Source organism: Ciconia boyciana, chromosome 1 (assembly GCF_034638445.1).
Source record: "Ciconia boyciana chromosome 1, ASM3463844v1, whole genome shotgun sequence".
Lineage (NCBI taxonomy): Eukaryota > Metazoa > Chordata > Aves > Ciconiiformes > Ciconiidae > Ciconia > Ciconia boyciana.
Window position 1 is genome coordinate 42,751,657 of NC_132934.1, and position 142,892 is coordinate 42,894,548.

The 142,892-nt window shown below is 41.8% G+C and overlaps 6 protein-coding genes and 1 long non-coding RNA gene across 15 annotated transcripts; 3 read left to right on the forward strand and 4 right to left on the reverse strand.

The window, feature by feature from the left end:
• Positions 1 to 4,471: 4,471 nt before the first annotated feature.
• Positions 4,472 to 36,049, reverse strand: CAPS2 (calcyphosine 2). 6 transcript variants are annotated; one of them, XM_072863765.1, is made up of 19 exons: positions 35,947 to 36,049; positions 34,274 to 34,380; positions 31,808 to 31,854; positions 30,523 to 30,568; positions 30,266 to 30,385; positions 29,288 to 29,329; positions 26,966 to 27,139; positions 24,377 to 24,496; positions 20,612 to 20,679; positions 18,162 to 18,281; positions 16,966 to 17,040; positions 15,958 to 15,999; positions 15,763 to 15,856; positions 13,743 to 13,858; positions 10,669 to 10,745; positions 8,900 to 9,054; positions 8,241 to 8,360; positions 7,078 to 7,174; positions 4,472 to 5,789 (listed from the first exon to the last, which is right to left on the reverse strand). In XM_072863765.1, the coding sequence occupies exons 2-19, from the start codon at positions 34,349 to 34,351 to the stop codon at positions 5,614 to 5,616; spliced, it is 1,767 nt and encodes a 588-aa protein (XP_072719866.1). In that variant the 5' UTR covers positions 34,352 to 34,380; positions 35,947 to 36,049; the 3' UTR covers positions 4,472 to 5,613. The 6 variants fall into 6 exon arrangements, with proteins under 6 accessions (XP_072719866.1, XP_072719846.1, XP_072719827.1 ...); XM_072863745.1 differs by having other exon boundaries at positions 15,763 to 15,874; XM_072863726.1 differs by having other exon boundaries at positions 15,958 to 16,053.
• A 1,815-nt stretch (positions 36,050 to 37,864) lies between these two features.
• Positions 37,865 to 46,890, reverse strand: CCDC107 (coiled-coil domain containing 107). Its single transcript, XM_072863774.1, has 6 exons — positions 46,635 to 46,890; positions 43,602 to 43,807; positions 41,733 to 41,799; positions 40,395 to 40,485; positions 39,158 to 39,267; positions 37,865 to 38,551 (listed from the first exon to the last, which is right to left on the reverse strand). The coding sequence occupies exons 1-6, from the start codon at positions 46,798 to 46,800 to the stop codon at positions 38,277 to 38,279; spliced, it is 915 nt and encodes a 304-aa protein (XP_072719875.1). The 5' UTR covers positions 46,801 to 46,890; the 3' UTR covers positions 37,865 to 38,276.
• Positions 46,891 to 46,977: 87 nt separating this feature from the next.
• On the forward strand, positions 46,978 to 60,195 carry LOC140660125 (GLIPR1-like protein 2). The gene is given in 7 exon segments (XM_072880677.1): positions 46,978 to 47,206; positions 49,512 to 49,717; positions 49,719 to 49,755; positions 52,245 to 52,348; positions 58,303 to 58,388; positions 59,919 to 59,945; positions 60,041 to 60,195. Coding segments are annotated over 7 exon segments (786 nt in total). The 5' UTR covers positions 46,978 to 47,035.
• Positions 60,196 to 67,005: 6,810 nt separating this feature from the next.
• LOC140660196 (glioma pathogenesis-related protein 1-like) lies at positions 67,006 to 73,230 on the forward strand. Its single transcript, XM_072880810.1, has 6 exons — positions 67,006 to 67,276; positions 69,484 to 69,729; positions 70,149 to 70,261; positions 71,049 to 71,131; positions 72,426 to 72,452; positions 72,572 to 73,230. Exons 1-6 carry the CDS (start codon positions 67,097 to 67,099, stop codon positions 72,796 to 72,798), a joined length of 876 nt encoding a protein of 291 aa, XP_072736911.1. The 5' UTR covers positions 67,006 to 67,096; the 3' UTR covers positions 72,799 to 73,230.
• Positions 73,231 to 75,525: 2,295 nt separating this feature from the next.
• LOC140652682 (glioma pathogenesis-related protein 1-like) lies at positions 75,526 to 86,996 on the forward strand. The gene is made up of 6 exons (XM_072863788.1): positions 75,526 to 75,820; positions 79,702 to 79,947; positions 82,476 to 82,585; positions 84,230 to 84,312; positions 85,991 to 86,017; positions 86,102 to 86,996. The coding sequence occupies exons 1-6, from the start codon at positions 75,641 to 75,643 to the stop codon at positions 86,251 to 86,253; spliced, it is 798 nt and encodes a 265-aa protein (XP_072719889.1). The 5' UTR covers positions 75,526 to 75,640; the 3' UTR covers positions 86,254 to 86,996.
• A 3,067-nt stretch (positions 86,997 to 90,063) lies between these two features.
• On the reverse strand, positions 90,064 to 97,043 carry KRR1 (KRR1 small subunit processome component homolog). Of its 2 annotated transcripts, XM_072863801.1 has the most exons (10): positions 96,918 to 97,043; positions 96,095 to 96,270; positions 95,450 to 95,584; positions 95,106 to 95,231; positions 94,927 to 95,010; positions 93,446 to 93,502; positions 92,774 to 92,944; positions 92,527 to 92,604; positions 92,318 to 92,411; positions 90,064 to 90,708 (listed from the first exon to the last, which is right to left on the reverse strand). In XM_072863801.1, exons 1-10 carry the CDS (start codon positions 97,000 to 97,002, stop codon positions 90,566 to 90,568), a joined length of 1,149 nt encoding a protein of 382 aa, XP_072719902.1. In that variant the 5' UTR covers positions 97,003 to 97,043; the 3' UTR covers positions 90,064 to 90,565. The 2 variants fall into 2 exon arrangements, with proteins under 2 accessions (XP_072719902.1, XP_072719912.1); XM_072863811.1 differs by lacking the exon at positions 94,927 to 95,010.
• A 24,318-nt stretch (positions 97,044 to 121,361) lies between these two features.
• LOC140652694 (uncharacterized) lies at positions 121,362 to 136,947 on the reverse strand. 3 transcript variants are annotated; one of them, XR_012042922.1, is made up of 5 exons: positions 136,807 to 136,873; positions 131,944 to 132,087; positions 130,462 to 130,581; positions 126,213 to 127,072; positions 121,362 to 121,654 (listed from the first exon to the last, which is right to left on the reverse strand). It is a non-coding gene; the product is annotated as an uncharacterized lncRNA (long non-coding RNA). The 3 variants fall into 3 exon arrangements; XR_012042920.1 differs by lacking the exon at positions 121,362 to 121,654 and having other exon boundaries at positions 123,421 to 127,072; positions 136,811 to 136,947; XR_012042919.1 differs by lacking the exon at positions 121,362 to 121,654 and having other exon boundaries at positions 123,421 to 127,072.
• Positions 136,948 to 142,892: the final 5,945 nt, after the last annotated feature.

Consider the following 142,892-nt stretch of genomic DNA (forward strand, 5'->3'; position numbering starts at 1 on the left):
TTTAGCCATGAAACACTGAGAAAGGAGAAAAATTCAAGAACATCTAGTGGATGAAAACAACTGCAGTATTCACAACTGAAACCTGCAGTTAATCACTAGCATCTGCAAGGCAAATACTATTATCAAAAGAAATGACTTCAGGGGAATAATTTTACCAGTGTGAGTGCAGGATTTAATTTATGCCAAGACAAATCATAGGATCCTAGAATTAGTCATAGGAGTCATTAAGTGTTCACTTATTTGACAGAGGTTGTAAGAAAAGGGAATATCGCTTTAAGATATATCACTGAAGCTGCTATTTTAGTTTCCACTTATTTTAATCTGTACTTCCCTATAATGGCCTGGGGTTTCCCCACATAAAGTGTAAAGTACTGGAAAGCATGTATAGCCCATGGCATGCTCTTCCCAAAGCAAGTTTTGTGAGGGCCTTGGCCAAAACTCTCAAAATAAGAACATGTGCAGCATTACCAACAACCACCCCAGAAATGGGGTGGATAAAAACAAGAGACCAGAACACCAGGAGGTATCCTTAGAACAGAGTCCTTTTGAACCTGAGTTAATCAGTTCATGCTGAGTTTCACTCCCAACTTGCAACCAAATTTGAGATGTGGCATAAAATAGAAGTATGGGGAAAAGATGGGGAAGAAGCATCCCAAATCCCTGCTCCCTTCCTGCTGCAAAGGAAGGGAGCCATCCCCTGTGCCATCCCCTGCTTTTTCATCTCCCCCACTGCCCCCAAATGCTACCATCGTATGTCTTCTGCCTAACCTTTCTTCATGTCTTCTCTTTAGTCTGTCTCTGTCCAGCCTCTGCCCTCTCCATTACACTTGCCTGCAGCTAGACAGTACTAAGGGGTTGGCGTTTTGAAAAGTGGCTATAAAGATGGGCTTTGCTATGAGAGGGACGGGCCTTGTCTTCTAGCTCAGCAAAGGCACGTTGGTAGGTAGTTAAATGTCTGCAAGAAGTCTCCTTCCCACAAGCCTCCCCTAGCAAGGGTTATGAAAGGAGCCCACCGTGCAGCAGCCAAAGAGCCCAGCAGCCGGGTAGGCAGAGATCAGCACTGGACCGGAGCAGCACCTTCAGCTCTCCCAGCCACGAGGCTAGCCCTTCTCACCCACGCGTGAGGGGCTGCCTAAGAGGAGAACCTCTCAGGTCTTTATATGATTATTGCTGGTACTTGGAAGGAATCCACCAGAGGTTCTTTCAGACTACTCAAAAGGGCAGTTCAAAAGCAGTGTCAAGTTTCTACAGGGACAATCCTCATTAGTTAGATACCTAGACAGTACGCTTTCTAAATACCATTTTTTCTACCTTTTCCAGAGTGTCTCAGGTTCCTCTTTTCTCCTAAAACTGGGAGGGGAAATAACAGCAAAAGGTCAGAAGACGAGCTAAAAAATACACCAGCCAGCAAAAGATCCTAAAATATTAAACATCTTTCATGAGAATGCAGTCTGCAAAAAAATCAAACCACAAAGAAATGGCTATTACTTTTCTTATTTTGAAGCTGCTTGTCTGGGGATACTGGACACACAAAATTCTGCCAGTAGCAACAAACACAGAAGTTTCCATGCACAAAGCCAATTAAATTCCTTCCAAACTATAACATAAGTGAGGAGAAAAAAGCCAGAAAACAGGTACCCAGATACAGTAAGTTCCAGGTAAACACAACAAATGCTATAATAAACATTAAGAAACCTGTGATAAAACAGATTATTTTTTTTTTTCCCTGAAGGGTACTTTCTCTCTATCATCTTTAAGCCTCTAGCTCCCCACAATCAAAAAGGGAACAAACAAAAGTATAGGAGCCACAAAACAAAACATTTCATAGGGTCATCGTGTAGGTACCACCTTATCACATTTCTTTCCTAAGTACCTTCCAATTCAGTTAATATTTTGAGATGTTCTCTGTGGAAAAAATAGCCTAAATAGGTCTGGAAGGAAATACTCCTTACCTCTTTCATCACTGGAGATGCCTCATGATTACAAGAGTCCTTCTGACAGCTTCTCAAAGACAAGATGGTTAACAACATGAAGAGCAAGTACAGAATTATCTCAGTCTCTAAATTGCCGAGTATGAAGGAGAGGAAGGATAAATTATCAGAGTAATATCCAGAAAAAAAGCATGTGATTTTCTACCTTCCCTTTTTCTGCTACAGAAACTTACCTGCTTTGTTTTTCTATGGACTTAACAGACCAACACATAAGAAATCAGTTCTAGGCTTTCTCTTTCACTATCTAGAGATAGCATGCTCAATAAAAAACAAAACAAACCAAACACACACACACAACCAACCAACAAACCAAATAACCAAACCCCAAAAAATCCACAAGACCAAAAAACCCCAAACAAACCCCCCAAACTCCAAAACTAAGCAGCACCTCCATACAAACACACAGTAGAAATACGTTTTTAATCTTTATGTTTTTCTGGCCCCGAAGACCCACAAAATTTAAGCAGTTGGCAGTGATTCTTATGGAAGAGAAATAACTTCTGGGTGTGAATCAGTGAGAATACCTGCTCTCAGCAACAAAGCTATTCCAGGTGAGGGTGCCATATTTCTAATAGCTGACAAAGTGAAGTTACTGAAGGCTTGCACATGTGCCTGTATTTTCCTTTCTAAAAATGCTCTTAAACATTCCAGCTAATGTTGCCAGCACATATTCATGTGATGAAGTGGTCATAGACCTCGAGAATGAGGAGTTACATCACTTCATTAATTTCCACTTGTCTGCTGGGAGTGTGCGTATCTAATAGGACAAAATATGCTTGTAGCATAAAGCACTTCTGATATTCTCAGTTACGGCAGGTTGCTAAGACTTTTTAGCAGAAGCGTAAGTCAGGGTGGCATGAAGACACCTAGTTTTATTAAGCAGTGAGTTTCAGGAAAGAAACCAGCCAGCTTCTCCGAGAACACCACTTCTAACTAAGGACACATCCTAATTCAGAAAATGTGGGCAATTCTGAGAAAGGTAGCAAACGTAGAAGAAGTTTTGTTTGAAACACATTTAAAGGCAGTAAACCCCAGTAGACACCTCCAGAAAGTTTTAAAGCTACAAAGCATCGATCAAAGAAAAGGATTCAGGTTCATCAAATGTTTACAAGTCAAGAAGAGCAAATCAGAATGCAATTAATAAGGGCATCGAGACCACTGTTTGAAAAGAAGTCAGACATGACAGACCCTGGTTTGAACACAGTTTCTGTGTTTTTCTAACTGTAAGCATGGTGGGCCAGCCTTGGGTAGAAGTTGCTTTGAATTCTTTGTTACCATCTTAAGTTTAAACAATGAAAAACAGGGGGCAGATGGAAAACTACTTTTGTGAACCCCATTAAAAACTCACCACAGACGTCGTACCTGATGTTTTGAGGCAGCCACTGATGCGTAACTGACCTTGTAGTTAATAGAAATTATATACCCAGCAGGTTTTACATAATTACCAGAGCACCTACTTGTATTTTCAGGAAATTTCTGACCTTTAGAATTTATCGTAGATTACCCTGTTAAGGATCTGTCTTCAGATTAAGAAAAAAAAAATGCATGACTACCAAAGCTATGGAAATAATGTTCTTATAACAGCACCTCATTTTAGTGATAAGAGCAAAATAAAGAACGCTTAATTTGCAGCAGATGTGACCTATACAGCCTCTGCTGATAAAAGCAGGCCCACTAAGGATACATCCACTTTCATCAATTTTTCCATTCCATAGGACAACGTGGAATAATCTTCCTAACAGCATCGCAAAAAAAAATTAAGCATTGCAAAAAGAAATATCTCACCACCTCATTTCTCAGTCACTTCCACATTTATTAAACTGAGCTACCATTTTATACGTTGGTACAACTCTCCTAAGTGAACAAGTCTAAACAGAGCAGGTGATTCTTTGAAAAACTAATAAAAATGCCACTTGATATTTTTCAGTTATTTGAACAGACACATTAACAAGCAGATCCCTGTAAACCCAGCCAAAGTTGCCCTTCTCAGAATCACCAATTCCAAGAACACTAATTAACAAAATCTTTCTAGCAAGGGAAATTCCAGCAGGACTGGGGAGTAAGAAAATCGTAGTAAGCCACATCAGAATTCTTGCTTAGAATAAGCATCGACAGAATTTGCCTTCCTCTGTAAACTAATGCATCCAGACTTTTGCAGCCCCAAAAGAACCCCCCAAAATCCCTCATTTGAGGATTTAGAGCAGAAACTACAATTCTAGTTACGAGTGAGGACAGGGCACAAACAATCAAAAGATAACAATGCACAAGCTATTAGAACACCAAGGTGCTGTATCTAGAATAAACCAGTCAGCCAGAGAAGGACCAAAGTCCCCCATTTCAGCATCCATTTCAGCACTGTCCTTAAATTTCTATGAAACACAAATTCTGTCTCAAGAGGAAGGTTCCATTAACCACAGACTATAAATTCAAAACCAGGCAGACAAGCACAAAGAAAACTAATATATTTTAATTGCATAGGCTTAAGAAATGCAGTTGAACATACAGGTAATTTTGGTGACAGGTACATCAAAACCAAAGGCTATCTCTCTCTCTCTCTATATATATATATATAATCAAGAATACATTTTTTTATTTCTTAACACAAATAATTTTAGAGAATTAACAAGATGTATTACATTGAAAAGCATATCTGGCTGAATGTTTGAAGTAGCAAGGAATATTTTAATTCATGGTTTAATTTTTGTTGCGACAGAAGTGGTTTTTTTTTTTCTTTTACACTTTTCTGTTTTATACAATAGGAAATGCTATATATCAGTTTGACAAAGGATATAATTGCTAAATTTTAGTTAAAAAAAAAAATCACAGCAATAGAAAACACAGAAACCAGATATTTAAATATAAATTATTTGGTTTGAAAACCACTTAGCAAAATATAGGAAAGGAAGAAGTGCATTACAAAATATATGTGTGCTTATTAAAACCTTTGTGATTCAATGCTCAGCTTCGGATGCCTGATGAAAAAAAAAAAGCTCAGTCAAGACGGTCTACATAGTAATTCAAAGGCTAATTGGTTGTGAGCATCTCTGCACTTTCAGTACTGCAGACATCCTCAAAATTGGAAAAGGATAACCTGATCTCTTTCAGGCTAAAGTACCAGCATAAGAAACAAGAAACGAGACAAAGAATGTTATAAGAATAAACATATTATTTTTGTAAGAAGAAAACTCTGAAGAAACGCTACCATTGATACTTATACAGTCAATTCTAAAGTTTTTCACAATCATCATAAAGCATCATAAAACTAAATTTTCTCTTGCATATACTCCTTCATGCATTTTAATTTCTAATTCCCTCTTATTTTAAAATAGGCCACTTTATTCTAATATTAAGTAAATGATGCCTTTTGGTATGGGGAACAGCCTTAATTATTTCCAATGAAAAGGAATGAACAGCACTTATATTAAAAAAGTGGTTAGCATAGCTCAACAGACACTCTGAGAAATTTGCCACGTATTATTCTGAAAGCATCTAAAATTTTCAGTTCCTGAAATCAGCTTAAGACACTGATTATGAAGTAATGCACATCAAAACTAAATCCTCCCTTATTTAGCTCACTCCTTGTTTAGAAAATGTCTCTTCTTCATTTTTGTCCTCTTCTACTCTAAATTCCCCAAGGGTTCCTTAAGATATTAACAAAATCATCATCATCCATGACTCCAATACTTAATCCTTCATAGTAATCTTCGAACTCAGAATAGGACACTTCACTGGGGTTGCTGCAAGACTCTCCTAGTGTTTCTAGAAATGATGATTTAATTTCTTCTTCTGTAGCTTTGCCTGTGAAAGTATATTTTTCCATTAAATACATTTTCAAGAACAGTGAATATATAGAATTTAATATATTTCAGGCAAGAAACTTTCAAATTTTAGCTTGCAAATATTTTTTTCTTGAAATTCTGATTTCAGGATGAAGTCACTGGCTCACTTAATACCAGCTGCAGAAATCATCCTATTTTAATAGCACATGATAGCGTTAAATATGAACAGAAGTATGAAGCCACAGTCAATTTCAATGAACTATGACATCAGGAAGATTTTTTTTCTTCAAATGACTGCAAAAACTGAATAATGCATTCGTAAACTAAAATTTTGGTAATTCAGAAGTTATCTTGTAATAAAGCATATGCTTAATGTAATACAAGTTCAAAGTTCTAAGAAAACCTTAAGATGCAAGTTTGCATTCAAAAAGTGTTCTGCAATTGACATGTGTGTTTTAGTGACTTAATAAAGATTATACTCAAGATTATTTCATAGCATTGAGAAAAAAAATGGAAAAAATATAGCATTATAGCATTGGAAAAGATTGTATGTGTACCATCCCTCTACCACCATGAGTCTTTATGTGTTACCATTAAAATCACTGGCAAGACAAAAAACATCGCTCTTTTACAGTAAAACAGAAAGGGTCAGGACACTAGGGAGACTTTCACAATTACCAGTTTGGTACATGGAGATGTTATTTTAGAAACTGACATACAAATATTTAAATTCCTGTTTTTTCAATGACAGAGTTTAAACATTTTTGAGAATCCTGAAAAAATAATGAAGACACCAACACTTCCTCTGTAAAGGATGACAATCCTCTCCCAGAAATAAATGAATAATTTATTCAGAAGGAACTTCCAAGTGCTGAGTACATTCAGTGTCAGTTGAAAACCTTGCATATTTTGATGGAAAAGAGTAATATGAAAATGAGAGTATCCTCCTAAGTGAAAATTGCTAATATCATATCTGTCACCGATAACTTGCACACCAAAGCTGAGAACTAACTACTTAAATGTAGTCCTACACAGGTAGGGAAAGGAACTACTCTGCATATATGCAGTATTTGCAGCTTGATAAAAAGCAAGTATTAAAACTGTGTACATAAACTCCATTACTATTTATAGTCATGTTCCAGATAGACATATTATAGGTCAGAGGAAAAAAAGTTCTCCTTAACAGTTCAAGTTAAGCCAGTATGAAAACAGTTTGTATTTACAACTAGTTTCTGGATCTGGTATCTCTGCTAACAAGATGACTTCAGTAGTTATAGATTTTAATTTTTTTTGTTCACGTGAATTACCTGCCAATACTAGAGGATGTTTCTTTGCACAGTAACATTTTCTGATATCTACCATAGGCACACTCCCAGTTTTGCTGAAATCTAGTTTCATATAAGCCTATAAAAGGAAAAAAAAGTCATGTAAGCATATAAGGAAAAAGAAAAAAAAAAGCACAAATGGAAAGATGTAAAGATCAAATATACTTAACTACTTAGCACATATTTTTAGATCTTGTGCAATGCATTATGTCAACTTACCTATTTTATGTAAGGCACCAGGTACCAGAAAATTATTCTAGCTTATGTAGTTTCATTATTATTTTATCTCAACAGCTTCCACAGCAAATGTTGTCCCCTTACCAACTCAAAAAAATTTGTCTTCTCTCCAAAACTTCCAGCTCATCCTTAGTATCAGAAGTTAAGCTGCTTCCCTTCTGCCTCCTCCAATTACTAAGATTCCTGCATCATTCTGACAGGCCTCAACACAGCCTCTTCAGCACTGCTAACAGCAGCTTCATTTTCATTTCAGTTTACTCAAACACACATACATGCTTGATACATCAGGCTAGGAGAGTCAGAACCTCCATGATTAAAAGTATGAAAGTATGTGTCATTTTTCTTGATATCCAGTCACTACTCTATTGGCTGGTTTGTAATCAGTGTTTCATACTGCAAACAGCTCCACATTATGTTATAGACATATAACAAATGGCATTTCAAATATACGAAGTCTCAAAAATATAATGAGACTAATATTAGGTCTCAAAGGACGCAAGTATTATTGCCTCTATTTCAGACACTGAGGAAAAAAGATCTGCACACAGATACAGTGATGTGCCAAAATAAGGAAACAGACTTCTGGAAGAGATAGTTTCAGGGTGCCAGATGCTTTATACACTGGACTGAACTGTAAGAATAGCACCCATATGCATAAACTCAAAATAATAAAGGAATTAATTCTAGAGTTCAAAATTAACTAATTCAACAATGGAACAGCATGCAGTCTTCTAATTTATGTTTGTTTTAATAAACTGATCTGAAAGTTTAAAAAGTCAATTACTAGATGCACAATTCAAGAAAAACAACAAAAACAACAAACCCCACCAACCAGAACATGACAAATAACCAACCTCTAAGCTAGACTGAAAAATATCTACACCTAGAATATCTGCAACAAAACTTACTTTTCTTACAAATGCTTTCCGATATTCATTCATTTCTCCAAATACGGCACGAGTAAATTCTCCATAGTCGACCTTATCACTCTTGCTATCATCAAGAATAAGCCATAAAGATTCGAAGTCCTGCAATTTAAAAATATTTTGCCAAAGTTCTTCACTATGTCCTAGAATGAAACAATTCTATAATAGGAAATTACAGTATTCTCAGAAAAAAAACAACTTCCAAATCAATACTGACTCAAAGATTTGTCAAAATAATGCAAATCATCCTTGGTCACTGATGACCATAATTCACATTATTTGCAGTTTTGATAGCTGTGGGCTGTTTTTAAAACATAATACAGAAAACCAAGAAAAAAGATAAGTAAATAGCATCAATAAATTATTTTTAAAAGGCAAAAAAAGAAAAAAAAAATGGATTGCAATCCCACTTGCTTCTTCATGATGTAAAAAGATTGCACATTTTTTAATTTATTACAATTTTATATTATTTTTAAGAATTTCACATAGGACTGAATGCAGAAATGCCAATATACCACAAGGGAAAAAAAAAAAAACTTGTAAAAAATAGCTATTAAACTATAGATTTAAGCAAAGAAAGGAAGTGATACCATAAATTAAAGTAAGATAATACCCATGATTACAGTTTCAGTTAGACTTACCCCTTCAGGTATTTCCAAATGGAATACTTTTAGAGCTTCTTTAAAGTCTGCCTGAGAGAGAAAACCATTTCTGTTCTTGTCTACGTGTCGGAAATACTTTCCTAAGCCTGTTATAACCCGAACTCCTCTTTTACTTAGTGTCTCTCTAAGCATACCTGAGGATTTAGAGAAATAAAGGACACAATGTTTACTGGAAGTTGGCCACATGCTATGGAGTCGATATAAAAGGTAACCACAACTACTTATGATACTGCTGGTGAAAATGACGCACGCATCCAGGATCCCCTATCTTTGATGAGAGAATGTCAGTTCAAAATGAAACTATCAGTTACTTAACATTTGAGTAGAAATCATATAAAGCAGCAGCCAACATCTAACAAAACATTTAAAGAGATCACAGAAGGAAAGGAAGAACGGATATCGCCCTTTATGCGCTCAGATTATGAAACTGCTTACTTCTGCTAGAGTTGATTACATACCATGATTCAACATACAAAGCAATTTAGGAACACTACTTTGGTAATACGAACATTCCATTATGGGACACACAGTTGCTCCTTCATTGTACAAACATGTTAAATACATGTGGAAACAAGAACAAATATAAATAATCCTGCAGAATTGTTCCAAAATTATATAGAGAGAACTATTTCTAAGGTAAAAATTACAGCCTTATCAAAATCTCTAGGTAGCAGGTTTACTTTAGGGATGTTTGAGTTTCCCGGCATACTCTGGTAACAGAAGTAATCTGCTATTATCATATTATATCTTCAGATCACTTGTATCTACAATTATAAAGCCAAATAGGGGGGACAGTGAATGAAGAAATTTTTTCCAGTAAAGTTCAAATTTAGATATATGTTAAAAGATGTCTTGAAGTATATACACATAACCTTCCAAACCACACCAGCAAACCTTAGATGTAGTCAGATAATTGAGAAATAGATTTGTATCTATTACGCAAGGGAAAACATGGAATAACTAGAAGATTAAAAAATATCTCTAATTTATTATTCCAATAATTCTTATAAACGTAAATATCCAAGCAGATTTTAGTGACTAAAGAGTGCCTACTTAAAACAGGTTTAGCTAATGACGGTAAATACTGGAGATTCTATGAGCTGGAAGCTGTTCAGTTCAACAGTTTTTGCTGACCACAGGTTACAAAGATAATACCCAGCACTGCATAAACATCTTTCCATAATTTTAAACACAAAACTATGCCTTTGTCCTAAAGACTGTAAGTAGGAACCTGGTAAAATTTAATTACATATTCCAGAATATACTAGTTGATTGTACTCACGTATTTTAATATGCATAATATTAAAGCCTATCAAAAAACAACTTATCAATGTATAGAAATAATGGCCCAAAGAAGGATCTAGCACAAAATTAACTGAAGAAATGAGATTGTGTCTGTACATTTTGCCAGTAACTTTTTAAATTCAATGCCAGTTTAAGACGGCATCAGCGTTATGCTTCGGCATTTTTTCAGAGATTATGTTGACACAAAGATTAACGTTTTATTGATTGTATTCACAATTATTCTGTACTGTCTCCACGATCTTTAGCCAGACTCTTTATTTAAAGAAAGAGAGAGAGAAAGTATTCTTATGATTGATATATTCTGGTATCAGATTCTAATAATATTCTGATAAATATCTAACTTTTGTTTAATTTCATTTATAATATTACTATTGTTCTTTGCATTCAGCTGTAAAGATAGAGATACAGAAATGAAAATTAAATGGGTTCTGGTAGACACAAACCTTGAATCTTCTTGAAAACTTTGCTGTCATCAACCACTTGCTTGGAATGCTCTTGCTTGAATTCCATAGAAGCAGCTCTAAAATAATACAAATTAATCTTGATTGGTGAAATTACATGTAATATTACTGAATTCAAACCAGCTGTAGTAAAATACATATTTAACTTTATATTTAATTCTTATACTACCCTTATAAGCATAGTATCCAATTGCTTGAGTTTGAGATGGCACAAACAAAAGTCTTTACTGAACAGCTGCAGATATGCAGAAATCCCTTTCTGACAATATTCCATTAGCAGCTCCTCTACTAATTCATTAATCATGGATAATTCTTCCTGTGCATAAAATCTCCAGAAATTTATTTGAAGATAGTCCTAATCTTCAGCTCAGGCCACGGGAAGAGTTTGTTAAAGCAACTACATTTAGTTACCAATAGGAAAATAACGTGGAGTAGCTACAAATCTCTCTTTAGAATAGAAATAGCAAGGGTGTAGACCAAAATCTGGATCAGCATATTTTAGGTATGATCTAGGAATTATGGTTAAATTTTGTGTTTTGTCTGGCAAGTGATCTCCTTCTGAGAAGGGTTTCCCAGAAACCCCCATCAGAAATTATTACGGAAGTTGATAAAAAAATACTGTGGAAGAACCTACTGGAAGAAAAAAAAAAGTCCAATAATCATTTTAATCAGAATAGGAAGGTAAAGGCAAATGCAAAATCACTACTGTCAACTTTGAGCTGCTTGCTCACCAGTGCTTTGTCATGGAGTACTCCTCCTCCTGCTCTGTGAGGCCAAAGACTTACCTCTCTGCTGTCTGTTAAGACTTTTCATCTCCACTTTGGGTACCTCCCATTATGAAGTCCCTAAAAGCTTGTCTATATCAAACCACCTAAACTGGAAAGTCAACCACCACCTACAGAGGACAGCATACTCTCTCTGAAACACGTGAAACACAAAAGATTCATGGCTTGCGACAGCAGGGCATAGCTGCTCCTGAAAACCTGCAATAGACCTTCTGGACTGTACCTGAGCAGGATTCTCTGTGAGTACAGTAATGAGGGTAAGAGGACCCAATTCAAGAGTTTTGCACCAGGAAATACAGAGTTCAACAATACCCCCATTCAGAAGAAAAAGACAGATTTCATAATCTGAAATTTAGTCACTAATGGAAAGAACACAGAGAGAGCATATAAAAAAGAAACAATCTGTTCCACCACAGGTAGCAGAAAATCCAAAATTATAACCCAGTGAGCAGGTCTTCTTTCTGGAGCCTTCAGAGATAACATTGGATCAACTCCAAATTTCACAGGTATAAGATTAGCAACAAATTAAAGAAAAAGCTGTTTACCACAATGATAGGCTTCTGAGATGCAAAATGTCTAACATGAGCTATGTGAAATTAACTATACTGTTTTTTATTGCATGGAAACCTTGTGGAGAGGGAACAATTAGCACTAAGTATCCTACAACTACACATTTCTTTAACAAATTACATTTGAATTTACTGTTTTATGTACTGTTAGCTCACTATGGCGCCCTTGCAAAGCTTTCAGTGTAAAGGGACCTTAAAGTGAGTATTACCGTAACTGAGAACAAGCTTCATGTGTCTAAACACTTGCAGAAAGAAAAATAATAGTCAGTTAAGTTGTTCTAACAAAAGTAGTCTTTAGATAGTGAATGCATTTAATTGAGATTCTGTTATTGCTGTTCCTAGTCAAGAAAGGATTGAAGCACCTGATATATGAGGAGAGGCCAGGAGAGCTGGGAATGTTTAGCGTGAAGAAGAGAAGGCTCGGGGGATCTTATCAGTGTGTATAAATACCTGACAGGAGGGAGTAAAGAAGATTGAGACAGGCTCTGCTCAGTGCAGCCTAGTGACAGGACAAGAGGCAATGGGCACAAACTGAAACACAGGAGGTTCCCTCTGAATATCAGGAAACACTTTTGTACTGTGAGGGTGACTGAACACAGGAATAGGTTGCCCCCAGAGGCTGCAGAGTCTCCATCCTTGGAGATATTAAAAAAACCCAACCGGATGCAGCCCCGAGCAACCTACTGTAGTAAACCCTGCTCTGAGAAGTGGGGTTGGACTAGAGACCCTCTTGAGGTCCCTTTCTTTGATTCCATCATTTTATGAAAATTTGTACCTTCTAACATCTGCTGTCGGCTAACACTCCTCACCAAAATCTGAGTAATCAGACTTTGACTGTATTTCCAACACTGTTAAGTAACTTCCATGTTCAGGCAATAGAGCAGTGCAATAAATTTTATACCAAGATTTTACTTGTGTTAAGAACCAGTATACTCACAATAAAAGCCAGAAGCCCCAGAGAAAGATACTTCATTCCCTAGACAGTTTACTTCTGTATAGATATTGAGATGAGAATATTACCTTCAAAAATAATGCATACTCAAAGGTCAATCATTCACCTAACCATTTGAAAAAGTTCTAAGAAATTCCCATATTTCAGACTATGGAACCACATAATTTACTAAAACCTATTTTGAAAGAATAAGTGCAGAAATCCTGTCCCAGTTCCTAAAGTCCTCAACATGTGGCAATATCTGGAAGAATGAAGGGATAGGAAGAGGAAGGAAAAAGAAAATGAAAAAGAAAAAAACAGAGAGAGAAACCTCCAATTCTTCCCCTGCCTGTGTTCAAACATTTGCGTTATCATGACTGATACAAGCTTTTAACATAAGCTTCACAAAAGATCCAATAATGCTGATCATAAAAAAAAGCATTTTTCCCCAAATGTAGTATTTTAGTTCATCACATAAGAAAAGTTTTAGTATATGATTTGTATATAAAAACATCCGACTTCAAACAAAGCAAATAAGACAGTTTCATAATTTAATTAATTCTTATTTTAAAATTACTCCTTATCATTCTAGAAAGTTACTGAATTACAGAACATCCACTAACATCTATTACTAATTTCTCCTAGCAACAGCCTAAATACAGATATTTTTTTTAGCAGTGTAAGTAATAAGATGCTAGAAGCTCTTATTAAAAAAAGTCTTTTTTACTTAAGGAAGGCAAGGTAATTTGAAAAACAGTTAGCTACACTTACTTTAGAAAATCCATAGCTGCTTCATCAATACTTATCACACGAAGGGTGAGAACTGGGCTCTGCTTGACACTTTCTGGAAGGTTATGATCAACACTTCGGAAAGTTAGGTTAGCTCCCTGTTGGTAAAGCATACAATGAATTACAAATAGGCTGTGTATTTCGTAAAATACGTTCTGCAAGACTTTCAAGAAGTATGATTGTTAAAAGCCTTGGTATGAAATGATGAAAAGGTGTAGCTAAGGTCAGTTAACCTTCTTAACAGAGCCTTTCTAGTACTATAAAAACAGCTGCAGGCTCCAAGTTGACACATTATCCTCTACATAGAGGTTTGTCTAGTAAGAGGGCCTACTGTTGCCTAATCTACAGCTGAGAAACATGAGACTACAGATTGTTGTTCCCTCAGCCAGGCTCTACTTTTCAATTTTTCTTCTCCCTTCATCCTTATGGGATCCAAAACTCACCGGACCACAGAAGAGAGTCACAGAAGGTGCCACATTGATTCCATGAGAGCAAAGTTCTCTCAGACTAGAAGAAACCCTCCACAGTTATTTTCAATAACCTAAAATCATACTTGAGATAAACAAACAACTAAAAAGTAGCCTTCCCAAAGTTCAAATCATTCCTGCAATGTTTAATTATAAAGGTATTTTTTTAAATTGCTAGATTTCACTAATAAATATTGAATAAAAACACGTTATTAGTAGCATAGAGTTCTATTACCCACTACAATCTCTTCCCCTTCCCTCCAAGTTGGGGAGAGAGGACACACCTCACATATTCTTCAAAATTAAAAATGCTTTTTGGTTTGGGAGAAGAGGAAAGGGGAGAGAAAGAAAAGCAGCAAACTAAAAGCAAAGAATGCTGAGAAGAATCAAAAAAAGCAGTAGCTCTAACTGTAACATCCATGCAGGCTTTCGTTATAAAGCCTCCAAAACTCATAAACTAGGAAGGAGACAGAGACACTGTTATTGTGCAAGTGTCTCAACCATTTGGACTTTGAGAGAGATCTGTATATCTTAATGTCAGCCCAGAAACCCAGTTTGCAGACATGGAGATTCACAGATACGACATCATTCCAAAGAGCTACCGAATTCGGCAGCAGTACATTTTCTGGATGTCTTTAAGACACATGTTTATTCAGAACGCATTTCCATCTGCATGTTGCAAAGATACACATGACAAAAAAAAAAAAATTATCTAACAAATAGCTTCAACCTCCACACCATAAAGTAATCTATTTCATCTTGGAAACTCTTATATCGTAGACACTTATGAACAGTTAGGATTAGGCAGGTGATTAGACAAAACACTCTAAAAACTAATGTTGTCTTCTTTTACTTTCAATACTTCATTCAAACAGTTTTTGCTCTAAGCTTAAGATTTGCAGGAGGATGTGAAGAACTCAGTGAAAACACTCTGTACTTGAAAAATTACTCAAGTATTTATAAACCAGGAACACTGAACCCAGTACAGAAGTACAGAAGATGCAATATGATTAGTAGTCAGTCATCAGATTAGCTGGTAGACGAAGTTTACCATTGTTTCAAAAGCTCTCTAAAGAGCTGGTAGTAAACATTTTCAAAGTTTAGGTTAAAACCAATTAACCTGCAATTGCCTCATGTTTAAAAAAATATTTAATCATTGCCTCGTGTCAAAAATGCCAGCAGACCTTGCGAAGATTATTCATTTTTAACAAGTACTTTGGTCTCCCTCATCTTCAGCACTCTCCTTCCCGAGTAGTTCATTTTGCCTACAAAAAGGCCTACACTGTCTGCAGTCTTGTGCCCTCTAGCGGGAAAATTACAAACTACAACTTAATCTGAAACCAAAAATGGAACCTGTAAAACATGGGACAGAAAAATAATCCAGACTCCTGAAAATCTTTAATTTGAAAACGTTACTGAAAGGAAAGACTTTTTGTCTTCCCTGAAAGCTAGATCACAATTTTCAATTGGAATATCTAAATATTACTTCCAAATCACAAACAAAAAATAATTACATTTAACAGAAGAATACTTACAATATAGAAGTCACCAAGATCATAAGCTTTTCCCTTCTTTTGTCCACGTTGATGTTGATAAACTCCCTTCTGAATGAACGGCAAGGCGTTTGTTCTGTGAAACAATTCAAAACTGATGTTAAAACAATTTATTTAAGTTTCTTAGATACAGTGGAAGATGTTTTCTAAAACCTTTTAAAAAGTAATTTATCCTACCTATTTTTTCCAAACTGTCGGAATTCGTACACAGTAAGGGATCTGTCACATGTAAAAAAAAATCCAATCAACTCTCTACAAGCATCACGACCATTTCTAGAAGGAAAATTGAAAAACACCTTTATGTTTTTGCATCTATATAAATCCAATTCAACCCAAACTTAAATAATATTTATATTTTGGAATATGCATTTTATTTCCAATGTTGCATATTGTACAATCTTTTTCTTTGAAAGAGGTATCTGACTATTTTCTCCAAATCACTATGGAATTCATATTCTGTATTTGGATATATTTTAATGCAATATTCCATTCTCCATAATGTTAAAAACACCTTTTAAAGCTTCATATTTTAGTATACCAATGTAATTTTCACTCATTAACTAAAGGATTACTTACACCAAGACTACTGCATTCATTATGCTACATGAAGCTATCGTATATGAAGCCATTGTATATGAAGCCATGTGGCTGAATCCTCAGCTATGTCTAACAAGCGTACAGCTCACTGCTTCAGAAAAGCACCACTTCCAGAGTATGTTTACGTCAGCGCTACTCAATTCAGAAGAGTTCCAAAGATGCCCTAAACCTGCAAGTTTAATACATAAGGAGCTACAAACAAGACACAAAGCCATCCTTTCCATCCACAGTGGTTGCCACATACTAAGACAAGGCTAAAATAAATTTTATTCAACTGAGGTGCAAGGGCTAAGAGCACTATTTCACACAGCCCCCATGCTAACTGTCCTGCACAGAGCTACAGGTATGACGGTAATGTAAGGTTACTTATGCATCTTAACACTGTACAATGGGACTGTAAAGCCACTATCCTTCAGCCATGTCAACATTTGTGTTATACATGTATGCATATATATATACCCACACAACACATGCTTTTTTCTAAACATAGGGAACATAAAAGTTCAGTGCAATTAATTATTTCAGGAGGGTAAAGATCATCATTCATAAATTCATAGAATTGAAAAGCTTCACAAAATTTGTTATTACCTTGATATAATCCTACTATCAAAGCGTAGCTTGTTAGAGAGCATGTTTTCAGTTAATCCTGATTTGGTCCTTATTCTGTGAAAATAATGCAGCATGCTAATGATACCTATATGCTCACAGAGAAATGTTACATAAAAATCAACTGTTTCAAAACAGAAAAAAATGTGAAATACAGTATCCTTGGCAACTGGCTGAGGAGATGATCCCTTGTAGTTGAATTAGAAAGCAACTCAGAGTTGTAATGTGGAAGGTGTTCTGTAATTATATAATATGAGAGTACCTTCACAGAAGGCACAGATATAAATGGGATATTTTCTTTACATACACTTATAACAAGAATTAAACCTCTACCACTTACCACACATCCACCAATCAATGTGTTTTCTTGCAAAAATACCCAGGCTGGGGCTTCTTTACCCACCTAGATATTTTATATTGGCCATATTACTAGTTCCAGAAATGGAGATTTGTCCATGTGATGGGTGTAAGAGATTGAGACTGGTTTTGTTGCCTTTTTTGTTTAAGAATACAAAGATTACCTTTTTTGAAAGACTTTAGAGCAGGATGTTAAAATGTGCAAAGCAGATATGTTTGTCTGCATATTGAGCAAGATTAACAGAACGAAATTCAGACCTGCAGATTCATTTAATTTTATGGATCACAATGTTTTCTAAGTTTTTCTGAAGCCCTTGGAGTTACTATTTCAATGCTTGCAGGCCAGGAATGACACTTAAATGCCAATATGGTTAATTATCGCAGCACAAATCAAAACACGAAAGAAAAGTATGATTATATTGTGAAGATCTACATTAGCATTTACAGATGCATATTTATGCAATTTTATGCACCACAGGATAGGATCTCTAAAAGGATATGACAAGATTGCAAGCATTCAACAGCTCAGAAAAGGCTCACAAAACCTTGTGATGAATGATATCAATATAAGCTTAAGAATGTTCTCCCACATTTTATAAATTCTATGAATCAATCATTATACACAGATAATCCACATAAAAAGATCCCACTAGGCAATTATAAGCATGGGGAGGCTACAAAAAAGGCCTCACATGAAGCTGGTGGATCCAAGCCAGAAATAAAACATCTGGAAAGGCAAACAGACTTTGCAGAGCCCAAAACAATAAAAAATACAGCAGAAAATGTATTTCTAAAAAAAATGACTGCTAGAGAAAACTTACTTTGTTTCATGCAGAGTTCTTTTTCTAAAACGCATTGGTGCTGTCCCAAGTCCCAGAAGTCCATGAGCTTCCTTGTAAACATCAGCACGTGTGGATTGCTCTGGGTCACTTATAACAGCTCTGACCAAAAACAGCAGGGAGAAGCCCTCTGACTATTAGTAAGTTTGAATTTCAGATCTTACATAGTCTTACTCAGGAAAGAAAACACCCCAGAATAACACAGCAATAAAATCTTGGAGTTATCCATTAAGCTTGCATAACCCTGCGGGCTTATTTTTTTATTTGGTTTTAAAAATTCTGAAGTCGATTACTCAAAATCAAATATATGCAATAACATTCTGGCAGTGCACTACTATGTAGTAACTTTACACATATATATGTATTATTTAAAGTATATTTTATATATGTATATAAATCTTAGGATTACAAAGGAGGTTTTTTTCCTCATTTCCACTATTTCTGTAAGTATTCCATCAGTGATATTCTTTATCCATGGCTCCCTCCAAAATCAGTGACAGCAGTTACTAGTACTGGCCAGTGACATCATCCAACAAAAACACTGGCACTTGCTCTCCCAAAGCACTGACGACACAGCCCATAGGATCTCAAAGTCCCATCAAGCAGACAAGAAACAGATGTACTGGTTTCTGAACATTTTGACATTCTCTGTATCAGTTTAACAAGTAAAGAGATGAAGAGACCCTTTAAAAATACATTAGATCCCTGTTACGTTATTGAAATGGTTCATAATCAGAAGAAAAAAATAATTTTGCACAGCTAATATAGTTTTATAAACTTGCTCTCTGATCTATGCAGACCCATCTTTGCACACATCAGTTACACTAATTTAACTGCAAGATTGGCTCTACTAAAAGAAAAAAAAAAAATGAAAACACCTTTGTGTTTCCTTTAATAGATTTTTTTCATACAAGAGTTTTGAATTAATCTTCCCCGATTAACATCCTGCTCTCTGATACCAATTTGTTTGTCAGTACTGGCACAGTTATATTTGGAACATATACAGAGAGATTTTTTAAATTAAAAGTTCATCCTGATGCAGCTGCAGCACTACTGAATATTGTTTTGACATTGTCAACAGAAGGGTTCAGAGTAGGAGAAGGAATACATGGAAAAAATAAGGCAAAGCAGCTGTAGGAGGTTAAGTACAGAATGAACATCCGTGATCTAAGATGCACAAATCTGTATGTTTAATCCAACACCAGTAGGACTGGAACACTTGAACACAACCAGCGCATTTTTAAGATAATCTCTGTAATCATCTGCTATACCTACATCTTTGTAGAGATATGACATGGGACAAGCATTTCTTTGAAAATTGGGGTTTCTGCACTGAACACTTCCATATTTTTAATCCTGCTACAATGACACCTGGAATTTAACATTGTGTTTCAGTACAATCTTGTTTCTTTCATGTAACTTTCTTGATATCTCAGCTTTTAAATAGTGTAAAAGCATTAATAGACTTTAAACAGTATAGGTCATTTAAACTGCAGTTGGAACAGAAACCAAGAAAAAATAAAATGGTGAAGTGCAACAACATTTCAACTGCAAAGTCTTAAGATCTGATGGGCTATAATATCAGTAGAGATGACTACAGAGATTGTAAACTAAGCACAGAATGCAACATACTGTAGAGCTACCCACAGATAATTTTCAGCAAGTGTAAAGTAACATGAAACTATATTAAACTAGCTTGCAGCATCCTATATTGCCATAACCAGACAACTTGGATAAAGCCCTGAATTATTAAAGCATGCTTGAAAATGAGAACAAGTTTATGGGAATAACAATAGGGAAAGATGTTTTTACTATACTCATCTTTACCTGTAAGTTACTTTTTTTTCCCCTTAACATATAAAGGGATCTTCCTATATAGAAGCAATGCTTTCTCAGAGATAAAGGGATAGTAATGAAGTTAGAAGAGCCTTCCTGTACAACCTTGATCAACTTGATTCATCATTGTACCTTTTTTTCCTACCTGCCCAACACTGGTATAATACCCCTTTACTCCAGAGTGATGTTGTGTCAGTAAAGGGATATTAATAAAACTAAGATTCTTAGAAAAAACAATAAATACTGAAGAAGTATAATTTGTGACAGCAGGCATCCATATATTTTGCTGAGGTGCAAGAGGGTTATTTCTGAGAATAAATGCTATTTTAAAGCTCTTAAATTAGGTTCAAGTATAAAATTAAAAATTATTCTCAGAAAAAAAATGATCTTACACCTAGCACTTTAAACTGATCTTTTAATTTAAATTAAAAAGACACTTCATTTAAAGAATTTTTGCAAATAATAACACTACATAAGACTGTGTAAGACTTGGAACGAGATGATCAAAACACCTCCTAGGTGAGAAAAGCCACACACTCACAGATCTAAATTCTCCTGTAGGGAAAACTGAAATTTTACATTATAAATTCACTTACCTGGATAATTGATCCACCATTACTTGTTCTACTACAGCCTGTTTTCTCCTCTCTGCAGCAACATCCTCCTGCAATGAAAAACTGACTAAGAGAAAATAAAATATGTAACACCAGACACTTCAAATAATAAATTACCCTTTAAGATAGCATTCAGAGGTCACAATCTTACCACTGTCACAATTAATCTTTTTTTTTCCCATCTTTTTGAAGAGTTCTATTTGCATAACAAATAGACAAATAATATTCGCTGTTACACACTCAAATTGTCTATGCATATTAGCTGTCAATACATATGAGAATTCTAGTATTTCTGTTGACAGCATCCTTATCTCTGTATTGGTTCCAATAAATTCTGTAAGTACAATAGAGCCTGAGGAATCTCACACTATTCCAGGTTTCATGGTTCACACAGATTCCAACTCAGAGAATGAAACTTTACCTCCAGCAATATTTAGTCAAAACAGTTCTTTTAAGACTTAGTCTTAATGCACAATTTTTATTTACTGCATGCCACAATAATTTTCTGCTGAGACAGGCTAATCTGAAAAACCTTTCTGGAAAGATCATCCTAAGGGGAAAAGGGATTTAACATGGTCTTATTATTATTTTTTATTAGAGTAACACTGAAGCATAACCTTGTGCCATTCACTGTAAGGTGCTCAGGCATTGATCATCATTTGTTTCATAGAAAGAGAAACCAAAGCACAAGAGGATGCCCCAGGACAGCATGGAGGCCACTGGCAACAACCAGGCCCCAGCATCTCTTTTCGTTTTATCTTTCAGATTTCTGAACTTTTTCACTGCACTTAAATTTGCCTTTTTTCCAAAAAAAAAAATTTTTATATATGGGAAAACAGATATTATTGTTACTGAGGGGGTTTATGCAAGCTTTTTGACAACTCTGTAGGTATTCTGAAACTGAAGAATTAAGGTATTTTTCTGATTGGTTATTTTTTCCACACAATTCTTGTGTGCAAACCAAATTCTAGATAGATCAAGACTTCCCATGGCTGAGGAATAACCAAAAGTTGGTGCCCAGACACCAGGTAACTGTAAGGGATAATCCCTGATTTCACAAAGATGTTATGGGTATAATTCACAACCTTCAAGGAAATACTGATTGGCACTAGCCAAAAAAAAACCAAAAACCAAAAAACTCCACAACAAAACCCAAACAAAAAAGACAACCAACCAAAAAACCCAAATAAAAAATGTAATATCAGACCAGCTGGTGTTTATTCCAAACTGATTTTAAGCCTTAAAAGATTTCTGAATTATAGGAGATAGGGGGCTTTTTACTTTGCTTTCACATTTCATCTTTGCACCTATCAGAACTACAGGTGCTTTATTCTGAGTTACTGAATCTTTACCCATTAACTGTCACAATAGACATATTAAAAAGCATTGTGTAAAGGAGGACACAGCGATACTACGGAGCAGTGTTTGTTAAAACACAACATATTCCATGGACCCTGGTTTATAGAGCCAAACCAGCTAGCATGCTGAAAAGAACCTGATTTAAAAAAAAAGAAGCCTTATACCTTGAATTTCAATTGAATACTAGATCACTAAATGTACTCTTCCATGGAATATCTTCCATTCAGCTCTTAGACAAAAGCTCTACTATGAATTTACAAAATTGCTGAGGCAAACATTGAACTTGCAGCAGCTCTCACTGTTTAAAAAGTAGTAACTCTTGTTCACAAAATATGATTATTCAGAGAAAACCAACCTTCTTCCAAAAAAACCTGATTTGATTTTATATAGCATCTATTGGCAATCACACATGTACTGTAATCTGTCTCGAATAAGGAAACTTTCATCCCAAACTACAGAAAAATTAAGAGAAATTCTACTTTAACATTAGAGCTTTTAGTAATGATTACAGTAAAAGGAAATTTTAACATTGCGTATTCTTAAGCAAATTTTTAAAACACTTGAAAATCAAATGCCTACAATTGAGGCAATGTATACCCAATGGAATTAATATGTACACAGTTACTACTTCCAATTTTTTCCATTATTCCTACCACTATCAGAAGCTTGAACCTGAGAGAAGCTAAGAGATACTCCTAGGATACTGCCAGCCTGTGCAACCATGAGTGTTAATCAATAACAAAAGTGCTTCTAAAAGGTCCCCGTGACACCCTGCTCAGATGCCTGCTAGCTTCCTTTTAAAGCATACCAGCTGCAGCATACCTACTGTTTTGTGGTCCTGCACTGCTCCTTTTCTCAGTGTTTTCAGCTTATTTGATTTAGTAGTTACTCTAATGATACTTTAAAAGTTTTTTTCCATTATCTCCACCCTATAGTATAGATTTTTAAATTTATTCTAAAAATAACAAACAGGAAGTTCTTTATAAAAGTACTTTCTGAAAATATTTTATCATTATGAAAATGAATAGTGACCTCGGTAGTGCAATATCCACATTCACTTTGATGAGACTAGAAATCAAATAAATGTTTGCAATGATGGAAAATTCAGTGCATAGTGATGAGCAAACAAAATAAATTAAAATTATTACTTACTTTTACAGTCTCATAAAATTTCTCATGGCTTAGTATTCCATGAGAAAGTTAGAATGCTAACTCTGTTCAACAATACCTTCAAAAACCAGTTTTGAAAGCCACCACTCTGCATATGGAAATATTGAATCATGCAATATCAAATCTCAAGGTTCTTCATCACTGTAAATAATTCTAAATTCAAGGCTTTGCCTTAGATGGGCAAGACTCCTATTGTTCAGTCCTAAAAAGAGTAAAAATCATGTATATGTAAGAAGTTAAAGAAACATATTAGGTACGTCCATATAAGAAAAGTTTTAATTCCCCTCTACACATGCTAGTGAGGCCATATTTGTTTTGAGTTTTCGGGGCTGCCTCCTTCCCAACATCAATAGGGATGAGAGGAATCTAGAAAGGATCTAACAGAGGATCAGAGCCAAAGCAACTGAAAGGAGAGGCTAAGAGAGCTTGTGTTTGTTTAGTTTGCAGAAGCAGCAGCTATGGAGGCATTCTGAAAACATCCTACAACCAAAGGGAAGTTACAAAGAAGACAGAACCAAAATTTTTTTTACAGTGGCCAACAGTATAACAGGAGGACAAGGTTACAAACTGAGCCTTGCAAGGCTTGGTATGGATAATAGGAAGAACTTCTTCACAAGGAGAGTAGTGTATCACAGGAAGATGTTGCCTAGAGATCACAGGAAGATGTTGCTGTAGAAGCTCCATCCTTGGAGCTTGAAGACTCAGCCAAAGCCGTGGCTGACCCGATCTAATACCTGCAGCAATGTCCACACAGCTTACAAAGCCAGTTCTCATCACATGCTCCATTTCAGGAGTTAATGAGGGAAAACAGTCTGTTTACTCTAGAAACAAGTCAGAGTAAGAGCTGATGGAATCATGGAATCCATGGATCGTGGAATACAGGCTCAGGTACAAGCTACAGACCAGAGGAAATGTAACACTCTACTCAGGTTCACACAAGTCACTCAATCTTAGTTGTATGTATATATTTGTATTTATTATTCATAATTTGCATTCTCATTTATATACATTACTGCATAAAATACAAGCATTGCAGATAATATTAAAAAAATGCTCACTGGATTGCTCAGTTCAGCTCTCCTTGAAACAAATGTTTAAACTCAATGGGTGCAATTACATACTAGGACCGAATCAAAGGCCTAACTTCTGTTGAACATCTGGGAAGTCATTGTATGACTCTAGACAGTTAACAGTATAATTATCAGCCAAAATACTTACAGCTTCTGATTTCCTTATACTGTGCCGCATATTATAGGGCTTGCTTGTGTAGCATTGCTGCAGGAAAGCTTTCTCATCAAGAGCTGTAAGATCATTATGTCCATCTTCAAGCTGTGTACCCTATACAAAAATACATTCTTTTAATAAATCAAATTTAATTAATTGTAAGAAAAACAAACAAAAAAAACCCCACACATTTTCCTCAACAATTTATTTAGAAGTATTTCTTTCTTTCTTCTTTTTTTGAAGTGTCTACTTCTTCCACTTCATGCTAATTAGAATAAGTAAATAATTTTTTTAAGCCTAGCTTTCTACAGAAACTGAACTTACAAATCTTGCTCTCTAGTCTTTCCTTATAGCTTTTGAATACTCACCAGCTTTCAACCATATTGAAATTTAAAAAAAAAAAAAATGTCAAAAATACTGTGTTCCTACAAGCTTTGTGAAATATCAGCAGCAAGTCAGAGAAGGCAGACTGTTAGTACCTCTCTGAAGAAGACGAGCTCATCCTTTCTCTGTTCTGCTCAAGAACAGCCAAGAGAAAGCAGCAGATTTGCCATTATGCATATAGCTCAAAGTTCACCATTGCAAAGATGCTGCTTTCTGACCAGCAAAGAAGTTACAGTCTAGAGAGGGAAAAGCCAAAGCATACTGCTGAACTGGGTCTAACAGACTTGTAAATCAGTCTGAAGGTATTATGGAAATATCTCCTACATGGAGGATAGGAAGAAAACTGACAAAGGATACTGTGTTAACAGAAGTCAGGAAGGAAGGAACATGGAGAAAGAAATCAAAAGAGTAGGTTTTGTTAGCTATGCTCCTCTAGGAGCAGCTTCTTTTCAGAGAATAAAAGTTATTACGAGTTCCACTAATCAGATAAAATAATAAGTTTCTTGAAATCTAAAGAGGTTTTGATTTATTAATCAGGTAGTGATAATATCTAAAACAGAAAAATGTTCTGCTAGACATTATATTAAAATCTGTCACAAGAACTGACGCACATGGCTTCTAGTGCTTAGCAAGTGTCTTTCTGGAACCCAAAATCACCAAAATAAGCCAGTCCTGTTTTTTCTTTCCCAGTATACACCTGCCAACTATTTCTTCAGTTTCAGATTAACTTGGCTGCTCCTGTTAACACCCTTTTGATGTGCTTGCAGTACAGCATATAAAGGAGTTACTCCTTCGAAAACAGATTACATGATAGTGTCAGACTGGTACATAAGAGTGGAATCATTAAAAAAAAAAGAAAACAAAAGTAATACTACATCAAATCCCCAGAACTGACAATCTTAACTGCCAGCAAACATAAAACTAAACTTAAAAAAATAACAGATTTTTTTTTTTCACTCAACTCTTTTACTCACAGAATATTTCCTTATAAGTACTTGCAGGTTCTCCAAGTTTTATCTGAACACTAGAAGCGTGAGCACAAGAGGAGACAGCCCCTTTAAAACTATCAACAATATGTGTAAAACAGTAACAACAATACGTGAAACATAATCTTTGTCTTATATAAGACCTTCCCTTTTCATTTTACTGAACATTAAGCAAGTAAAATCAGTAAACTCATTGTTATTCATCACAAACCTTTTCTTTGAAAAGCAATGAGCACAATACGTTCCCTCAACATCTGCATACTTAACTTTTCATTTTCTGATGATCTAATGACCATCGTTCATTAATGGTCATCTTTCATTAATGACCATTCCTAAATGGTCATCTACCCTCAGCACAGTCTAGCATTCGACCAGTCCTCACAGCTGTTGCTTACTTGTGTTTCCTGTTTCCTTACACCTACAATGACGTATCTTGCTCTGTGCAACCACCCTTCTCCACTATCTCTTCCAGAACAAGAGGAAAGTTGGTTTTTTCCACACCTTTTTTTTCCAGTTTCTCTCTGCTGATCTTCACTTGTTTGCATCTTAGTTTTAATTTAAAAACACAAAAGAAACCTGGCAGAATTAATACAGCTTGCAGTCCAACTCTGCAGTCCAACTGTACTGGATCTTATACAACGTCAAAGCAAAAAGTACAGATGACATCTTTCATTATTTTAAGCCAATATTCCCTTCCATTTTCAGTGTTAATAGTTCTCTAAGGTACAGATTACACCTCTCACTTCTCCTTTTTTAAGTCCTATATACAGTCATAATTGAATTAAATAATAATTAATGTACTTCTATATTTAAAAAATAAAAAAGCTTGAATACAGTTCTATATTTGGAAATAACATTTTACCAAGATCTTCCCGCTGGCTTTCCTCTTCTTAGACTGCAAACTCTTCCCTATCAATCATGCTAATCTTCATGCTCAGGCTAGAGGTGTGCTATGAGGGCAAATGTTACATTTCTCACCAGAGAATACAAGCATACTTACATTCTCAGAGCACCTCAGTTTCTTGGTCTGGAACAACTAAAACAAGCTTCCTGTATTTTATTTCCTGCTCAACATTAGATGTTGAAATTACACTTGTACAATAAAAACATGGAATAAATTAATTACACACACGTGCAAACCTCTCCAAACACTGTAATGAAATACCAGCATACATTTGCTATTTAAAAATGCAATTACTTCTTTGACAGCTACCTTTATTGAAGCTTCTGGACAATGGAGGTGGTCTTTTTTCTTTTCTGCAATTCTCTGAGAATACTGCTTATATTCTTCCTTCATATCTGCTTCATATTGACGATACTTCAGTTTATATCTGTCTGTTGGGGATGGCAGATTCTCTGGTATCGTCTTCTGCTCCAAAACAGAATGCTAAAGCAAAGAGTAATCAATACAAAAGCCTCTGGTTGATCAATTGAATGAGAACAGCATTATTATAATTCCCATCCAGTATAACTTCTGAAACTTCTTGACACTATGCTTCACATCAAGAAAAAAAAAAGTAAATACGACTGCATATTCAGGCTTAATTTTCATTGAGTTCTTCATATTCTGCCATTTTTAATCTAAAAAGTACACAGCCAAAAGGTTTTACATCATTTTTAAAGAGAGAAGCCAAGATTCAGTGGTTCTGTCCTATAAGATAATGTTACAGATCACTAAAATGGGAATTCTGACATTTGATTTTGGATGGCTGAAAATGGGCTGATGCGTTTTTTCACCCAGAAGTTCTAACATTCTTGCACGGCAGATGCGTATTCGTACTGGGACTTCCTTCCCTAGAACAACATCAGCTGAAAAGGCTGTGAAGCCAGCTAAGTACCTTCCTAACTTTACATCCATTTCAGTGCTCTACACAATGGATGCTGGATCAGTAGAAACAGCAGCAATGACAGAAGGCCAAGACTCCATTCTTCTTTCTCTCCCTGAATAACTAACACCTTCGATGTTTAAGTGATATTCCTTCAATGCTAACAAAACTAAGAGGGACTTATCTACCATCTCTACTTGACACATCTCTTCTTGCAACACCAGTGTAAACAGTCCTGTTCTAGAAAACCACTTCTCAAAAACCCAAAATATTTATGTTCTTGAAAGGGCAGCTTTCTCTTTCAAAAGAGGATCCACATCCCTTCACTGGTTAATTCCTGAATGATGAGACTATATTTAAATTATTCTTCCAAAAGTGACCTATTTTGGGAAGATTTACTTACACGGTCTGTTATTGAAGAAGCTGGAATATGTCTTGCTAAAGGAATGCTCAGTCAGGGCCCCAGAAGCAAGCAATGCAGAAAGAAAGGCCGCTCAGAGGAATACATTAAAATATTTTAGAACTGCTTGAAAATCTTCTCCACAGAAAAGAAGGGTGGGGGGGGAAGTCAGGCAAAAAGAGAGAGAGAGAGGGAGAGCAAAAGAGGATAAGTGAACAGAAGATACATTCCTGCACGTTCAGCACATCAGTATTTAAGACATAATGAAGGCAGAAAGGAAGCAATAAGCGATAAAGGAAAGCAGAGAAGAAAAGGAGAAAGACCCTGAGAAACAAAGCCATACCAACCTTCTGTTAGCCTTCCTGCAGCTAGACAGAATTATATGTATGAACTTTATATTTAAAAAAAAAAAAAAAAAAAAAGGTAAAGCAAGCAGTGAAATTATAGGCATCCAGACCTAAAAAGAGTATAGCAACTCAGTTACATCTTAAGACATGCATAAATACCTATGTTGGGCACATAGATATTCTGAGTAGTAGCACATTCTTAGTCCATTATTTAAAAAAAAAACACTTAACCATTTCAGTTTTTATTTAAAAGCAAATTTTTTCCAAGTTGAGAAACCATTTGGTTATATATGGAAACACATAAAATGGTGATCTTGGCAGATTCCACTTGAGCTCCCGCCAATTTGGAGTCCTGCCATACAAGTCGCTATATTATTCATTTCAAGGGGCACGGGTTATGTACAAATTAATTAATAATTGTTTTTCCCTCTAGCTACACATCTGTTTTAAACACACTCATGAGAGTATTTCTTAGGTTTACATAAGTTAAATATTTTTGAAATAATGAATTTTTAAACAGTATATTTTCCAATTCTTCCAAAAAGAGATAACATTGATAAGTTAGGATATTTCCTGCACCCTAACCAAATAAAAACGTACTACTGCTAGTAAGATTTTTACCATTATTATGTAAGGTTCACGATTATGACAGAAAGTAATCATGTAGGTAGCATTCTTGAATTAATTTAAAGCTCTAGACATCTAATCTCTTGAATATATAGGGACTACAAACAGAAAACTACTATTTGTAGTACTTCAGCATTTTTCCTTTAATTATCACATTTGAAAAACTCAAAATACTGATGGATTGACAGCATATTAAAAATAGTCTCTCCAATAAGCTAGTTGCTGTCACACAAAAGAAGTTAAAACATACTACATTTTCAGACCATATACTATAGTACTCTGCTACTGAGTTGCTAATGTTATTTTGTCAGTGTATACTTTTTCAGCTACTTTACCTCTATTTTCTTCTGACAAGATTTTCTAGACACCTGTTTAAACTAAAGGAAAAGAGAAATTAAATATGTACCAATGATCAAATAAAAAATTGTCACATTCATTTTTTCAAATTTAGTTCAGATATAAGAGTTCAAAGGAAATTTTTTCCTGCATTCAGGGAACAACTGTAAGAAATGAGTAATTAAATTAACTATTAAACTTGTTATAGTGGATATTGATCCTGAACAGTGCTGTATTGTACTATAAACCACAATGTTAGCATCTAGACTACTGATTTTCCTTATAAAGCACCTAAGATTAGTGGTGATTAAGTTTCTTAGTCATCCAGGGAAAAAAAGAAATGCTGATATGTGATCAGGAAATTTTACAATAGAAGTGCTCTGACAAATCGAACATAATTCCGAAGTTAACATCACGGTTCTGTTTTAGAGACAAGAGACTTAAGAAAAACCCTATGAAATGGCTGCACATAACTCCAAAAGTCTCCTTTTCACCAAAAGTAACTATTCTTCCATACAAATAATAGTAACTGTTTGTAAACTTGGGTTTTTTCTTCAATCAGACACTTACTGACTACTATTGATCTTATCTTTATTATTTTTGTGTAAGTTCCACTTTGTTTAGAAATATCAACCAAAGTTACATGCTACCTCAAAAGTATTACATTTTTCGGTTGCTTTGACAAATTGTTAATAAAGCTAGCTATTAATATAGCTCTTCAAAAATAAGTACAATGAAACAGATGAGTGTATCAACCAGCAAAGAAGAGCTAAGGTGTTTAAGAAAATAGGATTTTTTAATTATTCTAGAGGTTTCTCAGTAAAAAGTACTTTTCCAAAAATATTTTGGACCAATAGCACTTTGAGACATGAGTTTAACCGAAAGAAATAGAGAACTTGTATAATAAAGCTAAGTATGCTTTTCTAAATTACTGCTAAGGGGGCATATTTTAAAGATATTTGTAGCAACAGACTGACCTGTTGAGCCTGATGATGCTGTGCATACGGCGTTTGTAATGACGTTCTCCAATCTGAAGATGAATCTAGAGGGCATGTATGAGGATAACTTCCACTGTATGGTATGTAAGAGTCCCCATCCTAAAATTACAGAAGGAAAAAAAAAAAAAAAAAGGACAAGTAATAGTAACTGTTTTATATTCAGAGTGATATTTTTATAAACTCCTGCAACACATGAATTCTAAAAACTATTCAGGACAGAATTAATTTATAATTACCTCTTCATCAGAATCTCCCAGACTCCCTAGATCTAGGCATGGCACCCTGCAGGAAGTTAAAATGATTTTAATAGCAATATGTTCTCTTATTTTTCAATTATAGTAAAAGCAAACTGCCTATTAGTTATTATTATTGGCTCCTTCACAAAAATTTTCCTGCTATGAACAGTTTCACTACAACTGGAGATGGCCTACTTGGCAAATCCCTATCAGCCCCTCTTGCTTCATCTCAGGAACTGGCCAGTGAGCTTGTCCTCTTCCCCAGCTGCAGAGTACCCTGGCAGCTGAAAAGGGCCCCTGCAAGGCCCTTCTTCACTCCCAACATGGCCATCCTGGCTTCTCTTCACTCCCCAACAGGAGCTACTGCAACAAGATCATAAATCAGGGATTCCTTATTCCTGTCTTCCACAGCAGGTCTGTGGCAATATCCCTCTATAATCAGTCCCCAGAGGGGCAACAGGGAAGAAACAGCTCCTTGGGATGCAAACCTTCCAAACTTTTTGGAAGAGATTAAGCAGAATGAAATACTGAAGTATAGCTGGCTTCACTGTGCTAAAGAAATTAAAACATCTCCCAATTCATCAAAGCATCTCTATGTCTTCTGCCTTTACTCCAGAATTATAACAAGATTACTTCTTGGAATAAGAAAGCTCCTTAATTTCCAGTCTTTTTTTATCAGAGAATGACTGACAGTACACAGAAATTGAAGTTCTTTGACTTCAATATGAACAATCCAAGGCCATGGTCACACATCCTTGTAAAATAACGTAGAGAGATACATTGGCTGTAAGGCATTTCAGTAAACAAAAACCCCTAAACTCTCAAACATGATCCTTGGAATAGCAGATGTTGCTTATCTGCCAAAGTCACTATAAGGTTTTAAATTTTACAGGCACTGCACAAAATTTCCCTTGGCTTGTAAAAACCCTTCACAACAGTTTCTCTGTAATTTTTACTGTAATACCTGCAAAGAAGGCTATAGTTAAAAAAACAAAAAAAGTTTTTCTCTTTTTTTGGCCTATTATATTAAAAATATTCAAGAAAGACTAGTTATAAATATGAAAGCCCTGAGTACAACTCTACCATTAAGCTCAAACAAATGTAAATCAACTTAATTCCAATGTAAATAATGCATCAAAAATTCTAGTCTAAATATAAATCATAGAAAACAAACCTATGATGATAAATTTCACGGAACGCCAAGTTGCATACCAATACAAATGCAAATGCACTGTGTTAATAATGCGCAATTACACAAACTGATCAGAAATAGAAGCAGACTTACTCTGGTGGGCGAGGACCATGATTAGCCCTTGTATCTGGTCTCCAGCCCTAAAAGAATGACACATTATTACATACCTACAGGGATCAGGATTAAAATACACAGTTGTCTCTTTCAACTTCCCCTGGAATATTTAAAATCAATGCCTCAAAGTATATGTCTGACATATACTTTGATGCTGACTGAGATGCTACCAACAAAAGGACAAAACAAAAACTTTTCATTGAAAGTTGATTCTTACAGTTCATGAGACTAAAAGACTGAATATTCATCATGACAGAAAGATTTCCAGCCATTAAAAATCCAGATAGCATCCATGTCAGCTGTTAATAATGCATTTAAAAAATCCATGTTCCTGAGACTTTGGACAATCACTGCTCACAAGGGTTTAGGTCACATGGTCCTTGTTTGTTGGGAACCAACCCCTCAGCCAACCCTTAAATCAAAACCACAATACCGACCGCCAGCTGGCTCATATGAAGCTAGCTCAGACTCCAAAGCAGCCCTCTTATTTGGAGTAACTGTATCATCTCAGCTTTAATGTAGCAGTACATGATGATGACTAGACAGCTTGTGGACTCACACTGTTTATTTTGCATGGCTGTGTACCACACAGATCTCCAAACCCAACTGAGCAAGAACATAGTAATAAGAAAAGACTCAAGCCAAAGCTCCATCTACCCCACTATGGCTTTCTGGAAACAGCCAACAGCAAATCCCTAGGGAAGACAGTTTGACTGGGGCAAGCACATAGCAACAATTCCCCCAACTGGCCTCCCAATCTGGTAAAAATTGTGGTTCAGGGATGTTCTGAACCAGGGCCAACATCTTTGTTTTCACACTCTTCAGCTCAGAGATCTCGGCATCACAGTCTGAACTGAGCAGACATGCTACTTCGGCAGTGCCCTAACACCCTTCGAAATTTGAGAGCAAGTCACAGAACTGTAACTCCTTTCCTGCCACACACCCTTGTAGCCTGCTCCAGAAAAAGTAGTTCACAGTTCAGCAACACTACCCTCTAGTGCCTTCAAAAAAGGGTATTCAGGTTTAGAAAAAGGAAAAAAGCTTCTCTTCAGTAAGGTCGCACGTAATAAACACCACCACCTTGTGGTCAAATATGTAAAAAACCGTTAAGAGATCTAACACAATTTAGTCTTATTCTTAAGACTAAATGCAATGCATCAAATCACATGTATGTAATTTTTCTGTACCATTTCAACTGCGAGAAGATAAAGAACATACCACATTCTAAATGTTAAAGTCTTAATGTAATTCCTTTTCCAGAAGTCATCGAATCAGGAAGAACACAAACAAAAATCATCCTGAAGACTGTCCACATGTACCAGGTAAAGCATAAAGTTTCAACCTAATTTTAATCTATGTTTTATTTTTGCAAGCCACCAAGAATCAGATGGACTAGGGAGTCTAAATTTAGAAACTGAAGGGCATGAGAAAGAGAAGAATAAAAGGGGTGAGAGATTAGAGAAAAATGGACTTTTTTTTTTTTCTTTTCCCACCTACACTAAATGGCCTAAACGCTCTTGTTGTATACAGGTATTTCATTCTCAAAAGACTGGCTAAAGGTAACTTTATAAAATTGATGTGTTATCATTTACAAAAGGTCCTTTTTTATTCCAAATCAAACAAAAAAAGGAAAACAGCAACTTGGCAGTCAAACTCCAAAAATTCCTCATGTGGTCAACCAACAAATAAGGAAGTTAAATGGGTGTTTGGGGGCTGAGGGAAGATTACCAATTAACTTTACATCATGGGCATAAAGTACACAGTATCTGTGAGAAAAATCAACTGTTATTAAAAATATTAATATTTACCTTAGCTATAATAAAAACAATGGCCCTCAGAATCCAAGATCGTATTTTTACTAATCAGGCTTTCAAAAGTTAGGCTGAAAGTTTCTGCTACAGTGATCTGTGAGGGTTGCACACCTAACTTATCTCAAAACATAGACTACTAGGAATACCTGGAAAACAAAATTCCCCTTCATAATGAATGCAGAGCACTGAGATTCATTCTACACATCAACCTGAAGTCATGCCTTTTGAAATTATGTTTTGGGAGTTTTACTTTCTTCTTGTCTTGCAAAACAAAAAAATAGACACACCCGTTACCAGTTTCACCAACAGCCTGAGACAGCACACAGAACAGGTTTAAGCCTCTGCTGCACTTAATTGCAAGTGCTAGTTTGTTCCCGAGTTCTCCACATCCTAGCTAAGCACCCAGAACATCAGTTATTTTAGGACAGCTGTTTTTATTGGAAATTCTCTCCTTCACTTGAGAAGCTGTCATACTGAACTATAACTTTCTGACAAAAATACTTTCTTTAAAAGTTTTCTTCTCTACAGCATGTATTATGACCTCAAACTAAAAACTTTCTAAAGTATGATTAAAATGTTTGTAAAAACATCAAAATAAGGAAGGAAAACAACCACAAGCCTTCCATTAACATACCTGACATTTCTTCCCCATCGATGACAGCTGAGTCTGCCTTTGAGGGGATGCAGCAACTCCTTTAACTTCCAAATCCATGCAAATTCAATGACAGCTTTCAGAATAAACTGAAAAACAGAAAAAGCAATTAAGAAAATAAAGTATTTTTAATATAATTACTTCTGCAAATAAGCATTATTGCATTAGAAAGAATGTGAATGTGACAGTACCAATAATGTGGGTATTGTCTCCAGCAATCTATGAAATGTTGCTGGGCTCCCTTTTTCACCGCCTCTTAATTTCAATCTTTCCTTACTAATGCTTAACTAGATTCCTATTCAAATTTACCTCTTTGCCTTAACTCCCTCTTTCCCTCATGCTTCTCTTGCTACCTTCTCATAACAGCATTACTGATTTCCTACCCGTTGGTAACATCTGACCTTTTTTACTCCTCACTTACAGCTGCTGCCTGGCTCTCAACTGCACCATGCGCTGGGACGAAGTATTTTCAGGAAGACATAAGGGCCCTCCTGGTGCACAGCTGGCCTCCAAGAGCTCCAGAGCGACATTTTATCAGTATGCAATCTCCTGCTCTGGTGGTTTCTCCTTCTGCCCAGACAGTTTTGAATCAAAAGCCTATCCTTTATTTCCCAGAAATCAGATGCTCCATTTTCAAATCACCATCCACAGAAGCTGACTCCATTGGTACCTACTGAGCAGGTTTTAACTCCCAAGCATCACAGAATCACAGAATCGCACAGGTTGGAAAAGACCTTTAAGATCATTGAGTCCAACCGTAAACCTAACACTACCAAGTCCACCACTATACCAACCATGTCCATAAGCACCTCATCCAAACGTCTTTTAAATACTTCCAGGGATGGCGACTCAACCACTTCCCTGGGCAGCCTGTTCCAATGCTGGACAAGCCTCTCAGTGAAGTAAAATTTCCTGATATCCAGTCTAAACCTCCCCTGGCGCAACTTGAGGCCATTTCCTCTCGTCCTGTCACTTGTTACCTGGGTGAAGAGACCGACCCCCACCTCTCTACAACCTCCTTTCAGGCAGTTGTAGAGAGCAACAAGGTTTCCCCTGAGCCTCCTTGTCCCCAGGCTAAACAACCCCAGTTCCCTCAGCCGCTCCTCATCAGACTTAGGCTCCTATCTTTTCCTTTACCAAGCAGAAGCACAGCTGTAAGGCCTACTCGGAGACGGCCACACAGCTGCTGACCGGCAGGACAGCCTTACAGCCATACCCGCTTCCCCAGAGCACTTTAAATGAAGAGCTGCTGCCTCCGCACGACCTCAAGGCTCCTACTGAAACGTAGCATCCTCCCGACTGAAGGCACAGAGGGAAGAGCGCGCTGTTGCATTCAGCCGTTAACACACTGAAATAACTTTATCATAAAGAGCAATGGTGTAAGAGATGAAATAAACATCATGGGCTCAGACAGCTCCACGGAAACGCCGTATTTTCCCGGGAGCGCACTGGGGCAGGGCCCAGGAGAGGCCTGGGGCCCGCGCAAGGCGGCTCCCGGAGGGGTCTCACCGTAGGGGCGCGCCAGGCTGACGGAAAGGGCCCGCCCCGGTGCGTCTCCATGGTAACCGCGCCCCGCCGAGCGCCCTCCCCGGCCGCCCCCGCTGTCACGGCTGCCGCCGCCTGCGGGGCTGAGGCGGCTCCCGCCCGCGCCCTACCTGCCCGCCGGCGGCCGCCCGCGTCCCGCCGCACCGCCCCTGCCTCCGCCCGCCTTGGGGCCTTGCCCGATACAGCAGCGCGCAGGGGCCAATCTGAGCCAGGCTGCGCACGGAAGTTTCGCAAGATACCGCCTCAGCCGAGCGGGGAAGACGAATCCCCCGTTCCTCCTGAGGAAGTGCCCTGTTCGGGGGCGGCTGCGTGCTCGAACATCTCTCCCTGCGCTCACCTGCAAGTCTGTCACCGGAGGCGACAGGGCTGCTCCCCGGCCTGGCGGGGACGGGGCGGCTGCCAGCCGGCCCTGGCGGACAGCCGACAGGAAAGCGGGGCACAGCAATTGCCTCTCCTGGGCACTTAGGCATTGCACAGGTCTGTGTCCTCAACTAACCCACGCAGCTGAAATCAGGGACTTCAAAACAGCAGCAGAAGGGCTCACGGTGAACGCTTGTAGCCCTGGGTCAGAAATACAGCAATTACCCCCAAGTAGCTCAAAGCCTTACGGACAAAGGCTTCAAGTAGCAACCGCATCCACAGACTAGTGAAGGTGAAAGCCAGGGCACCGATGATTCAAACACTGCCCAAGGCAGTGAAATCCTGCGGGTAAGAAGGTCACCAGCAACAGTGGCAGGACCTAGAAGGCAGCAATACTGACCTGCATCCACACCAGTTCCCACAGTAGAACGAGCGATGGAGCCACAAACAGCAAACACCATGGCAGTGCAGCACGCCTGGTTCCCATTCCTTCATTCCTTCTGATCAAAGGCTTTGAAATTAGTTTCAGTTCACTTTAATTAGACTTTATTAGTTATCTCAGAGGATAGCCTCTATGCAGTTATGATTTTTTTAAACAGTTCCAGTTGTCCTGAATGACCAGACCTATGCCACTTATTTTTAAAAATCAAATTGTGTCCAAGTACCTGTTCCAATTCATCTGTTCTGTCTTGGGGAAAAAATCTGTAACCTCTTGAAAAACCCTGGCTTTTTGGTCAATCAGTTTTCCAAAGCTGGGCAAAATCTCACTTATTGCAAAACTAATAATACGCTGACACTAAGGATGTATTTCTGGATGCTACTTCCAAGCCTGCATGATACATTTTTAGAAGCAAAGACGTACCATGTTTCTACACACGAATGAACAATTCATTCCATTTCAGTGAGTGACACAGTAATAGTTTTGGTCCCTTTAACTACGGTACATTTCCTGCACAAAACCAAATCCCAGTGTTATCTTTCTGTAAGAAAAAAGATGGCAAAAGAGTTCAGGTGTTATAACTGGCCTACTTAAAAGCTATGCAATTATAAAACAGAAAATTGAACAGCATTGTACTGTCAGACCTACCTCTTATGTAATTCCTGTCATTAAAGGGTGGCTGTTTCATAGGCATGCGCATTAAGCGAATAAAGAATTAGTAGAAAATAAAGGTCTGGACAAAAATGATTCTGGCAAAGGCAAAAAATGCTTTTCTAAACACTGACCTAAAAAAGCCACTACTGAGTTGGCCTAACATATTGAAGAAAGAAACCCCCAAGCCCCACCGTTCTTGAATTATATGTAGCAACCCACCTGTTAATACTGACGTAAGAAAAAGTGTATTACCAGGCCAGATTCTATAGCATTAAAATACATATGAAGCAGGGATACTAGTACTAATGGGCATCAATCAGTTGTTAGGCAGCGGCTGAGTTTAACCAGTGACAGGTGGGGAAGAAATTAAGCCTAATGCATTAAGGCTTAAATTGACATACAAAACTATACATCACTCCTGAGGAGACAGCAAACTGAGACATAATTATTTTAAAATAGTGTCTGTGGCTAAATTTCTCTCTCTAAATAAAGAAACTTGTCTATGAATGCATCTCTAAGACTTAACCTGCACTGCTTTTCATTCCCCGCCCCTAAAGAAAGCTTTCCAGAGAGCTAAATTCATCAGTGCATGCTCTTTAATGAACTCAAGAAAGTCACAGTTCAAGTGGCACCATGCTTACTAGTTAGAAAACATTTATGAAACATCTATTCTTTACAGTCTTAATTACAAGATATTCCAATATTTTAGTGAAGCATCAGATATGATTACAGTGCATTATATACAGAGTACAGAAATATTTTTATAGAAAAAATAAATAGAAAAAAATATGTAAACATCCTGAGTGAAATTCTGCTGCCACTGAAGTCAGTTACAGAACCGTCACAGATATGAGCACAGGCAGTATTTCACCCCTCTTTTAAAGCATATAGCAGTGCACATAACTTCATTCAAAACCGTTTAAAGTGCATACAACATTGTAAAAAAAAAAAATTCATAAGCTTTTGAAAGTTTTACGTATGCAGATTTCATTCATATCTATTACGTCTCCTCAATTCCATCTCTTCTGATTCAAAAGCATCTTTCTTTATCATTTCTTGGTCTTCTACCACATCTGGCTCAAACTGATGTACTTCACATATATCATATAATTCATGCTCTTCTATTTGGTAATCATTATCAACATCCTCAAGCAAATCTTCATTGCTGTCATCTTCTCTGTCATCTATTTCTTTCTCTTGAGAATGTTCAGCAAATGACTGAATGAGGTCTTCAAGTTTCTCATTACAAATGTGGCTGACATCTTATAATTCACCAAAAAAAATCAAAATGAAAGTTTAAATTACTAGAAAGGCTCCAAATTTCATGGTCAGTTTAGAAGTAGAATATTTCTTTTTCATTTGTTTTCCTCTCTTTTATTAAGACTCAACTAATGCAAAAATTCCCCAAATTTGTAGTGAACCATTCATAAGATTTAAGATTTCTCTTGGACTATTATGCACTTCTTGGAAGTCTCCAGCTGAAGCTAATATACAATTTGCTGTTTAGTATATTATGCAAGCATTACCCCCAGCCTCAGAGGTCCCTGTCTGGGAATCCTCAGACTACAGGTAGTCCGATACTAACAGACCGCTCAAAAACTCACATTCAAGAAGCCCGTTTTAACAAAGCAGAACATGACTGTGTGGTCTATCCTAGTTCAATGTCTTTTAGCACTTATTCTGAAAAAAATAATGATATATAAAAAATTTGAAATTAGATACACCTCAAAGAGGAAGAATGGTACTCCTCCAGAATAAAATTAATTCCACACACATTACCTAAGATGCAGGAGCTAAATGTTATTATAGTGAGGTCTGTTTACTCTTTTAAACTACTTAGTTATCTATCCTACTGGAAATCAAAGTACCTTTCATCTTGTTTTCTGATTTATCCAATCCACTTTCCTTCATCAGTCGTCTAATTGATTGGAGCTGTGTCATTATTTCATCTTTCTGCTCACAAGCTAAAGCATTAACACTAGGAAAAAAGATGTCAACAGCTGAAAGACTACTTTGGAAGTGAGTGCTTGATACTAATTCACAAGATTGCAATATTTCCTTCAGTGGATAAATACCATAGTTAAGTTAGCAACACGTTTAGGTCAAGCTTTTATTTGAGAACTGTCCCTTGAGAAGTGGGGAGCCCATCACTTACACCTACTGAACAATCTAGTCACTGAATTCTAACACTGGAGCCCCAATGGCCAAGGTTGAGTAATGACTACTGAAACAATTATCCAAAGTAATTTTATTTTGAGGACAACAATGCCTAATACAGAACTTTACAGTTTAGAGGCTTTTCTCATTTATTTCAGATTTTGTTTACTCTCTCCCCTCCCCATCACTACTAGAAACTTTTTAGGTAAATTGGTCAGTGAATTTGCTGTTTAATAGTTTCAGCACATATTACATGCAGAAGTACACTAAATGAACAACCATGAAACTCTGCATGTTTTAAACTAGGCTTCATGAAGGATGCCAGTCTACACAAAATGGACTGTATGAATACTTTTATTTCCAGTAGATGGATAAGGCCCTAGCTTCTTAAAGAAAGAACATCTCTAAAACTACAAGGAGGTTATATTACTTATTCCTTTGTTTTACACTACCAGAAATAAGTTATGTTTCCCCAAAACACATGCAATCACTTAACAGGTTCCTTTCAAAATGCAAAAATAAGCAGCTATACCTTAATAACTAGTTTTGTCTTCTAATGATATCAGAAGGAAGAAACTCATTCTGCTACCAGAAATGTAATTCCCAGAAGGGCTTTCAAATGCTACTGAGCTTAAGCAATTTTCAGTATTACTCTCCTTGGTTCACATTAAAGTTTAAGTTGTTAAGCTATAGTAACTTCATCATAAGTCTGAGCTTTTACATTTATGTTTGGTGAACAAGACATGGGAGGTGTCTGTGAAAAGACTGCAAATGGCAGAAAAGGTGTTACCTGCAAAAGGCTACAGAAACAATAAGTAATTAAAGAAGGTTCCAAAACACTGTTCCCTACTTATACATAATGAACATTCTAAGAACTCTTTGTTAACGTTTTGGAGAATTTCAATTTACAGAAAACAATACTAACTGAGATGTTTCAGAAACACTCACCAGTTTGACAGTGGATCCAGCTGAGTCAATAAAGAATTTAACATTTTCTCTGTCTGTGCTAGATGTTGCTCCAGTTCTAAAAGCTGATGCTCTAACAAAACACAAAAGCAAAAAAAAGAGGGAGGCAAGGGGAGGAGGAGAGAGGGGGAGGAAGGGAGCAGGGGGGCAGGAGAGCGAGAACATTGTAACAAATTTATTTACAATACCAAAAGGACATTAATTTCTATTTTTGGTTGGGCAGATTCAAAAACAGGAAGGTTTTTTTTCCTCTATAAAATTCTAGAATATGAAAAGGGAGTGGTGGGAGTAAGAACAGAAGTCCTTCTCATCCAATAACCTGTCTCCAATAGTGTCCAACAGAGGATGTCTTGGTAGAAACTGAGTGACAATGTGGCTCTCACCTTCCCAGCCTCAAAAACTATGCAGTTCCAAGACTTCCTGAAGAGTAAGTCATGTATTTATACTTAATATATTGTCACGAATTTGCCTACTCACACCTTGCAAATATATTCAACACTTAATGCACTAGAGTTGAGAGGAATAACTCCACCTAAAATACTATTAAACTTTGAAGAAAGAAGAATGCAACACACCAGGATGGTGAGTAGGCAGTGTAGCAAATCATTTCTGAACCTGATTACAGATCTGGTGTACAGGGACACCAAAAGAGGCTGCTAGTTGTTTAATTAACTAAAAATGAGTCTACACAAGGGGCAAAAAAAGTATCAAACAGCTCAACTTTGATGCGTCACAACTTTTTCTCCAAAGGAAAGCCCACTTCTTGGCAGTACAGAATAGACTGAATCACAGTCAAGAGTACTCTTCTGTAACATGAAGAAAACAATGGTATCATTTATTCTGTCCGTTCTATAAACAATTAATGTTTTGACAGGTCTCTAATTTGGCCCAGAAATTCAACAGTCTCTATAATTGTTTATCCATACTGTTCCACTATCAATACAGTTCAACCCTATATCCTTTTAAAATAACCTATTAATTCTAAAGATTATTATATCCTATTTAAACATCCTATTCTACTGAAGAAAACTGAACAGGTCTTAAGTGAGAAAAACATCAGACATTAAAAGGCAGAGAATCATACTATATTACTATTGCTGTTTTAAAGAATATTACCATCTGGAGTTTTCAAACAAACCTCTAACAAGCATTTCAAATATATAGAATAACAAAGTGGTTTTTGTAGGTTCCTAACTGCACTTCAGTAACTTAAAAGACTGTTCTCGTTTAGATAGACTGCATCAATGAAAATACGTAGCTTTGTTCCAGCAGCAAATACGCATTTCTGGTGAACATATGCATTCTGAATGGGTACCTTACCTGTTTCCTTTGCCTTCTCTTCTGTACTTTTTTCCTTTTTGGAGAGATTTTCTTCATGTGACTTCATCTTTAATAAATACAATCGTGTTAAAAGACTTCGTCACTATTTGTATATTAAAAATAAAAATGCATTTAGACATTTACTGAAAGTAAATAGCAACCACAAAAATGTGCTCTATTAATGAAACTTTTTTCCTGCCATGCCTTCTTTCTATCTGTCCTGGTTTCAGCTGAGATAGAGTTAATTTTCTTTATAGTGGCTGGCATGGGGCTATGTTTTGGATTTGTGCTGAAAACAGTGTTGATAATACAGAGATGTTTTAGTCGTTGCTGCACTAGTCAAGGACTTTTCAGCTTCCTATGCTCTGCCAGGTGCAGAAGAAGCTGGGAGGGAGCGCAGCCAGGATAGTTGATCCAAACTGACCAAAGGGCTATTCCATACTATATGATGTCATGCTCAGTATATACAGCTGGGGAAGAAGAAGGAAGGAGGGACATTCAGAGTGATGGCGTTTGTCTTCCCAAGTAACTGTTACACGTGATGGAGCCCTGCTTTCCTGGAGATGGCTGAACACCTGCCTGCCCCTGGGAAGTAGTGAATGAATTCCTTGCTTTGCTTTGCTTGCGTGCGCGGCTTTTGCTTTACCTATTAAACGGTCTTTATCTCAACCCTCGAGTTTTCTTACTTTTGCTCTTCCGAATCTCTCCCCCATCCCACCGGGGGGGAGTGAGCGAGCGGCTGTGTGGGGCTTCGTTGCCAGCTGGGGCTAAACCACGACACTATCTTAAGCTAACACTTCTGATTTTAAGCAATGACAACATGACTGACAGAAGTGGTAAAAGAAAGCAGTTGCTATTTCAACTCCAGTTTTCAAAAATGAACACAAGGAACCTTCTAGGCTACTGGATTTACCTCCTACCATTAACTAGAAGGTAAAACTTCTTTCTTAAAGTAATAAAGATGCTATTATAAAAATATTTACATTTCAATCCCACAAGCACAAGTGCAAAGAGTTGTAACACCCAAAATATTGGTTTTATGATGTTTAAATCTTACAACCTAATTAAATTTATTTTTGAAACCAAACTGGTCAGCCTCTACGTTCAGCTTGCTAAGCTGTTGTATTCTTCTCACAGAGGAGATTATATGAAACTGACTATGGAAATGAAGATGCTGTCTCCAGTCCTGTTTAAGTTTTTTTCTCCCTGAGCAACAATGTTCCAGGTGCACTCTGAGCATTGCAAGTGCTGTAATCTCTCTTACTATAAATAATACATACCAAGACTGACATTTAAAAAAAACCCAAACAACTGATTATGTGTTCTCAATTTACTAATGGTAGAAAAGGTATCACATTTCATGGATAAAAGCCTATGTTTCAGCTATGTAACCAGATGAGAAGTCCAAATGAAAGGTCTAGACTACTTGCTATTTTATCTAGTTGCTAATCTAAGACTATTACTCTGCAGGAGTCACCTATCTCCTTCCCATACTCAATCTCATTCTGAAGAATGAAAAGGAAGTGAAATACTGATGAGGCTTTAAGTTACAGCCTCAGGTAGCAGCACAATTTAGGTTCTCAGATTCTTATTTGAGGTCAGGGGTGGGGGGTGGGGGGGAAGTTGGGGGGGTGGTACAATTCTCACTTCTTTAAGTGTCTAAAAAAAGATAAGTCAGAAGCCTTCATAAGGAAGAATCAGATATGCTATAATTCTAACTTTGCGGCTCACATTCAAAGTCAAACCAAGCAAGAAATAGCTTTCGGACAACCATATACACGGGCTCAGAACTGGGGGGGGGGGAGGGGGGAACACGAAAATTACATTTCCTTCTAGTTTCAATAATTTAATGCTTTTCTTATGGCTTACCTTAAGAAATTTGTATGCTGCAAATACTCCCACTCCAAGAGCATACAATGGCATGAGGGTGAATGCTAAGTCTCTACCATTTCCTCTTGTTCTCTCACTCTTTATCTCTTTTTCCATTGCATTTCTCATCTGCTGAATACTCTGGTAAGTATTACTGTCAGAATTTCCTGGATTCAGGTGAACTTGATGAACTGTCTGAGGACTACCTTAAAAAAATTGAGAGAAAGAAGACAACGTTAGAAAGGAAATTAAGAGTCCAACTAGTCTCACAACTGTAATTAAATTGTTTTCTTCTTGTGTGATCATCTTTGTTCATCACTCTCCCAAGATGGTATGGTCAGCCCCACATCCAAATAAAGTTACAAAAAAAAAAAATTTTAAAATCACTCTTTCATTAATAGAATGGAAAGCTAAATCTAGGTAGCAAAGACTCTCAAACAAAGTTTATTTTTCCTCTGTAACAAAGAAGGGGGTCAAGTAGAAAAGCAATTGCCTAGTCCCAGAAAAAAAAAAAGTTTTGTTGAAATACACATGCTGTGTCGCTGCTTTCATTATTTTGACAGTAAATTCAGTGTTATGTGGATATTCCCACAGGCTTAGAAGTGCTTCACCTCTGCAAATCAAATATTTAGCAGGAAAAGATTACACAATAGCAAAGAGATGCAACCTTGGAAGTCTGAAGTATTTTGCATGTAATTTGCCTGCCAGAACAGGGAGCAGATGGAAGAACAGCCAGTGTCATTGCTCGACTTAGGAATTAGGTTATTTGGTAGTTAAACCCGGGGTTCATGGGACATGCACATGAGAAACAGTGCTATCAGCTAAAGAATACAGATGCTTGCAGAGACAGACAGCAGGTGATTGGGGTATATGAAGTTTTACACTGATGTCTCAAATGACTGCCTAGACTTATACTTTCAAATCCCTTTGAACATTTAGTTCGTCATAATTTAATATATCAGAACTGAGTATGGGTAAAACAAGATTCACATTCTATAAAAACTCCTAAACAAAAGACCATTATGCAAATCACCCCTTGACAATTAATACAGAAACAGTGGCATTTCAAGAATTTACAGTAACATAACTCGAAGGTGCCAGAGCCAGCCACAATCAGGTAGAGAAAAAAATTAACATGTTACGATTCCCAGTGAAATAACCATTTGGCTACAGCTTCTTCCAAATACAAGAGAAAAAGGAATCTAATTCTGCTAACCTAAGCTGGTACTTTGTGATAAGAGATCTCGAACCGTGTTTTAGAATTGTCTAAAATGAGTTAGCCAGAAAAGCTTTTCAGACTTCCACAGATGACCCTGACTGTAGCGACATTTACTACCAGCTCTGCAATCAAGTCGTGCCAGGCATTACTGCGAGTTCTTCCACATGTCATTGATCAGTTTGCAACATGCACATTTGGAGTAGACCTTTTATCTATATATTTGCTCACTGGAACTTGAAACAGAACTGGACAGTTACACAAAAAATTAAATGCCCTAGCTGATACAAGTAGAACTCAAGCTACCTTACTCATATAATGCAGGTTCAGGTAGATGTTCTCCTTTCAACATAAGTATGTTTAGACTTACTAAAACTGCACTAACTAATCTGGAAATAACGTTTTATCTTACATATAGTTTTCTTCTTTCCAGAATGGTTCCCATTGATTACTAGTTTTAAGTTTGCACTCACTCTTTTTTCCTTACTTTCAGTTCTATTTGTTTTTAATGTAAATGTGGAGATTTACTAAAATACCTAATAGCACAGATTAAAAAATTTCCACAGGTCATACAAATAAGAATGTGGTCAAGGGAAACAACACCTTCCTGTCACAGAGGAGGGATGTTGGATCCTAATGAAGTCCAGTGTCCTGCACGAAGTTTATCCCACAGAAGAAACAGCAGAGTGAGTTACCGGCCAAACAGGAGAAAAGAAGAACCCAGACAGGTGAGAACAGCACATCTGCCTGAAATTTATTTTACACAGTGCTGGGCCAATACATCAGTAGAATCAGAGGCATGTGAAGGGTTGCTTTTTTTAAGGTTTAGTTTTAAAAGAATTTGATCTATAGGAAATGACAGCTACCATACGAATTAAAAGTAGTCAAGCAAAGCAGGGCAGGCTAGTGCTTATGAAGCACAGTAAGTTCGACATCAGCTGGGAAGAACATGGTAGCAGCTCAAGCCTCACTTTTTCTGCCTCCTGGGGAAAAGCAGAGACACATAATTTGGAGGATTACAGCACCTATCTATCTTTTAGTTTACAATGCCTTGGAAGGCATCATCAATGAATCACAAAGCTACCTCACGAAAGCAGGCTTTTTGTTATTTTCCAAAACGAAAGCGGACCTTTGGACCTTGAGCTAAATCCTCAGCTGACATACATTGACATAGCTTAACATACATTTATACCACTCAAGCTTTAACAAGCAGTAAGCCCTCTAGCTCATCCAGTGGTATCTTTTCTAAACAAGCATCTTGGACTCTTTCCAATACGCTACCTGAAAAATCTCATACGACTCCGTGCTAATGTTTACTAACAGTAACACTTGGCTTCCTTATTGCAATTCTAACATGCGCAGTGAATTTTTTCCTCTCTCTGACACCTCACAGCCACTCATCTGTCAGAGCAACTGTGACCCTGCAGGCATTATTCATTAAACTGCCCTGATAAGATACGCTTCCAATAACAGGGTGTTACCTGCATTTAAAAGTAATTTTCTTAAGACGACACAGACAAAAATCAAAGCGTAGTGAACTAGAAAAGCAGAACACAAGGGGGCGAGTGGGGGGGAGGTTAAGACGAGGAGGCGAGAGCAGACAGGCCAGCGCGGAGCCGCTTGACAAGGAAGGCCTCCCCCTTCACAGGCCGTGTAAAACACCCAGCGCCTCCCGCCAGACGAAGGCGAGCCGAGGCACAGCCCTCTCCATTCCCGGGGGCTCCCCTCAAGCCCGCCCGAGACAGGGGCCGGCTCCGAGCAGCTCCCGCACGGAACCCCAACCGCAGCGCGGTCTCGGGCACCGCCACGGCTCCTACCTCTGCGGTGCTGACGGGGATCGTAATGGCCGGGGCCGGCCTTGCCGCCCCGCGGAGAGCGGCCGGCCCGCCCGCCTCCTCCCCCGAACATCCTGGGCATGACGACGAAGACACAGAGCACCAGCACCGCCGAGACCACCACCTGCTGCACCGCCGACAGCACCATGGCCGCCGCCGAGCCGGCCCCGCCGCCCTCCTGCCAACGAGCCACCGCCCAGCGCGAAGGAGAGGCGCCCGCGCCGCTGCCGCTCCCCTCCCGGCGTCACAGCGCCTCCCGGCGGGCTCCTCGCTCCACGCCGCTCCAGGGCTCGGCGGGCCGTTGCCTGGCGGAGAAGGTTCTGGAAGAGGCTGGGGCGAGCAGGGGCGGCGGCCCCTCACGCGAGGCCCCGGCAGGTGGGGCCATGAGGCCGTGGGCGGCGGTGCTGGCCTTGTGGCCGGTGCTGAGGGCTGCAGCCGGGCAGGTGCCCGCCTTACCGAGCATCACGGATAAGATGTTCATCGAGGACTGCGTGTGTGTGCACAACGACCTCCGCGCCAAAGCCCAGCCAGCCGCCAGCAACTTGCGGTACATGGTAGGGACAGGCCTGTGGGTGCACAGGTGGCCCAAAGCCCCGCCGGGAGGGATGGGACAGCAGGCCAAGAATCTCTTGGTGATCTCTGGGCAAGGCGACCAGGATGGCATCGCCTCTTTGTGTTCAAATATAATCATGTTTATTTGATAGGAAATATTGTAGTGAGTTGAGTCAGTTGCGGGCAGGTGAGTCTAGAAACAGCAGGCATGCAGTATGAGGATGCAGTGACACAGGGCAGCTGAAGATGTTCACATTTCACCCCAAGGAATTTCTCCTTAGGAGGAAGCAATGGTCCAGCAGCAGGAATGATCCAGAAGAGTTAGGCTTTCCATCAAAAGCAGGGATATGAACTGCAGTACTGGGGTGGAAGGGGATTTCTGGTGGCAAGGAAGAATCTTTGCTTGTCATAACCAAAACAAATTGCACTTGAAAATTTTTGCTGGAAAGAATTAAACAAAACTGAAGAAGATACTGAAAAAGTGGATATTTGATGTTTAGTCCACTTCGTACCACAAGGAAAATGTTGTGAGCAATGAGCAGCTAAAGGACGGGTACCCTGAGGAAGGCTTGGGAACACGCACGTACTCTGATACTTATGGCAAAGAGTGCCGTTCGCTTGGGTGGATTTGAAGCCAGAATGGCAGATAGGAGAGTATAACCTTGGAAGTGAAGAAGTTTGTGAAAGACACCCAGTTTGAGTACTCAGGAATAGGAAAACCAGGAAAAATTATGAATAAAGGTAGGCATGTAGAAATATGGTGAGAAAAAACTGAAGGCTCTAGGGAGAAAACAATATTGGCAGCTGTGACGGATGCATTTGACCCCTTAACCAAACTAGCGGTAGTTTCATACAGGCTCCAAAGGAGGTAAAGGCCTAAGCCGTAAATGGGCCACGAACTCCTCTAGTTTCAGCCTGTTTTCCAAAAAACCACAAAGGAGCAAAGTGACACAGTGAGTATCGATGCATATGAGCTTGGAGCACCGATCATGCAATTAACACATAAATAGTGGGTGGCTTTTCCAACACTTATTTCTCAAGGAACAAAGAAAGTTGTGGGTACAAGGAGTCTCATGCATACCTTTCCCATCGCATGTAATTTGACTACAGGACAACCACTTTATTCCATAAATACGACAGCCTAAGCGAGCTGCCTTTGAGCACTCCCTGCTAAGCAGTTGGCTGCATGGTGGTGATCTCCCCTTGACATGGGGCCCCTCTCAAGGTTGTTCCTCGAGGCAGAGAGGCCTTTTACCAACGACAGATCTTTGGTAAGGGACCAGTATTGCCCATAACCTTGTGGTATGGTAACTTTGATTTGTGCCTTGGTAGTTTTGAATCATTCAAATCATTATGCCGTACAGTAATAGAGTGAACCTTGCCATTGAACTTTGTCAAGTTGCCCTTGTACGATATCATATTAAAACCACTTTTGCTAATACCTGTGCTGGTGATTCTTTAAGCTATCTAAATCACCCATTTGCGACAGCAGCTAGTGGAGTTATTGTGAGATCCACATGGAGACTAAGAGTGAACTGAAACGAACACCAATAAACCTAGGCAGTAAAACAGAGGATCTTTTACAGAAGACATAAAACTAGGTATTTTCATGATAGAAGAAACTTGCTGAAAAGCAATCATGACTGGAAGACAAATACCAAAGATCGTTTATGTTCAGGAATCAGAAGTTGTGTTAACGGTGACACACTGCAAAGAAGTAAGAGGTAGCAGAATGAGTTACTGGCCAAACATTGGCATGTTTACCTCATGAAGCTGTCTTTGTAAAATGCTTCGATGTGTATTTAAAGCTTTACCATAGGGGGAATATTTATTTCCAGAGGCTCTCTTAAAACTACTTACAATATTTATACATCTGAAACTACAGTAGCTGTGCATTTTTATTTTGAATTATTTTTTATGTACCAAATAGAAATCCTTAATGACCTGTTCAACAAAAACAAAAAAAAAAGTTTCATGTTTAATTAATGTGACAGTAATTTCTTATCTGAAGATAAAAGTGCATTTCAAACATCTTTTCAGTTGCTAGCAAGTGCTCTTACAAAGTTCATTTTCAACAGTGAAGGGGGAAAATACTCGTCTAATTAAATTTGTTCATAGTTCTGTGCTGCAACAGGAAAAGTCAATGAAAATAAAACACAGATACTTGCCTAAATAAGGGAAAGTATTTCTTTATGAAACTCCAGCATATGATAACTATCTGTACTTTACTGCCTGACTGGTTTTATCTGTTTAAGATCTGGTTGTAACTTAACATTGCACAACTATTTTGCCTTTCATGTTTTGCAGACTTGGGATGCAGCTTTGGCAAGGACTGCAAGGGCATGGGCAAATAAATGCATTTTTCAGCATAACATGTACTTAAGTAAGAAACATCAGTGCCATCCTAATTTCACATCTATTGGAGAGAATATTTGGGTTGGAAGTTGTCAAGCATTCTATGTTGCTGATGCCATTAAATCGTGGTACAATGAGATCAGATTCTATACTTACAGTGCAGAAGTGTACTAAGGTTTGCTGTCATTACCTTCAGGTAAGAGTCACCTTCAGTAAAATGGCCTGTGTAGTGCCTACCAGATGAATCAGTAGGAGCTGTAAATAATACAGTTGTATATATGGTTTGTAGTGACTGACAGCTTACTGTCTTTTGTAATCTCAAGCAATGGCTGTACTGCCAGTCACCCCTGCACTGGTTCACCTCTTTGTCTTGTATAACCTTGTATAATAATAATCCGTTCTTCTTGTCCACACTATTGACCTCACTGAAAGCCTCACTCCTCGTTTCATTGTATCAGTACTACATGAACTTTATAAAATAATAATTTCAAGTTTTCTAGCTGCAAAGCCACACAGTTCTGAATTCTGTAAGTTTGGAGATGCTTTTCAAAATAATCACAGTAATTGTGCAATGTCTGTGGGAACTCCTTAGTAGAAATTTTAACAGAAGGAGAAAATCCAGCCAAAGTAAATTGTAATCTTTACAAATCTTGTAAAAAAGGAAGGGGAATAAAAAGAGCATCAACAACAAAAGAGGTAATATATGATGTATTTCTGATTTCTCAAGTGGTAATTCTGACAAAATTCTGCTGCGAAAGTGTTTCTTTGAACACTTATTATTTTAAATGGATTTATTCTTTCACATGTTTAAAAAATAAGCTTTGCAGTAGAATTTAGTTTCATCTATGACCAAACACCTAATATTTCAATGATCTAAAACAGAAGATAATTTTAATGTCAAGCCAGATCTTATCTAGTAAAAGTGACTCTTTAATTTCTTATCTCAGTATTCAAAGATGCTTAGACTGCTCTCTGTGCAAATTACAGATGAAAATACTGTGCAGTATACTTAAGGTGAAACAGTTCCCAAACACAACGGTACCTGTGAGGTTCTTTTTGAGTGGACTTTGGATTGTGAAATGAAAATACTTCAAGTTACCACAATAATTTACAAAGCATTTGCTGTTTGGGACTTTTCGCACCTCTTTATATGTCTTTTCTCACTTACTTCTCCTCAAGTGTTAATTCTTGTTTCCTGCCCCTGGTTCTGCCTGTAACAAAAGCAAGACTGGAGGATTTAAGTTTTGCTGTTTATTGAGCAATAAATCTTCAGGAGATTAGAACTAGACAATATCTCAGGAAGTTATTTTTCTTTTTTTCTCTGGCATAATAAATTATAAAAAGTTACATAACAAGGTAGTTCCTAGCATCTTAAAATTTGCTGTTCAACCTTGTCTACACAGAATTCTGGAGGTTTTTGCACATTTCTGTTGGAGTGTTGTTCACTTCTAAGCTTTCTTTCCCCGATTAAGATTGCTTGCTTCTTTCTTGTTACACATAGTTAAATTGTATCAAAATGTTCATGCATTTCAGGCAGTATTTCAGGCAGGATTACAAAGGAAACTAATCCCTGGAAAAACAAGCAGAGTACATGGGCTAAACACCAATGAACGTGTAACAGTCCGTATTTCTTCAAAGCTGATAAGCAAAGACCCCGCATGATTGAGGAGCCATCATGGTTTTGAAGGCTCAGACACAAAATTGAAAAGGGGTAAAATTTACAAATCATCAATGGATAGCTTGTGTAGACCTGCCAGGAGAACCACGGCACAGAAATCTCAAAATGGTGCAAATCTTCAAAAAACACGTGAAACTATTACATAAAGGCCCCTGAAATGCTTAGTCCTTATTCAAGGATTTGGGTAACACTACATTAAACATTAAGATCCTTTTCTAAGAAAGGTTATGTCTTCTGGACATAACCGCTTCTTGCAGTTATAGTTGAAGAGGTGGAACTTTTGGGGATGTTCCAATGACTTTGTCAGTCTGAGGCCTGTACTCTTCGTACTGGGGAGATACTGAGAGTAATCCGCTATGTCTTTAAGTTTTCCGGATGTGGAATGTATGATCATCCAGATGTTCTAGGTATATAGTTAAATATTTTTACCTGTATTCAGTACAGTTTGGTTAGTCATATGCAGAAAGTACAGAAAGAATCTCCAAGAAACAGCAGAGGATGCTCAAACTGTGATAGTAAACCATCTTCTCTTAAGTATGGCAGATAGCACTGGTTAGTCTGAAAGTGTGCAGTGCTTTCAGACTTAAGTTTTTTACAGTAGTAATCAGCCAGACCAGTTCTAGCACACAGGAGAAACCCTTCTTGCAGTCCTGAGTTATGAATGTTGAAATTAATTAAAGGAGCTGTTGGGTAGTTGCCACTAATTTCCCTTTTGTTCCTTGGAATTTACCCCTGGATCATGAAGTCAGTGACTCTTACTGAAATTGTTCTGTAGAAGATTCTGGAAACTTGCAGCATAGGTCCCTTCATCTTGAGGGGTGAATATTTAGAAGTTCATCTTAAAAAGCTCGCTTACCAGCAATTTTTTTAAATGAATAAACAGGTAAGGTGTTGCAAAATGAAAATAATATGTAGGATCCCTGAAAATAACAGAAACTTTCTAGGTATTAGACTAGGTAACCATTGAGTTTATTTTTTAATTTATTCTAAAACCAGGGGTTTTTTAGGTTGTTTGGGACTATTCATATAAAATTGGCTGTGCTGTTACTCTTTGTAAGGAACTTGCAGGAATACGAAATGCAGCAAATTTTGTTTGCAACTATTCACCAGGGTAAGTTGCTGGTTTAAATGTTAAAAAAGTGAAAGCAATTGCAATGACATTTAGCTGAAAGTAAATTGGGTTCTTTATTAATTGGTAGTCTTGTAAATGCAATCGGAGAAAACAATGGTTGTCTAATTCAGTTAACAAGAGAGCCATGAGCATTAGAACATGTACTTGCTTAGTTTTTTTAATGTTTACTGATAAATCTCATTCTGTGCCAATCTTAAGCAAACAAATCCCAAACTTAGCTCCTGCTCCACTTCATTGATTTCTTTTTCATATGAAACAGAAGAAATGAAAAAGTTGCTGCAGGCAACTGCTATCAGAGCTGGAATTACCTCTTGCAGTTTTGTACATTTTTTAATGCATGTTAGCTTTTTACACTGTATTTCTTTTCTTTCTTTTTTTTTAAATCTTTAGAAATGATAGAAATAATAGCATAGTTGTTAGATCAGTTGCTTTTCTTTTCTGTGTAACTGAGTAAAACAAAATTACACTACCATTTCTTGCCCATTTAATAGCTGTGATTATACCAAATGTTCTTTAAGCATTAGAAAACAGTCAGTGATCAATGCAAGAAAAAGCTAACTGCAACATGTGATTTTACATTTAAATCGATATTCTGAAAAAACATAGGCCCCAGCCAGTGCTCTTCCTAAAGCAGGAGGATTTTGAAAATAGAGGCAGATAATTTTAAAATAATATATTTTGTTTCATAATAATGCACAGTCCATAATCAAGCACGTGCATATGCAATCTCTTTGTCATTTTTAAAACATACATAGCTTGTGAGCTTGCATGACAATTGTTTTTAATTTTTCTTCTAGCAAACCTGGGCCACTATTAGGGAGTTCAATTAGCCTGAACTAAAAATTTCATTGAGCCCTGTCCATCTCCCTCCTTGTACCCTAAAACTAGCTTGTACTTGAATTCTTATTTTGAAACGTGCTAGGGTATAGAACTTTGTTGTTTTCTTTTTAAAATGTGAACTAAAATATTTCCAGTTGCCAATTCAGAGTAATGACTAATTGACCTCAACAGTGGTCTGTAAATCCTTCTCACTTGAGTCTTTTCTAATCTGTAACAACATACCATGTTGGTTTTCTGTGCTGTTCTGCACATGCTGGAGAACTGGTAGCTAAGCTGAGTAGCTGTCTAAGATGAGGTCTAACATGCCATTGTTTTTCTGTCCACTGCTTGATACCAAGATTGCTGATCTCTATGTCACCACAGAAACAAGTGGAGTTAGAGCAGACAGACCATCTTCTAACAGCCTTTTCCCTTCCTAAACTGTCTGGAAAAATAGGTAAACCTTAACCTTGCCATCAGTCATCACCACACTCCAGATACTGGAACAGCCTTTTCTGACTTGACCTACATGACTCCTTCTTGATGTTTGAACCCTTAGTGCTCAGTTACCCTGCTAGATAGCAGTTTCTTTTCAGAGTTGAGGATGCACCAATTTAAGGACCACCTTGCCAAAATTACTTCATTCAGTGTAACAGTTTTACAGTGTAGTCCTTCTATAGACCTTTTCTGAAGGTCTGCTGCTGGGACCATCCATGTCTGAGATGCCCAGAGTTTCCTTCCCCCTGTTTAAAGAGAAGCACACACTATTTTGGAACGTGCCCTGTCCTGTCATCATTCTCATGCCCAAAGTTAGCTGCCACATCCTTGCTACCAGACTCTGTTCATCATGCTGTTCTTTTCATCTCTTCTACCTACCTTCCTCTTGGTAGGTGAATGTTCATCTATTATGTCGAAGAAACCTTTGTCTCTAAGAAGAGCCTCAAGATGGTCCTTAGTATTCTGTTTGAAGACTAGCAGAATCTTAGAAATGCCCTTGGAAGGGTCTAGTAGGATGTCACAAGGCTTACTGGACATTCTTCTCAACCATCCTAGAGAGCTTTCCCAACTAGTCATTTTCTTTTACCTAGCTGTTTTCATTTATCTAGTTTCTTTTTCTATTTTAGCTCTTGTCATAGTTTAACCCCAGCCAGCAACTAGGCACCACAGAGCCGCTGGCTCACTCTCCCCCGGTGGGATGGGGGAGAGAATCAGAAGAGTAAAAGTGAGAAAACTTGTGGGTTGAGATAAAGACAGTTTAATAGGTAAAGCAAAAGCCACGCATGCAAGCAAAGCAAAGCAAGGAATTCATTCACTACTTCCCATGGGCAGGCAGGTGTTCAGCCATCTCCAGGAAAGCAGGGCTCCACATGCGTAATGGTTACTTGGGAAGACAAACGCCATCACTCCGAACATCCCCCCCTTCCGTCTTCTTCCCCAGCTTCATATGCTGAGCATGATGCCATATGGTGTGGGATATCCCTTTGGTCAGTTGGGGTCAGCTGTCCCAGCCGTGTCCCCTCCCAACTTCTTGTGCATCCCCAGCCTCCTCGCTGGTGGGGTGGGGTGAGAAGCAGAAAAGGCCTTGACTCTGTGTAAGCACTGCTCAGCAGTAACAAAAACATCCCTGTGTTATCAACAATGTTTCCAGCACAAATCCAAAACATAGTCCCATACTAGCTTCTATGAAGAAAATTAACTCTACCCCAGCCAAAACCAGCACAACTCTTCAGTTTCTGCACCATAGGCAGAAAGTCCAAACTAGAAAAACTGAATGCTCTCTCACATCTCAGTCTCATTTCTGATAATCATGGCTAAAGACAAGAAGTGTAAACAACCTGGTGAATCTGAAGGGAAGACTAGCTAGATACTATGGTGATTTATCACTTTACAAGATACTGTATCAGTTGCAACTACTAAATTACTAAGTGTTGTATGCATTATGTGAATACAGGGTGCTGAGACATTTACATGTCAGAAAACTCCTGACATCTGACAGATTCTGGAGTCTTCACAGCACTGCTGGGTGAAGGCAAGCTATCAGTCTGAACTGGATTCAGTGGATCCAGTGAAACACTTGTGTCTCAGGTTGGATGCTAGCATTGCTTTGTAGGTACCAGGTAGAGTTTGCACTCACCAGCCCCATGGAGACATACCAGAGGACCTCCTTTTGAGGGTCCCAGCTTGTTCTGAAACTAATCAATATTCACATATTTATAATACTCAAGTCATTTTGAAATCACATAGTTTCCACTCTATACTATGAAGGAAGTCTCTGTTGAGACACTTAAAAATACCATCTTAGACACTAGCATGTGGCAGCTCTGCTTCCTATTCCAAACCCTTTTCTAATTATTTTCTTTTCATGTTTAAAGTTTGTTCATTTCATTTGTCTTTCACGGGAGGAGATAGTGATTAATTGTACATTGACTTCTAGGGAAATGAGTTTAATGCATGGGAAACAGATATCCCAGCTGAAAGTCTTCATCTTCATGCTCAGTTTTCTCTCACACATTTGGAAATTGTATATCAAAATTACCAGGATGACTATATTACAGGGTGGCTAGGAATACCAGATACCATCACAGATAGATGGACTGTAGATGTCATTGAGAAGATCTGTTCAGTTTAATTCAGACTGTTGCTCTTATTGGTGCTTCTATTTTACTGATCTTTAGGAACCTTCATCTTAAGTCTACTTTAGCAGAAGGGGAAACCTCTCCTGGTTTTGGAGCTGTAAGTTTCCACTTATTTTAGAGCAAAGGACTTTATAACTGCTTCCTGTTGTGAGCTGATGTGACACATTCTGATCTTACAGAATTAGAACAGCTGTATTTACGGTTTTGGATTAGGATTTGTAGTGGTTGAGGTTATCCCAACACTGTTAAAAAGAATAATATGCCTTTGAACAGCAAGATACCTTCTTTCATATTCCTGTCAGTCTGTCTTACAAGTAGTACCTGTATTTTGTGAGTTTTAAGTGCCGTCTATCCAAATGCTGTCACTTCGCCTTTTCACATCAAAAGAGGATTCATTGAGGTCCGGGATATTGGCAGGGACAGGATATCCCTATTTTCCTGTTCAGCAGATCATGGCATCTGCAGAACAAGAGATGTGCCACAGCTTTCAGCAGATGTGGAAAAACTACCTCCTTGCCCCAGCTTCACTCAATGACTCTCAGTTCTTCTGTTGTAAGAAAAAATGATAATCCATGATACTTCTATACTTTTGAGAATACCAATAACATCTCATTACCTTTTTGTTATTGTACCTTTCCATTAATATGACCTTCCAGGTCTCCACCATCTCTTTAGAAAGGTAAGTGACATCCAGTCCCCAATAGGTGGCTATATCTGCCATTTTTAGGACTCAGTTTCCCCTGAAGAAGCTGTGGGAGTTACAATGTTAGAGGACCTCAGTGGCTGGTCAATAAAGTGGTAAATGAAAATCACTGTATGTAAATATGAAGTGATACACATGAGGGAAAAGGTGGTCACGTATAAAACCATGGAAAATGTCAGCTCAATACTCGTTAGCTGTCAGAAGCAAATGAAACAGTAGTAATGACAGCAAAACATAAAACACAATAATGTAACTTTTCATGGAGAAGGCCTTTTAGTTTCTGTGGCCTAAACCAGCAAGACAAGTGAAATTGAAGCCCATAGGATAGTCTCCCATATATTTTATTTCATTTAAGTAACATAGTCTTCAGAAGGCACCTGAAGTTCCTTGTGAGAGTGACTTTTTTTCTCTCTCCACAAGTTAATTTGTGCCTTTTTTCCCCATCCCTTATGCCTTCTCAATGAGGCAGCACTCTACAACCTAGGTGTTAACCAATCTGTAGATAGACGGATAGATGGATAGATTTACTCATTTGTAATTACAAGATAGAGCCTCTCAGAGAAAAAGGCAAGGCCTTTCATCTCTCTGGATCTGTGGCTGAGTTCTATGAGTCTTCTCAAAGAGGATTTCACAGTGGATTATGAACTACATGAAGTAATAGTGCAATTATCACTTACAGTGGAAGCCTTTGATACCAAGAAAGTCTTGCTGAATTGCAGCTCAGGCAACATCTGTGGCTGCTTTGTATTGCATGCCAGCAATTGAAATGTGCACAGTCACCAACTGGGTTTGCTTTCACACCCTTATGAGGCATTATGCTCTTGACAGAGCTTCTAGAAGCAATGCTTTGTCCTTCAGTCTTTCTTATGCTGGATTCTGAGACCCTTTTTAAGATAACTGTATGGGCTACTGTTCGGAATCATCCATGCTGTGAATGTATATATCAACAATCACCCAAAAGATGTTACCTAACCTGTAACTTCTTATTTTTGGGATATTTATGTATACATATGTTATATTCACAACTTTCTCTCCTGCTCTTCTCTGACAAATTCAAAGCTTATGTTTGATTCTTGGGATCAGAAGACCCCCTTTTATTTTATTACTGCCTGGACTGCATGTCAGGGCATGTTGTTGCAATATACCACTGTAGATGCTGCTGGGATAAAACTCAGGCCAACAGTATATCTGTGTGCAAATGTATGGAAAAGACATTTCAAAGAAGAACAGTAGTAGCAAGTAAGTTGCAGGTAGTCTTTTGGGGTGCTCTTCTCCCTCCCATCTTCTACAACAACATTATACCAAGTCTTAGACATTTGCGTTTTGTGGAATGAGGGTCATGTTTCTCAAGGTTATAATTCAACAGTAAGTAGCTCACAAGATTTCTTTTTTTTTTTTTTTTGCTAAATAGTTTGGTTTAAGCTATTTGGTAGTGTGACAGCTTTAAAATTTTCTACTCTAAAATCCTCATTTTTCCTCAATTAAAACCAAGCTCCATCCAGAACATTGTGTTTTAGTAGTTCATATACCAACGTAAAATTTGAATAAAAAGCCTGAGTGTTTTCCCATAAGAAAAATAACAGCTTTTTAAGACTCTTTTCTTTCACAGGGATAGAACAATGAAAATTAAATGAAAGGTTTCAAAATTATTCTGAGGTTTTTAATGAACTGTCAGCAATTCATTTTATTTTCAGTGTATTTACTTCAACATATGATTTAAGAAATATAACAAATCATTTAAAATTATGTATGAAACTTTTCTTTTTCCTTTGTAGAGCTAATTTTCTAAGACGACCATATATAGAAGGAAAATCTTTCAGTAATTGTGCAAAAGGGGACACCTGTGAAAATAAACCGTGTAGTAAGTAAAAGCAAGTGTAAAATGCAGTATGTAAAAGGAAAAAATACAAGCACCTACTTGATAAAGAATGTTGCAAATTGTGTTTTGCTCCTTGATGGTGCTCTCTCAGGTCCAACTCACAAGTAATTGAAAACTGTTCTTAAGGCCATTTACATTCAGGAAACAAGTAGATAGTTAATATTTTACTTAATCCGGGCCTCAGTGATCATTATGAAGTCTCTATTTGGTTATAGACAGATATAATTCATGATTGTAGTTAAATGTGTTACTGTTTCTATTGCACTCTGATATTCTGCTGACTTCATTAATCATACCAAAGAAATCAGCATCTAGCTACATACTTTTCAAAGTAGCATTTAGCAGCAACTCTTCAGTAGTCTAATAGGCCTTCAGAGACTGCAAAGCTACTGATCAGTTGTATTTAGACTAAAATATTAAAATTGCAGTTATTGAGTCTGTTGTGACTGTTTTGTGCAGCCACAGCAAAATTACATTCGAGCATCAGTATAGCTGATGCCCATATGCTGTGTAAGCAGCCACAGTAACTGTGGGAAAGTCATTCTGGGTCTGTAATTCTTGTTAGAGTTGTAAAAGAAATTAGTCTCAGAGGCACCTTGTCTTTCTCACCTGGTTATGTCTGTGGGAAAAGGGACTGCATACTGATTTAATTCTCTAGCTATAAAGTATTTTCCCCATGGTGAATAGGATTTGTTCCTTAAACTGGGTAATTCTTTTAACTCTATTCTTGACAAGAAAATGAATTAGTGTCATGAATTGCTAAGTATGCCTCATGTTTTGATGGAGTGAAACATCAAGAGACAGTAGGTGGTCTCTCAAGAAAGCTTTAGACCTCACAACTTCCGCCTAGTGGGAAGTCACAAGCTAGAAGTTTCCTGTGGCTAAAGTTAGGACATATGTTTTTAAGTTTCATTTAATAAACGGGGAGTAAGGCTTGTGGTTTCTGTTTAACTGTTATCTTTACTCAATATATGTGTTAGTATAGCTTTAAAAACATTCAGCAGTCCTGTAGGTCTTAATTTTTAGGTAGCAGACACCTCTGAAAAACAGATACAAGGAATACCAGGTTATACTTGATCCCAGGATTAGGCCCCACTTAGGAAACAGTCTGTCTCCCATTCTCATCCATAAAATTGTATTTGATAGTATTTACTAGTTCATGTGTATATTCTGAATATTAAACAGTATTTATTGTTCTGAGAAAGACAAAGGAGAGAGGGTTCAAACTGAAAATAAGGGCGCTGTATAATATGTCCCTCTCCCCCATCCATGTCATTGTTATAAACAATAATAGCTTTATGAAGACATTAATATTATGAAGTATTATTTTTAGTTTTTATCAAAACATTTTAGCTTTTGTTTTATTTGTAAGGTTTATCAGTGGGAATTCTCAGAGTTTTTCAAATTCTATTGACTGTAAATCTGATGAGTTTGTTTTAGCTAGCAAGTAAAGATTTAAGGAGAGCGAAATCATGGCTGGCTGGTAAAACTTTATTTTTTCCCTTTTTCCAGGAAATCCAGAACGTGATAAAATTATCTGTACGTATTACAATTTTACACTGGTACTTATATTCCTCAGTGACTTTAAATATATGTACTCCCAATAAATCTTATATTTATGTGCTTCTTTATAGATTATTCAAGATGGCATCCCCCTTGGGAGTTCAGAATTGTATGCGATGAGGCTTGTATCACTCTTGTAGTTTTGAGAGCATCGCTGATGTTTCTTGCTTTTGTAGGTGTTTATTTTATCAAAAAACACTTTACAAATATGCATATGTCCACCTAATTGGATTTGAAATACATACTATGTTCTGAAGATACTCGCTAATGAATTAAGCAAGAAAGTCATACTGACATTACTTTAAAGACAACTCTCTTTGACAATAATTTTGTTGCTATTATTTTATGCTCCTTAGAGAAAGCTAACATGCCAAAAAAAGTGAAATTATATGTGGGTAAAACCCATATTGGGAAAATATTAAGCTAAAGATGGTATCTGGTAAGGTTTGGAGCCTTTTTTTTAAATACCAGATTTCCCCAAACTCTGACATACTCTGTTCCTGGAATTCAAGGAGAAAAGTATGTGTCAATTAAACAACTGTTACAATTCATACTAAGCCAATACTTGAAATGACAATTGCTTAATTTACATGCTGAGAGAAAGCTAGCATCATATTATGTCCTTAGGCCTGTTTCCTAGAGTGACAGAATGTTCTGAATAAAACTTACAAAGTAAGAAGATGTTATAGAAACATGGTTCTTTAGAAGTCTTGATGTTTGTGAAGCTAGTGTAACTTGATATTTAAAAGATAATGCATTTATTGTTCCTCATTCAAAATGTGAAGCTTTATATTTATTACTATTTTGTTCCTAACTCCCTCTAAACCTTATGCTTAATTTTAATTTTTTTATTCCTTGTTTTAACGTGTACCATTACTTATGCATAGCATATTTCCTGTTTTGTAAGTGTTCTAAAGTTTTAATAATAAATTTTCTTTATTTTATCTTGAAACTTGCTCAAGTCCATTTAATCGACACAGATTTTACTCTTCTATATCCAAGATGTGAAGTCTTTCATTAATATGCTTTAATTTCACTTTCTCCAAAAGACAGATCAAATTTATACAAGAATCTGAAGCTTTTTTTCTTACAAGTATAGCAAACAATTTTTTCCTGATTGTATCTTAGTCTTGTCTAGTGAATGCCAATATGACTATATGAAAGTTCATTATTATTAGGTAGTGTTTCACCATTATTGTAAAATGAACAAACAAAAAACCCCACAAAGTCAAATTCTGCTATTTTCTTAATGTTCAGAACTCAAATTGAGCTTAAAGGAAGCTTCTATGAGTTGAACTTTAGGAACGAATTTATCTTATACTTTCTTTCTCTGTGTGTGATTGACAATTTAGGTCTAAAACATTGCAATTTGTTATCTATATCTATACTGATAATTCCATTGATTATATAAAAAATACTTATTATAAAACAGTCTCAAAGAAAACAAGCTAGGCTTTTATTGTAGATTAAATTAGGCATGTGCTAGCTATTTCTTCTGTAAGTTTTCTATTCTAAAATTACTAAAATACAGAACAGACTTTTCAAATACAAGTTTTATTATTTAAAACTTGAATTACATTCTCAAATCTAGAAGCCTAATATTATATACCTAAAACCATAAATAGGTGGCTCCTACATGCAAAATTGGGCAGTATGAAAGTTCCTGAGCAGCAGCTATTCCCATTGGTTTACCTGGAAGTTGCTGATATTCACCATCTCTGAAGATAAAATAATTATTTAGATGCCATGTTTGGGTTGAAAAACTTACTTCAGAGCTAAGTTTCAGACATCTGTAAGGAAAAAAGTTTCCTTAGTACCTGAAATACAAAATTGGTACTACAGTAAAGCTCTTTCAAGTTTTAAAGTGTTAATATTGCATAGTTTTAAGATGCTGCCTTTTTACAAACAAAACCCCTCCATTTACATTCAGTTAGTAAAACGTAAGTTTTTCTACTGGGAGCTGTGAGATAGCCTGGAAGAAATTCATATCTAACACAGTAATTCCTATCCCTGGGAATAACTGTCCTTTTTGTCATTTAGTAACTCCATTACAGTTAGGCCTGCAACAATCAGAGTATGCCTTGGAGAGAAGGCAAAGTTGAAAAAAAGCTCTGCAGTCTCCCAAAGCTTTAGAAAAACCTTGGTTCCTACTGGCCATATTTATGCCAGGCTGATAGTAGGCCTTTCATCTGAGACATAGTTCTAGTGTTTTTCCTGAGCTAAGCAGTGTGGAATTTGCATCACTGAATGATGTGCAGATAGTGATACCATAAAATCCTGTTTCAATAAATGAAGTAGTTTTTCGTCCATGAAAATATTTTTAAATTCTGCTTTCCTGAACTTGTGATATAAGGTTTCTGTCCTCAGTGCTGGTTCTTGTGGTGTCCACACAAAATACATATAGTTTGCCCTTTTCCCCCATTTGGTGTCTTTGGGAGGAAATCTATGAATGGCTGAGAAGATAGTTCATTCCAAGATCCCCTTTTTAAAAACAGCATGGATGTGGACTGTAATGGCTTGCTGTATCTTCTCTCAGGAGATTCCTGAGTATTATTCTGTAATATTCCAATAGCATTATAGTGGTTCTTGAACTTTCACACTTCTGTACTGCTGCCATGCACCAACCATTTCTGGTGTTATCCTGTGAAAAGAGGCTTACAATGGACAGCAGAAAAGCCTTCTCATTTTTCAAATGCCTTGAATTTAAAAAGAAAGAAACAAATGTGGAAAATTGTAGTAATTTAGTTTCAAGAAATTTAAATCATGTATGAAGGGCAAGGAAGATAACCAGAGATCCTGTCCAGCGAGGCATATGCCTGTACTCTGTAACAAGCTTCCTGTTATGTATGTTGTTGAGATCATGCTAAATCCTTCACCCTGCACAACCTGCTGAAGCTTTGGCTCCATCAAGGAATCACAGAATGGTTGAGGTTGGAAGGGACCTCTGAAAGTCATCTGGTCTACACCCCTGCTCAAGCAGGAACAGCTAGACCTGGTTGCACAGGACCATGTCCAGACAGCTTCTGAGTATCTCCAAGGATGGAGACTCCACAACCTCCCTGGGCAACCTGCACAATACTCGGTCACCCTCACAGTAAAAGAGTGTTTCCTGATGTTCAAAGGGAACCTCCTGTGTTTCAGTTTGTGCCCATTGCCTCTAGTCCTGTCACTGGGCACCACTGGAAAGAGCCTGGCTCTTGTCTTCTGTACACCCTCCCTTCAGGTATTTATATGGTTCAAGAGACCGCTGTCTTCTACAGCACTATCACTGCCTATCCATCTTCCCTTCACAATCTAGCAGAGCTATCACCAAAGGGAGGACACAGCCTTTGGCGTTGCACACCTCCCTTATCCTTTGGTTGAGAGGAGGGAGTGAAACAGGCTATCCTTGAGGGGCAAAGGAGATGTGATAAGGGGCCATCTTGACTGGCAGGAGGTAGGCACCACAGGGGAAAGAAGACCTACCAACCTCTTGTGCTTTGGTCTGTATGACATCCTGGTACTTTGTTCAGAGAACGCAGCAAGCAATGCATTGTGATTTTGCTCAGTGAGGCCGAGGGGATAGTTGCAGCAAACAGCACTGTACAAATTCCCCTAACCAAAACTACAGTAAAACTACCTGCAGTCCAACCACGTACCAATGGCCTCCCCTGGTAATTGTGAGGCTGTTCACAGCCTCATTATTATAAAATAATTGCAAGATTTTTTTAAATTTTAATGAACAATTACAAAATACATTATTACAAAATAATTATTGTGGAAATCCAGTACCACCACCATCCTTTGAATTAATCTGTTTTCTGCCCTGGCGTGAAATTGTGTAATAGAAGTAGCAATGCCTGTCAGAATACTAGTTTATTCACAGGTCTGGAAGGCCAAGTGATCTTGCAGCTGCTTAATCCTGTGGACAGAACAAGAAAACCCAGCAGATCCACCCGTTTGTTCAGCTGCACCTAGTAAGTCAAGGACAAACAGATTCTCTCCCCAACACAAATAACAGTACTCTGCGAGGAAGTTGATTATTTGAGGACAAAATTACATGTAATTTTACAGATTCCCAGGCATCTTGGATTTCTCTAACAGTTTGTAATCCACCAGCCTTTAGTCCTCTGACTGAATCATACATTAGGGAAAAACTAAGAATCTTATGTTTCCAGACATTTTAAATGGGAAACAGCTGAGAAGTGAGAAAGGGAGATTTAAACATGGGGATTTTTTTTTCAAAATCATTGAGCTGTACAGCTTTCTGCCCATACCCAGCTCATTGTGCTAAATTTCACTGGAGATCTATGCAGGGACAGGCAATGCTTGTATTGTCCAGACAAATATAATGTGATATCCAAATCCCAAAGCTTAATTTTCATCTGGTTTACAAGATCCACTGATTAATGCTGGCAAAGGATTATAACTCCCTTGTGAAAAAATCGGTTATAAATGCTTGAGGGCAGGCTGGAGTTCTGCGCATAATTATAGACAGCATCACTAGATGGAGCCAGAGTCATCTCTGCAGGAAAGCATCTTCTAACCTGGACTATCCTGGATATGTCAAAATTTCCTGCTTCATAAAGGTCTCAATTCAGTTTCCAGGCACAGAATTTCAACTGTATGCATATATAACTGCCAGCTCACTGCATTGCTAAATTAATGGTGCAGTTTTAGTGTGGTGATAATTTTTGTGCAAATTGCATGTAGTTGTAATATAATTATGGTTTTACATTAAGTCGAGCTGACCAAAGGCTTTGGTTTCTCATAGATTGCATGGGCATTATTAGAAAAGAAAAAGAAAGAGAAAAACATACTTTTTTTCTAGTTTCAAGGTAATATTCAGCTGGAGAAAGGTAATAACTGGCAGTAAACGGAAGTCAGTTGGCCTTGGTTTAGAAAAGAGGCAAGCTGACTTCCAAAGGAAGCAAAGCAGTGGGCAAGCCGCCTACGTTCACTTTAGAAGCAGGGGAGGGGACCACTCACCATAGTGATCTAAACTGTCGCCATTCGATCTAAGGATCTCTCCATTACCTGGTGCTCCACACACACCCCATACTGCCAGTGGCACCTGGATGGTACCTTGTGGTCTTCAGGAGTGCACATGGTGGAGTGGAAGGTCCTTGTAGCAGCTGACAGGAGAGACCAACCTCTGTCCTCTGGTAGGACAGAAGGTAATGGCACCCACAAGAAGAAACCTCCCTCCCAAGATCCCCTTCACCATCCCAGCCTGACCAGCAGTCACCAATGCCAGCAGGAGGCCATCCTCCCGTACATTTTAAAATGTCCCACCACAGCTGAGGGCCCTATCACCTTTGCCAATACCCACACGCAGTTTCTGGGATAGAGCATGACAGCAGAAGAGAACAGAAGCTACACCTGCTAGACAAGGGACCTTGGCACTGTTAGTGGTACACCAGGAGGCAGAGTCAGCAGGTGGATCTAGTAAATGTGGGTGAGGTCATGACCATCACATACATGTTCTGGAGGCAGACGGAGCCCCAGCCAACCACTGGCAGAGGAACAGGTAAAGCGATTAGAGCTAAAAGCCAGCAGCTGGGCTGCAAGTGTGACTACTGCCTTGGGCTGGAGTTGCGTCAGGGTGGGTGCTTCACCACCTACTTCCCTTTACTTGCCAGGGGAGGTGAGAGCTTGAGATGATCGGCAGTGCCTCATGCATCTTTTCATCAAGGACATGGCAGGATCAAAAGCATCTTGCACCCAGCTTGCTGTGCCCACAGAGAAAGAGGAAGTGGCCAGTCTCCTCCCACTGACCACTTCAGCTTGGTCTTTTTTAAACAAATCATTTATTAGAGAAAAAATCGGTGATCTTACTGGGAGAGTTTCAAAGCACAGGAAATTATTGTAAAAGAAAAGGGGAAAAAATGATAATACTTGTTCAGTTCCCTCTCTTTCCAGGTCTCTTGTGCCTCTGAGGGCTGTTTATTGGTAAGGGCTGCGTTAAGCCTGTCCAACAAGAATAATTGGAGGCCCCCTTTTTGTTTCTTTCCCAAAAGATCCAAAACACCAGAAGCCCCCCCCAACTTTGTTGCCTTCTACAGCTGCCCCTACCTTCATGAAATTGGTCAACAAATCATGGCAGGGCTAAGAGGAGGGTGTGGAGAGTTAGTAATGCATGGACATCCATAAACACATGCACACAGAGAAACATTTAATTATATGCCTCCCCTTAATAGCCTAGATAGGTATAGCTATGATGGTGTTGGAGGGCTACAGCTCCTTCAGCCTATCTGAATTAGGTGTATGGATTGTTACAAGACTCTGAAGCAAATCAAGGGTATTATTTAAGAGGGTAAAGCTGTCATGCAAACAGAGAAAGCAACACCAGAATGGTATTTCCACAAGTGTGCAGCACAATAAGGCCTGACCTGCAAAGCTGAGCAGGGAATCAGACCTGTGAACGTTGTTTACAATCTGCAACATATTTTGTCTGTAAACCTATCTAAATCTGAGTTACAAGGCCTTAGCTCTTAAAACATATGGTTGTTCTTAGGCTCTTGCATACTTTTGTTACACACCAAACCAGGTGAGAAGGTCTGTTCTGCAGCAAGCTGATGTTCAGGAACTTTTTTTTCTTGTGGTGAGGTCAAATTTCAATATACGCAGCTTCCCTAATTCTGTTTTTCCCTAGAGTAATTCTGAAATGGAAGCAAGGTCCTGCAAACTAATTGTAATTGAGCTAGTATGACTAAGCTATACTGGAGGAAAATCAGCTGAACAGCGGATTTGCATTTTGTCAAAGCTATGATTTTTACAGTTAATGCAGGTTTTAGGAAAGCTGTTCTGCAGCATCTCTTCAGATAAGACCTACAATCACAGAATGGTTTGGCAGTCGACCAGAATGGAGCACACTCAAAGAAAAGGCAGAATTATACCTGGAGTGTTGCTCCTCACTAATATGCACAGCAGATGCCTGTTTCACAGTTTACCCTTTGACATCCCACTATGATGTCAGATAAAGCTACATCTTATGAAGCAATTTCAGTTCCTGTTACTTTGACACTTTCAAGTGCTTCCACACCCAGAGGACAACCTCTGAAGAACTGCTTGCCAGTATTATCTCCACCTAAGAGTTTTTTCTTTTAAAAACTTAAAAAAAATAGTACTGAAAGCATTGAAGAATTATGAAAATCACATTTTTCTTTGCTGCATGGTTCTTACTGGATCTCTTTGCTTGCCGTCATGCTTATCTACAATATCCCTTGCCTGACATAGAAGATGCAAAGTTCATTGAAGACTGTGTGAGAGCTCACAACACATTTCGATCCAAAGTGAATCCACCAGCCAGCAATATGTTTCGCATGGTAAGGAGGCGTTCATGATCTGTTTGAAAATTAATATAGATTGTGCTGCTGATTTAGCCCATCTTATTCTTCATTTGCTTTGTGCTTTTCTTTCCTTTTCTGTCAATCATTTCTGTACTATATATGTTAACTCTTTGTAGGAGATAGAAAATACATTAATTTTCACAGTATTGTTCAGTTTTAATTTGAAGGGAATTCTTTGTTTAGGGATGGGTTGCTACTCTAAACTCCAGCCAGAGCAAAGGGCTGTATTGCAAAAAATAGTGTTCAGTTCTCAGCATTTCATTTACCTCTTTCTAAAAGAGATAGTAATCTGTTTTATGTTAGTCCAGGTTTCATAGAGGGAAGATGTTTGGTATTAAAAAGCTCCTGAACAGGCAATCTGCACAACAGGATTTGTTGAAAATCTATCATCTCCCCTCGTTTCTTCCAATCTAGAACATGTGTTGAAGACAGGGACTTGCCAGGACATCCATTTAGATACATGATCTTCATATGCTGTAGCAGTGTTTGAAGAGTAGGGATACTAATATCTGGGCTGGAAAGCAGAGCTTCCTGTAAATACAGTGGATATCAGAACAGGCCATGGAGAGGTCTCAGCTTGTTCAGTGGAATGCATAAGGCAAAAGGTAGACAGATAGCTGAGGGAGGTAACCCCAGTCAGTTCATGCCATTACCCTGAGCCCTCCAGCAGTGCTGCATCGCTGAAAAGGAAGTTAAATGCATAACCGCATGCACAATATGAAACATTTCTATGAAAGGAAGTTCATAATAAAGGGGTAAAATTCAGACTACTTGTGATTTTAATTTCCTGCCATTTTAAAAAACAATGTTTAATTTAAAATGCTAGCACACAAGAGCAAACTTAGCTGCTCAGGTCAAAGAACCAGCAAGCCTGGAACAACAGCAGGACAAATATATAGAAACCTCTTGAATCAAAGGTGTTGCATTGTATTTAAAAGCTCTTAGTTGATTTTTCTTGTATGATTTTTTTTCAGCCTTGAGCTCATGCAAGTTTTTATCATCCCTAGTATCGTGTAGCAAACAGCTGCACAGCCTAACCACAAGTTGTGTGAAGATATTTCCTTGCATTTGATTTGGACCTGTTAATTCCTAGCTTCGTTTGACAGTCTCTGGTCTTTGTATTGGAAGGAGCAAGTAATCATTGCTTATTTACCTAGTTCACACAAGATGTCCAGCTCTCTCTGATCAAAGCTGCAGAGCACTCTCTGTTGCTTTATGAAAGCCCTCCATACTTGAAGATGATAATCTTCCTTCATGTTCTCTCTGCCCTTTCCAGTTCTAGTGTCCCCTTCTGAAGGTGGGGTGCTGCACACAGCATTTAACATAACTTCTACAGTGGTGTAATTATATCCCTGGTTTTATACGCCATTCCTTTTCAAGGAATTTCTAACACGTTATTTGCTTTTTAGACTACTTCTAAACACTGATTTACAAGTGGTAATAGCCAGCTCCAAACCTGTAATTATGAACATGCAGTCAAAATTTTTGGGTTTTTTTAAAACACATCCTTTAACTTACGTTTCTCTATACTGAATTTTACCTGCCATTTTATTGCTTGGTCATTCAGTGGCATAAAATCTTTCTGCAAGTCTCACGGACTGGTTTCTCAAATTATCATTTGTGCCACTCAAGATGGGAATGGTTCCTCCTCAGCCCAGCAGAGATGAGTGAGCCTTTTATTTGCTTTGGCCACATGCTGAGGAGGGAGAAGAGCAAAGAGGCAAAAGGGGCTGAGGAAGGGAGCAGCTGTGATTCTTCTCCTCTCCATCCCGGCCAGCAGAACAGAATTCCTATCTGGTCTAGTGATAATTGTAAAGTGCAAATCCCTGGACAGCCAACAGCTCCTAGGCATAAAGTCCCTCAAGCCCCTCTAAGGCTGGGGGTTTCACCCAGTTACCTCCTCTCAGGCCTAGCAGCTTAAAGACTGTTAAATATTTTAACAAGTCAGATGCCACAGGACAGCGGATAGATACTACACGTCCTGCAATATCTAAGGGAGAAGGAACAAAACCAATTTGCTTTTGCTATGGGAGTAGAAAAGTCAAGTCAGAGAAAGAAACTGAACACAGGGATGGGAAACAGAAAAGGGGAAAATAATCCTTACAAGTTTCTGTTTAAAAATGTTTGAATTCAAGTAAGTCACTGCAGTGGAGGTTATAGTATGTTTTCTTCCTTTTCTACAGTCCTGGGACGCTGCTTTAGCTAAAACTGCAAAAGCGTGGGCAAAGAAGTGCAAGTTTAAGCACAATAGCTACCTTAAAATGCCAGGGAAGGTGCACCCCACCTTTACTCCTGTTGGAGAAAACATCTGGACTGGCACAGCCACCATCTTCTCTGTGGATGCAGCTATCACTGACTGGTTTAACGAAGTTAGGAGCTATGATTTCAACACCAGGACGTGTGCTGACATGTGTGGTCACTACACCCAGGTGAGTCCTACATGCCCAATGGTTTATAATGTAATGGTTTAACAGAAAATCCAAGTAAAGGCTTGGAAGAGACTGCTTTGGAACAGGAATGACAGCAAGGGTTTTTACCCCCCAGTTTATTGCTGCATGAGATTGGAAATAAATATTCCAAGCCCCAGGGATGTCCGAGTCCTATTTTCAGTAGTAGTGGAAAGGGATTATCCCCCTGACAATTTCATGTTTCCAGGGGAGCCGGATAATAAATATAAAAACATCTCTCAATCAGTCATTTGTCTCAGCTGCCCTTTGGGTTGTTGATGCTGCTCCTGTGTCAGCTGTTTTAAACTTCCACAAGATCCTTCCCTTCTTCTTCCTCCCTTAATGCTGTTGCTTTTTCAGCCTTTGAACTGGTGCATTACATATTTTCCTTTGCCCTTCAGGTTGTTTGGGCAGAGAGTTACAAAGTTGGCTGCGCAGTTCACTTCTGCAGTACAGTTGAAAATTTTCCAGGACTCTTCAGAGCAGCACATTTTGTTTGCGACTATGGGCCAGCGTAAGTTAATTATGGCATTTGGGGTTTAGGTTTTTTATTCTTTAAATATCCTATAACTGACCTGGTTATCAGATGCCAACAATGATGGGAGCAGTTGTAATAAATTTCAGAAGAAGCTATGTCCACATGTCACCAGTCCAAGGGAAACTTCCACCAGCTATTGAGAGCAGAAGCTGCTGGATGTAGTCGGAGCTGCAGAAAATTCCTTCCTAAAAAAGCAGGCGAGCAGATCACAGCTGAGAGCACTCGCCATAACCAAGAGTGGTGAAATAAGATCTGTTTTGACTTCAGTTTCTGCAGGAAAAGTAGGGAAGGTGCAAGCTTTCCACTTGAGAAAGATTACATTTTCCTATGGCCCCACCCAAACTTCAAACAAGATATTTTAATTGAAGAAATAAAAAGAAGACAGTCCTCTAGTTTGTCTCATACCTTGCAATTTCTGGACTTACCTTTTACAGTTTTGTTTTTAAAATACAGGTGGGTAATGAGGGACTAGAGGCAGATTCCTGTATGCTTACACTGAATAATACAGTATTGCCTGAGAAGTCTCATTAATTTCAAATGGTGAGAGTCACCAGGTAGCTGCTCCCCATGCCAGTGAGAGCTTTAATCTGATCTAAACAGAATTTCAAACAATTGCAATGATCAGTTTTTGGATAAAGGGATTCCCCCCCCCCCCCAATAACAGCTTTTCATAATAAATTATTCTAACAATCTGATGAAACCATGTATTTAAATTGGTTTTCAAATGACTGAGCTAACAAAATACTGTTCTTCTGCTTTGCAGGGGGAATTACCCAAGAAAACCATACAAAGCAGGTCAACCATGCAGTGGATGCGGTAATGAGAAGTGTGTAGACAAGCTCTGTGGTAAGACCAAAGCAATCAACTAAGAAAACTGCATAGAAATAAAAGTGGCAAAATTATCAGTGGAAGTATAGCAGTGAGTCAATTTGCACTAAGTACATAGTGGGTCTGTAGCCCACCACACAGCAACAGTACCAAACCCTGGTAAGAATAGTATAAGAAGGAATTAATTGAAATACTTTGCTGTTGAAGGCTCTCAGAGGTAGAAGCCAGAGTTTCTGATGAAGAGGAGTGTCAGTTGGACTACTTTCTGCCTTTTATCTGATCAGGAAGTCAAATCTAAAACAGTAGCCCCAACAAATATTCCCCGTCTGGTTCTTCTTTCCTAGCAGAAATGGTATATTTAACTTCTGCTTTCTTGCTTGTTTAGTATGTTCTATCACATTTTCCAGAAAACTATTGTTCTGAACCAATAACAAGACTATACTGAAAAGCACACTTATTTCTAACTTCCACAGTTTTCTGAAATACAGCTGTGAGAGCTTGTTTTTCCACAGCAGTCTGCAGCTGTGGACCGTTACGTCATTACACCTAGTCCCAAATTAGTCAGAAATAGTGTTTTAAATAAACAGAGATGAAAGGACATGCAACAATGTCTTAAATCAAATATGAATTTTATACAGAGGTTTAATGGCGATGGTGTCTACGAGCCAGGCTCTAGATAGCTTCAGCTGTAGAAATAATTGAGCATTTGTTATTCTTATTTTCTTCTGTGATATCCTGGCTGACTCATCTTGAGGTCTCAGACTGATGCATCACAGGAAAACTAGAAACATCTCAAAGACTAGGGGGAGGGAGAGGTGGAAGGGAGTTTTTAAAAATTAAGTGCTAGATCCTACAACCCATTTTACCATATTCTCCTATAGAGCAAATCAGCAATTGCAATAAGATGCACATAGGCAATCCTGCAAATGCATCAAAGCTCTTAGTAAAGGTGTACTTCTGTGATAAATTTAGTAGTTATATTTGTCTGTCTGTAACTACTTAAATTTGGCTTGTGTATCAATTTTAAATACATTCCATGTTTTGTTTTTATTTGCTATTGCCTCCTCCCCATACCACAAATTCTTCCTAATACAGCTGCTTCTTTTCTGCTTCTCTTTCAACTCAATAAAAATATGAGCCCCACGCCAGTTGGGAACCTGCTCTTGTTGGCCTGCTTCCCCCTTGCAGGATGTTTTAGGAACTCACTGGCATCATCAGTGCAATCAGCCAGGCAGCAGCAATGGCTTAACCTCTTTACATTAAGAACCACCACCGAATGATACATTTATTCCCTTTTCTGCTCTCTCTACAGAAAATACAGAACGTGAGAAGCTGATAGGTACGTATCAAATTGTTCTTAATTGCTTTCCTATAAGTGCTTAGTTGCTGGCTGGGGTTAAACCACGACAATGGCTAAGTTTGATGGGTCTTAACAACTCTTTCTTCACTGTTTTTTAGATTATGCCTACTGGTATCCAGACTGGGATACAAAGCCCCAGCCACCGCGGCCCCATACCCCCAGGCCTCCCGCACCCCCGTACATCCCACCTGCTGAGCATCCGCGTCCCTCTTGTGACCAGTACTGTCTTAGTGTTTCGATTTTAAGGCCACTGTTTTTGGTACTATGTGCTGGTGCTGTTCTTTTAGTACAACAGAAGTTTCCACACACATTTTTTTATGAGTAATGATCAATTAAGATACTGATAGTGATCCTGCTGCTGTATTACTCTCAGAGAAAGGCATGCAAATGCAAAAACACTCGGTCATCTCTCCATTATCCTTGTGATGTTTGTCCAGCATAGAAAAGGCTTCTTCTTCACCCAAGGCAAGATACAAGTGGCTGTGCATAGAGTAGTGTAATTTATTGGCAGTAGCTGCAAGATGCTTCTACGTTTGCACGAGCCTTTTAGCACTGGCTCAGGAGTAGATTGCTAGGGGAACCACATAGACTATATATTAATATACATGCTAGCAAGCCTCCTGGAAACCTGCAGCATCACAAAGACATGTCTGAAGTGGCACAGAAGATCCAAAAGAAGCAATAACTCATCTCCATTAACCTTCAATTATCCCAGACATCGCTTTCCCCAGATAACGGAGATTTAACTGTATGTATTATTTTTAAGAACAGGAAAATTAAAGCTTGTCCTTTACTCTATTTAGCCTATGTGTGTCAGTCTCCATTAAAGTCACTTTATTGTCAGTTGTACTATTCTGTTCTTCTCCTCTCAGAGTTAAGCTTTGTCCTCCATAGCTAGAAGAATAGCAGGGAAAATTGATAGAGCAAGGATCAAGATGGAGTGTCAATGGGGAGAGCTTAATTTTAGGATGTGAGATGGTGACAAAATCTGAAATGCAGAGTAGATGACAGCCATCCTGAGCTTGCAGGCAGGGGAAGGAGGGGGAAGCAGGGAGGAAAATCAGGAGAGGGAAAATTAAATGGGCCCAGGACAGGTTCTGGTTCAGAAATGGAAGATCTCAGCCTCATTAAAAAAGCCCAAACTGTTGATGGATTCAGTTTGTTTTTAGAGACATTTAGCCCTTGACCCCTATTGTTCCTATATACATTTGTTAGTAAGGGAAACAAACCCATCTTTCAAGCTAAGAGATACTGGCTGATACTAGCAATGCATAACTGTGCTATCAATATTTAAAGCTGTTTCTCCTCCTTTGTCTTAGTGCTAATGTTTTGAGAACACAGTGACTCAAATTCTGAGCCACGTTGCAGCTCTGAAGGAGCACAGCATCCCACAGAATAAATATGAGCCCCAAATGCTTGGGCTCTTGTCATATGCTGCAAAATGTCACCATGTAAGAAGATACATATGTAATTTCACAATTGTCAGTTCTTGTCTGCTGCCATCTTTCTTATCTAGCAACAGCAAGTAGGCTGGGGGAAAGTGGTTGGGAATGGGACACAGCTGGGACAGCTGACCCGAGTTGACCAAAGGGATATTCTATATCATATAACATTGTGTTCAACAAAAAAAAAACTGGGGTAGAAGAAGAAGAAAGGTGGGGGGCTGGATTCCAGAGTGGCCATTGCTCAGAGACTGTCTGGGCATCAGTCTGCTATTGGGGGTGGTGAGTGATTGCCTTTGCATCACTTGGGGTTTTGGGGTTTGTTTGTTTGTTTGTTCCCCCCCCTGCCTCTTTACACATATATTAAGCCGTCTTTATCCTGATCCATGAGTTTTGTCACACTTCTTCTTTCTGTTTTCTCCCTCTGTCCTGCTGGGGAAGAGGCAGTGAGCGAGCGGCTGTGTGGGTGCTTGGCTGCTGGCAGGGGTCAACCCACCATATTATTCTGCTCTAAAAAGTGGCCCATAGGGGAGCTGTAAGCACAGTGTTTCTCATCCACGATTCCCTCAGAGGGCCTTTTCACCTGTAAGCAGTCTCCCCATGAATAGCTGGAGATGTGCGACCCACAGGACCTAATGTGTGCTGGTGGGGCTGCTGTTGCAGGCTCACAGTGTGACCCCGGACCACCAACCTGCATGTGGCCTTGCCACCAGCCCCAACACCTACAGGACTGCATGTGCAGGAGTGATAAGTGGGACCTACACCCAGCTGTTCAAAGGATGCAGATTCCTAAAACAAAACCTGGAGTGGGAAGAAACTCAACCTCATGCCCACAGAGATGTCCAGGCTGGGACTGTGGGAAAGGGCTTGAGCTTGATGGACAGGTCATAGTTCAGGGCAGTGTGAGGAAGAAGGTGGTAATGGTGGTGGGTCCGAGCAGGGAGTGTTGGGCACCTGAGGCAACATGCATGGGACATCAGCTCCCAACTCCTGGCTGTGAAACCCAGCGTAGGTGCTAGGTACCTGGCACAAGACAGCACCAACCTTCATAGCACCCACCTCTGCTGGGGGCTTGGGTTGTAGGTAATGAATTATGAATTGCTAAAGCCTGGGAGGAGAAATTTATGGCAACACATAGCACAAGCGTGTGATCACAGGAGAAACGCATCAATAGCTGCAGCATATTTAAATTGCAGTTCTCAGCCAAACTTACCCCTCCAATAACTTGTGGTACAACCAAAGTGATTGTTCATACTGTAGTAAAAGTCATAGTTCAAATCAATTATTTCTCACAGCATTTTGGCTCAGAGTAACAGCCTTAACAGCAATGCTATTTTCATGAAAAGCAGTAAATGTATCCAAAACCTTACTGCAATCCATAGTGATTGCTATGGATGGGATGGTGGGGCCAAAGAAACAAAACCAAAGAAGCCCGAAGGACAGAAGAGAAGAAGTTTGCCCAGCACAATTAAAGAAAGAAGAAAAAAAGAGAGAGACAAAGCTGCCACAGCTCTGATGTGAGCTTGTAGCTTCATTTCCTTATTCTCATAGCAACACTCCTGAAATATGACTCATTTCCTGTGACCAATGCCATATTCAATTACCATGGCTAAGATAAGTCCAGCCCACAAGCCCTCCAAGCAAAATGCTGCTGGTGGAGCTAAAACCACCTCGTACAGCTGAAACACTCTGCTCTTAAAGCTGGAAGACCAGAGGCTGAGAATCATGACAAGCAGATTTTCTGCTTGTGTGCTGGCTTTACTGCACTTCTGTCGTTCCTCTGACTCCTATGAACCACCGACATTGCCTGATGTTGGAGATCCAAAGTTTATTGAGGAATGTGTGCAAACCCATAACAGATTCCGGTCTGGAGTGAATCCACCAGCCAGCAACATGCTCTACATGGTAAGGGGATCTTCACGACTTATGTGCAACTGTGTAGTATTATGATGGTGTTTACAATTCTCAAAGATTGTTTTTGTGATCAAATGCAAAAAAAAGAAAAAAGAAAGAAACCCCAGCCTCCTGGGGTCATAAGAGCTACTTCTTTTTAAAGCAGAGAAAAAGCCTCTGATTATCAGATGGCTTTATACGATCAGGTATGTGTATAGTTTTGCCTGGCTTAATTTCCTCATTTGAAACCCAATATTTCAACCCTCAACCTAACGCTGTCGTTTTGTGCTGTGAAAAGCCTCCTCGTTCCAAGGCACCGCAGCTCAACAGCCTGGGGTGTAATTTATGTGCAGACCTAAGCACAACCTTTCATACTTGAGTCAGCAAGGGCAGAGACCGTTGCCAAATGACACTGGAGAGCTTTCTCTAAGCTTTCTTTGCAAGGCTCTCACAGACTGAGCCAACAGAGCAGCTGTTCCTAGGTGCTGGGGCTGCAGGGGAAGCCAAAAAGCAACAAGTGCAGCAGGAGCGAGCGCTGGAGGCATCAGGTCTCACGTCGCTGTGCACCCCTGCCTTCTCCCTGGCCACGTCGGGCAGCAGTGCCTGCAGTCACCATGCAAAAGAGAGCCTGTCATGATTCAAAATATACCCAGAAGTGGCCACCTCTTATTTCAGATGGCTCGTGACACTTGTCTCCCTGCTGGGTGGCACATGGAAAACCCAGCAAGGAGGAAGCTGTAAATGCGTGCACAAAGCTGGGCTTATGGCTGAGAAGCCCATCTCTGATTTGTGAGATGTTCAGTTCCAGTAGCTTGGGAGCTGTCTCTTGCAACATCCATCACCTTTTTGACTGGGTAATACTTGAGATATCATGTTTCTTCTTGGGATAATCTCCACAGATCTCTCAGATGGACCATAGCGATTGTCCTAATTTCCTTTTGCTCCTCTTTCTTACTATCTTGCACGGTCACCACCAGAAGAGGACAGAACCATGTCTGTAATCAGCAACACCCCAACGGAAGTTCCCCCCCCAAAAAAGCCCATTTTCCATTTCTGGTTGTCAAACACTAAAAAAGAAGTGCCCATTAGGGAGGGGTAAGTGAGCAGTGAGCAAGCTTGAGATGCAAGCCTGACAGGAAACAATTTAGTTTCTCTTCTAGATGTGTCTTTTACTTCAGCTTTCTTCAGCTGGGCATCCTGAACTTCCAGTACTTATTGCTCCAGATTCTGTTTTCTAGATTGCTTTACTGGCCCTACAGTAACAAAATCGTGCTATGATGTATTAAAAGAGCAGTATTCATCTTCTTAAACTGTGCCTAATTTTTCCTTTTGAAAAATTCAAGAACTGAAATCTGAAAAAAAATGGCTTAAGAAACAAACAAACAAACAAAGATGATTACAAATAAAACAAGAACTAAATCATGGTAAGTTTCTTTTAAAACACTGCCAAACCCTTAGTCTTAAGTATGACCACTCCCAGGAAGAATTTAATGTGGAGAAAGCAGTACAATACATGATAAAATCTATTATCAAAGTAAAAGTATTGGAATTGAAACCAGCATATTTCTTCATTTTTGAATGACCTTTAGCACTTCAAAAATGAGGAAAAGAAGATTACTTCTTTATTTCACAGGGAACTTCTTTTTGCTGTAGATAACCATCCACCTAGATATGTAGAAATGAAGACTATGAACTCAGGGCATTTCCACCTTTTGGAAAAATAGTTTTTAAAAGAAAATACAAGACAGAAACTCCTTTAACTGCAAGTAACAAAGCCCAACCATCTATATTTGTAATACATTTATTATAAAATGATAATGCTGATCTAACTTTTTTTTTACCTGACAAATGTGACCCCTTTCCCATTCACCCAAAGCATTGCTTAGGCCTGTTCCTAGGCTCTTCAAAACCAGCAGAAAGAGTCTCGCCAGCTTCATCAGGGCTTCACAACAGTCTCCTTTGACTTACTGCTGCCTCACATCACTTTTCACTTATCGTATGCTCAGTTTTCCCTCCCTAAATCAGCAGTTTATAACTCATCTGAGTTATAAAACCAAAACTGAGAAATAGTTCATGGGAAAAAAAATTGTAATTACTATTGTCTCAAACAGCGATTATATCTATATGCAAACCTCCCTGTCCTGTGCATTTTTCCCCACGCAGTTCAGTCTAATCTTTTTGTATAAATGCAGTTTCATAAGAAAATAAGGAGTATAACTATAGTTAAACTAAAGATCATTCTGAACTATGTTTCTGCACATTGCTTTTTCAACTGTCAGCCAGTTTAAGCACAAAAAAAAGAAAGTACATTTAAACTCACTAATTTACCTTTAAACTTATTATTATGTATACCTTTATGGAACTTTAAACTTATTATTAACACTGTTATAGGATGAAGGAGAAAAGAGATGGGTGGACTCTTAAAAAGCAGAATGTGAAAAACAAGACAGTGAAGCATTAAGGTGCATCCACCACTGTCACACATCTCTCATCATGGTCTTCTTGCGACCTCAGAGCATTGCCAAGATGTAAACTGCAGCCTCTGTCTTAACTTGCAGTAATGCTAGGACTGGAAGATAACTTCTGTAGAATGCCAGATTTTGTTCATTGTCCCTAAAAGTTATCATCTAAGGAAATATCAAGTGCTCACTTGAAATAAGATCCCCTGCCCCAAGTTTACCTTTAATATTCAATACACTGAATTCCTAGGCAAATTATTTATGTGTTAGTTTTGTGGGAAAATACACCCCCCCCAATGTCAGCCATAGGAAGAAATGGAAGACATAGGTTACAAAGTATTTTCAAATCTCTGTAGATGTATTTTGGTATGATCTTGCAATTTTTAATTACTTATTGGTAGCATAAACCATACACAAATTGTTTCACACTTATCTATAGTACAAAAAAGTTATATTATGTAAAACATAGCCATAAAATCTAACAACCTGCAAGTCCTTTTCCTTAGTCACTGTTACTGATCCGTTCAAAACAATTTCTCTAGTGACTCCATTGTTTGCAGAAGCAACTGAGATATTTTGATCCACATAGAAAAGGACAAATAAAAAAAGGGTGATTTTTTTTTTTTCAAAAAGTCCAATCCAAAATAGTTCAGCAGTGCTGAACAACTGCATTTATGTGACACAAAGTGTAACTAGAATTACTGGCATACACTCGTGGTATTGCATTTTCCAGGAGGTACAATGCTGTATTTGCTCAAACAAGTTGTGTGCACAAGAAAACCCAGCAAAACCAGATGCCACCTCCAGTGCAAACAAAAGACTTATATAACTCAATTGCTTAAACAACCAGTTTCTGTAGGATTGAATAGCAAGTGAATGAGTGATTCCACAAATATGAATTCAGCACTAATGTTTGAAGCCACCAAACACAAAGGTGCAAACCAAGGGGTTGAGTTTTAACTGTCCCAAAAATCACAGCATGCTTGTGACGTGACCTGCAAGCAGTGGCCTTAATGCATGAGGCTGCACTCCAGTCTGATTGGTACAGTAAGCATATCCCCCAATACCCAGATTTCCTGTAAATTCACTGTTTAAATTAAATTAACATTCTCTCATGGCTGGCACAGCCTGGAAATGCACATTGCGCCCCAGATACTGTATTTGACTGATGTACAGCTCTTGGTGTCCAACAAACTAGTCAGCCAAGATCACCCACCACCCCAAAAACTTCCTCAAGTTTAATGAGTGACTAAGCTCAAATCAGAAATGAACCTATAAGCCAATTTACCATGTAGCTCTCCAAGTCCAGCAGAAGCAAAAAATAAATGAACATGAAGCACATACGGTACTGAGACCCAGCTTTTCCAGAAAGTTGCCCTGAATTACTGCATTGCTAAGATACCAAAGTGATTTTTAGTTGTCTTTATTTTGCAGAGTTGGGATCCAGATTTGGCAAAGACCGCGAAAGCTTGGGCAAAGAAATGCCTGTTTAAACATAATACGTACCTCAAAGATCCAGGGCAGGCTCACCCCAAATTTACCCCTGTTGGAGAAAACCTCTGGACTGGCTCACTTTCTCTTTTTACTGTGCAAGCAGCCATCACCTCTTGGTATGATGAGGTCAGCGCCTACAATTATGCCACCAATAACTGCAGAGGAACATGTGGCCACTATACGCAGGTAGGCATTGCATTTCTCCATCTAAACCACGAACCAGCGTTGCCATTTTGACACAGAAACTCCAGATTTCTGTTGAAGATTCAATGAACTGTTTTCCAAGTGTTGTAGTCTTATTTTCCGTCTGTGTGCACGAGATGTTCTCATGCCCCCATTTTAGGGAGGAAAAGAGTCACTGCATTTTTTTTTAAATATGCCAGTTGTATTTTGTTTCCAGGAGGAAAACAGGACAGCCATCAAGCAGCCGGATTTAGGCAAGCAGTGGCCAAAAACCAGGCAAGGGCAATGGCTGTGGGCTGCACTGCGTGGTGGGACGAGGTCCCAGCTCTGGCAGGCAGCCTCCGCATGGCACCACAAGCCATGCCAAGGGCTGGGGAAATACCAGCATGAAAAGAGATGTCTGCAGCTCTGCAAGCATCACGTGTGCATTTTTCTCAACCACGATTCCCAAAGAACTAACCACGGCTATGGGAGAACAGGACGGCTTGCAACAGTGGCTCTAGGGATTACATTTTGATTTGAAGCTATTTAATATTTTCTGTGCAGATACACATATGCATTTAGGACTTGAAGAGATGAGCTGAAGCTGGTGGGGGGTCTGAACGACAGGCGCAGAGCTGTCTTGCTTGCAGAGAAGATATTTGGATGCAGGAGCCGTGAGAGGTGACAGTGTGTTGCTTTTTGACCTTGCTCACAAGGACACGGCAAGAGTCAGCATCTGGAAACTGTGGTGAAACGCACCTTACCTGGCACTAACGTGCAGTGCTGTTTACCACGTTGTTTGTAAAGGAGCAGCCCAGATGGTTGCATGGGGGAGAATGAGAAAATGAGATTATTCTCACTTGGAGTCGGCAGTGATAGTGACTGTAGCTAGAAGCTGCGTGTCTGCCCCGTTTGGGAGGCACCCTTGCATCTGCACCTTTGGGGAATGCCTGGTTCCTCTCCCTCCTTCCCAGCTGTGGAGAAGGGGAGTTTCCTCTGGGTACAATTACTGCAGCTACCATGAGCACATCCCCAGCGTGTGCCTCAGCCGGTGGCCGCCTGGGATGGGGAGGGTCCTGTGATTCGGTCCTTCACCGTCCTCGGGGATGCAGCTGTCTATGGCTGACATTGGGAACAGCCTCTGCTCTGCCGCTGCACTGAGAACACCCTCAGGAGCCCAAGCAGTGTGTCCTCTTCCCAGGGCTGGCACCAAACAGCCGCCAACCGAAAGGGCCAAGCCTCCATTTTGAGTCGGCAGAGGTGTGAGAGTGTTTCTTCGTCTCCTGTGCTGCCGGGATCTCTCCTAATCTCTCATGTAGTCCGTCATTGCTGCTGTTGTACAGCCCTCGGGTACCACTGCACCCTCGCCTCCCCTCTGCTTCTGTCACGGGGTTTGTTTTTCCAGGACTGAAGAATTTGGCTGCACTGTAATCTTTGAGCTGGATATAGCATGCTGGGCCAAACCGAACAGCTGGTAGTAGACAGAGGATCATTAGATGATGTAGTGCCCTCGCCTCTAGATTATCTTAGTCGTGGCCATGATGCTTAAAGGCAGGACCACAGCCTGGACACGCTCCGTCTCCCTGCTCCTCCCGTAACACCCGTGCCTTCCGGCAATTTGCCTACACCTCCCCTCTGGATTTAGTACGGGGGCAATCAGACATCATGGGAGCTGTATCAGAGCTAATGGATTGCCACAGAATCACAGCATTGTATAGGCTGGAAAAGACCTTTAAGATCATCAAGTCCAACCGTAAACCTAACACTACCAAGACCACCACTACACCATGTCCCTAAGCACCTCATCCAAACGTCTTTTAAATACCTCCAGGGATGGCGACTCAACCACTTCCCTGGGCAGCCTGTTCCAATGCTGGACAAGCCTCTCAGTGAAGTAAAATTTCCTAATATCCAGTCTAAACCTCCCCTGGCGCAACTTGAGGCCATTTCCTCTCGTCCTATCACTTGTTACCAGGGTGAAGAGACCGACCCCCACCTCTCTACAACCTCCTTTCAGGTAGTTGTAGAGAGCAATAAGGTCTCCCCTCAGCCTCCTTTTCTCCAGGCTAAACAACCCCAGTTCCCTCAGCTGCTCCTCATCAGACTTGTGCTCCAGACCCTTCACCAGCTTCGTTGCCCTTCTCTGGACACACCCCAGCACCTCAATGTCTCTCGTGTAGTGAGGGGCCCAAAACTGAACACAGTATTCGAGGTGCGGCCTCACCAGTGCCGAGTACAGGGCCATGAAGCAAAGAAGACAAACTTCACCTTTTCCTTTGCAAGAGAGGAAAACTACCTGTTACAGCCAGTCATTCTTTCTTTCAGTCATTTTAATAAACACCTGGTGAATTGTGCAAAACCATCAGGTGTTTTTCAGAATAAACTATGATTTCGAGATCCATCACTGCTGCTTTCCCCCATGAAGTCTACGCAAGGAGTGCTCCTCAGCCAATTTGTTGTCACGAAACAGAGGAGGGCAGATCTTCTCCGTAACACTTTAGATGCTGAAGCAAAGCCTTTGTCACCAGTGTACCTGTCTGTCTTTGCAGATTGTTTGGGCTACAAGCTACAAGGTTGGCTGTGCTGTCCATTTCTGTCCCAGCGTGGCATACTCCTCCGTAACCAATGCAGCGCACTTCATCTGCAACTACGGGCCGGCGTAAGGTTTTTCATCACAAATATTTCACAGGGTTTGGGGTCCTGCCCCTTCCCTTCCACAATGTGCAACTTTATTAGATCAGTCCATCCATTCTTGTGTTTTGTGGGAGGAAATGGTCCCCAAAATAGAGAAGGAGGTACACCTCTGTCCAACCAGCTTCTTTTGGCTAGATGAGGCCTATGTATTGTAGCCAAAAAGCAGTGGCACTGGTAAAAAGGGTAAAATTTAAGATACTGAAATGAAAGTACTGAAGTGATCACTTGAAAACTAATCCCTTGCTCCTGAGTGCCAAGACGGCCCCAGACTGTTGCCAAGGTGCAAGCCCAAAATCTGAAAATATTTACACATGTGCCTGCAGAATTAAGCCTCTAGGTCAATAGTTTGGATAAATATTAAAGTGTGCAATGCTTGCAGCTGCAGTCTTAGCTTTAGCATGAGAGTTCGGGGCTGAGGGCTGCTTGTGAGGCTGGGGCTCCTCAAGGCAACAGTTTATCTGGAGGTGCTTCATATGCATTGTCACTAGGATATCTGTTGCATCTAGGATGGATGCTTTTTTACCCTTCTCCAGCTAATTAATGCCACCACAGTTTACACAGAGCTTTAAAAGCTTTACATGCATACCATGTTGGGCCAAGGCCATGCCAGCCCATGAACTCGAGCAAGTTTGGCATTCCTGTTGTCCATGCTTCATCCTTGAAGAATATCCTTGACCAGATACCTTGAAATGACACAGCGGCTGCTGTGCTAAAGCAACAAAACTGCTCTCTTCAGAAGCCCCACACCCAAACGGGCTGGGGGACCATTGCCTCTGCCGGTTCTCAAAAGCCACTGATCACCCAGGGCAGCCTCTCCTTTCCCTTCTCAGCACTTGCTAGATGGTGCAGAAACCCCGTGCACAGGCAAGCAGGCCCCCAGTGCTGCTGGGAGATGCTCTCTGTCCCTCAAGCCTCATGCCTGGATCTCCCAAAAACACAAGGCAAGCCTTCCTCCTCCTGCCCCTTAGCCAATATCTGTATCATGCAGAGGACCAAAATCACGGTGGATTTCTTGCCCTGCATCAGCAGGGACCCCACAGGGAAGGGGAGGGGTGCCCTCAACCCTCAACAGCACCCAGCAGAGCGGGCAGGGTGCTCTCCAGGGAGGCAAAGGGCTCTAGAGAGGGCTTTAAAACTGGGCCCTTCCCTGCTGGGTCAGGACACCGCAAACAGGCTGTGCGTACTAAGAAGTGCGATAATGTAATGTCTGGCTGTTGCTTTTGAGAAGCAGCAACTTAAGTTCTTTATTTATGTAATCTTCAACTGTTTTCAACTCTGCCAAGGGCCAAAGCAAGATGCATACACAATTTCAATTCCTAAAGTGAATATACTCCCAAGGATTTTCTTCAGCTTAGACCAAGGAATGAAAGCCTCACCTTGCTGAAAGTAGAGGTTTTACCATGAAGTTTAGCACTGCTGAGATTGCATGCATATAAAATCCCTCTCAGTACGTTTATGGGCAGTTTGAGGCATGCTGTAAATCTTGCTTTGGCCATGCCCCAAGCAAAGCAGAAGCACTGAGCTGCGTTTGGTGCGGTATCAGAGGTGGGCAGGTAATACTGAGCCAAGAGCCCGGGCAGTTTGAGAACAGTGTTACTTTCCTTCGCAGTGGGAATTACCCATGGCGCCCGTACAAGACGGGAGCAGCGTGCAGCGACTGCAGCGGCGAGCGGTGTGCCAGCCAGCTGTGTCGTAAGTAGAACACAACCAGCCCTCCTCCCTAAGCACACGTAGAAAGGGAAAGAGCACACAAAAGAATGGCAGGAGGCAGGCACAGAACTCTCCTGTTCCTAAATATAGTCTGAAAAACTGCAGTCAGAAGCCAAGTGAGCAGTGATGCACAAAGAGAGGGGAGGAGGGCAGAAAGAGCCTGTTTACTACCCCAGGAAGTGACGGGACGGGATCTGCTCTTCAGGTTCTGGAAGGCACAAATGGGAAGCACAGTGTCCTGGTTTCAGCTGAGGTTGAGTTAATTTTCTTTAGAGTGGCTGGTATGGGGCTATGTTTTGGATTTGTGCTGAAAACAGTGTTGATAATACAGAGATGTTTTAGTTGTTGCTGCACTAGCCAAGGACTTTTCAGCTTCCCATGCTCTGCCAGGTGCAGAAGCAGCTGGGAGGGGACACAGCCAGGATAGTTGATCCAAACTGACCAAAGGGCTATTCCATACCACATGACATCATGCTCAGTATATAAAGCTGGGGAAGAAGAAGGAAGGGGGGACATTTGGAGTGATGGCGTTTGTCTTCCCAAGTAACCATTACGCATGATGGAGCCCTGCTTTCCTGGAGATGGCTGAACACCTGCCTGCCCATGGGAAGTAGTGAATGAATTCCTTGCTTTGCTTTGCTTGCGTGCGCGGCTTTTGCTTTACCTATTAAACTGTCTTTATCTCAACCCACGAGTTTTCTTACTTTTGCTCTTCCGATTCTCTCCCCCATCCCACCAGGGGGGAGTGAGCGAGCGGCTGCGTGGTGCTTAGTTGCTGGCTGGGGCTAAACCACGACACACAGAAGGGGATACACATCCCCTCCCAGGGCCTCCAGGTTATTACCTGGTGCATGAGCTGCAGCCTGAGCTGGTGCAGGTCCAAGCGAGCCTTGTCCCCACCGTGCCGCTGCCGGGGGGGAGCACGGCCACGGCACTGCCAAAGCTGCTCGCTCCACTAACCATCAGCCAGGCCATCTGCTTTCCCCTAAGCACTGGGAGGGAGCCAGGGCAACGTGCACATGTGCAGGTGCGAGAGCCCTTCACAGGGTCGTGGTGCTCAGCCTGAGCCCCTGGCAGCCCACCCGATTCACCGGCCCTTGGCTTTGCGATGGCCAGACGGGGTCAGGTGGAGAGGAGACCTTCTGCAATTCCCATAAGAAGGGCAAGGCACTGTGCTGTGGACATCTGCCCGGGGGGAGCTGAGGGTACAGTCACACTTCTCCCCAGCACTCAAGCCCAGCGAACGAACGGAGCAGGAAGGTGGTGTTAAAACACCAGCACCGCAGGAAGGAGAGGGAGTCCCTGACTCACGGGACTGTTAAACGTTACTTACAGGCTGAGGATCTTAAATGCAAGGCGCTGGGCAAAACTCAAAGAGATCTTGTGAAGTGCACCTGAGGGAGCGAGTCCTCTCTATGTCAGCCACTGGTGGGGGGAGAAATCAACATGGTGTGATCAAGTGTTCCTCAGCAAAGCCCCAACAGTCGCTGCAGGGCTCTCCCAAAGTCTGCGGGTCTTTGCTTCTTCCTGGAAAGAAACGCAGCTCCCATAGCAGCATTTGCGAGCCCATTGTGAGGCTCACACTTCATTCCCTTTTGCTTAGACTCAAAGTGTTTATAACGTGTAACTCTGCTGATGGTCACTTCTTTTCCCTCTCCAGAAAATGCAGAGCGTGACAAAGTCATTAGTAAGTACCACCAGCATTTACTGCTTCCATTTGTTGCTCTTGGTGCAGTTATACTTGAAAACAAGTAACTTGTTTTGTTCATAGGTGATTCCAGGTGGCGTCCAGACTGGGACAGACCTGCATGTGATGAGTACTGCATCACCGTTATTGCTTTAAGGCCGTTACTCCTTATACTGACAATTCTGGCCACCTGGCTCCTACCAAAATACCGGTCTATAGCACCTGCCAGTGAGTGACGCACATGCTGAAGACCATGAAAGCACTTAGGTCAACTCATCCCTTCCCTGTACATAAGTTACTGGCAGCACAAAGATCAGTAGAGACATCATTTGCATCCACGGGTGATTTAGAAGTACAGAAATACCATCTTCGTTGCAGGCAGCAGCTAGGAGAGCTGATAAGCAGCTTTCTCATTGCTCAGAACCAGTAACTGGTTTTAAATTACCCATGTATTTTTTTTCCAAAGTGCAGCGGTGTGAGCAGGATCTGGTGGGTAAGGGAGCACACTGCCCAGGCAGAGCACTGAGGCGCAGGCAGCTGCCTGCCACACTTTCTTAGGAAGGGCTGGAGGGAGCCCAGCCCAGGAGCCTGGCCCCAAGCCCCGGCCGAGGCCCCCAGCAGAGCACGCACCTCTGTTGTTCTTACTGAGCTCTTTCCTTGGACACTCCTCCAGCAAGACGCAGGGTGCCCTAGAGAGGTTTTACATTTAGATGTTTTTCTAATACCTTTTGGACCCATGTGAGCTCTGGCATTTGCATCCTGGGGCAGGCGGTGCATTTCTGAGTCTCACAGTGCACTGAGGCCACTGATACTTCTCTTTGCTTAGAATTTGTTTTTAAACATGCTTCATCTGTGCCAAGACAGAATTTCACCTGTGTTTACACATGATTATGTATCACTGCAATCTTTCCTGTTTTTTTCTTTCCTCTTTTCTAAGCATAGGGGGGTTGACTGCTATTTCAAAAAATAAATCATTATTTCCTGCTTCTCATGTGTGGCAATCGTGTATTTGCAACATGATCTAAAGCTTAACTGCTGGTACACAAAAAACCCCCACATTCAGCTCCAACCTGCACAATGCTGAGAAACACAATGCTGGGAAAGATGGCATAAAACTCCAAATAAAATCACGCTGTGCCCGTAGTTATGCCTTTGGTTCAACAGCTGCCAAGGGATGAGTCTCCTGGAACCTGCACATCTGGAGTAAGCAGAAAGCAGTGGGGACAGCTGCTGTGTTCAGCTGGGCATGTCCTCTACCGACCGCAGTCGCTCAGCTTGAGCGGAGGCTGGAAGAAGCAGAGCTGCACAAGCACACAGCTGGACCATAGCAATGCATATCTATTCAGAGGCGGGTTTAGATGCCTCTGCACCATGCCCCTCTGCAGGGCACAGACACCCACCGCTGTAAAGGAAGCCGGGAAGTTCCCCTCACTGCTTCGTTTCTGCAGTCCTGCCCCTGCAGTACCTGTCAGTGTTTCTGCATATGTACTCCCGACCCCACTGCTGGGGTGGTTGTCAACTGAAAGCACTGGAACTGGGACCAGTAATGTTTCTCACATTACTCTTCCAGGTAGTTAACTGCTTGCAGGTAGAATCCTCTCAGCATCACAGCATTCCCTGAATAAACCATTTTTCAAAATGCAAATATGGCTGGGGACAAAATTCCAAATTTTGCCCTTGATATATATCTTTACCCTTGATATATACCAGAGCCTCTGTAGCCAAGCCAACACCCTCACAGACAGGAGATGAGCAGTTTCTTTTCCACACTCCAGTGACCAGGGTCCCAGTACCCATGCTGGCCTACTTGTGAGAGCACCAGGCTCAGTTCTGTCTTCCAAACTAGGCAGGTTAGGGTGTTTAAAAAAAATCCCCATTACAAAAGCAAGGCCATGGGTCTATCTGTTAAAAAGAGCAGCTATTTTCCTCCTTGTCTTTTTGCCACTCTCTTTTGTGCAAGACCCAAGCCTCGAGCTTCACATACGGCAAAGTCTCATCTGACAACAGGACAGCAAGCAGCACATGGGCAGCAGGACTTACTCTGTGTCTTGCACAGGGCTCCCACACCAGCACAGAGCCTGGCACAGTGTCTGCCCCACTACTGCAAAGAGAAATGCAGGAGAGGGAAGAGCATATGCTGCTGTGTCCAGGGAGCAAAAATGAGCTCAGCAGGAATTCTCCCCTGCTTAGTTTAATCTGTGCTTGGTCTCCAGGAGAGTAAACAGAACAAACACAGACCCCTTAAAGTTCAAAACATTCACAGAACTGTCATTTAACTATGTACTTCAGCAGCTCTAAGGAAATACCATAGAAAAAGCTTCATTAAAAACCCTGTAAATCACTGGGGCTTAGGGGAAAAAAACCCAAAAGTTTACAACCTGGTATCTTTCAAACAAAAAAAGCCTGAAAGTCAAAAAGTCAAAGCTAAACAAGTACTGCATCTCATTTTAAGGACATCCAAAAATCCAGATATTTAACTCCTGATGATCAAAGCACTTCTGAGTTATCCACATTTATCTTATGGCATATACCCATGAATTCCATATGATAAATGCAAAACTGATACATAAATACAGCCTTCAGCCTTGCAAGTCTATAAACTCTAAAATCAGTTTAAGGAGATAATTTGCAATAGTTCAAGCTGTTCTGAGAATACCAAAAAAACTTTTTCACCCTTCCAAATCCACTTAGTTTTCTATTCTTTACTTTTTATACAAGTGTTAGAACTGTATAGCCATATTCTCTGAGAAAACAGGTGCAAAAAGCACCAACAGTGAGCCCATGCAGCCAGTTACCATTCAGATACGGACTCTAAGCAGACAAATCCTTTGGTTTAACTTGCCTACAGGAATGAGTAGGCTTTCTTGATTTTCCAGTTTAAGCAAATAAATGTCCAACCAACAATCCTTGAGACCTGTCAGCCATAACAACTGAAAAAGATTAAACACAACGCAAAGCCTTTTCACTCCGTAACAACAGAAGGACAAGACTCTCTGAAGCTGTTAGTTTTACTATGGATAGGGATTTGATGCAAAAGTTAGAGATGTCTCAGCTGTGGATCCAAATTAAAAAAGCACAATGGAAGTATATATCATTTAAGGCCAGGGTGCCACCAGGTTGAGCTATGTTTTCCTGCACTGCAACTCAGGCAACCAGGCAGTTAGCTGGTGCAGCTGGAAAACACTTTTTTGTAGGGTGCTTTCAGCTAGATCAGGTTCCTGAAATGAAATGCCAGCCTGCAAGACAAGCATAGGGCAACCAGCCCTGCACTTGTTTTTAACTTTTGAAACAACAAACAGGGGAACACCTGTGCCAGTCCTCTGCAGTGAAAGGGGCCTCATCCGGTCTAGACTAGAACCGAAGACTCTCCCTCCCCTCATGCTCCTTCCCTGGTTACAGACTCCTCCTTACTGGTTTCTAGCTCTGCAGACTCTGCAGCTGAAGCACTCGTTCGTGGGATCACACTGTGAGAACAGGCATTTAAACTCAAGTATGGCAGCGCCTCCTGTTGAAATTAGTCCTTTCACTATATAAGAGGTCTGAACTACCTGACTGGTACTGAACTTAGGTCACCCCTGTACACCGTCAACTGCTAAACACCAGTTGGTGTTTCTAAAAAGCTTTTCATCGTGCTGGTATCACTAAACACATCAGCTCACTCGTTTCCGAGATGGGTGTTTGTGACTTATTGATCATATTCTCAGTGAACTATCTGTTGAAGTAGTATTTTCCTGATTTGATTCCACAAGTAATTAAACTACTGTTTACGAACAATGCAGTCCCTAAAAGGATCGAGAGTGGTTTTTCCTTAACAATTAAGTGACAAGAAGTGATCACGTAACTGAAAGGCACACTACCTTTTTACCACATTCTGTGCTTTCTACCACAATCTGTCTAACAACACCCAGGATAATGCTAATAAATGACAGTTTATTAATGGCATTCAATTAAGATTATGGTTTGTCTAATTCTCACATGAAGCTGTGAGCTTGTTTCCTGGAAAACAACATGTAGGTTGTACAGTAGATGACTAATTAAAGGATTTAAGAACAATGTATTAAAATAGTTTATTAACACCAAGACAAGACACACAAAAATAATCAGCTTTTACAGAAACAAAAGCATAATATAGTAACAAACCTTGCCCGTTCTGCAAAAGTCATCACCATAACTGAGGCTGCATATAGTCTGGTAGTCTTTCACAGAAGAATTACCTTAAACTCCCCACCGAGTTCTCTGACCCTAATGTTTAACATCCTGCATCAAACTCCTAAATGTTTCTATTACGAAAACTTCCCTTTAGGCAGACGGATATTACCCAAATACTTACTTTCTCAAACAACGTAGCAGCGCAGATTTGCTTCATCAACCTTGGCAATTTTGCACAGCTGCTTTAGGTCCACTAATTAAAGTGTACTTATGAAAAGAGAATGTCTTGCTACCTAGTCTTTTCTTGTCCACATTATACTGACAGCAAGAAGTCTCAAATCTTCCAAGTGTGAAAATGTTAATTAAACTGGGAGAAAAGTGGGCATCTCAGGTGGCGAGTTACTTCTTTTTCTTTTTTTTCTTTTCATCTGCTGCCATTTTTAAATTGACTTCTTCCACAGGAAGTGCTCCTAATTTCTTCTTCTTTGCATTCTTTACCTTTTCCTTGATGGCTTCAATATCAATTTTTTTCTCAGTGGAGGCTACATAGTAAAAAATACAAAGATAACAGACATGAGTTTTACTTTTTCTAAATTTTAACAGTCTACAAGATGACTTCATATGTAAACACAGTAAGCTGCATCCCATGGCATTGGTTAGGACTCATTTTATGTTCACTAATCATATTATAAATTATTCTAATAATCGTTTTTGTTGAAACCAGTATTATTCACAAACCTCTTTCAGCAGAATTCAAAGGAGAACAGTCATATAAAAATCCTACACAGCTGTATTTGAACACAGATACCACACTCTGCACACATACAAACTGTTATCTCCCATTCTCCTCAGACCACCGATGTACTCCTCCAAAATTAATACATACACACTCTCTTGGACATAGACCTATCGGCTTGGTCAGTCTCACATAAAAAGAGAAGAAATTAATTATTGAGTTCTTACACCTGGAGAAGCTTTCATGGTATTTTGTCTTTCTGCATGTAAATAAGGTGGTAGGAACCCAAACATGCCTGTCCCATCCTTACACTCTTTCCTTGGCCATCCATTAATGGCTGCTGTTGGAAACAGGATGGGGTGGGCTGAGGGGATATGATACAGATCTTTGACCTGATCCCTGCATGAAGACCTTTATAAGAGACTTCTATAGGGAGTGCCAGAGTACTCAAATAACACTTAATGCTGAGCAACATGAATAACCTACTCTTATGTTCATCTAGGTGATGGTATTTTCTCTTTTGGGCATAAGTCATGAGTTTGGATCTAACTCTTCCATCTCACACAGCTAATTCACACCGTTAATCCCACAGTGGGTACCAGCTGTCCTTCTTGGATCTCGGCTCTTCTCTACCTACAATCTACTATTGCTGTCATTTATTCTTGGAAGACTGAAGGATTTCAGGTCAAAACACACAGCAGTATTTGAGATACAGTACAGTCAATAGCAGGATTATTGAAAATTTACTGCCATCACAAAAAAGTACTAATGCTGCAGATATAGTACTGTGCAATATATAGTATAATAATACCATGCAATAAAGTGTAATAATATGCAGGTAGTATATCTAATACAAAACGTACATAGTGTATCTAATACAATGAATGAATGTGTAGTATAATCAATGAATCCAAGAAAACAGACTTGTTTCTCTAGTGCGTAAAAAACATATCATCTGAGAACACAAGTTCTTACTCTGCATAGTGTGGTTTCACTTTAACTTTTAGAAAAGCTGTTTATCCTATCTTATACCAATACTTACTTGTGGCATAAGCTTGCAAGTAAGTATTGCTTTTGGGCTTCTTTTTCTTAACAGAAAAGCCATTTGAGTGCAAAGTATGGCAGCTTCACTACAAGACTGAAAGCCAAAAATTGATGTAGCCAGAACAACCAATTGAGATGGCTGTCCCAGTATCTCCATCAGGAAAATATTCTACACAGAATTGTCATTTTAGAGGTACAGAATTATGGGCTGCATGATCTTTCTACTGTCCCTGGCAACTCTAGGCATGGATTTAACCACTAGGATTTTTTTGCATGACATTTCTTGTTTCCTACAGCTGTACCTCTGCAAAATCACTCAGCCTAGGAATCAACAGCAAAAGGTTTTAGAACAAGAAAAAATAAATGGTTACCTTTCTTTGTTTTCACAACTGGCTTTTCCTTTGGTGGGATAAAAGCTTTATTTCTTTCTTCTTGTCTTTTCTTGATTGCATCTGCTTGCTTTGCCTACAGTTACCAATAAAAAAGTCAATATCAGTAGAGCAGGGCAAAAGGGACAAAAAAAAAAAATCCAAGTCAGCAGTTAAATGCTTTTTAACTGAACAGTGGGTTAGAACTTTACCTTTATCTCTTCCACTCGCTTTCGTTTCTTCTGTCTTTCTTTCAAGAAGTATTCACCACTTGCCAATTCTTTATCGATCTGTGTAAGACAGGTACCAAGAAGCTTTAGATAATTATGCAATATAAGCCAGATGTATAGTAGCAGGACATCACAACTTGACAGAAAAGGCCTCCCAACCTCTTGTTAGCAAGAACAAGATTTCAAGTCGTGCTATATTCCTGCATAACCAAATAAAGTTTCAGCTGACCTGGCTTTCTGGCTGTGGAGGTGGGAACGGTGTGTACTCCTTCTTAGTATTTTTCTTCTTTGGCTCCTTGCGTTTTTTCAAGTTCTTCCGCTTGAACTTAGGCAAAAATCTTTCCCAGCTCTGTGACCTCAGTTCAGGATCTTTTGATAATTCCCTTTTGATCATCAAAGTCTTCAGTAGTTTTAGAATGTCACAAAGAAGTTATTAAAAAAATAGTATTACAGTAGTTGCCAAGAGCTCCAAACTACAAGTTTTACTAAACTTTCTTACAGTGAATATGCTAGATCCGAACCTTCCATCTCTCACTTCAGTAAGAGTAGAGGGGTTTAATTATGAACAGCTGAACCAGAAAAATAGATATGTCTCAGAACCGGGACAGAATGCACTGGAGAAGGTGCTCGGTTTAAATGCACAAGTATCAAGCAAACAATCGAATGGAGGAAAGTTTATACACACTTTTCCTTTGATGTTTTCTCAACTAATTTTAATGCTATTATGGCACTATATCCTGGTAAAATGGAGGATATCAAAGACTTTTTTTTTTTTTAAAGCAGCACACTACAGAAATTCTCAAAAATAGATTACCACACAGAAACATGTAATTATTAACATATAGCTCTCTAAGAAATAGTACTTTCTTGTAAATAAAGATTCACAGTGGACCAGGCTAACCTTAATGTTATATATGGGATGTATATTCTTCATTGTGTCCAGAACAACTTTTCTAACCTGTATTTAATAAAACAAAACAAAACAGAAAACTCAGCAAGTAGTTCATAGTCTAATCAATTAAAATACCAGGTATCTACCATGCTTCCTCTCCCTCCCGCCCCCAAAAGTAGGTAGATTTAAAATGCTAATGCACATGGCTAACTAGAAGGCACAGCACTTCACAAATATCAGTAACATTGTCATGTTTCTAGTACACTCCAGCATGCCCCACAAACATTACTTTCATGTTTCCATGAATTTTATGGTGTCATGAGAGACTCTTGCTTTTGACAAGCATTCTCTTCCTACACAGTTACTAAAAATATTACGTGTTCCTTAAGGTTATATATCTGCACTTCGGGTGCAGATATATAGTGCATGGGTCCTGCACTTGGGTCACAACAACTCCATGCAACGCTACAGGCTTGGGGAAGACTGGCTGGAAAGCTGCCCAGCGGAAAAGGACCTGGGGGTGCTGGCTGACAGCCACCTGAACATGAGCTGGCAGTGTGCCCAGGTGGCCAAGAAAGCCAACAGCATCCTGGCTTGTATCAGAAATAGTATGGCCAGCAAGACTAGGGAAGTGATCATCCCCCTGTACTCAGCACTGGTGAGGCCGCACCTCAAATACTGTGTCAGTTTTGGGCCCCTCACTACAGGGAGGACATTGAGGTGCTGGAGTGTGTCCAGAGAAGGGTAAGGAATGTCATGAAGAGTCCAGAGCAGAAGTCTTCTGAGGAGCGCCTGAGGGAACTGGGGTTGTTTAGCCTGGAGAAGCGGAAGCTGAGGGGAGACCTTATTGCTCTCTACAACTACCTGAAAGGAGGTTGCAGTGAGGGGGGTGTCAGTCTCTTCTCTCAAGTAACAAGTGATAGGACAAGAGGAAATGGCCTCAAGTTGCGCCAGGGGAGGTTTAGATTGGATATGAGGAAAAATTTCTTTACTGAAAGGGTGGTCAAGCATTGGAACAGGCTGCCCAGGGAAGTGGTAGAGTCACCATCCCTGGAGGAGTTCAAAAAAACGTGTAGATGTGGCACTTCAGGACATGGTTTAGTAGACATGGAGGTGTTGGGCTGACGGTTGGACTAGATGATCTTAGACTCATTAAGGCTGGAAAAGACCTCTATGATTCTATGATCATTAACTCTGCAGTATTTTCAGTCTTACAGCTCTTATCCGAAACTACAAAAATTCTTGCTAAAAATAAGAAAAAAAAAAAAGAGGAGTATATCACAAATACTTTTTTACTTCCAAGACAGAAAGATCTGAGTCTAAACAAAATTCAGCAGCTAAGGCTATGGACATTTGTGTAAATGTAGCTTACTAACACATAGCTGAAAAGTCAGTGAGATACTCCTGAGGTTGCCAGATTTTGCCTCTCATCTGCCCTCGAGCTAGGCACACAAGTATGCTACACAAACTGCTCATCTGTCTTCCCTTACCTCTTTTAGCCCACTAAAGGGTCCAAGAGCTGAAACAGTGTTGCCTTGCACCATAATATAACAGTTCGTTAACAGTTCCAGGGCCTACGCCAAAAAAAGAAATTAAGTAAGTGTAAACTGAAACCCTGACACAAATTTGGATCTAAGAATTTTCTGCTTACTACACCTGTTGGAAATACCTTAAGAGTAGATCCTTTCGGCCCAAGAAGTCGTCCTCTTCTTTTTATAAAAGTGTCTCTCTTCCTCACCAGAGAGCCTATTTTAATGATGTCACATGCAACATCATCCTGAAGGATACGAACTGCCTAAAGAGACAAAAAGCAGGCAATATCATCTGAACGCAAATGTATTATGCAGAAGTCAAGAGAATACTGCAGTTTATTCTTCTCACTTCACTTTCAGACAGATTTACTTTAAATATATATTTTAGTTGACTCACTTGAAAATCCCACGTTTTGAAAACGTACTATTTTATAAGTATTATGACAGAATTTGATACAAACTTCCAGGATTTAATACAGACCTGTTCAAATGGAACGCTTCTTGCCAGAAGTTTTATTAAATCCCTAGCCCTGATGATTGCATATGGATCAAAAGTCTTCTTAGTGGTAGTGACAGTCATGCTTCCTTCAATCAGATCCAGCGTTGCATTCACATACTGCAATATTTGAAAAGAAATGGTGAATCAATCTCTAAATAAGAACCTCAGAATTCATCTTTGGTATAAGGAGTTCACAAACAGAACACTACGTACAGAATGTAGATCCATTTTCCAAAATTCCTAAAGTGCCTTTCAGCTTCAGGAAACTGACACACAGACAGGCACAAAAAAGACTGAATATATATGTCACAATGCCCAAAACACCACCTCCCTCATCTCCCTGAATTCAGGCCCAACAAAGTTGTCAACGTCTGGATGACGAGACATCTGCTGCTGCAAAGAGCTTTGCTGACGACATCTGTAAATAACTGCAAGTCTGGCTACACGGACTTTCACTGATTTCGATGCCAATAAAAAAACAACACTACCAATTCTAAACGCAAGCACAGTAGAAATATACACAAATACAGTATCAGAAAAGCAACTTGCACTATTTTTATAAGCTTAAGTAACACCGGTATCTCCCAAAAGACAAAACATAGTATCACAATCAGGAAGTATGCATACGTGTTCACCCAAGGCTTTCTGGACGAGTGGCCAGCACTCTTTCAAGTACGCTTCTCTGTACTTTGGGAACAACGTTGCAAAACTGCTTTCTTCCAGCAGCCCTTTGGGATTATCTTCTCTTGTAAATGCTGGCTCTTTCCATCCATCTGGCACAGTGAGAAGTTCAGATTCATCAACTGTTATGGATGTAAAAAAACCAAAAAAGTTTTCTTCTCCTCTTTCATCAGGGACGATTTACATCTCCTCCCCCTTTAACTACAAAAGATACGATAACTGAAAGCAGGGACACAATGCTTCGTTCAATACTCTGCTGAACATGTTTTTCATCTCGTCTGACCTTAAAGAAGTTACTGCTTTAAGCTATTTATTATAAAAAATAAAATCCACAACCGAGATATGCGCTGCGGATAGGGTATTGTACAAGAACGAGACATAACACGCCGAGGCGAGCAAGCAGAGCAGTGCGAGGCCGGGCACACCACCACAAGGCACCACCACAAGGCACCACCACAAGGCACCACCACAAGGCACCACCACAAGGCACCACCACAAGGCACCACCGCTGCGCGCCCCTCGCACCCAACAGCCGCCTCTGTCCCACCCCAGCGCCGCAGGCCGGGAAGCAGCCTGCCTTCCCCACGCTGCCTCTCCGCTTACACCAAATCGCGGCCAAGCTCCTCAGCCCCCGGTTGTTTTAGGAAACCGGAGGGACTGCCGGCGCCGGGACGCGGCAGCAGGCCCGCGACCACGGGGGCACCCTCAGCCCGAGGGCTTCCCGGCGAGACGGATGCCAGCGCTGCACGGGCCCTCACCCCGCCCCCACCTGTCGCCGCTTTCTTTTTGTTTCTGGATTTTTGTTTTTCTTTTTGCTGCGCCCCGGCCTCGGCCGCCTCGGGAGGATCCGCCATGCCTGCCCTCGCGCCGCCACCGCTCACCCGGCGCCGGAAGCGCCGCGCGCCGGAAGGGGGCGGGGCGCGGCGCACGCCGGGAGCGGTAGTCCCGGCGGGCGGAGGGCCTGAGGGGAGCGGGCGCGGTGGGGCGGCGGCGGGCCACACTGGGCGGCCTGGGCGCATCGGAGGGGTTGAGCAGTAGGGTTTGAGAGTGGCTTCACCGTTTGTGTTCAGAACAATACGCGTTTTCCTACTGGGTTGTCCTTCCCTGGCAGCAAAACAGCGACAATAAAGCCGGTGCGAACAGGCGGGGATGCCTGCTCTGCCTCCCTGCGAGGGCAGTGCCCGCCTCTGCTCTGGGGGTCATGGTGAATGCACTCAGGCGTCGGGTATTGCAGGCCGCATGTCAGATCTAAGCGTCTCCTTGCTGCTTGTGAGCACAGAAAAGGCCCATGGCTCTCCCTCAGGGTGACTTTATCTCAAGGTGTGTTGGCACCTGGGCGACACCGGCTCCTGTGAACACAGCACGGTCTGTGTCAAGCCGAGCAGGGCATGGCGGGTGGTTACGCTGCTGGAGACCTCGCTCGCTTCCCCAGGGTGGCTCTGCAGCCGCATTTGGATTCTGTGCCTCTGTGCTGATGACAGGCACGGGCTCTAAGAAATTTAACACCGCGGTTGAGGTGAGAGGCATACACCAAGTGTCTTCTTTCCTTCCTCTTACATGTGAAACATCTTTTCCAGCCACGCTCTTCAGCTGTGAATTTTCTATTGCTATTACGCAACACAAAGGAAAAAAGAACCAGCATCATCAAAATGTAAACTGAAGTACATTGATAAATACTTGAAGTACTTCAGTGCTCATAACTACAGAAAACATGTTCCTGATGAGACCTAATTATTCAGCTGAATAACGTAATTTAAGGTTCTCTGGGGGATGCTCTGCATCCTCTTCCCTCCCCCTTCCTGTACCTGTAACTGAGCATTTTCTTCAGTAAAAAAGGAAGAACGTGCCTCCTTCACTCTCTTTTATGGGGACCATTAAAAGCCGATGGAGTGAAGAACTGAAGAGACCTTTTAAGAGCAAGAACACCTGCATCTCTGAGGCAGGATGGCTTTGTCCTTGGCAGGTGTTCATCAGACCGGTTCATAAAAGCCTGCGCTCTGGGGTGTTTAATTACCATCATGACGAGAAAGATATTACTGTCATCTGATCTACACATAAGTAAAACATTAATTTTAAAATCAGTTTTGATCCCCAAAAATTTTTCTTTGAACCTGACTGCTGTCTTTCCTAGCCTGCTCCATCTCCCAGCCCTCCGCCAGCCTCATCTGCCGCAACAAACAGGACACCGAGATCCCTTCTGCCTGTAAGTTTGCTGTCGAGTTGGTGCATGTTTTTAGCCATTTATTTTAATTTCTCTCTGTCCACATCCTTCAAACAGGAAGGCTGCTGTGCCTGGGGGCCTGCGAAGGTCGGAGCGTCGCTTCGGGGGGCTTGGCGGGGCACACCGTCTCTGCTCCGAAACGGCACATCGAGTATTCACCTTCTGCTCTGAGGATAAAAGGGAAAAAAAAGCGGGAAGGGGATCCGCGAGGCCCCGCAGCAGAGGGGTGCTGGGGGGTCCCTCCTGCCGTTTGGGATGGGTGGCTACCCATCCCCGATCCCGCTAGGTGGCAGTGACCGCTGCGCCAAGTGGGGCATCCCAAACGGAGCTGCCGGCCGCCCTGGGGTTTCTGCTTGCGGGAGGAGATGGGGAGGGATGGAGGCGATGGGGAACGTGCGCTCCTGTGCCCGCGCAGCCCTGCCTTGCGTGGAGAGGCTGCCGTCCTGCTCCTGCCTCGCCTGGCACCGAACTTGGGATGCCGTACGCCAATGACAGAAAGGTGCAGTGCCCCTGCGCCAGCACCGGGAGGCGAATTTGCTTCTCTCAGCTCTTGGGCACAGAAATCTCCTGGGGCTGCTTACTGGGTTGGTGTCCCTCTGCGCCGCACAGCCTGTGGGCACGGGGCGAGGGTCCAGCCCAGATGTAGACAGCAGGTCGATGCGAAGGCAGGGCTGGGGGGTCCCGGGGAGGGATTTCTCCTCGGGGAGGTAGCGGTGAAGCGCACAGTGCACGTCTCGCCTGAAAACTGGCCAGGTGTTGTGGAAGCGCAGCAAAGCAGATTTGGGAAGAGTTTGAAGGAGGATAATTAGATAGGTGCAGCACTTGTTTATATCCTATGCGTAGGATGCAACCCACCGAAAAATCACAGGAGTGGGCTGTGGAAGGGGCGTGCCGGTAGCGCTCGGCAGTGGGAATCAGCTTCCTGACCAGGGGAGAAAGGGGAGAGGTAGAGAGGCAGCAGGTCATGGAATGGCAAGAGCACGAAGACTGCGGTGAGGGAGAACGGGGAGCCCAAGGGAGAGGCGCAGGCGCAGCCCAAGGGGGAGGCGGCATGGCCAAGGTGGTGGGTGAGGCAAAGGATCTTTGTGGCAGCACTCTTTGGCTATGAGCAGTTTTGAAGGTCAGAGGAAAGGTCTCTGGTGAGATACACCTTCTTTTTCTCCAACCTGCAGACCTCTTGGGCAGCGCGCCTACTCTGGGTATACATCTCACGCCTCTGCAGTGGCAGTGACAGCCCACTTGTGTGCCCGCTCCTCTCCTGCATCCCAGCCCCTGCGCTGGCTGCTGCTGCATGGGCGTCACTGAGCCCCCCAGGCCTCTGCGCTGGAGAAGGAGAGAGGTGCACGGTGCATGGTGTAAGCGGGCAAGGGACTGGGGCGTCGTGGCACCCAACTTCTCCTATTCAAAGGATGGACAACCCTCTCTGGTGCAGCTCTGCACTGAAGCGTGTCTTTGCCCAATCGAGACAGGTCTGCAAAAAATAATAGAAAACAGAGGCAGTCGTGCTACCAGGTTTGGAAGCTGATATTCAGGAAGGTCCCTCACGTCCCCTCTTGTCTGATTCTTTGAAGAAGACAGTAATTTCTCATCTTTCCTCTTACCTCGGGATCTGTGGTCTGGTTGGACACAGGGAAGCCACTTCCCTAATTCCTGGTAGGGACAGGATGCTCCCACAGACCCACTCCGCTCCTCCAGGCAGCCTTCTCAGGCTCCAGAAAACAGCATGTTTATATCATTTTTATTAGTCATCGCTCAAATGCAATAACCAGCCACCGCTCGTCTGGTGGGGTTAGGAGGGTGAGGACAGCTAGCTGGGGGACAGTGGCTGCTGAGGGGACAGGGACCGAAGGCTGGTGCCCAGGTGACTCCAGCTGGGCTGTGCCGTGGTGGGGATGCTGCAGCCCCACAAGAGTGGGGTCCCCCGCACGCTGGCTTGCCAGCTGAGTTCCCAGGCAGAAGGGGCAGCGCGAGTGCCAGTGTGGTGGTGGGGTACCCCACGGCCAGTGGGACGCAGCGCTGCTGTGATTCCCTGCCTTCAGCCACCCCAGCCCCCAGGGTCTGTGCTCCCTCCCAGCTCTGCCAGCACCAAGGGGCAACGTATTTTCTGAAAGCAGCTTTTGCTGGCAGCACGTACCGTGTTCATTGTTATAACAGCCCAGCGTGGGATGGAGAGACCCAGGCGTGAAGGGCTTCTTTGAAGACCTTTGTCTGAATAATACAGATCCCAGCCTAGCAAGACCCCTACACCTGCTCAACCCATTGCTGGCCTTTGGGGGGACCTGGATCAGCTCTGTGTGTGTGTGTGTATATGTGCAAGCATTTTTTCTTCTTAAAAACAAAGCAAAGGAATGAAACAGCACAGCCACACAGCCTCCCTTACATGCATTTCAGGCTATATGATAAAAAGGGCAGAGCACTGCTGTTAGAATGAAGGTGCCTCTTTATTATGCAGCAAAGTAATTATTTCCCAGTCAGTAGATAGGACTCCAGCCACTTGGCACTTTCTTATGTGCCATTTTCCAATCCAAAAGAGCAACTTGGGATTTTGTGATAATTCAAGCAATCAGATGAGCTCATGCACATGGCATTCATTCACTAGAAACGCCACACAGATCCCATTCAGCCTCAGCACTCGTAAATCTATGTGACACTTTTATCTATTTATAAACTTTTAACAGCAGGTTATCATTGTTATGCAAGCCATTTTCCAGGGATTAATAAGCAGCTTGTGTTGATGGCAGTGAGAAGGGCCATTAACTGCTCTGGGACAGTCATTAATCTGTAGTAAATGCTCAGCATCTGGCTCATTTCTACGTAATTAAATAATCAATACTGTCTTTTGATTCAAATAACTGGAGAATTGTATTTCAAATTTATCTTGGCTTAGGGTGTTCTTAATTCTTTTAGTTTACAACAGGGCAGGAAACAGGCATATGGGCAAGCGAGAGTTTCTCTTGGTGTGACTGGCTCTGAAATTATCAACTCTTTCATACAAAACGTCTCAAGTGATCAAAATATAGTTCAAACTGCCCACCAAAACCTATTAATTGGACTGAATGGAGGAAACAAAATCACAAATGTGCTGTCCTCCTTCTGTTAACATAGAGATCTTTCATTATTGGAACAAATTTACATCTCTGAGTGACCCAACACTGGGAGGTAGCTTGGCAGGATTAAAATAATCAAACAGAAACTCCCCCTGCCCAGCCGCCCCCAGAAAAGTCCCTTTTGATTCATTCCCCATCTGGCTAACATGACCTCTGTGCCCTCAGGCGGATGGGGGTTGTGGTCTTCATTTCTCTTTCCCCTCTCCCCCTCCCTCTCCCTTTCTCTGGGCAGTGGTGTAAGTCACTTCTCTGGTTTTGTTTTGTTCTCGTCTTTGCTGTCGAATCCAGTGATCTGCAGAGGTGCTGATAGATGAAGGTAACAGTGCCCATCGCAAACCCAGTCAGGCAAGAACCACACTGCAGTGGTGCTGCTGCCTTCCCTGTGGAGAGCTGGGGAAATGCCCAGGCAGGCAGAGTTCGTCATAGGTGAGAACAACTAGGTGGGAGTTGAAAACATGAGTTTCAAAAGGACGGAAGAGACTTACTGTATCATCACAGGATCATATGCTAATTCCCATCCTTTTGAGCTATCTTTTCACCAGATAACAAATCTGCATCTTACCACAAGGACATGATGGACGAATAACAACTCACCTTCACTATTAGTGGGGTTAAAACCTAGAAAAAAAGCAAACACTCACACAGTCAGATATCTATTCATATTTTGCGGCTGAAAAGACAGGAGGAAAATTTTGCAAGAAATAGAGAGGAATAACACTGACCAAAGTTTTCAGATGTAGCTACCATGAAGACACTTGTGAAGTTAGGCATGGAAAGATAAAGAAGAGGGAACAGTGGCCATCATAAATTCAGCTCAGCTAAGGGATAGTTGAGTTTGTGAGAGCAAGGGCTTCCCTTTGAAAGAGAGCAGAGAGGAGAGCACATGCTGAACCATAAGAGGAACAAGGAGCTGGAAAATGAGAAGACTGCAAACCATAAAAGCATCTGAAAGGGCTAGCTGGAAAAGCAAAGCAAAGATAATTTGTGGCAGAAGGAAGAACCCAGGATAAGAAGGAAGAATCAATGGGTAAAAAAGACGATAGCTTTGTCTGGGGAAAGACTTGCTTGCAATAAAATTGCTGTCAATTTGGGGACAAGGGACGAGAGCCAAACTGGGAAAGGAATTTAGTATCATTATGAAATCAAAGCAGCAGGTTTAGATCAAAAGGTCTTTCGAGCAAGGGATGTGCCTAATCATGTATTCATACAGTGACTGACAGAATGAGGCTTTTGTCTTGACTTAAGCCTCTGGGAGTTGTCAGAAAGCAAACACCACACCATAGCAAGCTGCGCCAGGACCTTCATGATATAAACAGCAGAATGAAAATGGGAGGGTGAAGGCGAGTGCTGGTCAGGGGTAGGTGTATCGGAAGCTGGGGAGGACGAAGGCAGGGGGCTGAGGAAGGCGGTGGGAGGAAATGCCTAAATCAGAATATTGGTCCAAAGCCTCAGAGGGGAAGAGAGTCAAGCAGGGATTAGAAAGCGATCGCTCCCATCTGCTTTAGAAAGTCTCCCACATAGTGCAGAGAGCAATCACACGTTCCCAAAGGCCCAGCAGGGACGGCTAACAGAGATTTCTCCAGCTGTCTCAGTATCCATCCTATTTAGGTAATGCCTGACACGGGCTGTGCCTGCCAGGGCAGAGCTGGTCTAATGGCTCGCGGCTCCCCAGAGGAGGAGGTGTCCCTCGTCACCCGTGGATAGCCGTGGCAGGAGAGCACCACGTGTGGCCCGGGTGTCCGGAGGCTCAGGTCTGCAGCAGCACTGCAGGGTCCCCTCTGCCAGTGCCTCTCCCAGCCCCTCTGCAGTGAGTGCCTGGGGAGCGGTGGGGAAAGGGGCTGCTCCTCTCCGAATCAGGGCAGGAGAAGCACCCCCAAGCACCCATCTTCCCTGATACAGCCTTTTGCCAGGGCCCTGCCAGAGCAGCAGAAGGGCATCTGCTGTGCTGCTCCCTGTAAACTTGCAAATAACAGGCCTTTTCTCAAAGATATACGGCATTGCAGGGCTGTGGATTGAAGCTGGAATTCCCAAAAAAAGGTTGTTAAAATTTTAAAGTCATACCTGAGCAACCAGAGTTTGAGCACGGCTTTTCTTTAGGAATTTGCAACAATGCTCCTGCGCATTATCCTGAAACACACGGATAAAGCACTCCCTCGGTCTATTTTTCTGTTGTACTAGAATCCGGACATTATTATGCAGATTTCCACTCTAGCAATATTACGGCAGAATAAATAGCTCTGCTATACACGAAGGGGAATCCTATTACATCTTCAGTAACTCTCAGTAAGCATCATCGCTATTATACCAATTGAAGAGACAGAAAACAATTTTTAATTAAAAATATTTATAGCAGGCATAATACCAACTGCCAGTTTCACTATCCAGTGAATGCATTTTGCAGCTGGTACTAATTCTCTCTTATTTCCACGAGGTTAGCCAATATCAGCTGTTCATTAAGCAGAGGACATTTCAGGAGTATCCATATTATATGCTGTAACTAACTGAGAAGTTCTTTCTTTGACAGATTTTAGGAAATCAATATTGCTTTGCTATGTTATTCTGGGACTTCATAATAGAGAGGTCATTTCCCAGTGATCTGAGTGGGCTGCATCATCAGTTTTATTCAAATCAATCCTACAAACTGCTTTCCAGCAGATAAGAACATTTTAATTAGCAATATATCTTTTGTCTTCTATTTGCAGTGGAGTAAGGGGTGGGAAATGGATTTCAGCACGGCCTTTATTTTACTGGGAAAGCAGCATAATCAGAAGGTGTCAGCAGAACCACAGGCAAATTAATTTCGAGATACAGAGCTTCGTACAGCCGACCGCATGGCTGCTCCTCGCGCTGAGCCCGGCCGGGCTGTGTGGGCGAGCTCGCTGCTGCTGACGGCGCCAGGCGCTCCAGGGGGCCAAGTCCGATAAGGCTCTCTTGGGCGAAGGGCGCGATCGGCTGGCTCACCCTGAAACACTCTCACGCTTTCTGTGCCAGAGAGCACGTAAGACCTCAGTCCTTGTCCTGGTTAGATGTATATATCAGTAAATGTGCTTATGTGTAGCTGTAGGTGACGGCCAGCTGGCCCTAGGAGCGGTGGGAGCAGCTATAAGCCTGCAGTTTCTACTGCAGCCATAACTCAGGCTCAGAGGAAACCAGCAGGCAGAGGATGGGGCACAGAGGAGCCCTATTACCACACATCTCTCTTCCTCCTACCTCCCTGTGCCAGAGGACGCGTGTCTGAAATCTGGAGCTGGAACAGTGTCTCCACCAGTTTTGTGTCCACAGGGAGCTCTATCCCCATAAATGCAGGGATTCAGCGGAGTCAGTTTGTCCTTGGTTCACATTCATGCGGCTCAGAGGGGACTTGGCACGCTGAAGGCTCCAGCCCCTAAAATCTAATACAAAACTTCTTCTTTGCTGTATTCACCCTGGGATAGCTGGCAGCCCAGCCAGTGAGGAAATCCCCCGGTGATTTATCAAAGTAGCAGCTGGAAACTGACAAAGCAAGCAGCTCATCATAACCTGGCTTGTGACTTGCTAAATCCCATATGGTTATTGTTTTTCACTTTAAAATATTAGCAGTGAGTTTCAAAACCCAGAATTTAGCAAGCTGTGTTTCATAATTGGAAAGATCAAACCCCAGTTCAGTCTGTGAAGTCATTTACAACATGCTTATCCTTCCACCCGCAATAGATTTTACAGCAACTTCCCCTCGTCCGGATCCCCAATGGCAGCAGAGGAGCACAGGGCACCCAGCTAGAAAGGCGAGTGATGTGAAATGGTGGAGAGGGGCATCCTCGAGGGGAGCAGAGGCTCTCCCAGGAGGTGATTCAGAACAAGAGTTTAATGTAGGGAGGTGCTCTGAGTCGCCTCCGCAGGAGCTTGCCTCCTTCCACTGCCTGCAGACTGACCTGTGAAGAGCAGCTGCTGTCGCTTAATTAGCCTTTGTGAATATTCTGCTTTAATCCATCTTTAAAGCTTGCAAAAGCCTAGCACGTCCGTGTGCTGATCTTGCTCTAGGCAAGCATTGTGCCAGTCATCAACAGCTTCAAGAAGCCAAGCTCCACCAGCTCCGTATAGGAATGTCCAAGCTGTTACATCCATTTTCTTTTATCTACAGGGAGATAAGTCTTTCAGTCAACCAAGGAGCGAACCTTTTCTTCTTGCACAGACAGCAAGAAAGGCTTCCAGAGCACTTTGGACTGAGCGTATGGAATACAGTCACCACAGCAGTCCCAGATCTAACTTTCTGAGTAGTCATGATGTCCTAGGCTAGCTCTGATTTTAGCTATTCCCCTTGGTATTTTGTGTAGGTGCGCAGTGTGCATTTGAGTGATGTTCTGTTTATTCCTAATGGTAGCAAGCAAAGTTTCAGTGAAAAAAATGATACCAGTCAACCCTCTGGAAAGGTGGTCTCTGAACAAGTGGAGCAGCAGAGTGTGAAGCATCCCTTCTCCTGCTACTCATCTTTTTGGTCAGCAGTTCATGAAATGGCATATGGAAAAGCAAACCATTATTTCCCCCAAATGTTTTGTATGGGTTTAAGTAGAGTTCACAGGTTGAATAATAGTGAATTTGCACCAGCCCTGGCAAAGGGGAGTCAGACGGTGTAGTCAACTCTACAGTGAGCTCAAGGACCTGGGTATCCATTACCAGCACTGCTACTAAGCTTGACAAACCACTTTCCTTGCCTATACTGTAAATTTTCAAGGGCAGGAACTTTGTAAGTATGTGTTTGTACAGGAGGGCAATGTGAGATGATCTTGTGTGAGGTACAGCTGCAACGCAGACTGCTGGCTTCTGAACATTGAGTTTGTCGTAAAGCCGTATCCAATGCGGAAGGAAATACAATGGAGCTGGTGGGTGGCGAAGTAGTTGTTAAAACAACCATTTTGGATAAAATGTCACAGACTGGAGTTTGATTGATAAAATTTCATTTTTGCATGCCACTGGGAGGAAGAAAAGAGCCCATCTGTTCTCCAAGCATTGCACATTGTTAAGCAAACTGCTCGCAGCTTGGCAGATCAGAACATTAGAAGAAAAAAAAAATTAAAAAAGCCAACCATAGTTGAGCATGAATACAAGATGAGTCATTGAAGTTTACCCAAAAGCAACATAAAAATTATGATTCTTGCCAGGAAGTTATGCCAGGGTATTCTCACGGGCTTGGCTCACCAGGACAGGCAGGCAGAGAGAGAAAGCGGCGGGGAATAGGGGTGCATTCTTCCGCCGCTGAGGCTGGCGAGGGCTGCTTGGCTGCTCGCTGCAGGGAGAATGCGTGTGTTTGTCTTAGCAGACAAGGGGCACCATTATCACATACCTCAGCAGGGTTGTAGATGTCAACCAAATAATTGGTTTTATTTAGAATATGACGTCCAAATGGTGAATGAAGCATTTTGGGTGTCCTGGAAAGATTTTATATACAAACCAGCTGGAATCCCATTGACAGGAACAGCCTCTTCCTTTCCCTCACCCCCCTCCCCGTTACTTTCAGTCAGACAGAGCTGGAAGTGGCTGCGAGGAGCTTCAAGAAGCCTGTGCCTTTGAGCAGTAAAGTCTACTGGTGCTAAACATCTGATGCTTGTTCATTAAGAGAGACCCGGGCAAGCATTTCACCACTGAGATGAGTATTTAATACATGAATGGGTAGCGAGAAAACATATTTGTGGCCATTTCAAAAGGCTGTCATACAAGGAGACTCCAAGTCTGAGCAGGTTGGAAAAGCTGCAGGGTGCTTTGGAAATCTCTCAAATGAACTCGCACTTGTAAAGCACAAAGTTGCTATTGCAGCTTCGGAAGAAAAGTGAGAAGTAGAGTGAGCGGGCAGGCACGGGGCAGGCAGTGGGTGCCGGGCTCCAGCCTTCCTGTAGCACAACCGCTAGGTTATAGGGAAAGGGGGACCTTACACAGCTTCCCATGCGGAGCGTCACAGCTGCACCCACCCCAAAACAATACAATTTTAGTCCCATCAGTCCATAGCTGCGTGAGTGATGTGCTAGGATTTTCCAGAAACTTGGAGAAGGACAGCCCGTCCTGGTAGCTCTAGAACATCTCATGGTCAGTGCAGGATAAATGCATCTTCTTACTGTGGGAATCTACCATTTGTTCAAGGAAAATTATTAAAGGTAAATATATTCAAAACAAGAACTGAAAATGAGTGAACACCTCCAATAGCTGGAGATAGAAGAATGTTTCAAATGAGACAAAAAAGGGCAGAAACATTCAGTAAAGTGTTTTTTCTCTACTTTTGGAAGATGCAGGATGCTGGCTCCTGTAACAGGAGCAGAGCGTGTCTTGTGCATTCCAAGTATCCCAAAAGAGCAGGCTGAGAAGGGAATGATTTTTCAGTAGCTTCTTAAGTACCAGGGGAATTACCGAAAATTTAAAGGAAGATGGTGATGTGCTAATTGAACAGGACAAGTAGGAGGTCACTGGTTGAAAGCTATAGACTGGCTGGCTGATTTCCATCCTAGGTGAAACTATGGAGAAGCTTGATGTGCAATTCAGTGATCAAGAAGATGTACATTTAATTACTGACACCAATGTTTTATAAGAACAAACTGGCATTATTTAACATATCTTTCACTTTTCCAGTTTACAAGTTTGGCTGATAAAAGGCAATTGTGGGCACATGACAGACTTCTAACACATACTCGTTGTAACAGGCTAGCTGGGTGTTATCTCAAAAAAACCCCACCAACATGAACAAAAAATCCCCACTACATAATACAGGACATAGCCAGCGGATTAAGACCTCACTAATTAACAATGAGGAACAGTCGTGGAATGAACTGCCAGATTTCTGACTCAATAAGTGCAGGACCAAGGCAATGTTTCTGCTGAGCACCTGAAAGCAATTACAAGAACACTGCAAAGCCAATGCATTGAAGATGCCCAGGTTGCAAAGGAAATATGCTATGATACAGCAGTCCCGCGGAGTGAGTTGGGGCACTTGCTCAGCTCAAATCACCCAAACAAGAAGTATTTTAACACAAGGCGGTGCAAAACCACACGTCTATGAAGGAGGAGGACTCGCTGGACCCGCGCTGTTGGAAAGAGGACCCTGGAAAGAAAAAACTCTGTGTAGCGTTTGGGAATTAAAAGAGAACAAGCAGTACAACTGAAGTGCCCAGAACAAAAACCCAGATATATGACAAAAAAAAAAGTGTGACAAAAAAAAGATGTACGTGACACACACAAAAAAGATATATGGGTATATGGACAAGAAAATAGCGGGCAACACAGTGACACAAATGCTTATATACAACATTGGTGAGGTGATCCTGGAAAACTGTGTCAAGTTAGCGACTACATTTCTTACAGAATAAAATTAACTTGCAGAAGAGACCCACTAAATAATTGGAAGACAGGAAAATTGCCAAAAGCTCTGAGAAAAATGTCATTTGCTTGTCAAAATCTGTGGAGAATGCTTCTATAGGGTTTCAGAATACCTAGTATTAAGAAGCTATTAATTTAGATAAAAGTTTGGTGGTAATATTCAAATTATAAATAGAGAATAATTATCAGTTTTAGGTAGCAGTAATAAGAAATGCACTTTTTACACAAATACATTTTTCAAAAAGAAGAATGATTATCAAAGGATTGACATATAAATGGTTTCTCCACTTCTTGATGGCATCAGCTGAAGATTTGGTGCCTTTCTGGATGATATGCTTTAGTCTAACACAAGCTATTTAGTTCAATATATGGACATTCAAACAGAATGTAACGATCTGTTCCCTGCAGGCAACTGTGCTACATCTAAGGCTCCTTTCTTTCCTTCAGATCTGTGACCTTCCCAGTTCTCTCCCCACATTGCTCTACACATTAAAGCTTGCACCGTGGAAACCACAAAGAGAGTAGAAAATATCCTTGTAAATCACTGTGGTTAAGCAGCACTTCTTATTTAGGATTTGAGACCATTTTCAAATCAGGAGAGTGGAAACAAAGGGAGTCAGCAAGAAAGATAAGACATGCCAACAGCAGTAGTAGGCGCTGGGATTATTAGGGCTGTGGGCACCCAGCAAGCTCTTGGGGACCGAAGGACACTGCCAATCTCATGGGTCAGATGACCCCATTTCAGCATGTGCTGGACCGAGACATCCTGCCTAAGTGGTCTCAAAGCCTTTTACTGTAGGCTTGGGCTGTGTGCTGATCCTGTTATCAGGTTGAAGAGCAGGAACTGTGGTCCTGCCAAAACTAGATAAGGGTTAAAAAAAAAAAAAAAAAGGGCATGAGCAGACACTGCTATCAAACAGAGTGCTTGCTTGTGCTCTTACACTGTTGGAAATAATCAGCAAATTAGGTATAAAAGGAACAGGCAGGCAGCATGTTCCCAGCTGAACTGCTATAAATGTCACGGCGTTTGTATTGACACCACAGGCTGCTTCACCACAAAAAAAAAAGAAAGGAAAAAAAGAGAAAAAAAAGGGGAAAAAAAAGGAAGATAATATTGCAAAGGGGATTGTTTTTCAAATGAGAAAAGTCAAACATACTTATCAAAATCTACCCTGCAGGAGTCTAATAATCAGACTATAATTGGATGATGGTCAAAAGACGATCGGAGCTGAATAGCTAAATAGTAACTCTACATCACTGATAAAAAATACTTAAAACATGTAAAATGTCTTATACCAAAGAGTAAATGGGAATGAGATAAAGATGTGAAAGAGTTTGAACTGTTTATTTAGATCAGACAATCCTTAGAACTGGGTGAAGGATGGGCAAAAAGAAAAATGGTAGTGCAGGGACAAGTACTGTATTGCTTTGGGGTTGATGCTCTTCCATTATGTTAAAGATCTCCTTATTCACTCTTAGCAAACAAGCAACACTTCCCATAAAGTCACAAAACCCAGCAGTTTCTCTCTTGCTGCTTCCTCAGTATCTGAAGGAGCAGTTCAGCAGGAATGGTAAGTGACGGCTATTTTGTCTCATCATTTTTAAAGGGAAAATTAAATTTAAAAAGTTCTCTTTCAGTAGCTTGGCTGAAACATGGCTTTCTACAGACAGCCTTATCCAAAATATTCACAAGCACCTGCTGCTTCCCAAACCAAGGCAGAATTCTCCTGGTTTCAGTTTGTGATGAATTCAACAGCTGGGACAGGTTTGCAAAGCTCTTGGTGTCCCAGATAAAACTGCAGGACAGCATCGTGTTTCAGGGCAGAGAGTGGGAGATGCACAGAGACTTGGGAGTCATTGTGGCTGCAAAATCAGAGGGATAAACACCATGGGAAATACTGGCCGGTCAGGTGAAATGGTCTCCTTGAGAGCCAGCAGTATTCTGCAATCACTTGAAAGTCTCCAGAATACTTCAGCATCTCTTGGTCTTTTGGTGAACAAAGAAGCAGGATGGAGCTGGTTTCTGCATACAGCAATGCAAGTCAGAAAAGGGACCCCAAGTTGCTAAAGGGATTTCATGAAATCTCAGCAAGGCAACGTCTGCCCATTCGACAAAGCTCTGCATAGGTGTGTTAGAAAGACTCCTCCAATGTTTTGAATACCGCAATGCGTCATTTATTCCTTCTCATACAGGAAGAAACTTCTCTCTTTATAATTTATGAGACTGTGTTTGGTAACAAGCAGGCTGTGACATCTCTATGGGGAATGAGGAACCTTAGAGCAGATACCACCTCATGATTAATTTGTGTAGCATGTGAGAAGGAGCAGCAAGGACATTTTACGTACCACTTCAGTCATCCCTTCCAGAGACACCACGGCTCTTATCTCTGCCTCAAAGAAGTAAAGTCAGGGCATACATTGCAATGGGACAACATTTTGATGCAGGAACATTTTCATACTTGGTCCTTAAGCTAGGAGAAGAGAGCTAGGCTATGCCTCCCCACTCCTACAAGAAGATCTCCTCTTCTGAAGCCCAGTTCAGCCTCCCTACCTAGCCAGCAGGTCCTGCTTCAGATTTGGTCTTCAGATTTGTTCCACTTGCATCAGAGGGCTCAAGGGCAATTGGTTTTTCCTCAAAGTTTCTATCCACCCAGATCCGTGACTTCTAACTGTGGGGCACAGTGAGAGGCATCTTCATAAGGCAGGGCATATGAATAGACTCATTTCAACCAAAGTGGTTATAATCAGTGACTTTAATTGCAATATAAATTAGCAGTGAGACACTTTTTTTTAAATAATCGATTTGAATCTTGTTCTGCATTTCTTCTCTTTGATTCCTTTGCAAGGGAGAGGTAGTCCTCGCTGATTACTAGCCACAAAGATGTGTTGATTTGGAGTTATATATGGTCTTTGCACAGAATTTGGCATTTGTTTTTGCTATCCAGGACACATGGTGAACATATTTAAGCCATTACACAACTTAACGTACCCTGCTTAGGTTCTTCATTTTGTATGACAGAGAACAGCAAATGAAAACTAAAAAAGACAAATCATTTTTGCATCCTGCTGTTTCTGGCTGGAAAGCAGGATTTAATAAAAGTGCAGAAATTTAAAACTATGGTAAATTTATTTCATATGTATCATTTACTCTTCTCAAATTACATTTTGCACTGGAAATGAATGGCTTTGTTACTGAAAGCCTTATCCATAGTCAAGGATTTTAAACAACTGAAGCAAAGCAAAGCGGATATTCTTTCTGTACCTGGAGAAGAGGCTGCTGCTGCTGAAAGCTGGTACATCTCCTCGGTAAAACCCTGGTTCAAAGTGGTCAGCTGTGACTCTCCTTCTAGAGCTCCAACTGTCTCAAAGACTTTGAGAGCAAACAAGTGTTGTTTGAATATTGTCTATTACTGTTTATTTGGTTCGTGCTATTTTAATATCCTATGGTAACCTTAAAATAGGCCATGATTTTGAATTAAATTTCAAATCTATACTTATTTTAAGAAAAAAAATGAAGTTAAAAATAATATGTGAGTTTGTCAATATGTAAATAGAAAATTATATTTAATAATACTTGGTAAGCAATATGCCATATTTGTTTAAATTGTAAATCATATTTAATTTTACTTATTATCCCTCCATGGTAGGCGTTACAGTGCTGTGTACTTCCACTGCATCTGCCTGAGGCCATGTAGTGAAATTCACGACCCAGTGTGCTCGGGGAACAGAGGAGGACAGGGCTTGGCTAGCAGAGGGTTGGATCCGCAGTTACGGTAATGGCAGGGACCACATGCAGGATGCTGAATGAGTAGGATGCAGGTATTTATCATGTTGTGGGGGGGCAGCAGCTTTCCCAGTTGTCCCACCTCTGGAGCTGGGCACTTCTGGAGCGGGAGTGAGGTGCTTCAGGGCAGCGAGCACCCTTCCCTGTGAAGTGCTGGGGCACTTCGGGGATACTAGCTGCATCCAAGGCTACTACTACCCACTGAGAAACCGGATGGCCTAGGGTTTCTCTGAATTACCATGCCAGATACCAATTCACATGTTTATGAAATCCAGGGCAGACTCGCAAATTTAGTACTGAGAAATCATATTATATTGTCGTATTATATTGTCAAGACCCTTTTGGTCTTGACATTTACAGTCCCCGTTCACCAGGACTTTAGGTTATAACTGTGCTGTAGCTGCATACAGGATCATGTAAGCACCTTGCCATAACAGCATTTTATTCTGACAGTCATTTACTCTCAGCTGTAACCACAGCTACGAGCAGGAGTTAGACCTACGCACTATGGAAGAGGATGTTTTTCTTTCAAGCAATCTCTGAGAAAACACGTGATATCAGCCTCCACACCTTGTACATATGGTTAATATAATCTTTAATTTCTGCTTAAAAAGCAATGGCAGCAGGTGTAATTTTCTTCCTTGTAAGCTTCAAATCCAAATACAGGAGTAAAATAATAACACGCAAAGAGATGAAAGCCCCATCCAGGACAGTTTATATGCATTGCTATTCTATTTGAGATGGTTTTTTAGGTGTCCCTACTTCTAAAGCTGTCGGTTAGCTTTACTGCCGCATGCACTTAACCTTCCCCCAAACACCAACTTCAAAGCCTCAGTGCTTTGCGGGTGCCATCGGTCTTTCAGATACAAAAAAATATTGCTTTTTGCTAAAAGATGTGCTTTGTTCCTTTTGTTGCGTAAGCAGAATGTCCCGGCAGCCTCAGCACTCCATCATTAACTGCAGAACATAGTTTGCACCCAGCTTGGGAGAGAACTGAAGCAAAAAGAAAAATGGGTTTGCCTCCCTGCCCCTGGCCCCATGCCACCATGGTATTTTTCACAAGATCACTAAGACATTCATGAGCATAAATCAGTATCATTCAAAAACCAAACGTCAAAGGAAACAATAAAAATCCCAGGGTTTTATGAATGGGAGGGATTGTCCTGCGCTGCCGGGCTCGGATCAATGTGAAGCTGGCAGGGGATGCCACCGCAACGCAATGAACGCTGCCATCTGTTACTCCTGAGCTCCCGCAGCATGTAAAAGGCACCAGTGAAAATCAGCCCTGTCTCGACATGAGGTGCTCAGGCTGCTCCTTCCCGCCCACGAGGGCAGCGGGCAAAGCCGGTGTGTGGTGGTGTTGGTGAGGCTTTGCCTCGGGGGAGCCGCCCCAGGAAAAGACACCTGGGGGGCCGGGACTGTTGCAGGGCATCCCCATGGTGGAAAGCCTCCATGAGCTTTCCAACGCCATGGTTGTCTGATGCTTGCCCGCCCCATAGCACTGTCACAGATCAGTGCCTTGGCAGCATCCGGGCCCTCCTTCTCAGCCAGGGAAGGTCCAACGCCCAGCACAGTAGGAAGCACTTTGTGTGTTTTTGTATACATAAAGCCACCACCTCCCCTGCAGCAGCTCACCCCGGGTCTGAGGCTGGTTCAGAAGAGCGTGCTGGCCAAGGGGGCTGCTTCCCCTCTCCCGAGCCTCCCGGCAAGCACTGATCTATCTCCAAGTGGATGGGACATGTTTCCTGGGGCACTCGGGAAGCTGGCTGTGTAGGGTCCTGCCACCCCTCCATAAGCATCTCGCCCCGATTCCCCCTCCCTGCGCGGGGGATGAGGGCTGCCTGCCAGCAATCGCCCTGGCCACAGGAGCAAACGGCTTCCCACGCCACCCTGATGCCGACTGCTCAGCTTAGGGGCATTTGCATTGCTTCTGCAGGATCAGGCATGGTGTGTTTATGATAATTTATACCCAGGATACCTGCAGCTGAGGTCTTAAACATGGAGGCACTCAAAAAGATAACAGGCCGTTGTTCTCTGCTGTGCGGAGAAATCCATGGAGCCTAGTGACAGAAACAGAAAGGAAGAGGAGACACCCACATACGAAAACAGTCTGCTCGAAAACTACCCTGTTATTTTTAGTGCAGAGTACTACTCATGTTTGCAGGTGTATTTTTTTTCCCACCCTGAGTCCATGCAGAGAGGAGGATAAATCTCTGTAACAGCTCATCATTTCCATTTTCTTTACTTTCAGATAATGTATTTCCAAGTTGAAAGACTGGGTGGACAATACTGGCTACACATGCAACACTGTTGGAAATGGGGCTTGTATGCTTATCTTTGAAATTCTAGCTCGTGGGGGATGTGATCATTTCTCTCATTATTTTAGCTGGTCCTCTCAAATGCCCTCCCAGGCACGTGGTGGCTTGGAGCTGTGGCTGCGTCCTCATGAACACATTGGGAGCTGCTGACTGTACCACCAGTTCACTGGGGAGCTGCAGAAGGGACCAACTGTGCCCAATTATGGACAGCAAAACACCAGTCCCACAACAGGGACAAGCATGTAAATGAACCTCTCAAAATATTTAATTAGGTAGAAATTATTTCTATTTTGAAATCCCACAGGATTTCTATTTTGAAAATTAACTACTAGAAAAAATGTTTTTTCTGTCTATATGTGTCAAAACATTTGTGTCCCTCCTACCCTCTCCCCTAGTCCACTTTATATTTATGAGAAACAGTGCATGCATCATGAGGTTGTATGTATTCTGAGCAGCCTTTTTCCTCAAAACCAGATTCAGTGATCATGATTAAACTGAGATGTGCCTGAGTTTCCACTGAATGTGAATAAAAGGCAGTTAGGTTCTTCCCTTTGAGCTTGTCAAACAAGACTGATTAAAAATATGCAGCTAGCTGGAAAAAAGCAAGATAGAAACCTGTGAAGCTAAACAGAACAGCCTCATAAGCTGATTTCCAGCTTAACTGGTTTTTGTCTAGAAAGAACTTCACCAGGAGGAAAATAAGCCTAATCAGACAAACAAAAAAAACCCAGTTCACATTAAAAAACACAATTCATTTGCCAATTAGGTCTCAAAACCTAATTGCAATCTCAAAACCTATTAGCAATGACTGGCAGGTGCTTGGAACACAGCTACCTTTGCTAAGCGATCACTTATATGGTGCTGTGTCCCAGCAATTATTTTCTACGTTAGCAGGTAAACATGTTTGATCAGAGCTATTAACTAATTTAGATAATTCATGAGCAGTCATTACCCTATACGAAGGAGTGACCAGATTTACAGTGCCTTTGTTTGACTGGGGACACCGCAGTTCAAAATCCCAGTGTGAAATACAGACATTGTATACTGCTGGTCATACCATGTAGGGAAACGTTTTGAAATGCCTTTTTTTCCCCATCAAACTGTGGCCGAGATGATGGCCAAAAGGGTATAATTAAATACAGATGAAAAGCTTCCCATATTGGAAACTAACAGGCTTCAGGAAGACATGCCACCTACGGGCACAAGGGAACTGAAACCTGCGGGGCACCTTGCAGGTGATGTTTTCTTTTGCAACGCGGTCCCATGGGGAGGTGGATCAGGTCGGGTTGGGTGAAGAGAGACAAGCCGTTGGCTGAAGCCCTCTCCACCCAACACAAGCCTGCTGGGCTGCTGTGGGCTGGCAACCAGGAGGGGGGTGATGGGCGGTGAGCTGCCTGCAGCTCCTGTCGCTGGTGGGGATGTGTCTGAGCCGGGGAGGCTGCGGAGGAGACAGCTCAGGTGCCTCCTGGCACAGGTGGTGGTGGCACAGGCTGGTGCATCCTGCTGGGGACCGGGGCGTTCGTCTGCCCCCTGTAATGGCCGTGGCAAAGACTTGGCTGTTCAGGGTAAACGTGGCCTCGCCTGGCTAGGGAAAGTCACTGTGGACCAACATGTGTAGCCATATGAAATCATACAGCAGAGCCAGGCCATGGGAAAAGTCCAAAGCCAGCCGCTGGATTGAAGCACAAATGAGGGTTGGACTGTCCCTTTCCCTTTCCCTTTCCCTTTCCCTTTCCCTTTCCCTTTCCCTTTCCCTTTCCTCTTTCCTCTTTCCTCTTTCCTCTTTCCTTTTCCCTTTCCTTTTTCCTTCTCCTTCTCCTTCTCCTTCTCCTTCTCCTTCTCCTTCTCCTTCTCCTTCTCCTTCTCCTTCTCCTTCTCCTTCTCCTTTTCTTCCTCCTTCCCCTTGCCCTTCCTGCCGCAGCCAGTGATCAGCCCAGAGCTGTTGCCTCCCTGAGCCGCAGGGAGCCCCTGCAGAGGCTGCCCCAAAAAGGGGCTTTAAAGGTCAGCGTTACTGCTTGATGCTGATGACTTTCCTTGCTTCACTTGCAAAAGAAAATATGATTTTTCATCCCCCTCCCAGCGCAGCAGCCATTGGATGTGGATGCCAACTCTTCCTGCAGCAGGACTCCTGCGGGCACTGGGTCCTGCCACGTGAGCAGGGATGTCCAGCTCCACGGTGGCCATTCCCGGTGAGCCCCGGCTGCTGCTTCTCCACAGCAGGCACCGTGCTGGGACCAAGCATGCCGAGGAAGCCGAGGGGCACGAGGCAACAGCCAGGAAGAGGAACCACTGCACCGGTCCTGAGATGGGCTGTCAGAGCTCTCTGCCTCCAAGCTGCGTGGCCTCTGGCAAACTTCGGGGTTGGGGGAATGGCTGCAAGATGCACGAGCCCATCTGCTCAACAAGGTTTCCCCTGGTACTTCTGGGGAGGAGCAGAGAAGATGAACCAGCAGCTGCGAGGAAACCATGTGTCTGTATGCACCTTCCCAAACGCCTTTCAGTCCCCCATTTGCTAGAAAAACCAAACACTAGTGTGTTTTTGAAGTGTGTCCACTGGGAGCAATACCAAATTGTTTTACTTGACCATGGGAGAACGAGTGATGGATTTGAGTTGTACCTTAAGTGGGTGTCCTGCTGGGTTCTCCCCTGATCCCAGCCCCTGCAAGGAAAGGGGCCAACCTCTCCTTTCCTTTCCTTTCCTTTCCTTTCCTTTCCTTTCCTTTCCTTTCCTTTCCTTTCCTTTCCTTTCCTTTCCTTTCCTTTCCTTTCCTTTCCTTTCCTTTCCTTTCCTTTCCTTTCCTTTCCTTTCCTTTCCTTTCCTTTCCTTTCCTTTCCTTTCCTTTCCTTTCCTTTCCTTTCCTTTCCTTTCCTTTCCTTTCCTTTCCTTTCCTTTCCTTTCCTTTCCTTTCCTTTCCTTTCCTTTCCTTTCCTTTCCTTTCCTTTCCTTTCCTTTCCTTTCCTTTCCTTTCCTTTCCTTTCCTTTCCTTTCCTTTCCTTTCCTTTTTTGTCAGTGCTGAGCTCCTTCAACACCTTGCGTGTGTGATCTTTCCTAGTTTTGCCTGCCTGATTTCATGTATTACTTTTAGCACATAGAGGGGAATGAAGACCAGTGAAACGACTGTGCGGGACAGGCGGTGAGAGCTTGGATCAGACAGACGGTGGGTCCTGCCAAAACAAGCAGCGCAGCTTCCCCACCACTGTGGAAGGAAAGGTGCGATGCTGCTGGACCCTAGGCTGGCTGGGAGCTCCACTGTGATCCCGAGGACCTACGTGCCCGACATCTCACAGCAACATTACCACAACGTTATTCTGGTCAGGAGAGGGTAGCCACAACAGTTTGCATCTCAGGAAGCAAAGCGTACCACATAGCAGCATAGATGACAAATACCCCTGTGGCTGCCAGCTCAGGCTCCTTGAATGCCTCTTGCCCTGGTTCCTAAGGTTTCTCAGGACAACGCTGTCTCTCAGCTTTGGTAGCGGATAGCAAGTCTGGATCTCAAGCTGTAAAAATCCACCAGAAAATATGGGCTGGGGTAATTTCCCTAACCTAAAATGCCCTTGTTCTTTTTGTGCACGGCCAGAAGAGGTAGAGGAGGGGGGGGCAGATTTCTAATTCACAAAATGATGATATAGATGCAAATGTGTGGCCAAAAACCAAGGCTGGAAACCGGCCAGAGAGCCAAACACTTGACTCAAGCGAGTAGGTGCGAGGGCTTGTGATCCTGAGCGGTCCTGGCGTGGGTTAGAGGATCACAGGGTGATTCAGGTAGGAAGGGACCTCAGCAGGTTGTCGCTGTAGCCCAGCCTCCTGCTAAGAGCAAAATCAGCCCGTTTGCCATCTGCCTTTCCCTTTCCGTAGTTCTGCTCCTTCACAGCTGACCCTGAGGAGCAGATTGTCTCGCAGCAGACGCAGCCGGGTGCCTGCAGTGGCGTAGCCCGGTCGGTGCAGCTGCTTTCTTCTCCGAGCAGTGAGAACCGGTGCTAGGCTGCTGGGGGGCACGTCGTGCAGGGGGCGAGGGATGCCTTCAGCAACTGCCTCGAGTGCTTTGCTGCGAGCATGACCTGAAACTGCTTTGCAAAACCCCTGCAGTTTTCAACACGGAGGGTCATACAGTCTTAAAAATGGAGAATACGGTTTTATTAAATACTCTGAATATGGCACAATCTGGTCTAATTGATTCAATTTGAATCTGTATATACTTACATACAGCATGCCGCACGTTTGTAGAAACACTACTTTCATAAGGCTGCCCGCAGAGGTCAGTAGGGGGATCAAGAGATCGGACAAGCAAACGGGAAGCAAAAGGCAGCCCTTTATTTGGATGTGGGGTTGACAGAGGGCTTGGCTCTGCATTAGAAACCGTGAACTGCTGCTACAGGAACCTGTTTTGTTACTAAGACACGTTACAAGTCAGCAGACAGCCACATTTTTCTGACTCATCAGCTGATATTAATTAATGACTTGGGAGCACACCAAAAACTCCCATTGGCCTTCCTTCCTTGAAAGGCTGCGGTTGTCTCTCTTGCCCTCTGCCTGGCTTTAGAAAAAAAAAAATCACATCGACAAAGCTATACATTTTAAGTATGGGAAATGACCGGAATAGCTCACCCCCGTATTCCTTGTAGAGCAGCGCGCTGCCTGCAGCAGGGACCGATCCCGGCTCCCCCTCCAAAAAAGGTGCAAAACACCCAGAGGGCAGGATGCGAACCTAATAAGGGACATAAAAGATAACACCTATCATTTTTTTCTTCTCTTTCTTATGAAAATCAGCTTTGTGTGTTACCAAAACTGCCTGTGACAAAACAAATGCTCAGGTCTGTGGGCTGCTGCAGCTTCCTGCCAGCCAGGCCAGTAATTCTGAGCAGCGGGATTTCAGGTGTATACATTCAAAATGTCTTCCTTTCTCTCAAACAAAGGAATGAGGCAACTCCACTGAACTAGCAACTGCAAAAAAACCAGCGTCGTCCTCCTTCACAGAGAGCAGCCATGGCCCGCTGTCTGCCTGGGGTCTGGCCACCGTTGTGTATGCCGCATCTGCATCCTCGCCGGGGCCAGCACTGGTTAAAACCCAGCCCCTGAGAGTCACGTTTCCAGGCTGACTCCCAACATCTGCATTTCTCTGTCCTAGCAGACAGGGCCACTGGTCTTATCTTCTTCTGGGATCCTTTATCCTTTATGGTAATGTCCAGTTTCTCATTTAAATAATGTACATTGATATGAAAGCAATTTCTCCCCAATCCCCTGTAAATATTAATCCTCGGAGAACCATATTTAGACAAAATATAAATAGTTTCCTTTATATAATTTTGTTTGGACGGAACAACTGCCACCGAGATATCATGTGGTCTCCAGGGTATCACGAATAGTGCTTTCATACTTTTCTGTCACTGGGGTGTAATTAAAAGATACTTTTTTTGTCTTGAGTCATTACTGGGTAAATAAAGCCTCCTTGTGAATTACCTGAGCCTCCTTCAACACAAATGTGAACACAGAGCAAAGCCGTGTTTCTGGATTATGTCTGTTTTTAACAGATATAACCCTCTTAGTAACAGCTTAAACACATCTTTAGGGACATAGATGCTCAACTGCGTCTTTACTTTGGTTCTCATACTCCTATACTGATTTGTGAAGCACCAAGGAGCGTTCAATGCACTTTCCACGATTCATAGAGGACATTTTAGTGAGTGGTAGTCCTGAGGAAATAATCCCACCTTCATCATGTATACATCTAACTCTAAATGAAATATTAACAAGTCTTAGGAAGATACAGCTGAATAAAAGGGGCTGAGATATTTACCTCCTGTGGGTACCCTCACAGTAAATGACAGCATCTCCAGCGGAAAGTTCGATAAGAGCAGCTTTAGTGACTTGCATGCGTGCAGAACAAAGTCCTGTGCAAAGTCGTACTCAAAAATACATTCATTAATACTCCTATTTTTTAGCTGTAGGAGTTTCTCAGAATGGACTTTCTTGGGATGGCATTTTTGATTGCTGCTGCTATTCTTCCTGTTTTCACATTTCAGTGGCTGGAGCATACAAAAAGCAGTTACAGGCATGGCCTGTCCCAGCATTTTCTTCTTTCCCCATACGCAAGGGGCAAATGCATGTTTGCTCTGGACTAATGACTCAGACACATTCAACCTCGAAGGAGGCATTATGAAGACTGTAAAAGCGGTCGGTGTAAAGCCGCCTGCTGTAACAGGGACACTGAAAAGGCTGCCAACTGCTCAGGACCAGAAGCAGGGAGACCAGCTGGGTGAGAACAAAATTATACCTCCCTAAGTTTCATATTCAGAATTATGAACAGCTTCTCAGAATTTAAAACTTGATGAATTACAGAATGAAGACAGGCAGTTATTGACTTACACCTGTTAAGTCAGGCAGTTACTGACTTACCCCTGACTTACCCCTTACCCCTGTTAAATCTGTGGTGTACCCTTGCTCATCCAAAACCTAGCCTTAATTTAGTCTCAAAAACTCAAAAACGTTTAAGTAACTAGACCTAGAAAAAGTTTACTAGCAAATTGGCTTGCCTATGAATTTATAAGAGCACAGAATTATCTTACTTATTTTATTTTAAGTTCCCAGTGGGTCAGTCATCTCAGGGGAAAGAGCATTTGATGAAAAACTCCCAGTCATTATCTGCCTTCCTCATGGAATGGCCATGGCTTTTTCTCTTTCTCACTGCTGACCTGTAGTGGGGAGTGTTGCTTTGAAATACAGCCTTAGACAAGAGGCACCTTTTATGAAAAGGGAAGGAAAAAAAAAGAAACAAAAATAAGAAAATGGAAGCAACAACAAAACCACATCTGCCTTCATATGACAGGACTGAGAAACCCAGACCGGACCAGTTACTGACCTAACAAAACCAAACTGATTTGTCTTTTTCTAGCAGAAGACTCAGTCTCAGCTCCCACATGTCTGTAGACCACATTTGCCTCAAATTCTGATTTTAGGGGGTGTGTGTTTTGAACACGTGAGGTTTTAGGCTTCTCAGAGGAACAGAAATGCAAGTCTGAGCCAAGGCTTTGGGGTGATTTCTAAAGCAAGCATGGAAAAAAGGTCTGAAGGTTTTTTAGTAGAATTTGTCTGTGCTTACTGGTGCCTCAAATTATTGTTATTTAAACACAGAAGGTTTGTATTAACTGCATGTTTGTGCATGGCAAATCTGAAAACAAAGTTTGACTTTAATAATGGAGCTGATAGCCCTGAAACACTGAATCTAAACCCCTGTAAATATCAAATCCTTTTGTGGATGCCCTCAAAGTCCAGACCACAATCCATGCTCTTTGTATTGGATTTTCCCCTCTATTTCCTCCACTTTGGTTGAAAAAAATGACAAAGTTAGCTGGTCAAACAAGTGTGCCTGTACCATCCAAATTCATGGAGAAAATGTGTTCATTGGAGCTCATTGCCCCAATTCATCAGCCTGATCTGGGTTATCAATCCGTGTCTGCACATACCAGACTATTTAAAAATGGAAACTAGAAGAGCTTCTGACTGCTCTGTGTCAGGAGTGGAAAAGTGAGTTGTACAAGTCATTCAAACAGACGTCTTAAACCAACTGAACAGCTTGAACTAACCCTAATAAAAATCTTCTTTCTTCAAATTTTACATGCAGCATTTGGCAACATTATCTCCTTAAACACAGCTGCTTTTTTATTATTGCTTTAGCGTATGCATATGATCAGTTCATAATGGTGATGTAAATGCCGTGTATTATGTGTCCACATGCCATAGCCTTGTAAACTCTTTGGGTAATAAATACCAACAATAATAATTATTAAAATATCATTGTAATAAAACAGTGACAATGATATACTAAAACCAGTGAATGGTCTAACCCAGGGATCCCTCAAAAAAGGAAATTTTAGCTCTCTTAAACACAAGGCACAGACTAGGCGTGGCAAGCAGTAGAATAACTGAGTCACTGTACCTAGCAAGGCCTGATTTAAGATATCCTTAAGCTCAGATACTCACCCTCCCCCAGAAAATGAGTGTAAAATATTCACCCTGTAGCTCAGTAGCTTTTAACATTCACCTGGTGTGGACTTTACAGCGTACAAGACTAACCTAGGCAAAATCAGGTTAGAGATGCATTTCAGCAAGCACCGCATTTAAACAAGACGTCACATCGTGTCAAAAAATGCCACCAGTCCTTGATGCCACGTGAGCGAGCAGAGCTTCGCTGCGAGGTCGCTCTGCTGCGTGCTGGCGCGCACCTGGCGAGCTGCTGCGTGCCTGCAGCTCTCTCGCAGCCGTGGGGACCGTCACGGTGCACCTCTTGCAGTGCCCGCAGGACTGGGGCTCCAGCCAGCAAACCAGTGTCCAACACATCTGTTACTGTCATCCTCACTTGCTCTTTTTAGCTCCTCTCTCTCCTGATGCCACCTTACTTTCAGCTCATTGCAGTACCAGGTACCAGTCCGGATCCTGCAGCTTTTGAAAGCTGCGTTGAATTTCCAGCACCCTAACAATGTGGCTACTGGAAGAAAGGGAGTTAAAAGCTTTGAAAAATTAAAATCTCACACAAACTAACAATGAAAGATTTATTTTTTAAATTATGTACTCCTGAATACACATCTGCAATATGCAAGTACAATAAAATATGGTTATAGGTGATATGTGGGGCTCAACCAGTTGTTTTTTCAGTCCCCACTTTGCAAGCCCTTGGTAAAAGGCCTGACTGTTCTTTGTAAAAAAGGGTGGGATTTTGGCTGAAATTCCCTGAGGACAGAAGCAGATTCATAATCTAATCATTTATTTTCATAATTGCCTGCTATGTTAAGGAGTGCTCCTATGAAGCTTTGGATATTGCAGCGCGATTGTGAAACAAGTCCTTACCCGTTATCTGCCAGCAATGTTTATGCAGACAGAGCTAAAAATCAGCCAAAATTTCATTACAGGAAATCGAAAACACTGGAAGATGAATGCAAAAAGCATTTGGTAGAAATTAAAGATACTGAAACGAAACCTTTTTCCCATATTGAATTAGGAACAGAACAAGTTACAAGATTCAAATGCAGAGCTAGAAAAGATGACCGAGATCATTTGGTTTGGCATTCTGCAGAACATGGACCTCAGACTTCCATGTTAACCCCTGTTGGAACCAGAGCATCTCTTTCAGCAGGAAAAAAATGCAATCTATGGTAGTTATTAATGAGATTAATTGTTAATTACTCTTTTTGTTAGACACTTGCACCTTATTTTTAATCTAAAGTGTTCCTGTCTTAGGCTCTTCTTGATGGATGATGCTATGTATTTGTCTGTTAGGCTGAAGAATCATCTGCTAATAAATTATTTGTTTCCTCTGTAGATATTCACAGGCTGCATTAGCCTTGCTTTTGATAAGATAAAGAGACTCCTCTCCTTGAGGCTTCCTCATGTTTTTGTGGGGGTTTTTTTTGTCATCCTGCTAGTTCTTACTTGAATCCCCTCCAAGTTTTCAATATCCTTTTTGAATTGCTGACACCAGAAATGGACTCATTTGGCCAGTGTGCTGCTGCCAAACGTGGAGGTAATATATCCTATTTACTCCCACTCAATATTCCGCTGCCTTTAATCACTTGGCAGAAGGGCTGGGTTAGCAGCTCGTGTTCAGCATGGCCTCCAGCTTTTTTCCAGTCTGCCGCAGTTTCCTGGGAGGAAGCACTGCCCTTCCCCCAGAAGGATGCTGTGCACCCTATCTCCTCGGGTGTCTGGATTTGAGCTTGGCTGCATTAAGTGCATGGTTTTTAACAGCAACCAGACTATCAGGTGATGCAGACTGCTGTGTGCCGCTGCCCTACCTGTGCCTCATTTGCCATTTCTCCTATCTGTACATCACTGGCAACATTCAGGAAGATGACAAAGCTTTAAGACCTATTTCATGTTCCTTCGAAGCAAAGGATCATATTTCTGTCACAGGCACAAGCACAGGCTCTTTGTTCAGGGATCTTTTCTCTCCCCATTTCTCTTCTGTCTAACTGCAAGTCCATTGCCACTGAACTATATACTATCACCAAATGGTAATAAGCAAACACACCAGGTTACCTACAGATTAGGTTTAGTTCTGCAACGGATAGACTCCAGTTAATGAGATTGCTCAATCACAAAGAAGTTCCTAGCAATCACTGGCCAGGAAGTTAAAGCATTGCTTTGCTCCTCAAAGGATGTTGACCACTTAATTGACATTTCACGGGAAAGTACTGTTACAGTCCTCCCAGTGTGAGTGCAGCAAATGAGACTGTATATGCTTATTAATTATTACTTTCTCCTAGTTACTTCTTATCCTTCTGTCACTCTTCTATGAGCTTCATAATTTCGGCTTTCCAAACTGCAAAGAGCAGTTTAAAACTTGTAATTTGCCTCTGGATGCTGTAATTGCACTTGGGTATGCCTGTGTGTGCTCAGCTCACTGCAGACCTGCCAAGCATCTTCACATTGGCACCAAACTGTAATAACCTGACAAATCCCACCAGAGACCCCCCTATCAGCCTGATATCAGCCTGCACCTGACATATTGCCTGCCACGGCACTGCCCAGCCCTCCTGTCGCAGACCCCACGCAGCAGGCATGGCCAAAACCCAAGGGGGAACTGTCACCTCTTCCAGCCAGGACCCAGACCTGGGCTCACCCTGTGCCACCATGCAGCCGTGCCGCTGTCACTCGAGCCCTGTGCTGGGTTCCCAAAAACTGGGATGCCTGGAGACTGGTGGCCTGCTGCCCCACCAGCTGGAGGCAAGAGAAGTCTTATGGAGCCAGATGAACCCTATGGGCTGCAGCTCTCAGTACAGTTAGTGAAAATAACTCAATAACAGTGATAAGAAAAATGCAATTCACTGTGGCATGCCAAAAAGGAGTCCCTGCTGAAGCTTGCCTGGTGCTTACAGGTAGGAATCAGCACCCACAGCAGCGTGGGCAGGAGAGATGAGCCGGCAGGACCTTGCTCCAGATGGCCCACATTGGAAACGCACGGGGAGGCTTGCTCCATGCAGCCATGGCCACTCGCAGCTCCATCAGCCCACCAAGCAGCTGCGCCCAGATTCAATTATTTCTTTTTCTGTTTGGCTGACCGACAGTGAGTAGAAGTGCTGTTTAGTGTTAGGGGCAATTTGTATCATATATTTAGGCAGCAGTGATGCATCGCATCACCGTGAGCCACTGTAGTGCCCTTGCTCTCCCCTTCCTACCCTCTGGGCGCACACATGCACGGCACCCGACATCACTTGGGTGAGCTGCTGTATGGCAAGATTATTCCAGCTGGTGCTGGTTTAAAAGCTTTAACTGATCCTATTAACTGTCTTTGGAGAAACCCACCTTGCAACTCCAATGAGATCACGACATCCTCGACGCCTCTGGAGGCCAGACGTTTCATTACGGGATGACTAATGGAGCAAAAAGCTTTTCTTCTTTGTGCATGCAGACAAAATCCACATCCCTGGAGACCACCCTTCCTGCCCCACCCCCACATGTCATTTTATACTGGATTTTAAACTACTGATTCTTAGGGAAAAAACCACATCTGGCTTCAAGCTTCAGTGGAAACCAGCCCAGCCAGCCCCTGGAGGCGATGCTGATAGGAAGCACTGATCCCCTGGGGCACCAGCGCTGAGCATGACACAGGAGCAGGCTCCAGAGGTGGACCCAAAGCTCTGCAGCCACGACAGTGAAGCAGCCTAGGGAAGTCGAGCAGGAGGCAGCTGCTGGGCTATTGCTCCAGCCTGGCAAGAGAAGAAGGAACATAAATTCATCTCAAGCTGGGCACCGGATTTATGCAGCCTGCATGGCTCTGCACAGCCTGCCTGTGGTCTCGTCCCACCCCGGCACAGAGGGCTGCTCCATGGGGAGCTGCATGGCACAGCACCTCCGCAGCGGTGGCCGACTGTGGGTGGTCCAGCGGTCTGTTTCATTGGCAGCACCAAGATCAAGGCCATCTCCAGCTGATCCCAAGATGAGGAGGAGGCTGAAGTGGCATAAATGCAACTTACGGTCTTCTCCATGCACACCTGAACCCAAGCAGGGCTTGGCTGGGCTTCAGCAGCCGATGGCACTGAGGTTCATCTGCGGGGGCTTTCAGAAGCCAAGACATCTGCACCTTCCTCACATTTCTGGTCCTGCTTGGTCTGTGTCCGTACAGTGACACAGAAGGGCAGCAACATTTAAGCCAGGATTCACAGCTGCATGTGTCAGATCCCACAAAAAAAAGAAGAAAAAAAAGGAAAAGATTAACTCAACAGAGTGCAGTAGGCCTGAATTCCCTTTCATAAAACTGGGCTGAACAAAGTATGTGAGGACACACTACCGGGAACAGCCCTGGTGAGGATGGAGGAGGCCAATGAGTCAGCTGGGCCCCTCTGTGACTTTCAAGCACCACCTTTTAAGCTTCATACTCCCCACAGAGCTGACCTAATAGGTACATAAGCTCTCCCAATCTTTTTGCCAACCCCGTTTAATGCACATACAATTCCACCTCTAATAATTTTTGCTGCCATCCCTGTGAATCCAACAGACGAATTACTAATATTTAAAGCAACCCCTATTCTCGAGTAGCTGCAAAACTGCATTATAAAGCAGATTCATTCTTATTCAAGTGATACAAGCCTCCTTCGTCATAAGCCCTGAGATCAATGCCCAGGGAGTCCTGGACAAGAAGGGCTGCCCTGGTTAATGACAGTGTGATGGATGCCTGGGAGCCACTAGTTATTTTTTGCCCTCACAAGGTGAATGCATTGCTCGACACATACAGTAGTTATAACTGCTGGCCTGCATGTGCTAAAGAGTCACGGACACTCCTGATAAGCCTCCGTTCAAAACCTGAAAAGGCCAGGAAGTGTTTTCATGTAATTATTCTCAGCTTTAAAAAAAGCACACGGAAGAAAGCAGGCTGCTTGCTTCCATTCTCTCCTTCCATCTCTACTCAGCTCCATTCCTTGGCTGGAAAAAGGTTTAACACCCCCCTATCTTAACTGGGGGAGGTTGAACAATAGGTTGAGCCAGATGAAAGTGACTGAAATACTACTAGACATTCAGCAATTCTTTGTTCTTATAATTTTTTACATTCTTTCTCCTTTGCCACTGTCCTTTATTAAAAGCCTGTATTGATTTTTGTTATCCGTCGCTCTGCCTGCTCTCCCCCCGCTCGCTCAGATGCTTACAGGAATTTAAATAGACTTTCAGAAATGGCGCTCGCGGTTCTGAAGGTTGTTTAAAAGGACACTGTCAAGACATTTCCTCCCTTTATATTTTAAAAGCTTGCTGTATTAAAATTTGAAGATATTTTCTTTTGACGGGATTGATGTTTAGCCAAGCATAGGTCAGATTCAGATTTCACTTATTACCTGGGCTATAACTGAACTAATATTTTTCCTTCATCGGAGAACTGCTACCAATATAAACATTCCTCACACTGTAACATAATAAACTCAGGTCTTCTGCAGAAAAAAATAAAAATAAAAAAAAGAATTGTAGCATTAACTTGCTGTTTTGTGTAGTTACAGGAATTGGTGCTGGAGTCTCTTCTTTTTTTGATTATTCCTTTGATACCAAGATTCATGGGGAGAGAGGAAAAATCATCAGCAAAGTCAAGCTTTTGTTTCCTGCACTTACTTAAACAAACCCACATTTTTCTGTGAATATTTGTTTGGAAATTGCACCATGTAACAAATCCCAACTGCAAACTACCTTCTCATTCTTCATTGTAGAGTATGAAAATTGTTCTCAGGGAAAAAAAAAAAATAAAAAAATCAAGTATTATCTTTGACACAGCCATCTTGAATGATACATCTTTCTCCTTTCTCATTTGTTTTTGTTTTGTTGCCAGGGTAATCTTGCCCACAAAGAATGGTTCCTGACCAAGAGAAGCATATGGTAATGAGATAAGACCCATCAATGGCTGCAGCAGAGTAGAAGGAAATTTAGAAGGAGATAACTAGATGAATAGGTTTTACACAACCAAATGATGTGTGGAGGAAATGAAGCTGGACTACAAAGCTTGCAGTATGTGACCTCATTATTCAAGTTTATCTACAACATACAAGACCAATTCCCCTCTTCTCCATACTCATCATATATTTCCACGGCATCCTATTTATTTCTCAGTGATACAGTTGCTACTGCACATCTCAACTCTTCTGTTGGGTCCTAAAAAAACCCCACAAAATAATTGTAGCATAATTTCTCCTCTCTCCTCTCCTCCTTTCCCTTTCTGAATCTTTTCTCCCCACCATTTCCACAGCGCCTTCAGCAACCCGGCCCAACAGCATGTAACGGAGATTTTAATACTCTGGTCATGGATGTTTTCTGCCTTGTCCTATGCTCCAAGAGCACTGTGCTGCTGTGGATTGGGAAGCGATGTCAGGTGCTGCTGACGTGATCTGGAAGTATTTAATCCCTTTACTAATGCCATTCGTACAATGATGAAGTCCCAACAGAGGGAGAAAAGAGCTTGTGCACACTGCAGAGCTGACCTGCACCCGCACCGCGATGCTGGCCACCTTCCGCAGGCTCTGGCACAGCTGCGTGTCAATGGTGGCGCAGGATCGTGAGGGGCACACGGCCACCGCCGCCATGGTCCCCAGGGTGCTGGCGAGGATGGAGGTCCCCAGCTCCCCCTCCGTTCTTGTTTCAACATAGGAACTACCAGGCTTCCTCCCGAAGAGGATAAAGCAGCTGACTTGCGGGGATCTCTTGTGCCTCCCAAGATGGAAAAAATGAGAGGAAATAATTTTCTCTGAGAGCCCCTAAGCTATGTCCTCTGCCAGCCTTAAGCTGGGGACATCTCTTCCACCCATCCTGCTAGGCAGTTTCTTCCTTTCGGTGTGCAGGGGATCAAGCACACACACTGTGCTTGATCCCATTCAAAGTAATTTAAATATCTCATTAGGCTAGCAATGGGTTTGTGCACCGGTTCTACCCTCCTTTCATCAGAGAGAGGAAAGATAACACAAATATCGTAAGCATGGGCTTAAGCAATGCATAAGACGATGGGCTTTGGAGCTAGCCTGTACTTTTCTTCATGACTCAAAAGACCTAAACAGCAAACAAAATGTAAACACCCCGAGCCCACTGATGGTGGGCCATCAGGCTCAGGAAAATTAAGGGCTCTCCTTGCAGATAGCTGACTTGGAATTGCTACCAGAGAAAAAACTGGTAACAAATATGGTTTGAGGTGTTTGTGCTCTGGTCATCAGGCCTGTTGATTATGAAGCTGTTATTAGTTACACACAGTCACCCCTCCAAAAACCCCAAATCCTTCAAAAGCGGCTGCTCTGCTGAAGCAGTGAAATGCCACGTGCACATATGTCGAAGGGTAGCTTCTCCAAGCAGAAACATGCCCTGGGCAGAGAAACCCCACTTTTTGCTGTAAACATGCAACTACAGCAAGTATCTGTGCCTGTGAACCAGCAATTACCCCCTCCGCCCCCTCCAGCCCCAAAAGAAATGAACTTAAAGTGCTCACTGCTCATAATCAGGCAGGAATTGTGCCAAAGAACTTCGTATTGATTTGTAATTGTCAGACATGAAATGCTTTCCTCAGACAGAAACAGAAAGTAAAACAGAATCTGACCTAATGCGGCTGTAAAGAAACCCAGAGGTATTTTGGATGAAGCCACAATTTTGGTCTTGGCCAAGAATCATGAACATGGATTATATGGCAAGTAGTTGTGGATCCCCTCAGTTGTCTGTCCTAGAAAAAGAAATCATAGTCAAGTCAGTAAAAGAAACTGGTCAAGAGAAAGGAAGGAGAACCACAAGAATCTTAACTAGCACTGGTCGGTAGGTTAGTTTGCTCATGGAATGCTTCAAAGAACCATTGAGTGTCCATCTCTGCATTTCTCCCTCCTGCTGATGGGGTTATTTAAGGTTTTGTTGCTTTTATGCCTGCTACTAAATCTTAAGGCACAAAGAACACCATTAGGATGCTAACATTTGAGCACAAATAAGGTAGTGGGGGTTCTTTTAAGGACTTCACTTAGACATTGAGTGGGAGATGCTTCATACAAATACCGCTCCTGCGTATAGAGAACTTGTTGATATCTCCTTGCTGCTGCAGTTTGGCACTGAAGCACTGCCATCACAGAGAACATCTTTGACATTATCCTTTTAAAGGGAACTGACTGGGAAAACTAGATAAAGTCTGTTCTGCAGAGAAATCAACACGATTATTTCAGCTCTTGCTTTTATACACCCCAATTATTTCCCTTTTGAGTCTAGTCCTTTTGAACTTTACTTCAGTAACAGGCCGTCTTGCCTCACAGTTTGAAGTAACCACAAAGATAATCTTTAAAATCACTTCTATGCAGCTGAGAGACACTCAGTTCCCTTCCACTGGCTAGAACAACCTTGTTCTAAATGCCGTGAAATTAAAGCTGATCCAGTGTCTCAACAATGGTATTTTACAACCAGCATGTTCCTTTCTCAGGTGCCCAAGAACAACAACAAAAAACATATAATGACAAAAGCATTGTTAAGGCAAAATAAAAATTGTATAGAATTTCACATATATGCTCATTTCCATATATTAGCAAGGTAAGGTCTAACAGACATGTGGAGATGAGAGACGTTTAGGACAGAAAGATTCAAGAGAACTGGGTTGCCTCCAGGCCTGATACAGGCTTTCTGGTTAAAATGGTCTTGTACCATTAAGTGTCATTTTCCCATCTGTGAAAAGGAGACAATACTAATTCCTTTGCTTGTCCCAGTCCCAAAGAGTTTATAACCGTTCTTGGGAAGACAGTCTCTTACATTATGTGCAATGCCAAGAACCAGGGGATCTTCCAAGACTGGGAACCCACAGACACTCAGATAACATAAATAAGAGATTATCATCGCAATGACTAACTTACTATTAATTCAGCTGAAAGGTTACTCAGGCTAGTATAAAGCAGCTATTCTGTTGGCTGTTCTGAAGTATTACGTGTCTTTTAGGTGTTAACAGTAACAATTGTCCTCGTCTACAGTATGCTTGAATGACACAAGTGTTATTCAGTTCAATTCTTATTAAGCAGTCGAAAGTCAGTTGAGCAAACCTTTTCATTTTCTCACTTACTTTTAACAGATGTTTGCCTGGCGTTAACTCCAAAATAAGCCAACAAGGGGTTTACAATGAAAAGATACCACCAAGTGTTGATAGCTTCTAATACACGATGTCTTCCAGAAATAGCTTGGAGCTTCATTTCCACCTTAGACAGAGCTGAACGGGCCAGCCGGGATTTTAGCCAAAACCAGGGTGGGTCAGAGACAGATGGAAAATTACAGATTACTTAAAAAGAAACAAAGGCAACATGCAAAATCTTGAGATGCCTTGGAAACATAAATGCTCACATAACCACTGCAGAGCTAGCACTGAAAAGCAGTTTCCTTGAGCAACAACAAAACCCACCCATTTACTCCCGTGAAGAAGTAGAAAGTAATCAAACAGACGTTTTCCTCACTTCTGCAAGACATTATCTCTTATAAGCTTTTGAATTGCAGCAATGTATAAAGCAAAAATGAGAAAATAATATGTATATGTTCACAGTATTGAAACTAAAAACATTCAGAGCTCTTAAAAGAGGGATGACTTCCTTGTGGTTTCGGTCAGTTCCAGTGAAGACAGAGGAGGAGGAATTTTCTGCTCCCCTTCTTTGTTCTCCAGCATGAAGCAGTACAGGCAGATGATACACCCAGAGATGTGCACATTTATAATTTTGGATCTGTTTGTCATCCTCCTGCTAAGCCATTTACTCTGTGCCTGCACCCATTTCAGTAAATGGAGGTGTGTGCAGTGGCTGACTGCTATAAGCAGAGCAGAGGGGGTCTAAGAGCCAGGCTGGCACTTTGGGGACATTCCTAGTGAGTGACTTCTAAAAGCATTCTGGCTACTTTTTTTCTACTAAAAGAAATGGGTTCACAGGATGGGTTTGAGTGCCATCCTACAATCACCTGTGCTCTCTAAGACAAAATGAAGATATTGTCCTCATCAGTTGGCTTTTGTGAATACTCTCCTGATATTACATTTGCTGCCAGGGTCACTTTTATGAAGAAGTTGGGATGGAAGCAACTGCAGCTCAAGCGCTGCCTGCTGCACATTTTTAGCTGTGGATAAACCCAGCACAAATGCTTCTCCGTATGCTTAGTGAGGGAAGGTCCTCATGGGCACGGGAGGCTGTGGAGGTGGGACCCAGCCTGCCCAGCTCTCGGCATGGCCGGCCACAGCGCCCGTGTCAGAGCATCCTTAGGCATGGGCACAGGGAGCAAGGAAGAAACCAGCCAGGTTTTCTGGTAGAAATCTGCCTGTGTTTCACCAGAAATTATGTTTCCTGGAAGACGTTTTTATTTCCACAAACTGGTACACTCTGATCTGGGAAAAAAAAAAAAAAGCTTTCCCAGAGCCTTTTGTGTAGTTTTAACATCTCTGAATGGCATCTGAAATGCAGGGCTTTTAGTGCTAGTAAGCAGATATTGTTTTGGCTAGCTCAGGAGACTGTTCTGTAACTTCATCTTCGCTACTGAACTAGATGTTCCCTGAGTGGGAGGAACTGATATCTGAATTTCAAAGCAGTTAATAGTCTTACTTGCACTTTTGCAATATTTGGAAAATTGTAATTAACCAGCTTAGCTAATTTACGTTTTTAATATTTAAATGTTGCTTGTTACACAGAAGCTGATTGCTGTAGTAGCTTCATTCTGAAAGCTCATTAGAACTGCTAAAAGGTTTAAATACACACAGCTGAAGAAATACATGCATTTTTATAAGGCAGGTATTATGGCAATACTTTGAATTTCATTGGCCTGAACAAATACGCTAGTCTTCTGCAGGATTTTTTAATCAAGCTCATTTGCATTGCTTGGAAAGGTACCTTGGTATTTTCCTGAGCTAAATATGGAAATGACATTAGCTAGCAGGATTTTTAGGTTTATGTTTTTCACTGTCATTAACCTTCTATTATGACAGAGCCAGGGAAAATCAGACAGGGGCTGTTTTGTGCTGTGTGTGATTCAGGCAGGATGCAGATAACACATGGACAGGAGGAGCAAGACTGGCATCTGGAATTTTCTTGTAAAACGTACCAATATTATTTAGGTACATTATCTATTTACTTAAGGATGTATGCTTCTTTTCCTAAGCTGGGATGAAAGGAATTCTGGTGGGATGAGAAGACCAACTATTACCTGCTGATTGGAGAAGGTAATGCAGACGAACGGATAAGAAGGGGCAACCAGAGAGGACGGATGTGGCAGGGACATGCTGCTTGTGCTAGGTGACATGGCGTGACCTGACACAGGGCACAAGGGCAAGACAGAGGTCTGGGACAAAACAGCCTCTTGCTATTTTCAGTCTTGTATTCCAGCCCTGTCCCAGCCAAACCAGGGGTTCGGATCACCCTGGCAGTGGGGTTGCTTCGCTTTTTAATCTCTTCTTACCAGCATGCGTGATAAAGCTGTTAGCTACTGTGGTAATACAGTTAACATTTTACTACTCCCCCCCGCCCCCCCCTCATGTTTTACCATTTTGTGGTTATTCTTCCTGCTCTAGTAGCTCCCTTTTCCCAAAATGTAACTGATTCCTATCCATAAATATCACACAAATGTGCAGAGAGCCAGATTATGATTAGGAAACCATCAGTGGGCACATCTGAATGTGTAAATGCCCCTTTGTTGTTAGGGCTTTTCTGTCTGTTCAGCTATTTGGGAAAAACACCCCAGAAGCCAAAAGATATATATAGATACATATATATATACACACACACACATGCAGAATCCTTCAGTCAGCAGGTCTTATAAATGAACTGGCATTACCCCACAAGCATAAGCCATGGCGTGCTTAGTTCAGCACGCTGGAGCACAGGGAAAGCCTTGCTCTCCTGGGCTCCTCACCCCTCTCCTCCGTCCCCTGGCACTGCCAAACTCCTGCTGTTGCCCCCTCATCCCTTCCCCACCTCTCCCCAAACCTGACTTCGCCTCCTGCCTCTTGCCCTCTTCCCCTCACACCTGGAATTTCTCTGGAGGCCCCAGTGCAGAGCCCAAGCTAATGAAGTGCTTACGAAAGCGGGATGCTACGAGATGCTACGAGTGCTTACGAGATGCGGGATCTGCTGATAACTGCACACCTCAGGACGCGCAGCTGCTGGTCTTAGGGTCCTTCAAGTGACACGACATAGGACTGAAAGACAGAGCTCTGCTAATTACTGCATCCCCCAGTCCCATGTCAAGCTGAAACAAAGGGATGGGAGATGCCCTGCAGGTGCTACATCCTTCTGCCCCTTTCCTGCCTTTTTGTCTGATATGAAAGCTTTGATACTTCTTAATCTGATCTTTTTTGAGACTAGTAAACTTCATCACCCGAAACCATCAGCTTCATTTCCAGAATAAAATCCCAGAGCAATAGAAGAGGTTACTGCAAGCTCTAAGCGCAAGAGAGATCCCAACATGACGGTTCCTCTTTCCAGTTCCCAAGAGAGGCAGCCAGCTGTATCACAGTCCTGTCAAACAGCATCTTTAAGAGAAGGCAAAGGCAATTTTTTTTCCTTTCTCCTAATTTACCATGAGAACCAAGTAGCTGCTGAGAGCAGGAAGAACTTGGGAGGAAGCATCCAGCACAGAAGCTCTGGTCAGGGGAGAACAGCGATGCTGCATGAGGTGGTGCCATGGACCCCACAAACCAGAGGTGGGGAATCCCAGACGGGATGGAAACAGCCAGGGCCCAGGCTAACAGGCTGTCCATCTCAAGAGAGCTGTGCTGAAAGGCAAACAGGTTGGAAGAAAGTCTTCAAGGACTGCCATACTGCCCTTGCTCGTCAGGGGATCTAGACAAGCCCACTGTTGGGCTGAGCCATGTCCACCCTAGGTGTGCCCACTGCTGCTGTGCCTGACTGGAAGGGGGCTTCAAAATGCAGTGCTGGAAGCAGGAGATGAGGGGGAAGGGAGGTGGAAGAAACCCGAGCCTCACCTTTTTGCAGGCAGGTGCTCTGTTATGGCCAGTTTAGCTGGGAGCCTGGCTTTCCTCCGCTCAATGTGGAGGAGAGAGGCCACCATCAGACCTCCAGCTGACAACACCCAGGAGGAACATAATCTAGAGCTAGAAAGCAGTTGGCTTCTCTTACCTTCCAGTCCCCCACCAAGAAGGACAGACTCCCCAGGGCTCAGGCATCTATATCATGCCATTGCTGCTTGGCTTCCGCACCTGGGAGTCTCCAGTTTCACTGCTCCTTTGGATTAGGAGGAAACAAAAACTTTCAGTCCCTATGGTGCAGCTAAAGGGACTCTTTCTCAGGCTCCTCATGCCTCCTGATTTCCTCTCCCTAGCTGGGAAGAGATGAAAAAGACAACTCTCCCTTTCCTGCACAACACAGTGGGGCTTGACACTGCCCTGCTGCTTGTACCCCAGTTAGCCGGGTGAAGCCAGGTCGACCGTAGGTACAAATGCTCCATCCTAGCTCCAGGTGGCAGCCATGCTTGTGGCAGGTGGGTGGGCTGTGACCCCCAGGTTCCCCCCAGGTCCCCCCAGGTCCCCAGCTCTGTAAGACTATTGCAGAGGGCCTGTTTTGGAACAGGACCCATCTGACAAGGCATCCAAAGAGAAAGGGAGTTACTGTTCATTTATCTAAATTGCTCGTCACAGCCACCGCAACGCCGCTGCCGGGCTTCAGCAAGCTGTCTGTCATCCACATGGATCGTAAAGCTGAAATGAGGTCAGGAGAAAGTAGCTCGGACAAGTTTTCTCTTTCCCGGCCGGCTCCCAAGGGTGCTGCTCAGCGCAGGAATGCAATACCCTGCTCCTGCTTGCTGACCATGGCACTGCGCAAGCAAAGTCACGGCCGCGTGGGGACCCTCACAAGCAATTCTGCATGTGTGCACAGAAAGCAGACACACTTTCCTTCTCACAGTGCTCAAGTAGCATGTAATAGCTGCTTAAACTAATGGCACTTACTCACAGTCCTAACGATCCCCTTCCTCCTCTCCTGCTCTGGTGCGAAGAAGATCAAGTTACTCATCAGGGGCTCTCAGTACTTCCCATACCGAAACCTTCTTTCCCACTGAACAGCTCTCACATCTAGCTAGAAACATGCTGATACCTTCCTCCCTTTAAATTTGGGAGGAACCAGGCAGGGGGTGAAGCCTTTTCATAGGCTGCTTGGGTAAGAGTCGTTTTACTGCAATGGAAATGGGTACCAAGGGATCAGAGAAGCACAAACCTTCATAAAATAAAATACACACCACAAGACGTACTGTTGAAAAACCCGAACAGCCAACCTCATACTTTCCAAAAGCCAAAAAGATCTAAGGAAAAAGCCTTGGCCCTTCTGAAAGAGGAGATTTCCATTGATCTCAAAGGCACCAAGGTTTCAATACGAGTGGGTTTTTTGATGCTTACTTACCTAAATTCATTTTCTAAATATTCTGGAGGCACTCACAGAAGTACAAGCCAAACATGAGGAAATCTCTCTTTGCCCCCAGTTTGTGACAAAGCATTACAGGAAAAGGGGCCTTTGTATTAAGTAATGGAAAAAGTCTAATAAAAAGGGGGCTTTTCACCAAAATCTGCATGGTAGCATGACTACAGCCTAAACTATGTGAAAATACCAGAATGCAGTAATCAAACCCATGTAGGTCTGGGAGGAAATCTCTTTCAGAGTCTCAGTCTCAGTAACTGAATAAAGAAGAGAATTTAAAAACAGTATTCACTGCATCTGTTCCCTGTCACATGCCCTCCACAAACAGCCTTTTACTGAATTACAGGCATAGTTAATCTATTAAGCATAACAAGAAAGAAACAGTAATAGCATCATATTTTCCCTTCTAGGATACTAATTGCCTGTCATTTTTTTCTCATTACAAAGGTCATTTTATTGTTTGTCTTGATGCTATTGGGAGGGGTGTGGGGGGAGTCCCAAGCCAGAGGCAAGCAAAAAGCTCTGCTTTGAGCTTTGCAGAGAGCTACTGACATCTTTTACAGGAGGGAGCGCGCGCGCGTGTGCGTCTCTGGAGAACATCACTGCTCACATGCAATCTGGCGCAGCTTGGCAAGCTGCAAACGCGGTGCCCACGCTTCTTCTGTGCAAATGGTGTTAATTCCTGTGGACATCCCTCACCATTAAAAGTGTGGCAGCTGATAAGCAGCAACGTTTATATGAGATAGCTCCCAGTAATGCTTTCAAAATAAACTCTAGAAACCTGGACCAGCACCAAGAGCAGAGCGATTCTGTGCTTGGAGGTGGAAAAGGAAAGGTCTAACCCTACAGAAGTAATTACTGGCATGGCTCTTGAATCGCGGCATTCACTGATTTTACTGCTTTTGTGTTTCTTTTCAAAAATAGCCTGTGGGTTATACATCTGAAAATACAGTCCTGCCATCGAAGCAGGGGGAATAGTAGGAGCAGCTAGTGTCCGGCTCAGCGACCTGCCAACTGTTTTGGTAGGGGTGGTGGTATTTGTTTCTGCTGCTTTAATTTTTATCATCACCATTGATGAGTTAAATTTGGTTAGGAGAGTAGTATGGCAGGGGAAAACAAGAGGGAAGGTGAAAGGCAGGAGAGATGAGGGTAGGAAAGGGCAGGTTAGCGTGATGCTGAGGTGAGAGGAGGGGAGGGAGAGGCTGGCAGCCAAAAGCCATGCAACCCTGAGGATGCTTCCACGAAAGCAGGGTCAGCTTGTTTGCAAGGATGTCACTGAGAGGAGGGGGTTGGGAACATAATTTATGAGTCCTGCTGCCAGAGATTCCTCTTTGTCATTTGCTCCTCAGTGCATTGTGCGTACCAAATGCTTCCCTCACAAAAGCGGATAAAGTGCTTTAATGCTATGGAGATCAAGATACTGCACCTCCTGCTTCGCCTCTGCTGCTTCAAAAAGTAACCTGGAAAGTGCTTATGCAGCATTTTAATTTGTCATCTGTATTTTAAAATACCATCTGAACAAATAGTCATGTTTCATAAAGTAGGAGGGCTTAAAAATCAGAGGGCTTAAAAAAGGTGTATTACTGCTTCTTCTCAATGTACCATATAAAATTACAGTTTCATCAGCTGTAACTACACAAGTCTAAGATATAATTTCACATCTCTAAACAATTTTTTCATATAACATGGTAGTTATGGTCAATTAATAAGTTATTCAATAAATATTTTAATTGATGTTCAATTAACCTGCTGTGGAATGCAAGTATATTTATAGCTGCTGCTAAGGGCACGTTTCTAAACAGTAGAATAATGCTATTTTAAAGAAATCGGGTACATAATAGTAGTGCAATTATACTCCTAGCTGCAATGTGCATAATTTGTGATCTCGTAGGTTAATTCTGCTGGGCTGCACTCCAGTATTCAGCAGTAGCAGGCAATGAGCAGCAGTATCTCCCCGAGACAGTGGCTCCTCTTGCCTCTATGCATAGTTCTTCAGCCAAGGACATGTACACAAAGTGCAGGTGTGCCTGAAAGGACGATCCTGCGTTGCTCAGAGGGTGCAACTGCATGACAGCAAATGAAAACCCCAGTCATGGCACTCAGGTGAGGGCTGCAAGGGAGTTGCAGGCACAGAAGTCCAAAAATGCAATGCCAGAGCACAGCTGCTGCCTTAGCACTGGCAGTGCCAGCATCCCTGAGCACTTGGCTTTTTTTCTTCAAAAAGGAAAGTCCCAGGAACTGCTCCTGTGCTGGGAACCACCAGAGCTAGATGGTGCAGGGCAGCCTGCCTCTCTCCTGAAGCACATGGATTGAGCTCCCTCCTCTCCCTCGGGAGCATGAAAACCTCCTCCTGCCTCCCATGCGACTGCCTGGACCTCCGTGCTGCCCTGACAGGAGGCAATGGAGCCTCCTGTCCTCCCCATGAAAGCAGGCTGCCTGTGGAGGAAGGAGTGATCTGGGGCTCAGGACACAGCAGGGTTTGAGCACAGCTTGTGCTGGGGGCTCAGCAGCGGGCGGGTTGTGGGCAGGGGGCTCCCCCGTGCCGGCTCAGCTGGATAAAGAAGAGAGGGGCCAGAAAAGAACAGTGTTGGAGGGAACTGAGTGGAAGCTTTTCCTTCTTTGATATGCTGACACATTGCTTATTTGCAGTTCTGACATCTTCTGCACTCGACGTTGTGCAGAATTAGCAGTCAATGATATCAAATGCTGATTAAAGCATGCGAGGAGAAGAGGGAGAGGAGGGGAAGCTGCTCTCTTCGAAGAGGCAGAGGATGAGAGCGGAGCATGTTCCACCAAGAAGAGTCAGTCCTCAGACAAAAGGAAGGCTCTTAGAAAGCTTGGCAATCGTTCTCCAGCATCAATATTATGGAGAAGCATGCCTTGCCCTAACTCATATTATCTGGGGATGGCCAATTAAATACTGTAATAAAGACAATTCCCATTTGTTCTATATAATGAGACTGCCCATCTGTGTTGTGAACTCAGTAATAACCCCACCAAAGATGGATGCCTGAGTGGTAAGGATCATTTCACATTGCTTGGCATGGGGAAAATCATGTAGGACTCTCATTTTCATCGGCAAGATTTTTCAAATATTTTATCAGACTTCAGGTAAACAAAGCAGGTGCACAACCGTACTCACAACGTCGCTGTTTAATTTTTCCTCTGTGTTCTCTCTGGAGATGTTCATATTCATTGTTGGACTTTAAAAGCCGTGTTTCTACCTTGTTAAAATAATTCTGTCTCAGTAGTGGCTTGTAATGTAGCTGTCTGCAGTTCCCCACTCTTCAAGCTGCAGCTAGCTATGAATTCCCAGGTGCACTGTCCGTGAACCTGAAAACCCAGAGTTACAGCCCTTTGTGATTCCACAGCCATGAAAGTGGATATTGCACGTCCTGACATCTATTGTGTTCTGCCGCAGGGAAATAAATGAGAAAAAAAAAAAAAAGAAGAAAAAAAAAAGAAGAAAAAAGAGAAACCTTATTGGACCCATTAGTTTTGAGATTGATGTTTGAAACAGGAGACAACAAAATCTTATTAGACGTGTTGGCTTGTGTCCTCTGATGGCTCCTGGACACCTGAGTGTCTGGCATTCAAGTACGTGGACAGGTAATGAAGGAGGCAGAGTGAGTCTGCACAGGATCGGGCTAAATTGCACAGTGTGACACAGAGCACTGCTATGATGGCAATATCCATGCATTGCAAACTGTGTATGAGCTGGTACCACACCCATTCAGAAGGCTGCAGTACCTCCACCGTGATCGAACATGGGAACGGGGCTCCAACAGTAGGCCTGCAGGGACTTTAGACATTATTTGGATGTGTGCCCATCTCGGTATTCCGTGAACCGAGGCAAGACATCCCTCCCCTGGCTGCAGGGTGATTTGTAGCTCTGACAGAGCTCAGCTCCTGTGATGAAGCAGCCAGAGCAGAGGGGGATTCAGCACAGAAAGTGGCACAGTTCAGTCCAAATAAGGGACTTTTTACTCCTCTGTTCTATGCAGGGCACAAACACAGCCTGGCTCCTTCCAAATAAGCCCTGCAAGGGCACTGGGCAGTTGCAGAAAACAGGACTTCCCTTCCATGTGCATGAACCTGGAGGTGGTATTTAGCAGCTCCTGGGTCAAACTGTCCTTGGAGGCTGGTGAGCCCTTGCGGGGTAGGGGTACTGCACGGAAAGATGCCATCGGGGCGTCCCAGGAGTGTCCCTCCTCATTGCAGTGGGTGCTGCCTGCTGTGCCACGTCGGGCAAAGCAGCACCAGCACGGCCACCAAGCTGACAGCACACACACTGCAGGCTGCTCCATAGGAGTAATCTGGAGGTAAAGACAAGACAACTGGCCTTAAATAATAGCCCAAAGAAGAAGAAACTCCATTGACTCCAGTGTGTTCAACATGGGGCTGAATTTCACCCATTGTCCACCATGGTTGAGATACAAACAGGCTTTTCTTGAACATCCATGATTTCTTACACCACAGAATTACAAATATGTTTATTGTGGGCAATGGTAAGAAAACAAGTCTCCATTTATAATCAAATTTCCTCCTATCCCCTCTACTGTAACAACCTAAGGTATTCATGGGCTGGGGCATGTACAGTGTGTGCTTACATCTTTGTCCTCGCAAGGCAGCAGGGCCACACCACAGCTGGTAGGACTCGTGCTATGTTGTGCCAGTAATTGTGCCTCCCAGGAAAGCCTCTCCCACTGTCCACCAGCAACTGAAAGGACCTAGTACAACAATTACAACAATTGCACCCTCAGTAAGTTTGCAGACGACACCACGTTGGGCGGGAGTGTTGATCTGCTTGGGTCCTGCACTTGGGTCACAACAACCCCATGCAACGCTCCAGGCTTGGGGAAGAGTGGCTGGAAAGCTGCCTGGCAGAGAAGGACCTGGGGGTGTTGGTTGACAGGCGCCTGAATATGAGCCAGCAGTGTGCCCAGGTGGCCAAGAAAGCCAATGGCATCCTGGCTTGTATCAAAAATAGCAGGGCCAGCAGGACTAGGGAAGTGATCGTGCCCCTGTACTCGGCACTGGTGAGGCCGCACCTCGAATACTGTGTTCAGCTTTGGGCCCCTCACTCCAAGAGAGACATTGAGGTGCTGGAGCGTGTCCAGAGAAGGGCAACGAAGCTGGTGAAGGGTCTGGAGCAGAAGTCTTCTGAGGAGCGGCTGAGGGAACTGGGGTTGTTTAGCCTGGAGAAAAGGAGGCTGAGGGGAGACCTTATTGCTCTCTACAACTACCTGAAAGGAGGTTGTAGAGAGGTGGGGGGCAGTCTCTTCTCCCAGGTAACAAATGATAGGATGAGAGGAAATGGCCTCAAGTTGTGCCAGGGGAGGTTTAGATTGGATATGAGGAAAAATTTCTTTACTGAAAGGGTGGTCAAGCATTGGAACAGGCTGCCCAGAGAGGTGGTGGAGTCACCTGGAGGAGTTTAAGAAACATGTAGTTGTGGCACTTTGGGACATGGTTTAGTAGGCATGGAGGTGTTGGGTTGACGGTTGGACTGGATGATCTTAAAGGTCTTTTCCAACCTTAATGATTCTATGATTGTATGATTCTACTTGTCATTTACTTCTCTGTTATAAAGTGTTTTAAACAAGAAGCTTCTCTTCTATAT

What these genes read in the sequence shown, in the direction of transcription:
- CAPS2 (XM_072863717.1), bottom strand. Translation starts at nt 34,351, where the DNA reads ATGGATTTGGAAGTTAAAGGAGTTGCTGCATCCCCTCAAAGGCAGACT. An exon ending in TGGGAGATTCTGATGAAGAG is followed by an intron (nt 30,386 to 30,522) that starts GTAATTATAAAT and finishes CTGTAATTTTAG; the next exon opens with GATGGGGACTCTTACATACC. An exon ending in CTTGTCAGAAGAAAATAGAG is followed by an intron (nt 27,140 to 29,287) that starts GTAAAGTAGCTG and finishes TCTTTGCTTTAG; the next exon opens with CATTCTGTTTTGGAGCAGAA.
- LOC140660196 (XM_072880810.1), top strand. Translation starts at nt 67,097, where the DNA reads ATGAAAATCACATTTTTCTTTGCTGCATGGTTCTTACTGGATCTCTTT. An exon ending in TGTGTGGTCACTACACCCAG is followed by an intron (nt 69,730 to 70,148) that starts GTGAGTCCTACA and finishes TTTGCCCTTCAG; the next exon opens with GTTGTTTGGGCAGAGAGTTA. An exon ending in GTGTGTAGACAAGCTCTGTG is followed by an intron (nt 71,132 to 72,425) that starts GTAAGACCAAAG and finishes CTCTCTCTACAG; the next exon opens with AAAATACAGAACGTGAGAAG.
- KRR1 (XM_072863801.1), bottom strand. Translation starts at nt 97,002, where the DNA reads ATGGCGGATCCTCCCGAGGCGGCCGAGGCCGGGGCGCAGCAAAAAGAA. An exon ending in GAAGCGTTCCATTTGAACAG is followed by an intron (nt 95,232 to 95,449) that starts GTCTGTATTAAA and finishes TTGTCTCTTTAG; the next exon opens with GCAGTTCGTATCCTTCAGGA. An exon ending in CTCCACAGCCAGAAAGCCAG is followed by an intron (nt 92,605 to 92,773) that starts GTCAGCTGAAAC and finishes TGTCTTACACAG; the next exon opens with ATCGATAAAGAATTGGCAAG.
- CCDC107 (XM_072863774.1), bottom strand. Translation starts at nt 46,800, where the DNA reads ATGGTGCTGTCGGCGGTGCAGCAGGTGGTGGTCTCGGCGGTGCTGGTG. An exon ending in CAGCATACAAATTTCTTAAG is followed by an intron (nt 41,800 to 43,601) that starts GTAAGCCATAAG and finishes TATTTATTAAAG; the next exon opens with ATGAAGTCACATGAAGAAAA. An exon ending in ATCAGAAAACAAGATGAAAG is followed by an intron (nt 38,552 to 39,157) that starts GTACTTTGATTT and finishes GTGAATTATAAG; the next exon opens with ATGTCAGCCACATTTGTAAT.
- LOC140652682 (XM_072863788.1), top strand. Translation starts at nt 75,641, where the DNA reads ATGACAAGCAGATTTTCTGCTTGTGTGCTGGCTTTACTGCACTTCTGT. An exon ending in ATCTGCAACTACGGGCCGGC is followed by an intron (nt 82,586 to 84,229) that starts GTAAGGTTTTTC and finishes TTTCCTTCGCAG; the next exon opens with TGGGAATTACCCATGGCGCC. An exon ending in GTGTGCCAGCCAGCTGTGTC is followed by an intron (nt 84,313 to 85,990) that starts GTAAGTAGAACA and finishes TTCCCTCTCCAG; the next exon opens with AAAATGCAGAGCGTGACAAA.